This window comes from Vanellus vanellus, assembly GCF_965231255.1.
Source record: "Vanellus vanellus genome assembly, chromosome: 16".
Lineage (NCBI taxonomy): Eukaryota > Metazoa > Chordata > Aves > Charadriiformes > Charadriidae > Vanellus > Vanellus vanellus.
The window spans coordinates 15,751,115-15,871,514 of NC_138921.1; the positions used below are offsets into that span (position 1 = coordinate 15,751,115).

The 120,400-nt window shown below is 52.5% G+C and overlaps 6 protein-coding genes across 8 annotated transcripts; 3 read left to right on the plus strand and 3 right to left on the minus strand.

The window, feature by feature from the left end:
- Positions 1–22,247: 22,247 nt before the first annotated feature.
- Positions 22,248–35,908, plus strand: FAM222A (family with sequence similarity 222 member A; the record flags this gene model as incomplete). Its single annotated transcript, XM_082491494.1, has 2 exons — positions 22,248–22,329; positions 34,680–35,908. The coding sequence occupies 2 exons, from the start codon at positions 22,248–22,250 to the stop codon at positions 35,906–35,908; spliced, it is 1,311 nt and encodes a 436-aa protein (XP_082347620.1).
- Positions 35,909–42,584: 6,676 nt separating this feature from the next.
- TRPV4 (transient receptor potential cation channel subfamily V member 4) lies at positions 42,585–50,243 on the minus strand (the record flags this gene model as incomplete). Its single annotated transcript, XM_082491553.1, has 15 exons — positions 42,585–43,074; positions 44,201–44,322; positions 44,561–44,688; positions 44,808–45,124; positions 45,343–45,409; positions 45,637–45,802; positions 45,913–45,986; positions 46,184–46,276; positions 46,411–46,569; positions 46,643–46,822; positions 47,280–47,578; positions 47,690–47,830; positions 48,216–48,368; positions 48,608–48,780; positions 49,867–50,243. 15 exons carry the CDS (start codon positions 50,241–50,243, stop codon positions 42,932–42,934), a joined length of 2,592 nt encoding a protein of 863 aa, XP_082347679.1. The 3' UTR covers positions 42,585–42,931.
- A 3,839-nt stretch (positions 50,244–54,082) lies between these two features.
- GLTP (glycolipid transfer protein) lies at positions 54,083–57,060 on the minus strand (the record flags this gene model as incomplete). The annotated part of the gene is made up of 5 exons (XM_082491587.1): positions 54,083–54,899; positions 55,214–55,364; positions 55,559–55,692; positions 55,997–56,058; positions 56,958–57,060. The coding sequence occupies 5 exons, from the start codon at positions 57,058–57,060 to the stop codon at positions 54,717–54,719; spliced, it is 633 nt and encodes a 210-aa protein (XP_082347713.1). The 3' UTR covers positions 54,083–54,716.
- Positions 57,061–57,780: 720 nt separating this feature from the next.
- Positions 57,781–66,475, plus strand: TCHP (trichoplein keratin filament binding). Of its 2 annotated transcripts, none has more exons than XM_082491657.1 (12): positions 57,781–58,109; positions 58,821–59,025; positions 60,229–60,285; positions 60,828–60,896; positions 61,729–61,902; positions 62,395–62,507; positions 62,828–62,894; positions 63,184–63,356; positions 64,345–64,426; positions 64,656–64,841; positions 64,935–65,078; positions 65,787–66,475. In XM_082491657.1, exons 1-12 carry the CDS (start codon positions 57,898–57,900, stop codon positions 65,817–65,819), a joined length of 1,515 nt encoding a protein of 504 aa, XP_082347783.1. In that variant the 5' UTR covers positions 57,781–57,897; the 3' UTR covers positions 65,820–66,475. The 2 variants fall into 2 exon arrangements, with proteins under 2 accessions (XP_082347783.1, XP_082347784.1); XM_082491658.1 differs by having other exon boundaries at positions 63,187–63,356.
- A 2,648-nt stretch (positions 66,476–69,123) lies between these two features.
- GIT2 (GIT ArfGAP 2) lies at positions 69,124–102,134 on the minus strand. 2 transcript variants are annotated; one of them, XM_082491680.1, is made up of 20 exons: positions 101,999–102,134; positions 97,439–97,572; positions 96,813–96,925; positions 95,920–96,025; positions 95,470–95,556; positions 95,194–95,324; positions 93,978–94,072; positions 93,112–93,157; positions 91,499–91,550; positions 89,343–89,415; positions 88,891–88,988; positions 88,373–88,484; positions 87,225–87,367; positions 86,276–86,425; positions 82,807–83,055; positions 81,327–81,416; positions 76,381–76,463; positions 76,040–76,222; positions 70,853–70,916; positions 69,124–69,967 (listed from the first exon to the last, which is right to left on the minus strand). In XM_082491680.1, the coding sequence occupies exons 1-20, from the start codon at positions 102,048–102,050 to the stop codon at positions 69,755–69,757; spliced, it is 2,274 nt and encodes a 757-aa protein (XP_082347806.1). In that variant the 5' UTR covers positions 102,051–102,134; the 3' UTR covers positions 69,124–69,754. The 2 variants fall into 2 exon arrangements, with proteins under 2 accessions (XP_082347806.1, XP_082347807.1); XM_082491681.1 differs by lacking the exon at positions 81,327–81,416.
- Positions 102,135–103,358: 1,224 nt separating this feature from the next.
- Positions 103,359–117,887, plus strand: ANKRD13A (ankyrin repeat domain 13A). The gene is made up of 15 exons (XM_082491495.1): positions 103,359–103,578; positions 105,950–106,082; positions 106,217–106,341; positions 106,775–106,820; positions 107,524–107,667; positions 108,100–108,295; positions 109,358–109,424; positions 110,862–110,943; positions 111,679–111,737; positions 112,662–112,798; positions 113,166–113,323; positions 113,811–113,924; positions 114,661–114,812; positions 115,051–115,115; positions 115,922–117,887. Exons 1-15 carry the CDS (start codon positions 103,480–103,482, stop codon positions 116,118–116,120), a joined length of 1,776 nt encoding a protein of 591 aa, XP_082347621.1. The 5' UTR covers positions 103,359–103,479; the 3' UTR covers positions 116,121–117,887.
- Positions 117,888–120,400: the final 2,513 nt, after the last annotated feature.

The following is a 120,400-nucleotide window of genomic DNA, read 5'->3' on the forward strand; positions in this document are numbered from 1 at the left end:
CCGCAGCAGCAGCTCCGAGACACCCCTGCTCCTGCCTTCCTTCCTTCCTTCCTCCTCCTCCTCCTCCTCCTCCTTTACGCCCGGCTGCCCGTGGCCGTCTCACTCCCGCTCTCCATTTGCTTTCCCAACAGATGTTGGTGTCTCTCCTCTAACGAGCGTTTTAACGCCGGAATCCCCCTCACCCCCTTGACTGGGAAGCAAAAAGCTTGACATCTCCCATCAGCATCAAAGTCACTCGCCCAACCGCCCCACACCCCACCAGCGCCGCGGTCCTCCGTACCCACAGCCCGGTGCTGCCGGAGCCAACCCACCACGGTGCCGGGAGCACCGCGAAGGTGCTCAGCGCCCGCTGCCCACCATGTCCATGTCCCCCACGGCTGCTCCATCCCTGCCTATGGGGACCCACCTCTCCTGACCCCCCACCCCGGCGGTGCCTCTTGGGAAGCCGCATTTGGAAACCTCCCGGGGTTTGCCGTGGAATGGGCACCAGGGTCGTGAGCCGAAAACCAGCTGTGGGAAGCGCCCACCTGCACACCGACACCTTCGTTAGCACCAATAAACCCTCAGCCCGGCGGGTGAGCATCCCCTCCGCCCCTCGCTGCGCCCGGGTGATATTAATTACAGGCAGGAGCTGGTGGCGGGGGGGGGCGGTGTGTGAAGGCGCCGTCCCCCCACCGTGTCCTTCAGCATCTCTTTGTGTCCCCGTTGCCAACACGGGAGGGCTGCGAGCGGGGCAGGAGGCAGCGATCCCAAATATCGATGCCGGCCCCGATCAATGCTATCTCCTTTTTCCATGCCTATGAGCTCATTGATTTTTTTTTTTTTGTTGTTGTTACCTCTCTGTTTATGTAATGTCTGAACTTTGCACAACTGAACCGTTTAATGTGCAGAAAAGAGCCCTGTTGCCATGAAAACGGACCTGCAAATGACAGCACGAATGCGGAGATATCCCTGTTTTATTGGGCCATACTGAATGTATTTTAACCTTGATAAGTCAATAACTTTCCGTACAAAAGGAAGGAAAGCAGCTCCGGCTTTCAGAGCCTTGAATGCATTTAAAGCGGAGAGTAATGGCCCGGTTTTAATCCCCTGGAAATCTTTCTCATTCCGAGGGCCAGTCATTTCCAGAGCAGACTGACATTTTGGTCAAAGAATTACAGCGTGCATTTGTCAGGATGAGAGATGAAAACGCTCAGCGCTCCGGATTGCTAGCGCCGGTCAAAAAATAATGATATTAAATTAAAGGGACACCGTCGTCTTCAAGACGAGCGGTTACGATCCCGCCTGTCCCCGCTTTGCGAGCGCAACGGCGAGCAGCCGGCGTGGAAAAAACTTTGGGTGGGCTCTCCCGGTGCCGCAGAGGAAGGACTTCCCCGCCGCCACCCCGGGTCCGGCCGATGCATTATGTATTTGCGCGAGAGCAGAAGGACTTTTAAGAAAACCTCCCTCCTCCAGCCGCGAGGGCTCCCGCTTCCTTTTTGCAATTCAATCCCTCTGGACGTGGAAGCGGAGCCGGCCTCACTTTGCAGAGCTCATTCATTAGCAGATTAAGGCTCTCCTTGTGTCGCCAACATCGCTGGGTGAAATTTATGTTCCGGCAAAGTATTCACGGGTTCCCTGAATCACAAAAGTGTTTCTCCTCTCTAAAGTCTTAAAAAAAAAAAAAAAAAAAAAAAAAAATCCCCCAAGGATGTAAATGGGGAGGTCAGAACTGCTTAATAGTGTCTTCTTGAAGGCAGTGCCGAAACACCCCCCTTTTGAAGTTCGCCCTTTCAAGATGCGTCTCTTCCCCAGCAAAAAAAATCCATCCCCCTTTCAAGTCCTTGTGAGTGACTTCAGGTGGTTAAAACGTTTTCTGAGAAGAATGAGGGCTCCTGGGTTGGGTGGTTGGGTTTTTTTTTTTTTTTGGTGCTGAATAAAAAGCAATCTTTCTTCCCGACTTACTAATAGCTTTGATTAAATTATCTTTGAAAAATCTAAGTGCTGTTCGCAAATCTATAATGGTTTTATTCTTATCGCTGGCCTATATTGCAACGCAGAAAGCAGATAAATAAGCTGCAGAGAACGTACAAAGCTGCACCAGAACCTCCGCAGATATATGAGCTAAAAATGTTTGAACTGAAACAAATGAATAGTATGAATAGCCCCGCTCAAAGAGGGAATTTATTCAATATAATGTATTTTCACGGGGAGGATAATACGTATTATAATTACACAGAGGAATCGCTCTCCTGAAAGCATATCCAGCTATTATTTTAATTTCTCAACCTTCAGCGTTTGCTGGATCAGAAGTGGTGACTGGAACACCTCCCTGCGCTCGCAGATACCCAGTGTCCCCAAACGGCTCCTGCCTTTCAGCTCTCCTCCCGCACCCCCGAGGCCCGGATGCCTGAGGAGCCGCCGGGGGCTGCTCGGGATGCAGGAGCTGGAAAGGTGCCGAGAAGAAGCCAAACCGCCCCGAAACTCCTGAAAGCCGTGCGCTGCAAGGCAGGAGCCGGGGTGGAGGGAAGGCGGCGAGCGCCGGGGGCGCACACTGGGCTGTTTCGGGGGTGCTCAATGGTGGGGAGCCACATACATAGGGCTCCTCGACATCATTATGGGCAAGAGTGAACGGGCTGCTTCTCCAAGTCCTCTCTAACGGCGGGTGCTCACACTCTCACTGCCTATGGGTATGCTCGATTTGGGGAAGGAATAAAGGGCTGAGAGAGTTGGGGGAGTTCAGCCTGGAGAAGGCTCCGGGGAGACCTCAGAGCCCCTTCCAGTGCCTAAAGGGGCTCCTGGAGAGCTGGGGAGGGACTCTGGGTCAGGGAGGGGAGCGATGGGACGAGAGGGAGCGGTTTTAAACTGGAAGAGGGGAGATTGAGGCGAGATATTAGGAAGAAATTTTTCACTCTGAGGGTGGTGAGCCCCTGGCGCAGGGTGCCCCGAGGAGCTGTGGCTGCCCCATCCCTGGAGGTGCTCAAGGCCGGGTTGGACGGGGCTGGGAGCGACCTGGGCTGGGGGGGGTGTCCCTGCCCGGGGCAGGGGGGGGACACTGGAAGGTCTTCAGGGTCCCTTCCAACCCAAACCATTGGATGATTCGTGACTCCGGGACTTATGCTGATGAGGGCAGACTCAGCCATGACAGCGCTCGCTCCCACCACGCAGACCAGGGGGGCCCCAGCAGTGGCCACGGCCCTCGCCATGGCGGTCCCCAGCTCCCCGGGGAGGGCCGGGCTGGCCGCTGCTGAACCCCAGCCGAGGTTTCGTCGCTCCGTTTGCCGGAGCTGCGGCACCCCGGCGGGGGGGGGGGGGGGGAGTATCGGCCGTAGAGGACCCGTCCTTGTGCCCTGAAGAGCCCCGGGGGGGGGGGGGTGAAGAACCCCCCCCTCCGGCGTCAGGACTACAACTCCCATCAGGCCCCGCGGCGCCGAGCGAGGGGCGGCGGGGCGGTGTCGTGCGCGCGGGGCACGCCGGGAACCGCAGTCCCGCCTCGTGCGCCGGCGGGTGCCTCCTGCCGGCGGCCGGTTCGAATTTTCCCGCGAAAAGGTTGCTGGGGGAGGGCGGGGCGTGCACGCGGGGTGGCCCCGCCCACTTCCCCCTCCCACCCCCACCCCCCCCCTCCCCGCAGGACGCGCGGCGGCGTCCCCCTGGTAACGCGCCGGGGGCGGGGCCGAGCCGCGTGCGGCCGCCGGGCCCCGCGCGGGGCGCTCAGTGTCGCCGCAGCCGCGCACCGGGCGGGAGGCAGCGCCGAGGGGCCGCGCCCCGACACCGCCGCCGCCGCCACCCCCCCACCCCCCCCACCACCACCACCCCGCGACGCCGCCGCCGCCACCACCACCACCCCCCGCCGCGCCACGGGCCGGCGGGGCGGGCATCGATCGCCGCCGCACAAAGGAACCGGAGGACCCGCGGTGTGATGCCCCCGGGAGTCCCCGCGCCGCCTGAGCAGCCCATCCGCGCGGGGGTTATTTTATTTTAATTTTTTTTTTTCTTGTTTTTTTTTTTTTTTTAAACCTCGGATATTTTTCTTATCCGTCCGTCCCTCCGCCGCCCGCCCCGGGGGCAGAGCACCGGGAGCCGCCGCACGCTGGCCGCGCACGGGGCGGGGCGGGCCGCCGGCGGGGCGCGGGGCCGGGCGGGCGCCGCCGCTGCTGCTGCGCGGCCCGGGGGGGGCGGCCCGGTGCGCCCCGCACCGCAGCGGCCGGAGCCGGCCCGGATCCAGCTCTGACGGTAACGGGGGGCCGGCGGCGGCGGCGGGGACCGGGGCGCGGGGGTGGGGTGGGGGTGGGGGGTGAGGAGGTACGGTGAGGAGGAGGGAGGGGGGGGAACGCGGAGAACCGGGGGGCTCCGGCTCCCGGGGCGCATCAGGAGGCGGCGCCGCCGCAGCGCGGTGCCCGGCGGTGCCCGGTTCTCCCCGGCCGCGCAGCCGCGGGGAAGGCACGGCGGACGCGGAGCCACCGCCGCCGGCTGGGAACCGGCTCGCCCGTCGCTACCGGAGAGGAACAGGAGCAACTTTATTTTTTTCTTATTTTTTTTTTTATTTTTTTTCCTTATTTTTTAATATTTTTTATGGCTTTTTGGGTCGCCTGACTCGTAAGTGGAAATAAAATATCCACGGGTGCCTCCACGAGGAAAGCTGAGACACTTCCAGCCTGAGCCGTCCGTGAGCTGCTGCTTTTTCTACCGACCCCCGCTGCTCCTTTTCGCCTGGAAGAAAAAAAAAAAAACCCACAAAAAAAAAAGGGGGTGGTTTCTCCTCCGCCTGGGGAAGGGAGGCGGCGGGGACCCCCGCAGGGACACCGGAGCGGGTGGTGGCAGAGCCAGGACACCCTCCACGGACCCCGCGCTGGTGTGGATACCGCCGGTCACAAAGGAGAGGAGCGGAAAAGGAACCCACCCGGCGATGTTTTATTTAAAAGCCCATCTCGGCGGCTGCCTCCCGCCGGGTCGGGTCGCTCTGCCGGAGGAGAGCTGTCTGCGGGCCGAAAGCATCTCCGCTGCGGAGCCAGCATCCCTGGGGCTGCTTCTGGACCATCGGCGTCGGCGTTACGAATTCACCGGGGACGAGGTGTCGCGGTCCCCGAGAGCACGGCTGGGCATCCGCCGCGGCTGCCGCCACCTCCGGCTGTGTCGCCTCCCCGGCTCGGTCGCCACCAGAAAACGAGGTGTTCCCGGTGCCTTGCGGAGGTGGCTCCGCCTCAGCATCCAACCCCAGCGCTGGGGAGAGCCGGGAGATGGTGGGAATCGAAGGGCTGGGAGAGGCAGGGCCTGGAGGGACGCGGCGGAGCCGGTGGCAGCTCGGCACGCCTCGCCGCAGGGGCACCGTTGCAACCGGGGCGAAGCCGTGGCACCGCTCCGGCCCTGCGGGTGTATTGCCGAGGAGAGGCAGCGGCAAAGTTTTACAGCCGTGTTCGGTGTTTTCCGAGGGATGAATTAGCTTGGCAGCGGCGGATTGCCTGGCTCTGGGTGTCGGCGCACAGGTGGCTCTGGAAGGAGTTTTTTTGATGTGTGTGTCTGTATATATTTGTGTGTCCTCCTGCCAGGGATGCTCTTGTTCGGAGGCTGCGGGCAGCTTGCCTGGGTGGGCGACCTGCTTTGGTGGGCGACCTGCTTTGGTGGGCGACCTGCTTTGGTGGAGGGCAGAGCGCTAAGGGCTAGTGGCCGTGGGGCTCTGCAGGCCTGGGCACAGAGCCACGTGGCCCCTCTCTGGGTAAGCGGCGTCCTGGGTCTCGCTCAGGCTGATTTTTTTTTTTGTGGAATCTGTGGCAGTTTTATACCTTCCTTTGCCCTTGCTGTGGGCTTTCACCCTCTGACGGGCTGGGCAGGTGCCACGCTTGCCCGTCCAGGTGCCCACTCACGCCTGCGCCTCTCCGACAGGACCCCAAGTGGCAAAGCCTTCGCTCGTGGGCTCCGGTGCCACGGGGTGAGGCGGGAAACGTCCCTGGCGGAGGGCAGCCAGCATCCCAAGGCCCTCAGGAGGGACTTTTCTTATTAAGGATCCTTAAAACTTTCAGGAGTGGGTCTGCAGGTGTCGAGGGGCCGTGCCGGGGCGAGCGGCGGTGTGAGCCGTGTGCCGTTGGCTTGAGCCCCCGCGAAGCCGCGGGGGATGGCGAGGGAAGCCCTCGCCGCGCTGCCTTCCTCTGACCTTGTCTGTAGAGCTGGGAAGAAGCAGCCATTCCCCGGCAGCGGGAGCCTGGCTTGTTTTCCTGGCTTTAGGAGCGGTTTTCCTGCCGGCTGAGGGGGTCGGTACCGGTGGGGGCGCGTTCCCTGCGCCGGCTGCGCGGTGGGCCCCGCTCTCGGGCCGCCGTATCGTTAAAAATTTGAAATATCTGGGTGGGAATGTTCACCCCCGTGCTGGAGCAGAGAAGCCCGTGGAGGGAGGAGGAGATGTGGTGGCTGCTGCTGGGTCGCGCCCCGGGGGACAGAGCCCCCCTGGGGAAGCCACGTCACCGCATTTTTTTAAGCCCCTCTGGTTATCCGTTTTATTTGAGCCTGAATCCCGCGCCCGTCCCTCGGCAGCCTGCGGAGGGGCTGCTGCTCTCCCGGTGCTGTTTTTTAATTGCAGCCTTCTGCCCTGCCCGAGGAAGGGCTCCCGCTCCCGGGGCCGAGGGGGTCCCGGGTCCCAAGACCCCACGGCGGTGGTCTGCACCGAGCCCGGTGCTCCGCGCCCGCCGCCGTCCCCGGGCTGCCGCCGCGCTCCCCGCCGTGCGTGCGGGATTAGTGCCGGCCCGTTGCATCCCTGCTGCATCCCAGGCGGCGGAGTTAATTTTGGCCCGAAGCGGGTTTCCTGCATGGCCTCAACTTGTTTGGGGGGGAAAAAAAAAAAAAAAAAAAAAAAAAAAAAAACAAAACTGCGGGGAAACCGGGCCCGACCCCCGGTGCACCTGCGGCAGCGGGACCACAATCAATACCTGGTGGGATCCAGCCCCCCCTGCCACCCCCCTGCGCTGGGGGTACCGAGGGTGGGGATGCGGGTCCCTGAGCGTGGTGGGTGTCGGGGTGATGAGGTTGGTGGCTGTCCCTTTTTGGGACAGAGCCGCACATCCTTTGCTGGCAGAATAAGGTCCTTTGCTGGTGGTGCTGGTGCTGGTGGCCGGGGGGGGCAGTGCGTGCCCGGTGTCGTCGTCCCCCCCCCCCCCAGCGCTGGCTGGTGCCACCCGCAGGGGTGCTGCAGCTGGCGGGGGGGGGGGGGGGTCGGGGGCTGCAGCTGCCGGGACCCCCCGTTCCCATCCCCGCCGGCATCTGTGCCGCCGCACGGCCGGCTGCGGCGGGCGCATGCATGCAAAAATAAGACGTTTCTCCTTTCTCTTCTGCCTGCGCATTCCTCAAAAAGCTAATATTCATGAAAGGTAATTCAATCAAACCGCGATGCCTATCAGCTAATGCAGCAAAGCTGGCGCAGGGGTGAGAATGGGAGCCAGGAACACAAAAGCCCTGTTTTATTACCTCCTGCTTGCCTGAGAATTGCTTTTCTCCCTCGAGTGAGCCGGCTAAAGCTGGCTTTATTATGTTAACCTATTTGCGTGTCAAGAGCTATTGTGCCTCTCTTTATCTGTGTTTGTATTTGCTCGATGCAGGGAATAAAAGGACGAGGCGAAAATGGATGGCTGGTCAGTGCTTTGCACTCTGGGGGCACTGATTGGTTGCTAAGTGATTTGCATCCCCGGTAATCGCTTTTATCTCGGAAGGATGTCGTGTATAATTATAAGCCTACTGACATCTTTTGAAATCTGCCTAATGGGTGTTTTTAATTTACATGGGAAGCAGGGGCTATTTGTGTTGCTCTGATTACAGGTTGTGTGAGTATATGGTTTAAAATATAGATATTTCCATAGACGTGGGGGACCGTGAGTGATGAGGCTGTGATTTTTGGCGAGTCCCTGCTCTCCCGGGGGTGGGTGGGAGAGCGGAAGTCACCACACGGGAGTTTTGGGGTGTAATCTCTTAACCCACCGCCCAGCCCTGGGTGCTGCCGGACCATGTGCTCGGCCCATACATCAGCTGTTCCTACAGCCATTCCTATAGCTGTCCCGTGAAATAAAACACGAGGTGGGCTCCTGGCTGTGCTGCTTGCGGCCATTTACTCCCAGAGGCTTCCCCCCCCGCAGCCCCATGGTGAGGCATGGGGGGTGGGCATGCCACCAAGCCCCCGCTCCGGCCATCCGTGCCAGCTGATGGTGCTGAGCATCCCCACCATGCTGCGGCCGGGTGGCATGGGGAGCTGGCTGTGCTGGTGGAGGGGACCCCCTCCCCGGGCTCTGTGGCTCCCCCCATGCAGAGAGCACTGGGTGCTTCGTTGGGCCGGGGGTGGGGGTGTGTGTGTAAATATTTAACCGGTGCTCCGGCTGAGCCCTGCCAAGTCGCCGTTCTCAGGAGCCGTGTGACCCTACGTCTTTATTAGAGCTGCAGCTGGTGGGTTCGCACGGCCGCGGCGGAGCCGCCGTGTTCGCTTATGGCAAATAAAGCTCCTGATCACCTGCGGTCCCGCTGCCAGCGCCGAGCACCTGCGCCCGGTGGGCTCCGAACCAGGAGGCGCGTCGGGCTCAGGGGTGTGCTCCTGGTGTTGGGGGCATCGGCAGTGCGGTGGGGGCATCGTCTCTTGGGCGTGCGGTGGGACGTGGGTGCTCCCAGAGTGTCCTGGGTGTGCTCAGGTGTGGAAGAGCCCCGGTGTGCAAAGCGGCGCGGTACGGTGTCAGCGGTGTGCTCGGCTTTCCTGCTTTCTGCCTCTGCGCTGGTGAATCGCTGCGGTGCCTTAGGGGCTGCCGGGGAAGGGTGGAGGTCTGAGGTGGAGGTCATGGTGAGATGAGGGGTGTCGGGGGTCTCTCCTGGGGCTTTGCGTGCCGGGACTGGGACATCTCTCAAACACGCAGAGGTCCTGATGCGAGGTTGGCGCTTATGATGGACGCAAGGACCAGTCTCCCTCTGCCGCGGGTGCTGGGGGGGGGCGTGAGGATGCAGGGCAGGTCCTGGGGGCACGTTACCCGTGCGGGCAGCTCAGGCCAGCTGCTTTCCTCCTTCTCCTCTGGGAAATACCACACCTGGACCGCAAGCGCACCCAAGCGTCCCTCTGGCCGCACGCAAGGTGACCCCATACAGATTTGTAGGGCTGAGGGGGGTTTCGTGGCAAATGGCCCCGTGGGCAGCGCCGTGCCGTGCCGGCTGGGGGCCTGGGAAGAGTTGATAACGGTGGCAGGTGAGTGCCGGAGCCCGTGCCCCGGGGTGCTGTGCCCTCCTGCATGGGCAGCCCCCGTCCCCATCCCCATCCCACCCTGTCCCGGCTGGCGAGCGGCGGGCGCCGCTATTTATGGCTGACTGTAAACAAACTCCCAATGAAAGAAAGTTAATGACCTGAGACTGACGGGAGCCTGCTGGGAATTTTTATAGCCCCTGGGACTCCTTTTCGCTGAAGAGAGAATACATCAGCGTTTTAACCCAAAAACGGCGAGCCAGGTGGGGGGTTGCGCAGGCCAAGGGGACAGCCCCAATGTGGGGAGGTGTTTCGGAGGGGTTGGCCGTGGGTGAGGAGGGGGGGTTTCAGGTGGGGACCCACCTCCTGCCCCTCTCCCTGTCCCCCTGCGTGGGACTGGGGTGCGCAGCCCCCTCCTCGCCCCGGCAAGGGCAGGCACATCCCTGGGCTCTGGGGCTCTCCGAGGCTTTCGCCATCTGCCTCTTGTAGGTCATCTCTGCCGCGCTCCGGGCTGGAGCGAGGGCTGGCTTAGCGTCGCTGGTAACCGCACTAATAAAGCCTTAATACCCTGCAGCGGGAAGATTTCGCTGTGGGAGATAAATATTCATATTGCTTTCGAATTCAGCCTTGGTTGCAGGACAAGGGAGACGGAGGGGGGGGGGAAGACGGGAGTGCCGCGGTGTGGGGTGCCCCGCTGCCCGGCCATCGCGTTTAATATCGCATCCCGGCTAATTGCAGGGTGTGAATATCGCCGTCGGTGCTCTCAAGGATGGGGTGATGGGGAGCGGAGCGCAGGGCGCCCCGCCGGCTCCGCTCGCCGCCTGCTCCCTTCACCGCCACCTTGCACACGCAGCCTCCGTCCGCGCCCGACGCTTGATTTACCGAGGAGAGCTGGCAGTTAGACCTGACAAATTGAAGGCGGTTTTAAGTGGTTCAGGTTAATTAATAGTCAGGGAAGTATCAATTTTTTAAGGGATGTTCTTGGCTCACGGGGAGAAGTGAAGCCTGACTTTCCCTTTGAAAAGTAAAGCCATCTGTGCCTGTCCCCAAGACAGGGGGACGGAACCAGGCTCGGTGGCATTGCTCTTTGGTTTCTGACCCCCAGCTGTGTATTCCTGCTTAAATTTCTCACCCCACGTGGCTGGTGCCGAAGGAGGCGCCAGGATGGGGAGGGGGATAGGGCCGTCCTGCACGACCGACTGCAGCGCCAAAGCCCCACCGCTCCTCTCGGTGCCCTTTGAGGCTCCGGTTATGCTCTCTCTTCTCGCGATGACCTGCTGCTGCTGGGGTCTGTGCCACGGCAGCAGCGCCGCAGCGTACGGCCGTGCCGCTCCGCTAACCGGAGCGCTTTGGCTGTAGCCACCTGTAGCGGTGCAACTGGGTGGCCGCATCCTCCCTGTTCCCACAGAGGACCCGTAGGTGGGCACTGGGATTAATGGGACCATCAGGCGCCGTCCTGGGCTGGGACTGGGAGCTGATGCGGATGAGCCGGAGCAGCACCCGCTCCTCTTGCTTCGTGCACGTGTGACCCAGATGCTCACATCTGCTCGCGTCTGCCGAGCTTGGGCTGCGGGAGCGCCATCCGGGGTTCAGGGTTTAAAAAAATCATAGTGAAAGAAGCTCAAACTTCCCTGTAAGAAGGAAAGGTAGAAAAGCAGCAGGGCCCTGTCTCTGGGTGTGTGTGGCACGGGAAGCCTCGGAGCTGTGTATGATAAAGACTCGATATGATAAAGACTCGATGGTACAGGGACCAGTGTAGCATCTGCAGCGGTCTCGGCACACCAGTGCCACGCGGTGTGGCAGGGGTGGGCACGCCGGGTTCCCTCGCTGGGTCGTGTCCCGGGCTCGATCCCGGAGCGGCACAGAGCCTTCGCTGGGCCACGTGCACCATCTTTCTCAGCATAGACTGGGATGCGGGTGGAAGTGGTGTTTTTTTCAGCGGCCCTAATGCTTGGGGATATGAGAGATTAAGGTTAGTGACCATTTTTTAACTCAATAAAGGGGAAGACAAGCTGGAGTCTGCAGTCCAGAGATATAATTAGTTCGCAGCAGTGGTGCTTTCTTGATTTAGCTTCAGAGAGCAGAACAAGACAAGGATGTTATACCCAATTAGCAATAACATACAGTCTGAGCCTCGCTAGGTGAGATAACAAGCCATTTTTATAGCTCTCCTTTACGGACTTTTTTTTTTTTTTGAGGGGGGTGCAGGGAAGGGGGAGAGGGACCGAGTCTTTATTTCTTTTCATCTGGGAACAATTGCTCGTGAGCTCAGAAAGCCCAAAGCTGAGCAATGCGTTGGCCAGCGCAGATGATTAAAAAAAAATGAAAGGCTGAAACAGCCTGGAGCTGGGCTGAGGCCGTCTGTCTGTCCGTCCGTCCGTCCCAGCGGGCTACACGGTGCCCCCAGGGCAGCCGGGGGGGGAGGGAGGCTGGCTGCGTCCCCACAAGGACACGGGCAAGGGCCACCCACGCACCGTGGATGTGTCCTGCCTGCTGCTGTGAGGGTTTATGGCACGTGGACTGGCAGCGCTGCCCGGTGCACGTCGGGTGGCCGTTGGCGCTTTTGGCAGCCCGGCTGTGCCCAGAGCCGCGTCCCCCGGCCGGCACGCTGGTCCCTCAGCAATGTGACCCCCGGCCGCGTCCCCTGCACAGCGCCGGTCAGCTGCCTGCTGTCTGCCAGCGCCCCGTTCCCGCTTTGTATTGCGGATCGATGGCCATTGATTTTTTTTTTTTTTTTTTCCTCCCGTGTAAACCTGGACGGGTTGGGGCTGCGGAGGGTTTTCCTGCACGTCTGGCTCCGGCTCTCCCGCAGTCGGCGCATCCCGTGCTGGTCTCCACAGCCCGCCCACCCTCCCGCAAGCCTCTGTGCGGCGGCGAAACTCAAGGACATCCAAAAAACCAGCCTCGTAAAAAGTCTAGGAAACTCAGGTGTTTCTAGGAAACTAGGAAAATCAGCTTTCAATCACAGGCTCTGCTGTTCATGTGGGTCGTTGCCAGGCTGCTCTCCCCTCTCCGTGCTCCCCGGGGCAGCAGCGCCAGCCCCGCTCCCTCCTGCTGCGCCTGGTGAGGACGTGGCTGTGGGAACTGGTGGGGAGCCGGCGGCGTTTGGGGGCACCCATGGGAGCAGGGTGGGCTGGTGCTTCCCCCTGGGCACGGCCAGCGTGGGGCATCCCTGGGGACACCCCTGCCCCGGAGGGCTCTCCGGGTGGGGGACATTCTCCCTCCTGGTGTCCCCCCCTGAACCACCCCTCTTCTATGGGGCACAGCCAGGAGATGGGGCAGGAGCTGCTTGCACCCCCGGGGGGGGCAGGGGGCTGCTGTCCCCTCCCCTGTCCTTCCTGTCCCCATGGCGGAGAGTTGATGGGCAGTGTCCCCTGATGGGGAGGAGGGGGGTCCGGCCACATAGGACCCCTCGAGTCCATCCCGTGGCACCCCCAGCCCACCCTGGGGAGCATCTCCCCTTGCGCGGCGCTAAGGGGGACCGGGACGGGGGACCGCCCAGCTCTCATCCCCACCAAGCGGCGGGAGAAGCCGCTGAGCCGCTCTCCGGACTATTAACGCCCCACAATGATCATCAGCTCTCGTCGTAATCATTAAGACTATTAGAAAGAAATGTTGGCTTGCAGCTAATGTCAGACTTTCTGTTCTGCTTTGCAAACGCGCACAATTAATGCCAATCAGCCGGGGGAGGCAGCCAGCTCGCAATCACGGCTGCTCCGGCGCGGCTGTCAGCTCTTGCCATCCCGGCTTGTACATTTTCATACAATCGCTATAAACATCCGAGGGAAACTCCGCGTTCTTCTTCGGCGGGTGCGGGTATTGTTCTCTGTTCTTTTTAATTACTCGGCATTCAGCAGCTCATCCGGCCTCGGATTGGTGGGGGAACGTAGGGCTTTGTAAAACAAATGTATAAATCTCGAGACGTGCCTTATTTTCCCCATTCAGCGGCTGCGTTAGGTCTAAATAGGAAAAGCCTGTTTAATTTTTCTTTGGCTTTTTCTTCTTCTCCTCCCTCCCCCCCCCCCCCCCCCCCCCTTTGTATTGCTTTTCCCCACTGGGACACAGGCTGGTCCCTCTCCCCCAGGGAACCCCAAAAGCAGGGCCGCCTTGGGAGGAGGAGGAGGAGGGAGGGGGAAGAGCTGGAATTGCTTGACCGGATGGTGGTATAATCCTCGTTACAAAAGTACACATCAATTATAAGAATTCCTACAGTAATCTCAGAAATCTATCTTTTCTGCTGAACCAGCTCATTAAAGAGCACCATTCATTTCCATCTCTCGGGGTGAGAAGGGTTTAAATCTCCAGAGCTTTGTATTACAAAATAGACTTAGGGTGATGGACTCTTGTTAAATATTAAAAGAGAGAAGTTGGTTGGGTTTTACCCCCCACCCCCCCCCTTTTTTTTCCCCCCAGACTGGCGGCGCAGATGAAGCGTAACGTAAGGAGGCGAGGGGGGGGGGCTGGGGGGGGTTCCCTGCCATGAATAGCTTCCCCATCTGTCGGCGGGGCGATGCGGGGCCGCGCTCAATGGGCGCCTTTGAGGACCCCGCGCCTCCCCTCGCCCGGGGACCCCAGCCAGCACCGGGGGCGGAGGGAGGGAGGGAGGTTTCCCCGGGCCACCCTGGCAAGCCCCCGAGCCTGCGCCGGACCCGGCCACCGGCACAGGCAGGGCTTTTGTCTGCCGGCGGGGCAGCGGCCGGCCGTGGGGCGAGGGACGGGCACAGAGCCCCTTTGTGTGCAGCTGCACCCCGAGGAGAGCAGGGGCAGCGGCGACGGAGCGGGATGCGGGGATGGGGAGCAATGGTGGGGATGGGGAATGGGTACCCAGGGATGGAGAGGGGGTACCCAGGGATGGGGAGTGGGACCTGGCAATGGAGACGGGTACCCAGGGATGCAGAGTGGTTACCTGAGGATGGAGAGTGGGTACCGAGGGGTGAGGAGCGGGACTCGGGGATGGAGAGGGGTACCCAGGGATGCAGAGTGGGTACTGAGGGGTGGGGAGCGGGACCTGGGGATGGAGAGGGGTACCCAGGGATGGAGAGGGGTCACCTGAGGGTGGAGGGGGGTACCTGGGGATGGAGAGGGGGTACTCAGGGATGGGGAGTGGGACCTAGCAATGGAGAGAGGTGCCCAGGGATGGGGAGTAGGTACTGAGGGATGGGGAGCGGGACTCGGGGATGGAGAGGGGTACCCAGGGATGGGGAGTGGGACCTGGCGATGGAGAGCAGCGGCCGGCCGGGGTCGAGGGTGGCACGGGGCAATGTGTGCGCTGCCGCGGAGGCTCTGTGCAAACACGTTAATTTGTTTTCTTTCTTGCCTCGCCTTTCAGGGTAATTGGTTGCATTTGAAGCCTTTGTGAAAGCCTTTGATTATAGTAATTTCAGCAGCGCGATCTACCCTGGATTCCTTCGTCAGATTCTTTCACAGCTCAGGCGCTCGGGGCTGTAATTACCGAGCGGCGCGCGCCTGGCTGCCGTGCACGGAGCAGCCGGACCGGTGGCTGGCCTGCCTGGGCACCGCGGTGCTGCCGTAACAACTGCGGGGGCCCCGGGCCCCCGGTCGCCGTGGGGGGTGGGCAAGCCCCCAGATGGGGCAGGAGGAGCCGTGCCGGGTGCTGGGGAGCTTTGGTCTCTGCAGCGTCGAGTCTGTTGGGTCTCAGCTGGGGATGTGGGTGCTGCATGTCCCCGGGGGGTGGATGCCCATGCTGGGCTGGGGTCCCAGCTCGTGCGGGTCCGGGTTGCTTTTAATTACTGCTCTGGAGGCTTCCCTAGAGCCGCTTGGCTTTTCTGCTGGTTTGATCCCGCATCTCTGCTGGGGCTGGGACCAAAAGCCCGTGAGCATCCCGAGCATCCAGCTCTCGCTGCTGGGGACCGTGGGCAGCTGGGTGGGCTCATCCCCCCGGCCCCTCTCCCCCATCCGCCTGCAGGATGGAGGCACAGCGTGACGGTGTCGGATGAGCGAGGTTTCGCTTCAAGGGGCTGGGCAAACTCCCCCCCCCGCCCCCCCAGGCAGCATGTGTCCCACTCCCCGCCACCGGGCATGCTGCCGCCGGGTACCAAATTAGAGGGGATCCATACGTATAAGTAGATGGTGCCCACACGCTATGCGCTGGCCCTGCCGGGACCCCGCTGCGTGCAACCAGGGTCGGGCTCTGCCAAAAACACCGAAGGCACCCGACTGGGGCCCTGACCTTTGTTAACGGGGCTGCTACTCCCCCCCTCCATCCCCCACCTCGCTCCTGGCGTTTTGTTCCCAGTCCCACGTAATGACCTTCTCAGCAGCGGCGTGCCAGCGTCTGCCACTTCCAATTACCCACGCCTGCCCAGCGCCGCGGCCTCTCCTCGCCCGCCGGCGGCACCGGGGTTTCTTCTTCCCCAGCAGGATTGCAGCGGGTCGAGGGGGACGTTACACCGGGGTCCCCCATCCTCCCGGCTCGGGGACCCTCAGGGACCCGCCGGTGCTGCCCAGGGCTCCGGCTGCTCTGCCCCGGGGCGCTGGAGACTCCTGGGTTTCCAGAATCATTATTAACCTGTTCGAGAGCTGTTCCCGCTCGCAGCTAAAATAGATCTTTAATCTCTGCCCAAAATAGCTCATTTGATGAGAGGCCTCCTTAAAGCTGACACATAAATTTAACCAGGCTGCCCGAGCCCCGCGCGAGGATGTCTGCAAACGCTCAACATCACTCGAATTGTTTTTTTTTAATTCCGTCGTTACGGGCACATCTTTTCTTCTTTCCCATTATTTCTTCCATTGGGTCATTCGTACCAGTTGAGAGGCAATTTGCTTGTGTGCTCCGCTCTGGGCTGTGGCGGCCGTGCCACTGTCCCAGTCTCCCTGTCCTCACTCATGAGAAAAAGGATATTTGGGGTTGGTTTTATTTTTTATGTTGATGTTCTTAATGGTCCAAGGTTCCTCCTTGGAGCCATCCCGGGAGCAGAAACCTCAATGCTGGGTGGGATGGGATGGGATGGGATGGGATGGGATGGGATGGGATGGGATGGGATGGGATGGGATGGGATGGGATGGGATGGGATGGGAGAGACCTTTCCTTGTTGCTACCTTCAGATACCGGCAACGAGGGGATGCTCTGTCCGGCCGCCGGCACTGGTGCTGCTCCTTCCCTGGCGGTGTGCCATGGCTGGTGCGCTCCGCGTTGTTCTGGTGTGGTGGCAGCCCTGGAAAGGCACCGTCCTGCTGGCGGTGGGGCACCAAAACGTCTCCTCTGTAAGCAAAGGCTCTGGGGCAGCGGGAGATGGGGATGCTCGCTGTGTCGGAGCTGCAGCCGCCTCCCCCCCCCCCAGGCTTGGGGCTGAGATGGGGCACAGGCAGTGCCTGTCCCTGCCTGTCCCCACGTGTGTCCTGGTGTCTCTGCGCTGGAGGGGACCGTCCCCTCCCCGCGTAGGGTGTGCTCGGGAGAGGCTGGTGCACCTGCATCCCTGGTGGGGTGTGCACCCGCGTCCCCGAGAGGTGGGCAGCCTCTGCTCCGTGGGGTTCTCCTTGCGGGCTCCGTCTCCTGGGGTGGGGGACGATGGAGAAGTTGGGGGGTGAGGGACCCCCTGGGCACGCAGCTGAGCGGGGTTCAGCTGCCCGGGTCAGACCCTCAAGCTGAGGGCGCAGCTCTGCCCGGTGCCAGCCCGGTCCCGGGCTCACCCGGGGCACCTTCCCCACGTCTCCGCAGGGGGAAGATGCTCAGCCGGTGTGGGTCACTCCCTCATCCCCCCCTGAGCCCCCCACCGCCCCGGCAAGATCCTGAGCAGCAAAATAATCGCTTCCAGCATCATTATCCATTGCAAACCCCAGCTTCCAATTTTAATCAGAGGAGCTGGTGTTGCTTTAAGATCTGCGGGTTTTAAAGATCACAAGAGGGGTTAGAGAAAATTACCCTTGACTCTTACATGCTAATGTAATCTCTAACCAGATCTGCAGCACTGCAGCTAAAATTGCTTTTTAGATTAACATTTAATTATTAACAGGGCCCCCTGAAAGGCCTGGGGCTGGAGCATGCGGAGGGGAGCGGATTAGCCGGGCGGGATGGAGCGGCGGCCGGGCGAGGGGAAGGTTGCGGCACGGCCGGCGGCACCGCGCCGTGCTTTATTGCAGCCCTCGGCACGGCGGCGTCAAACTTTCTGCTTTATTTTATCTGCTGCTCCCCATGATTTACGGCGGGGTGACCTTTCCTGCACTCGCCCGTTGGAGGACGGAGCTGCGGCGTCGCTCGCCGAGCGCCGTGTGCCCTCCACCGCCTCGGCCGGGGGGGGGGACACCATAAATCTGCTGCTGGATGGGAGATGGGCACAAGCTGGCACGGCAGCTGCCTGCACCGCCGCGGTGCCAGGCGGCAGCGCCGGCTGAAATCCCGCTCGCCCCGCTCCGTGCATGGAGGGGAAGCCTTCCTCCCCTGGCACCTCCTCACCCTGGCAGGAGGGATGCCGTTTCGTGGGAAACCAGCATCCGTGGGGAGGGTGGCGGCTGCGCGGGGGCAGCAGCGCTGGCTGTGGGGCAGGAGAGCTCCCCGGCGGGGCGGTGGGATTCTCCTTCATCCCGGCACGGAGGGGTGGGGGTGTCCGCGGCGCTGGCAGGCAGCCCCGGCACCGTGGCAGGCGGGTTTGTTGTACTCGGCACACCAGGGGCCGGCGAAGGCTTTTGCTTCATTTATCGGTGCCGCCGGCTCGTGGGGGTACGCTGCCAGCCTTGGCCTCGCTCCCATGCTGTCCGTCCGTCTGTCTGGCTGGCTGGCGTTGTCAGAAGCCTCTTGGGTGACGCGGTCACCTCCTGTCCTTGTGCCGAACCCAAGCCCTGTCTTTTTAATAGCCGCGGGGGGAGACGCGGCGGCGTGACTCAAACAGCTTCGCAGCATCCCCGTTCCCGCCCCCCTTCCACTCCCAGCCCCAAAAACTCCCTTTTTCCGGGCTTGCACCCCAGGCCGCCCTGATAACACCCGGGGAAGGATGCGCACACGGTGCACCGGAGCCTGGATGGCGACCGAGACCTTGGCCCTGGCTTTATTCCCAGTGAAAGCGCTGCCCCTGCCCTCCCCTCGCCCTCCCGCTGCCGGGCCAGCGGCACAGACCCAGCTCAGGCTGAGACTTTCAAAGTTCCCCCCTTTTTTTTTCCTTTTTTTTTTCCTTTTTTTTTTCCTTTTTTTTTTCTTTTTTTTTCTTTTTTTTCTTTTTTCTTTTTTCTTTTTTCTTTTTTCTTTTTTTTTCTTTTTTCCCTTTTTTTTTTTTCTTTTTTTTCTTTTTTTTCCTTTTTTTTTCCTCCCCTCTCTCCCCTCCCGTCACATTTTCTTTTATCTAAATCCTCGCCTGCGAAAGCCTCTATCGACAGCTGCGCCGGCCTTATCTCGCCGGAGGGACCTTCGCGGGGCTCTGGGAGGAGATAAGCCCGACTTATCAGCCGCTGATGTCAGAGGAGGTGCCAAACCCTCCCGTCACGGGGGCTTTAGACATAGAAGGTGTTTTTTTGGGGGTTGGGTTTTTTTTTGTTTTTTTTTTATTAAAGTCACAAAGACCTTGGGCTTATAAATAGTGCGATGGTAGAGATAGGGCTTCGAAATGAGCTGGCCCGGAGTGGGGGGCGGGAAGGAGCGGTCGGAGAGGGGCTGGGGAAGGATGGAGGGGGATGATGGTGGGGCTGGGGCTCCTGGGGGACCCCGCTTCGGGTGTCCCCAAGGGACCCTGCTCCTGGCATCCCCCAAGGGACCCCGCTCCTGGCATCCCCAAGAGCGGGACGCTCTCCCCGTGTGCCGCGGTGCCGGCTGTGCCGTGCCCCGGGCCGGGTGGCGGCAGGGCCGTCGGCGCAGGCTGGGCAGAGGCCGCGCAGACTTTGGGGCGGTTCGGGCAAAACTGCTGAGTGTTGTCTTTCCTGCCACGAAAGAGCCAGAGCAGCTTGGACTAAATCGGATCCTGCTGATTGGAATTAGTTCAAATGCAGATGGAGCTAACTAAGCCGGCGCTAAGCGTTCGGCCAGCCCAGCGCCCAATTCCCATCAGCTGATTCAGGGGCTTTTCTGAGCGGCATTAACGAAATGCCACCGCGGCACAGATGCCCATTGTGCCGGGCGCCCACCCTCTCGCCCGCAGGCGCTTTAGGGGGCTGCGGGGTGCCCGGCGGGGTGCCAGGACAGAGGGACAGCGGCGTGATGTGTGCGCGGCACCGGGGCCCTCGTGGTTATGAATTGTGCCCGTGAAGGTGGGGTGAAGCGCGGCGTAGCGGTCGGAAAAATCATCTCCACTGTGTGATGCTGGGAGACGGAGGCAGAACCGGGGTCCGAATTAATCGGCAGTTTTATTTAGTTTGGCATGTGGCTCCTGCGCCTCTCCCGGCTGATGCTGACGATGCTCCGGCTGTGCGTGGCCGAGGTCGGGATGGCTCCAGGAGGCTGCTGGGCTGTTGCGGGGGAGCGTGGCAGGGCCCGGAGAGCAGCCGTGCCATCATGGGGGTGTCCCCAGGGGACCTGCATCGCCAAGGGCGCCCGCAGCTCCTGTGACCAGCTGCCAGCATCCCCCCTTAGCCGGGGGCTCAGCCCCGGAGCAGCGCTGCATCCTCACCCTCCCTCCTGTCGGTACCCGGATTTGGTGCCTCGCCGGGGCACTATCAGGATGGCACTGGGGCAGCGTTGGGGTGGCACCGGGGTGACATTAGGATAGTATCAGGATGGTATCGGGGTGACATCCTGCCCCACAGGGGTGGGTTGACCTCTCTGCTCGCCCCGTGCCGCCCCGTCCCCTGGGTGTCTTCTCCTTGCTCCCGGACCCCTTTTCCCCAGGGACCAGCAGGGACCTGACGCGCATCCGGTGGTGGCACGAGCTGCCCGCGAAACCCGTGCCCGGGGTGCGGGGACAGGGAGATGGGGCAGCGTCCTGGCAAGGAGCTGGCCCCGCTGCAGGGGAGGAGGTGACGTCTGCCCGCTAATCGGCCAGATGGTGACAGCCGGCGGCACGCCAGCCCCGGGGTCACTGCGTAGGTGAGGCTCAGGTACCCGGCGCGCAGCGCAGCCGTCCCCCGCGTGGCCGTGGGTGCCCCGACCTGCGTCTGCCCCGCGGGGATGGGGTCGGTGCGGCAGCTCCCCCCCGGCGCGGCTGCGGCCCCTGCCGAAACCGGCCAGTGGGCGCGCGCCGGCACGTGCCGGGGGAGCCGAGGCGCGCCGGGAGCGGGGCTGCGTAATGAACCCCGAGTCCCGGCGGGGAGAGGCGCGCTCCCTGGCAGTCAAGTGCGCTCAGCCTCTGAATAAGAAGCACTTCATTCTCTTTTCAAACTGTATAATTTCTGCCTGATTGTAATGGCATATTTTAAAATTACCAGAAATCGAAGCCAGAAAATGGATACGGCTGCTTTTACTGCGAGCTGCGTTAACAAAGGATATGTAATGCATGAAATAAAAACACCTCCCTGCCCCCCTCCTTTTTTTTTTTTTTTAAGACAGTAATAGGAGAAAATTGGTTTTGAAACTGAATAAAAGTCCCTTTCAGAGGAAATCATTTCTTTCAGGGTACCTTTGCTGAAAGTAAAATAGTGAATAATGAAAGGTGGTTACATGATTGTCTTTCATTTAGAGAGCGCGAGGACAGATGGAATCTGGGAGAAATGCACGATTGGAATAATTGCATGGTAACAAGGCGCTTGTTGTGAAATTAGTATCTTAAGAAAGTAGTGAAAAAGGCTTTTACTCATGAATACTTCATTATTAGGAGAAAACAGCACAATTTGGGTTCTCCAGACACCTGCTTGGTATTAGATGACTTCCTCCTCCCTTCCTGCTCCTCACACCTTTCACTAACGAGTCTCTCGCTTGTCCCCAGTTTGCAGCCTGGGGAGGGGGACTGGGCGAGACCCCCGCCCCGCCTCGGGCAGAGCCCGGCCATGACGCTGCCACCCCGTGCGTGTCCCACCGCCACCGCCGTCCGTCCGGCCCGGGGACGAGCCCAGAGCCTGGGACCCCCCTGTCCGGTGGAGGGGGGGGCACAGGGGGCGGGAGCGAGCGGCAAGCGCGCGGGTACCGTCCTCCGTGCACCGCGGTGGCTGCGACGGCGTGTTTCGAAGGGTGACATTTGAAGCGGCAGAGCAAGGAGAGCCCCGGGCACAGCCGGGGGATTGTCCGTCCGTGCTTTGCTGCCTGGTGGGTGATGGTCACCGGCTCTGCCGGCGCGTGCCCGTGGCCACCGCAGGGCTCCCCGGCGCGCCGGCCCCAGCACCGCTTGCCAGCGCCGGGGCGTGCAGGCAACATCCCATGTGCCGGATGGCGGCAGGAGGAGATGGTTCCCCCGCGACGAAGTGATGTGCCCAGCCGTGACCCCCAGCCCATCGGTATAATGTTCAGCCGGGAGAGCGGTGGCTCAGAAGTGGCGACGCCGGAGGATGGGCACCGCTGCCTGCTTTTCTGCTGCTCCTGCCCACGCCTCCCTGCCCTCTCCGAGCGGGAATATCGCCTCCCGCGCCAGCCGGAGCAGTGGGAGGGTGTCAGCAGCAACTGGTTATAATTCATGCCCTCCGCGGCGGCTCGTGAAGGATGTACAATTAGCGGAGCGGTGGCGGCGGTGACTTTGGCCTGACCCCTCCAGCTTTTGTCGAGCAGATTTCGATGCCAGCTGGGAGCTGGCGATGGATCCCGGGACCCCGTGCGGGATTTTTACACCGTCTTTCCCCAGCCTTGGCTGGAGCCGGCGGGGTCGCTCTGCACCGGGAGACGCCGGCTGGCACGCCGGCGGAGCGGTCTGGCACTGCCAGGAACACAGTGCCAGAGGGATGCCCCGACTCTGCCCCTTTCCGGGCGGAAAGCTTTGTACGAGGCACAACATCACCCGCTGACACCTTTGTATTTATTTGACATACGCTCGTATATATTTAAGGCTTTCGGAGTTAGTTATTTATCTCCAAAGGGAGCAAAGGGCTGTGAGCAGCGCGGTCGGCGCCGGCAGCTCCTGCCTCCAGCTCCTCCGCCCGGGGAGCGGCTGGGTGGGCACAGGGGTGGTGGGCGACGGGGGGCGTAGGTCTCCCAACCTAACCGGGGTGTCTCTTCTCTCTCGGCAGGGCGCGGGCCGGCGGCGGGGGCGGCACTGCCCTCCGGGAAGCGCGGACCATGCTGGCCTGTCTGCAGAGGACCCAGAACCCCCCAGCCCAGCACCTCGCCTGCCCCACCAAGGCGCTGGAGCCGCGCAAGTGTAAGTGCCCCGGCACTGGGTTGGGCTGGGCTGGGTTGGGTTGGGTTGGGTTGGGTTGGGTTGCGTTGCGTTGCGTTGGGTTGGGTTGGGTTGCGTTGGGTTGGGTTGGGTTGCGTTGGGTTGGGTTGGGTTGGGTTGGGTAGGGGGGGGCGCACACCTGCTTTGATGCTGCTTCCTTTATTGAAAAAGACATTTATTTAACCAGTAATTAAAAAGAGCAGGAGAAACAAGGTGGGGGGGAGGGGAACGGGGGAGGAAGGAGACAAGATAAGCAAATTAAATTGGGTTGCTCTGGTTGATAAGTCGGACTTCAGCAAACGTTGCGGAGCTGTCTGGGAGCGCGGCGGCAGAGGATGCTGCTGTCGCCGGCACCGCGGCCCCCCAAACCTTCCCGGCCCTTCCCCCGCTCCCATCCCTAATTACTTTCCCCGTTTTGCCGCGGCTCGCCTTCCCCAGGAGCTGGCCTTTCAGATAAGCTGTAAACTAGTTACATTAAAATGGGATCCAAAAGGTCACTCCAGTAAAGCACCTGTCTCTCCCAGCCTTTGTCTCTCAATCCAAACCATGATTAAATGTATATTTAATGAGCCTGCTTTAGGCGGGCGTGTTTGACCTCCCCGGCTGGGAAAGACGCATTAAGATTCTCAAGTGATGAATGTGTGTTTTAAAGAGGGGAGTGGATATTTTTCTGCTGGTCTCAGTTGGATTTTTAAACATTGCCGGCTGAAGACAAATCAGCTGCTAAAGCTCTGCTTGTTAGTCTATGACAGCCCCCGGGCATTTGTTTAATGATCTGTATTTTCCCAGAGACGGTTTTTTCCCCCTCTACCTGAGCACCCCGATGCAGCCGAGTGAGCCGGGCGCGGGGTCTGGGCGATGCTTGGCCGCCCTGGGGACCCCCGGCATCGCTCCGCCGGGGTTTGGGTCACACTGGCAGCCAGGAGGGTTATTTTGGGGGGCGAAACTCCCCAAGCTCCAGCGCAGCATCGCTGCAGGGAGCGCGGATCACCCGGGCCAGAGGCAGGGTGATGGGCACCCCCGTGTCCCAGCATCGCAGAGCGGGGAAGCACTTGTGTGTGCATCAGCATTCGCAGGGGTGGGCAGGATCGCAGCCCCCCCCCCCCAGGCTGTTTGCACCCGAGCGCCCACGGGGGTGTCAGCTCTCGGGGGTCTCGGCGAGTCCGCAAAGCGGGTGGGTGCGCGGACCCCCCCGCGCCTGCGCTGCGTCGGAGCTCGCGGTGCCGCTCCCGTCTCCTCCTTATTAGCGGCTGGAAGGAAAACGGATGTTGCTCTTGTAAAATTATTCCTAATCCGTCACGCCTGAGCAGCGCGCGGCGGCGCAGGGCTGGCGCGGGGGTCCGGCTCCTGGCGTGCCTCGTTGCCACGGGCTAATTAGCTCCGCCGTGCCCGCGTGGTCCGAGACCCGCGGGCGGGCTGAGCCTGGCAGGGTCCTCTGGAGACCTGGCTGTGGCTCAGAGCCGGGGACTGTCACCCCATGGGGATGCTGAGGAGCAGCAGCCTGGGGACGGGGCGCAGGAGCAGCCCCCCGCGGTGCGGGTTGGTGGTCCCCAGCGTTTCCCACCCCACCAGAGACCCTCCTGGAGAAGATACCGAAATTTGGGGGAGTGGGAGCCCATACGTGGTGTCCCATGAGTGGGGAGAGCCACCCGCATCCTGGGAGGGGTTCCCAGCCCCGGGGTGCCGGGAGGGTCCCTGAACCGTGCCGGTGGGAGGGCAGCGGGTTGCAGGGGTCCGACCCCAAGCCGGGACCCCGGCAGGCACGGGGGAGCGAGGGATTGGGGTTTTTGGCTTATCGCACCCCATCTCTTAAGGCAGGACCCGAGATCTCTGAGGCTTGTCCTCCGCCGGGGCGCATCCTCCGGGGCGGGCGGTGTGCGGCAGCGGCCGCGCTCCCCCCGGCTGGACCCCCGCGCCACCCCCGGCTGGACCCCCGCGCCGCGCTCGCCGCCAGCCGGGTCACCTTAATCAAAGTTTCGCTGCCCGTATGTTTCCGCTCATTACGGGCAAATCCAGCACGTCTCGCTCCTCTCTGCCTCCCGCTAGCGCAAATTAAATTGCAGGTGACATCCAGGGCCACGCATCTGGTTTGGAATACGATTTCCCTCTTCTTTATTTATGGCCCCTGCGGTAAGCGCGGCGCGGAGGGGCCGGTGAGGCGGCGCGCGGGGCCGAGCCTCCTGCCGCCTCCTAAACGCCCGCGCAGGTAATCGACACGGAGAGCGTTCTCTTAAAACGAGGCACAATTTAGAAGTGCCTCTGATTACTTAATTTGCTCCTGAGTATCTCAGTAATTATCTTTATGGGTCTTATTTCTGTCCTCTGGCATTGTTTCTGTCGATATTAAATGAGTCTGGCTCTCGGCACATTGGCCGTCTGGCCCGGCACCGCTGTGAAATCCTATTATCCTGCCCGCGCCGCTGATTAATTTTTGTATTAATTTCACGTAAAAGGTGAGCTGACTAATTTCCCTGCCCGTGCTGGGAGCTGACGGCCCCGGCGCCTTCGCCCCCCGCTTCTGCCCCATGGCTCTCCTGCTAATTACTGTCGTCCCCCCCGTCTCGGTGCCCCACGTGCCGGCACGGCCGCATCCCAGCAGGTTCGGTGCATCCCACAAAATCCGTCCCATTAAGTGCCGTAGGTGACTTTGCCGCGGTGCTCACCATTGCCAGCTCATGGCAGCGGCCAGTTCCCCTTGCCCTGCTAATCCCGGGGCTGCACCGCCGGCACCGGCCTGGCACGGCGGCGGTGCATCCTGGAGGAGGATGCAGGAGGCGGCAGGAGGATGCCCGGAACGCTGCCAGCCCTGCCTGCGTCTGCCCGCCTCCAGCCGAGGAGCGGGAGCCTGCGGAGAGGCAGCGTCCTCAGGAAAATATCACGTCCAATTAACTCCAGCAGCCCGGTCCCTTTTGATTTTATTCCGCGCGCATTACAGGAATCCTGAGCTTTATTTAAATTATAAATCAAATAATACCGCTCTCAGCTTGGCCAAACTCTTTGCTGCTCTTGCTCTCTGCAGCAAAGTAGCGGTGGCTTATATTTAATTAAACGTTACTTTCTACGTGCCCTCCTTGGTCCTGCGGGGGCTCTGCCGTCGGCCCGGGGCCGGGTGTGCGGCCGCGGGCTGCGCGCTGCCGTAGCGGGGTGGGATCCCTATGGAGCTGGGAGGCCCTGACGTCACGCTTCGCCGCGGCAGCGTCAGCCGCCACCTCGCACCGTGCCCGTCCTTCTGGCCGGGCTGGATCTTAGGGGGTCCGGGGTCCGGCCGGGTTATTAAAACGCTAATGAGAGGTGATGGCCAGGGCTCAGAGAGCAGCGAAGCGCCGGGGACCCGGCTCCGGGGTCACCCGCACCTCTCTGCGCTCACCCGTGGGGCCTCTCATCAGTGATAAAACTGTTTAATTGCGTATGGGATAAAGCCCCGTTTAATGGCTTCTCGTTACCCAATTCTACTTATTCCAAGGGCATTTTCATTAAAGTAGCTGCGGCGAGGCTCTGCTTTTGTACACACCCATAAAATATCATTTTAATTTCATGAGGGGTTACACATGAGTGAAATAAGATTAATTCTTTCATTTTCAGTTTCTGGAAGGGATCGGTTAACGATGGTTCTGTGTATTTATATACGTGCCATAAAAAGGAGTTCAATTAACTGCCGTGCCCAAAATGTGCTGTTGACTTGCACTTTCCCTGCCAGGAAACGCTGCAAAAACACTTTTCGATCGGTCACGTGCGCGGTGGGAGATGGATGGGCGAGGGGGGGGGGGGAAGGGGGGCACTCGGTGCCGGGGCAGCCTCTCCGCGTGGGACCGTCTCCCACCGGCTCAGAGCCGTGGTCTTTGGGTGGGCTTCGCTGGTAGTGTCCTGGCACAGGAAGGGCTTTGGTTTGTGTCCAAACTTTCCGGGATCGAGCCGGTCCATCAGCCCCGGAGCGGGTTCCCAGGCACCGGCGGGGGCCGTGCGGGGCTGCGGAGCCGGGGACGGGGTACCCGCTCGCCGCAGCCTGCGCTGGCGGTGCCCAGGGACGGGGCGGGGGGGGGGGGCTATGGGCACCGGCAGCCCTGCTCAGCATGCGGAGCTCGTGTCTTAAAATTAATCAAATATTAATTTACTGTCGATGAGCAAGCGGAGGGGCCGGGGAGCGGCTGGGCTGAGCTGCGGGGCTGCCAGCTGCAGTGGGGTGTCCCCCCCCGGTCCCGGGGTCCCCTCGGTGGCTGCGTGGTGGGATGGCATCAGGGGGGCGTCGGGGCGGTGTTGGGTGTCAGAGGGGTGGCACTGGGGCAGTACTGGGGTGGCATCAGCTCGGCGTTGAGGGGGTAGGTATCAGGATGGCATTGGGACAGCACTGGGGTGGCGCTGGGATGACATTGGGGCAGTATCAGGATGGCACTGGGGTGACATGAGGGTTGTGTGTGGGTGGCGTCACGGGGACCTTGGGGTGGCTTCAGGGCTGCGTTGGGTGGCAGTGTTGGGTGGCATAGGGGTGGCACTGGGGCAGTATTGGGGTGGCATCATGGTGGTGCTGGGTTGGCATCTGCGTGGCATCGGGGCAGTACTGGGGTGGCACTGGGGCAGCATCAGGATGGCACTGGGGTGGCACTGGGATGACGTTAGGACGGTATCAGGGTGGTATTTATTGGGGCGGCATCTGGGTTTGCATCGGGGTGGCATCGGGGCAGCAGTGGCTCCCTGCCTGCCTCCTGCCCGGCGCCGTTTGCCTTTGCCGCGCCGGTGGACGTGGTGGCACGGCGGTGCACGGCGGCGCGCGGCGCTAATACCTCGTGGAGGAGACAAATGGGAAGTGACACGTGTGTGTGTAGACGGGTATTTGTGGTGACGCTTTGACTGCAGATAATAAAGTGCTCGCCCTGAGGTGATCCAATTCAGCAGCCGCCTCGGCAGAGCCGTGCCGCGCGCCGTCGAGGGGGAGAAGAAAGGGGAGGAAAAAAAGGCCCGTCTGAAATGACATGTCAGCCTAAAAAGGGAACGTGTTAACGGATGAATATCTGGGGACGGCGAAGCCCGGCGCTTCCCTTTGTGCTTTGTCATGAATTTTGTTGTCTTTGCAGATTAGGGCTCCTGCGTGGCTGCCGCGCGGGGTTTGCCACCTACGTTTATTCCGATGGATTTCTCCCGCTATTATTTCTGCGGTTGGTTTTAATTTAAGCCCCCGACGCCGGGGCGCGTTTCTCTCGGCTCCTCACGCCGAGGATGCTCTGCCGGAGGATGCTTTTGTCCTGGCTCCACGCCGGGCTGCGGGGGGGGGGTCCTGCAATGGTGGGGGGGGGGGGGAAGGGTGTGCAGGGGGGGACGCGGCAATTCTGGGGGCAGTCGCGGTGATGCCGGTCATGGGTGACTGTGATCCCTGCCAGGGCTGCGCTCATGGGGGGCTGGGGACCGTGCCGGTGCGTGGGGCCCCCCCCAACCCGTCGCAGCACGGTGGCCTCTGCGCCACCCATCCTGGGGACACCGTCACCATAGAAACCACCGCACTTCACAGGGTGGGAAAGACGGTGCAATGTGACGGCAGCCCAACCTGCCTGGCGCAGAGCGAGCAGCGATGGCGGGGGGGGGGGGGGCGGACAGTGCCGGTGGCCCCCTCTGCCCCGCTGCACCCCCAAACCAGCTCAGGGGATGCGTGGGACCCGCGGCCGCTCTCCACGGGGCTGGGGGGGCTGCACACCCGCCATGCCCACCCGCGGGTCACCGGGGGTCTGGGCAGGGCAGACTCCCCCCTGTGCCACCGGGGACCCCCTGAGATTTGCCATGGCAGGGGGTCACCGGCTCCGGCGCCCCGCTCCGTGGCCCCGGCTGCGCCGCGCGGGCGGGCTCTGCCCTCCGGCCCCGCGGGGAGGGCACGGGGGTCCTGCCGGGAGCTGCTGCCTGCGGGTGGGGGGCAGCCGGTCCCTGCCCAGGCAGCTTTGCGGCCCCAAACTTCAAGGACTTTATTGATTTGTTAAATGCAGCAGGTTTTGTTTGTTTTTTTTCCAAGTGTTTTCCAAATATTGAGGTTTCTTCCAAGTGTTTTCCAAATATTGAGGTTTCTTCCAAGTGTTTAGCAAATATTTAGGGTTTAGCTCTTGGAAAATCTGCTCCCGGTGTTGCAGGCAGAGAAAAAGGGGATTTTTCTGATGCTTTTTGAAGCTGTGAAGACATTGGGATCTCCCTGTCGCGAGGGGAACAGGCAGCCCGGTGCCCAAGCCAGGGGACGAGCTCTCGCCTCTCGCGGAGTTTAACTCATTTGGAGGCTGCGGCACTATTATTTTTTAATAAGAGCCGTTGGCACGCCGATCACCGAGCGACGTCTCCGGTCCCCAGCGTCCCCTCCTGCCTCCACCCGGCGCTCTCAGCATCGCTCCCCTTCCCACCCCCTCCTGCCCCTGCGCAAATTAAAAATCCTGCCTAATTGCTGCCCTTTTGCCCCACCAGCTTGGGAAGGCAGAGCAGGAGCGAAACACGAGCTCAGCGCGGGAAACGCCGGCGCTTTCCTGTAAGAGGGGCGGGAGAGGACAGGGAGGATGGGGAGGAGGGGGAGGTCTGGCAGGATGCTCAGGACGGGGCAGGACGGCCCCTGGGAAATGCCCCTTCCCGGGGTGAATGGCGCAGGGACCCGGTGAAGCCAGGGTGGGCAGAGCCGCCGGGGCCTCGCGTTGTGGTTCAGGGCAGAAAGCCACCGCCAAGCTCTCGGGCATTCCTCCTGGTGGCATTGGGGCGCTATCAGGATGGCATTGGGGTGAGACGGGGGTTGTGTTGGGGCGACCTTGGGGGGCATTTTTTCCGGTGCTCGAGCTGGCGGCTGCAGCCCGCCCAGCATCCCTGGCAAACCCTCCTGGGCACGCCTGAGCCCATCCACAGTGCCGAGCCGCAGCCCTGCCCGGGTGCCGGACACCGCTGCCCGGACAGACCGGCACAGGGAGGAGGAGCTGGCGTCGGCTCAGGGAAGCAGCCTGCGCTCCGAAGGTCCCGGCACAGAGAGGCTGGATCCCCAGTGCCAGACCGGTCCCGACGGGTGGTTCTCGTCATCTCGCCCTCCCCGGGATGGGGTTACCCCCGAGAAAGGGGGTGTCCTACTGACCATCGCCCTCTTCGGCGGAGCGGCCGGGATGTGCCCGTGGTTTGCCCGGGGCTGTGCCGTGGCAGACGGAGTGCGGCAGCCCCAGCGGTTGGGGCAGCCCCGGCGTCGGCTCCACTCCCGTCTGAAAAAGGGGCAAAGAGTGTTTTCCTTTGGGGCCGTGGGGAAGCAAGACCTGAGCGAGGTGCCAGGTAGCTTCCTGCCGTGGCTTTGCCTTTATAAAGATTTATCTGCGAGATTACTTCTTCCGTTTGTTGCAAAATATTTTAGTGCTTTCGATGTGTAAAAATAAGGTTTGTCCCATCTTATCTCGCAGAGGAGCGAAGGAATGGAGGAGAGGGAGGGAGCTCATCTTGCCTGTCTGTGGCAGGCAGCGCGTCGGCTGTTAACCGGTTAGGTGCTACGTGCTGCCGCCGCGGCCCCGCTTTGCTTCTCCCTGCTGTCTCCTCGCACAGGGCTGCGGTTCTGCCGGTGCTGATCCCCGGGACATACGCCCCTGTGCACCCTGATGTCCCTCTTGCTGTCCCCTTCCGGAGCGGGACAACCACCCGGGGAGCGCAGCATCATGGAATGAAAATTAAAGCCATAAATTGCCGGTGCATGAACTAACCCTCCTCCAGGGAGGAGGGAGCTCAGCCAGGGATGCTGCTGCCGGCACTGGGGACACCCGGCTGGGGGACACCCGGGCCAGCTGGGATTGTGGGAGTAGTGTGGAGTACTCTTCCTGGTCCTGAGCATCCTTCCTGATTGTGAGCATCCTTCCTGTCCTTCCTGGTCCTGAGCATACTTCCCAGTGCTGAGCATCCTTCCTGGTACCGAGCATCCTTCCCAATGTCGAGCATCCTTCCTGGTACCGAGCATCCTTCCTGGTCCTGAACATCCTTCCTGGTACCAAGCATCCTTCCCAATATCGAGCATCCTTCCTGGTACCGAGCATCCTTCCTGGTACCGAGCATCCTTCCTGACAATGAGCGTCCTTCCTAGTGCTGAGCATCCTTCCTGGTGCTGAGCATCTTTCCCAGCACCATTTTGATCCCACAACTGCTCTAACCAAGCAGACACTGATTGCCGGAGCCCCGATGCCGCTGCTTCTGTGAGCTCCTCGGGTGCCGAATTGTTCGCCTGACTGACAGCTGAGCAGCCCAGACAGGTCTATTATTTCTATGGGGCCCGGGCCCCGCGGGCCTGCAATTTAGGTCTGCGCTATTAACCCTGCCTTGTTCTCCACTTTATAACCGCTTTAGTGCCTTTAAAAGTGTACAGTTAAAATCAGGGTTAATTAGGGGCCCGGCAGCTGGGCTTCGCCGGCGCCCATTGTGTCCCAGCGGAGCTGGGGCCAGGGGTAATTGGGGACTGTTGTGGGTTTGTGCCGGCCGACTCCCGCGCGGCACAAGCCCTGGATCATAGGCCTCTGGTTAGCCTTGGTCTCTCCTGCTGTACGGATGTCTTCGGTGAGCTTCCTTCCCCTCCTTTCTTCCCCATCTTTCCTTCTTCCCCGGCCCTCGCAGTGCGGGGGGACCCCGGGGATGGTGGGGATGCTACGGATGCAGGAGAGGCTGGGGATGCCACAGATGCAGGGGATGCAGGAGATGCTGGGGGTGCCAGGGATGTAGGAGATGCTGGGTATACCAGGGATGCAGGAGATGCAGGAGATGCTGGGGGTGCCATGGATGTAGGAGATGCTGGGGATGCCATGGATTTAGGAGATGCTGGGGATGCCAGGGATGCAGGAGATGCTGGGGATGCCACAGGTGCCACAGATGCGGGGGATGCGGGAGATGCTGGGGATGCTGGGGATGCCACAGATGCAGGAGATGCTAGGGATGCTGGGGATGCCAGGGATGCAGGGGATGCAGGAGGTGCTGGGGATGCCACGGATGCAGGGGATGCAGGAGGTGCTGGGGATCCCCGTCGGACATTTTGCACAGACCTGGCTGCTCCGGGCATGGCGGGGCTGGAGCTCCCCGCCTCATAAACCGAGATTTATTCTGGATCACAGCACCGGTGGGGTCTGGGATTTACATCTGTGTCTCGAACTGGGTTTGGTGGCCAATTTGCTAAAGTAAAAAGTTGTTTAGCTGGAGGCGTAATCTTATAAGCCTGTGCTGCCATTATAATGGCTTCTCGTTTCTGCCTGGCTTTCCAATAATGCTTTGAGCAGAAGCTCGGAGTAATATAAAAAGCCATCGGATTATTACTGCAGGCGATGCATTTTCCATTTACAGTAATAAAATACTGAAGAAACAAAACAATTTAAAATTCCAATAAAATTCAAAACAAATCTTTGGCTGCTGAGCAGATTCAATTATTTAGCTGTTATTGAGTGCAGGCTGGAAAAATAGAGCAGGTCAGGGAGGGAGGGGGGAGCCCGGAGCTGGGGGTGTGCCGGCCGCATCCCGTGGGAATGCCGATGAGGGAGGGAGGGAGGGAGGCGCTGAAGCGTCTTTTGGGAGAAGCATCTGTTGATGGGTGCCTGTCCCTGGGCCGGCGCGCTGCCGGCGGCTGGGCTTGGCGTAGAGGTGGCGAGAACCAGGGCTGCTCGCGGTGATGAACCCGGCTGAGCCTGCCTGTGCGTCGGCGGCCGGCGGAGGAAAACCATGCCAGCCGGGAGCCCGTGGCGCATCCCACCCGGCCCCGGTGTGACGGCTCCGGTGGTTCAAGTTGAAGAGGAGGGGGGCAAACCCGGCGGTGAGCGGCTGGTGTCAGGGCTGCCTGCGCCTGACGGGTGACGGCGGTGGTTGGGAGAGTTTGCATCTCGCAGTAATTACAGCCCGTTAGAAAGCAGTAATTACTGCGGAGAGGGGGAGCGGCGGAGCCGCGCAGCCGCCAGCGTGCCGGGAACCGCCGGGAAAGCGGTCGCTCTGTAATTTTCCCGGTGGGGGTTCGGTGCGTCACCCTGATATGTGACAACACACCGAATTGGTGGCTTGTCACATCCAACCCAGCTGGCGTGAAGAGGCGACAAAGGCAGCTCCCGGCTCCCCACCGGCCAGCTCGCCGTCGGCCGTGGCGCTCCACGGGCACGTGCCGGCACCGGGGCTCGCCGGAGGGCTGCCCTTGGCCAGGCGGGGCTCACCGGGGCGGGCGGCTCTGCCCGTCCCCCAGCAGCGGGCAGCTCTGGGGGGCTGCATGGGGCCGCCCCAAAAGCATCTCCCGTGGAGTGGACTTGGTGCTCGGGGACAGGGTTTTGGTGACTGGTGCCGGGGAGCCGCCGTGCCTGCGGACGATGCCGCCTCCCTCCCTCCAGCAGTGGCCCCTTTTTTTTTTCAATTATTTTTGCTTGGAAAGGAGCGTTTCTGTGGAATGGGCTCATTAGGGATTCTGCAAGTGTCACCAGCTAATTAGTGTCATGTTAATTGAGTATTCACGATGCTGCCACCTCCAAGGACAGCAGTGCCGGCATGAAGGGGAATGCAGATGTGCGTGGCTGGTGGTGCCGGGTGGTGCGCCGTGCCGTGCCGTGCCGTGCCACCGGGCAGGTGGGGTCCCGCTCGCAGCCCCCTGTGCCCGCTGGCTTAGGGGGTGCCCGTGCCCAGTGGTGCCCAGTGTGCGTGCTCGCCTGCACCCATGCAGCTCGCTGGCTGCTCGGCAGGTGCCACCGGGGCTCGGGAGCTTTATGGGGGTTCCCCGGTTGATGCCCAGGACGTGCCCAGCGGGGCTGACGGCGCAGTCCGGGACGCTGCGTGCCTGCACGTGTCCTGCCGTAGGGAGCTGCTGGTACCATGCCTCCTGTCTCCCGACAGCCACATTAAATCCTACTCAAAAGCCCCGGTTTTAATTGGCTTAATATACTCGTTAATAACAATGTCTATTTAAGGCACCTGTAAAAAGCCCATAACATTAGCTTAATGGGAGGAATGGCTGGCGAACGCTCTGCCGTTCTGCCTGTTAAATTACAGCTGCACCGCTCTGATGGAGAGCGGCCACGGCCTCGTGCCTGCATCTCCCGGAACATCACTCTGCTGCCGGGGGGGTAACGTGGAGTCCTGCAGCTGCCACTGCCCCCACCTCCCCCTGAGTCCTGGGTCGAACCTCCCCCTGAGCCCCGGGTTTAGCGTGGCGCCTGGTTCCTCCAGGCGTGCCCACGCCTGCCGGCAGCCCCGGGCACCGCGCCGGAGCATCGCTCGGAGCAGGACTGAGACAGGCATTGCAGACCAATTTAACGACCGCTTTCGGTGTGCTGAACGCGCCTGATGGCGCAGCTCTTCTGCAGGAACTTCGTCAGCCAGCACGTGGCGGCGTCAGGAACCGCTGATCCCGGTGGCACGCGGAGCGAAGCACTCCCAGCATCCCCGCAGGGATGCCTGCGGTCCCCTTCCCCCGGGGTACCGTGGGGCTGCGCTGCCTGGGAGCCTCCAAAATTGCCTGGCGGCAGGGGAAGGGTCCCTGGGAGGGCTGGGCGCTCCTCGGTGGGGGGTACCAGCCCCAATCCCCTCCCCCCCCGATTTGACCATCTCTCCCTTGCAAAACCCAGCTCTGGGTCTGGCGTCCCCGGGGTGCTGCGGACATCGCCTGGCCGGTGCGGGGATTTTGGGACCGGCATAGGAACAAGCATGGTCCCCCGTGTGCCGGCATGTATGTGCATGTGCTCGCGCGCGCGCGCGTGTGTGTGTGTGGAGATTTTAAACACCTAATTTATTCCATCTATTAGATAGATTTTGTAGATTTAATCATTTTCACAGTTGGTGGCTCATTGGATACTCAAGATAAACTCCAAATGAAAGTATAATGGGTACGACAAATGAGTTTTCACACCAGAATGGCAGAAACTTGCTCGGGAAAGAGTTTGAAAGGCACAAAAATATATACATATATAATTTTTTTTTTCTGCAGTGGCTTTTGCTGACTCCAGTAGGTTACCACAGTTAATTTCACCAGTTTTGTTCATCTGTAAAATTGCATAAAAGTGACATTTTTGTGCTCATTATAGGAACTGCTGATTTATGGCTGGTAAATGCAATGCTTTTCCATTTTTGGTGAGGTTCTCGTAGCAGCGCAAAGCACCCATGAAATTGCTTGTATAATGTAGTTTAAATCCAATCTCGGAGAAAGATTCCCCCGTTGGGTAAAGTGACATTTCCATTCTCCACACCGAGTTTATTTTAGGCCACTTAGAAGTGACTCCGTCAGCGGGAGGGGGCAAGTTGGTGCCCTGACCTGGTTTCCGCTGGGAGCGGGTGGGAGCCGGGGAGGGGCGCCGGGCGCCGGGTCCTTCTCCTCCCGCCGGCGCCGGATTCACCCTACGCTTTGCTCCTTGCAGGCGAGACGGCGGCACCCATGCATTCCCCGCGCTACCCCAGCCCCGCCGAGCTGGACGCCTACGCACAGAAGGTGGCCAACAGCCCGCTGACCATCAAGATCTTCCCCACCAACATCAGGGTCCCCCAGCACAAGCACCTTAACCGGACGGTCAATGGCTACGACACCACGGGGCAGCGCTACAGCCCCTACCCCCTGCACGCCGGCGGCTACCAGGGTCTCCTGGCCATCGTGAAAGCCTCCGGCAAAAGCGTGGTGAAGAACTCGGAGGGGAAGCGGACTAAGCTCTCGCCCGCCCAGGTCGGCGTCGCTCCCTACCCCGCGTCAAGCACTTTAGCTCAAGGTCCCTCCTGCGCCGGGCAGCTGAGCTACCACGGCGGCCAGAAGCAGCTGGAGGGTCCCGTGCCACCCAACGTGACGGTGGCGGCGGCGGCGGCCTCCGTGCTGCCGCTGGCGGGCAGGAGCCTGGCCCTGCCGCCGTCCAACCTGCCCTCCATCCAGAGCATCATCTACCAGATCAATCAGCAGTGCCAGGCGCAGGGCGCCCAGCCGGGCTGCCCGGCCGTCGTGGCCGCCAACCCCAGCCCGGCCAAGCACGGCGCCTTCCCCGGCGCTGCCGCCTACGCCGGCGCCGTCCTGCCGGAGTGCCGCAAGGGCGCCGAGCTGGCCCTGGGCTCCAACCCGGCCGCGGCCCTGGGGCCCAAGGCGGGCATCTACCCCGAGGGCATGGACTACCTGGTCTGGCAGCAGAAGCAGCAGCAGCAGCACCTGCGAATGTACAGCGGGGGCAGCGGCGGCGGGGGGGCCCTCAGCAAGTCCCCCGAGACGTGCGCGGGCGCCTCGCGCCCCTACGCCCTGGGCGGCGCGGCCGAGAAGGTGAGCTCGTCCCCCTTGAACTGCATGCACGGCAACTTCTCGGTGGGGCAGTACTTCGCCCCGCCTTGGAACAGCATCTTGGTGACCCCCAACAGCGACTGTTACAACCCGCCGCCCGAGCTGGGGGCCGGACCCCGCGAGCTGGGGGCGCCCCCCGCCGAGGGGCTGCCCAGCAAGACGCTCTGCAATACCTCCATCCTCAGCAGCAGCCTCCAGTCCCTGGAGTATCTCATCAACGACATCCACCCGCCCTGCATCAAGGAGCAGATGCTGGGCAAGGGCTACGAGACCGTGTCTGTGCCAAGGCTCTTGGACCACCAGCACGCCCACATCCGCCTGCCCGTCTACAGATAAGGAACCGATGCTGCTTTTCCCAAACCCAGGGCGAGGACTTCGGCACGAGCCATGCTCCCTTCCGGCACCGCGCGGGTACCGGACCGTGGCGGCAAGGGCGGGGGAGGGACGACGGGGAGGGGGACACGGGGTCGGCTGCCGGAAGGGCTCCTGGGACGCTGGCATTTCACCGGGGTCCCCAGACTGGATACACCCGCAACCCGCTGGAAGCCGAGGACGAAGGACCGCTTGTCTATATAGCTCAGAAATCATTTTATCTCCACGAATGTGAACAGGGAATCGCTACGAGTTGCTGCTATCCAGGGAGAGGAGGCTCCGCACCGCGCGCCTGCGGGCGCTCGGCCGGATCGGTGTGGGGCAGAGCCCCGGGCCGTGGCCGGCCGGGAGGCTCACCGGTAGCCGGCCGGCGCGGCGGCCGCAGGGAGCCTGCACCTGACCTGTAGCTGAAGTCCGTAACTTGCACTGCTTTGATTAAAGCTAATAATTGGGGACAGTCTGGAGGCTATTTAAGAAAAACACTTGAAAACTTGAACAGATTTTTTTTTATTTTAATTTTTTTTTTTTTTTTTTAGTTGACTAGGCTGTACATCTCCGTGTTGGCTGCTACAGAGTCTCCTCCCGCCCCTCCTCCTCCTCCTCCTCCTCCTCCTCTCCTCTTCCTCCTCTCGCCTGGCCCCACGTTGGCCACCGTTGGCCACCGGCTCCTATTCCCACTCGACCGGGAGGTTTGGTGCCCCCGCACCGGGCGCCCAGCGGGACCCCCCACAGCACCCCCGGGAACCTGCCCGGGTCTCACACTTTCAGGCTGGGATTTTTTTTTCCACCTCCCCCTTACTGTCAGTTCTACCTTGGTTCCGGGTTGGATGTGACCACGGTATCAGGGGCGATAACATACCTCCTTTTTTCTCCTTTTTTTTTTTTTTTTTTAAAAACAAAACAAAACAAAACAAAACACACAACTATTCCAAAATGCTCATTATGGTCCGTCATTCACTACGTGTAATTATGTGTTTAATAGATTTATTCATTTGAAAAAGGCTCGGCACCACAAAATACAAAGTGTTTTGATGTTTAAAGGAAGAAAAAGAGAAATACCCCGATGAAACCCAAGGTGATTGTGCTCGGTAAAGAGGTACTGTATCCCTGAAAGGCCTGTTCAAGCACTAAGTGCATTTACAAATCTCTGAGAATGTTTTTTTTTTATACTAAAATTGACCATTATATTCTACTGTGAGAAGTGCTGGCTGCACTATATTGTTTTAAAAATGAGAGAAAACAAATGGAAAAAAAAAAAAACTAAAAAAAAAAAAAAAAACCAAACCACAAAACCCGCAAGCTGTGTGTCCGGATGGTGTTTTTCCCAAAGTAAAACCAGGATATCGCTGGACGTGTGCTCTCAAGTCTCTTTGCTTTGCTGTGTCCCCCCTCTAGAGCCGGGACCCTCCTGACTCCCCCCACCCCGTTCCCCGCAGATTTTTAGGGCACAGAGGAGCACCTATAAATAACCCGCTAACGACACTGAGCCATTAATCTGTCCGGGGCGCCAGCCTCCGCCTCGCACCCGAAGGGCGGCCGGGCGAGGCGGGCGCACGTGGGCCAAATCCCCGAGGATTAGGGCTGCGGCCCCACGTGCTCCCGTGGGATGCTCACCCCTCGCAGCCCCGAGGGATGCTCACCCCTTGCGTTCCCATGGGATGCTCACCCCTCGCAGCCCCGAGGGATGCTCACCCCTCGCGTTCCCGTGGGATGCTCACCCCTGGCAGCCCCGAGGGCCGGGTGATGGGCACCGAGTGGATGGGGATCGGGTACCACATCCCCATCCCGGCACTGGTGGCTACCACCGGTGCAGCGGTGGCATCTCCCCTGCCATCCATCATCTGCGGCATGTTTGCCAGCGAGCTGCCCCCACTGGTGGGAGGGTTCCCGGTGCCGGGGCAGGATGGGGGCTCTCCGGCAGCCCCGCTCTGGCTGGGGGGGGCAGCTCTCCCCTAACCCCGACCACCCCCCTGCTCTGCCCCGGTGGCAGCTTCCCGGCCCGAACAATGAGCCGGGTGCATTAGGATAATAGTCTTAAATCCCAAATAGCTCTGGGTGGAGGGCACGTCTCCCCGGCCCCCGCGTCCCTCGGCGGTGACATATGGCGTGCCCTTATCCCGGCCGGGGAGGGGGCTGAGGGCGGCGGGGGGCTCGGCTGCATGCTCGCACCCCTGCCCGCGGCTGCCTGCGACCCCGGCACGGCTGCCGGGACACGGGTGGGGGGGTGGCTTTATTTTCCACTTACCCACCTGCGGAATTGGAATCATTTTTAAACCTGTTTCTGCCCCGACTTGCCCATGGCCATCGCTGGCTGCGGGACTGGTCCCGGCAGAAACCCACGGCACGGTTGCAGGAGTGCTGCCTGCTCCGGGACTCCGGCAGCGTGGAGCAGCCACGACCCACACCGCAGCCACCAGCCGCAGATGTGCATGGGGGGACACCCCCAAAATACAGCACGGCCATGGCCGTGCCCGGGAACCCACAACAGGAGGCAGAGGGCAGGTCTGCTGGGGCCGAGGGGGGGGGGGGCAAAGCTTTATTATTCTTCTTTTTGGCCCCTGTGCTGCTCCCCCCAGCCCTGCCAGGGATGGGGACGGGGATGGGGACAGGGATGGGGACGGGGACGCAGCCACGCGCTGCAGCCAGGGAGCGCGGCTCCATTTGTCTCGTTTGCTCTCTTGCCATAACGGCGGCACGCGTGGTTCTGCCGATATTTATGGCGTGCCGGGAGGGGACCGCTCCGTCACCGGCAGCGAGCGGCGTGACAGCCGATCCGGGGAACAAAGAGAAATTGGGACAAAAGGAAATTTTCACGGAGGTTAATGTCACTGGGGGGGGGGTGTACGCACACCATTGCCTGCTTGCGCGTTAAAATTAGACCGGCTGGAGGGAAATATTTGCTTAGATCTTTGTCATTTAAAAGATACCACATCAAAAGAAATGTGAGGCTGAAGCATGGCGGTGCTTAAAGTGGCGATGGGGGTGAGTGGGGGGGTCCTGCTGTGCTGGGCACAGGGTGGCAGCACCGGTGACAGCCCCACTGCTGCACGGCATGGCCGGGGCTGCCCCCCACTGTCCCCTGCCCCGGGGCACAGGCTTCCCCCAGGCGTTGGGGGCTACCAAAAGGGGGGGACCCTACTGAGGTCAGGGCAAGGAGCCTTGCTGGGGTCTCGGGTGGCCCCAGGAGAAACTTTGCTCCGTTAGCGGTGCCCCTCGGGGGGCGGGGGGGGGGGATTCATTAGCACTGCCTCCATCGTATTTCCCCACCTCGCCATAAATCAGGGCGAGCGGCTGGGAGCGATGGCGCGATCCATCTTTGCCGGTCTCGGAGTCATTACATTTCATTAGGAGGTGCGCGGGGTTTTTATTATTTAGCAGGTTAATTCTCCCCTCAGCTAGCTCCTTCTTGGCAGGAGGATTTCACCCCGTGCACGGGAAGACTTCAAACGTGTGATGCAAAATAAAGGGGTCCTTCCTCGGCGGGCGCCTGCCTCCACCCAGGAGGGCTGCAGCGCTGGCTGCGGGGGGCGCAGGTGGGTCAGTGGGGACCCGGAATGCGTGTGGACACCGGCTGGAGATGGGGCAAGGACATACACCCCCCTCCCCCGCCCCGAGATGCGTTTTGGCACCCAGGGTGAAACCATCACCACCCATAGTCCCACCTCGCCCCAGCGGCGCACAGCACCTCACCAGCGCTGCGGGAATACACCGGGGGAAACGATGCCGTTCCTGGCCCGCAAATATCTTCCTATTAAAATAATAATAATAATAATAATAATTTCTAAGGCAGGCGTGCATGAGGCTGATATTAAACTTAGCGGCTGCCTTTGCTGTTTGAGAGTGAGGAGAAGAGACAGGCAGTATAAATTGCATGGCTGCAAAAGGACTTAAAAAAACCCATCTCTCATTTTGATTGATATTAGCTTCACAAATTAAGCTTTAGATTTATCTAAAAATAAATTTGCTTCCGCGCTCCGCATTCTGGATGACAAGCGCTTTTCTCTTCCCTTTGTTGGGTTTGTCATCGCTGGCAGGGCGGCGCGGGAGGGGGCCGTGCCCAAGCCGCCCCCCACCCCCACCCCCCCATCCCGCTGCCCCCCGGGGTGTCCCCTGCCTCTGCGGCCGTGCCTGAAGGCAGAGAGTGCAATAGCTCCGCGCTTTGCAGGTCGGGGCGTAAAAGGGCCGAAGGCAAACCCTGCAGCCCCGAAGGTGGCCGAGGCATCCTGTGCCGGGATGTCACCGTGGTGGGTGCAGTGTCCCCACCCCCACCGAGCCATCGCAGGGTCTGGTGTGACGGCACAGGGTGCTGGGACACGGCGACATCCACCCTTCCTACACCCTAACCAGTTTAAACCCCACTCACGCACAGTCTCTCGGCTTTGGGACATGAGAATTTGCACAGGGGGAGTGGGAGGATATCGGTTTATTTCCAGTTTTGCTGGAAAATCCCCTCTCCAGCACCATAGCCAGGGCCGGCTGCGGTGCAGAGCCCGTCTCCGGCACGCCAGGCAGCCGAGCCCCTTGCCGGGGGTCCCCCAGCCTGTGTCCCCGTGTCTGGTGGGGACCGGCCGCCCCGCCGGCCGAAAGCAAAGTTTATCATTTTCCAATAGCGGGCGGCGTGAAAGCAGGAGCCGGCTCAGCTCCTCGTGCCATTATGCGGCGAGCCAAGAGCTGAAACCTCAGCCTCTCCTAAGTAGTGATAATGAAACTTATTCATTCCCTCACCCCGGGGAAATACTTAAACCACAATATGAGAGATATATGTAAATCACATTTAAACGGAGACAGTGCAGTTAAAGCTAACGGCGAGTAATCAAGTTTGAAGATGAAGTGTCCCCTTTCCTGCTATATCATTTGCTCAGCGAGCTAGGCTGCCTCCAGGGGCCTGGCCAGGGTCTCTGCCACCATGTCACTGTGCCACCTTACCATCATGCCGCTGGTGCCCACCCAAACCGGTCCTTCAGACCTACACAATGTCCAGCTGCAAAAGGAAACTGCGCTGCTGCAGGCGGCTGTGAAGGGAGATGAGCAGAAAAGGAGCACCAGTTTAAAGAGTTGGGGTAGGATGGGATGGGATGGGATGGGATGGGATGGGATGGGATGGGATGGGATGGGGTGGGGTGGGGTGGGGTGGGGTGGGGTGGGGTGGGGTGGGGTGGGGGGTGAGCATCCCGCCAAGGCCCGTCCTGTTGCCCATCCCGCCGGGAGCTCATCCTACCCCCGCCGGGCAGCCCCCAGGCCCCAAACTTCAGCCCCATTCCCTGCCCGACAGCAGAGCAGCGGGGCAGGAGCGGGTCAACGGCCTCATCCTGTGGACCCGCATCCCGCCGGCCGGTCCTCACCGGAGGACGGGGCGAGGGGTGCGGAGGGACACTGGGGCGGGCGCCCCGCTCGGCTGCAGCCCCTCGGTTTGCCCCCCAGCAGCTCCCCCCAGCCCCCAGCCCGCCCGGTCCGGGCTCCCCCCCGCCGGCGGGGCCGGTCGGCATTGCGCGGAGTGCGGTGCCCTCCAGTGGAGCAGCAGCCGCGGCGGGATGCAGCCGCGCATCCCCGGCCCTGCGCCGCAGCCCTGTGCTGCACCCCTGCACCGCAACCATGCACTGCACCCGTCCACTGCAACCATGCACCGCAGCCCTGTGCTGCACCTGTACACCGCAGCCATGCACTGCAACCATGTATTGCACCCGTCCACTGCAACCATGTACTGCAACCATGCACTGCAGCCCTGTGCTGCACCTGTACACCACAACCATGCACCACAGCCCCATGCTGCACCTGTGGTGCACCGCAGCCATGCACTGCACCCATCCACTGCAACCATGCACTGCAGCCCTGTACTGCACCTGTGCACCGCAGCCATGCACCGCAGCCGTGTATTGCACCTGTACACTGCAGCCGTGCACTCCAGCCATGTATTGCACCCGTCCACCGCAACCATGCACCGTACCAGGCACCGCACCTGTACACTGCAGCCGTGCACCACAGCCATGCATTGCACCCGTGCACTGCAGCCATGTACTGCACCTGTACGCTGCAACCATGCACCGTACCATGCACCACAGCCATGCACCATAGCCAGGTACTGCACGTGTACACCGCAGCCATGCACTGCAGTTATGTACTGCACGTGTACACTGCAGCCATGCACCGCAGCCGTGCAGCATAGCCGTGCACCATACCCATGTATTGCAGCCATGCAACAGCAGCCAAGCACCACCGCGTGAGCGCAGGGGTGCCGGGGCCAGGATCTCCCGGGCAGAGCAGCCAAGGCTGTGAGGGCAACGCCGGGGGCTGCAGCCAGCCATGACCCCCCCTGCTGCTCAGTGCAGCGCTGCTCCGTGTCCCGTGGGCTGCTGCCTGCTGCATACTGCCACGGTGCCCTGCCAGGCTGGCAGCACGCTCCAGGCAGCACAGGGTACCACGGGAGGGTCCATCTGCAGAGGAGCAGCAGCTCCGGGCGTTGGGTGCCCTCCCGTTGCCAGCACGGCATGGCACGGCACGGCACGGCGCAGGGGGCAGCGCGCTCCTGCCTCCCTCCCAGAGACCTGCCTGCAGCGGTGCTCTGCCAGCCGCAATCAGCCAACGCCAGGAGGATGCGGCGGTGGCAGGTCAGTCTTTATTACTAAATAAATAGTCGTATAAATCTTGTGCAAAAACGTGTGGCAAAAACCATTGGCCTCGGTGGGCGGAGAGGGCTGCGCTCCCCGCACCCTGCCCGCGGCAGAGGTTCCCGGCACGGCACGGCCGACGGCCCTGGCGCGGCAAAGCGAAGCGGCGGCACTGGAGCTCGTCTGTACAAGCTGGAGACCCCCAGCACCGACGGAGCAGGGCCAGGACCCCCTGTCCGGGCTGCACCCCCGCTGGGATGGAAGCTGCACAAATCCCTGAGGAGCAGACGAGCACCATCCAGCCTGGTCCACCGTTCTGCCGGCTGTGCTGGGTCCATGCTGGGGGCCCCGTCACAGTCCGTCGGCTCCCAGCGCTGCCGTGCTAGAGCGGGGAGTTCGAGGCCTGGCCGTGCCGCCGCTCCCGTGCCTCCGTCGTCCCCACGGTCCCCAATGGCACCACTACCTCCTCTGGCTGGCAGCTCTTGTTCAGCTCCACCACGCGCGGCACCACCGTCGACCAGCGATCTGCGGGGACAGCGGGAGTCTGCCGGAGCCGGGAGCTTGTGGCTGCTCCCCCCTTACCGGTCAGCCCCACGCCACCCGGTCCCCAAAGCAAATCTGCTCCTGGGGCTCATCAGGGGCTGCAAGCAGCATCCCGAGGGATGCTCCCAGCCCACAGCACCACACTCGCCTCCCCGCAGCCCCAAGGGATGCTCCCAGCCCCGGGTACCATGCTCACCTCCCCGCAGCCCCAAGGGATGCTCCCAGCCCCGGGTACCATGCTCACCTCCCCGCAGCCCCAAGGGATGCTCCCAGCCCCGGGTACCACGCTCACCTCCCCGCAGCCCCAAGGGATGCTCCCAGCCCCGGGTACCATGCTCACCTCCCCGCAGCCCCAAGGGATGCTCCCAGCCCACAGCACCACGCTCACCTCCCCGCAGCCCCAAGGGATGCTCCCAGCCCCGGGTACCATGCTCACCTCCCCGCAGCCCCAAGGGATGCTCCCAGCCCCGGGTACCACGCTCACCTCCCCGCAGCCCCAAGGGATGCTCCCAGCCCCGGGTACCATGCTCACCTCCCCGCAGCCCCAAGGGATGCTCCCAGCCCACAGCACCACGCTCACCTCCCCGCAGCCCCAAGGGATGCTCCCAGCCCCGGGTACCATGCTCACCTCCCCGCAGCCCCAAGGGATGCTCCCAGCCCCGGGTACCACGCTCACCTCCCCGCAGCCCCAAGGGATGCTCCCAGCCCCGGGTACCACGCTCACCTCCCCGCAGCCCCAAGGGATGCTCCCAGCCCCGGGTACCATGCTCACCTCCCCGCAGCCCCAAGGGATGCTCCCAGCCCACAGCACCACGCTCACCTCCCCGCAGCCCCAAGGGATGCTCCCAGCCCCGGGTACCATGCTCACCTCCCCGCAGCCCCAAGGGATGCTCCCAGCCCCGGGTACCACGCTCACCTCCCCGCAGCCCCAAGGGATGCTCCCAGCCCACAGCACCACACTCGCCTCCCCGCAGCCCCAAGGGATGCTCCCAGCCCCGGGTACCACGCTCACCTCCCCGCAGCCCCAAGGGATGCTCCCAGCCCCGGGTACCACGCTCACCTCCCCGCAGCCCCAGGGGATGCTCCCAGCCCCCGGTACTGTGCTCACCTCTCCGCAGCCGACCCACGGTGTGGGAGAAGCCGTAGTACTGGTACGTATCACTCTTGCCTGGGTCCTCGCTGATGATGCCCAGATTCTGGTTCCAGTGGGACCAGTTGACCTCATCCACCCTGCGGGGAAGGTCAGACCCTGAGGGGCTGCACAGAGCGGCTGGGAGCCAGGGCGGCAGCTCCTGCACCCCCGTGCCATCCCGCCACTGGCAATGCCACCTGGCTCCAGGTTACTACAAACTACCCAGCAAAGGAACACGCAGTGCCGGCACCCCGAAATGCCGCTTGCTGTGGTGGGAGAGGCTCAGCTGCTCCCGGTTCCCGGCTCCCCGGGGCCCCCAAGGGCACCTGCCTTTACCTGAAGCACCAGCGGCGGTCAGGCGTCCCATCGGTGCCCTTCCCCACGGTGACCATCTCCCCCGAGCGGAAAGCTCTCCGCAGGAACACAGGGAAGGAGCGCTCGATGTCCAGGATGGTGGTGGCCCACTGCCGGGGACACCAGGGACCCCTCAGCCACTTGGGGACAGTGGCACGGGGGTCCCTCGCGCAGGTGGTGCTGCTTTGATGGAGCTTGGGGTGCTGCAGTGCAGCTCCCGGGGTGGTACCTGCAGCTTCCAGATGTGCTTGCTCTCCTTGGAGACTTGACCCACGGTCTCACCCATGAGAGCGATGAGCATGTTGAGGAGGAGCACGAAGGTGAGGATGATGTAGGTGACGAGGAGGATGATGAAGACGCCAGGGTACTTGGCACTTTCGAGCATCTCCAGGTCACCCATGCCGATGGTGAGCTTGAAGAGGTCGAGCAGGAAGGTGCTGAAGGTCTGGCTGTCCCGGCAGGAGGGGTAGGTGGGCACCGTGCAGTTGGACTGGTCCTCACCACAGGACTCACTGCTGGGACACGGGTTGAGGAGGGACACCAAAGCTGCGGGAGAAGGGACAGGGACGGTGAGTCCACAGGGGCACTGGCAAAGACGGGGCCCATAACAGGCCCCCCACGTGGCTCCAAGTTGGCCAAGCTCCTCTCCACCACGGGTGGAGGCAGATGGGACGGAGCGGGGGCTCTGCAGCCCCCTGCGTGGCTGTGCCGTGCCGCAGGGCTCGTCCTGCCCCCAAGCCCCAGCTCGCCGGCCAGGCGCCTACCTGATGCGTAGCCAATCATGAAGAGCAAGTAGACCAGGAGGAAGCGGAAAAGGTCTTTGAAGAGGATCTGCAAGTGATGGACAGGGGGGTGAGATGTGCTGGACCGCAGCGCCCAGCCGTGTGCTGGCGCACCGTTGCCGAGCCATGCTGCGGGGACGGCAGGGCTGAGAGCAGGGCATCGGTGAGCCACAAGAAACCCTAAAGCAAGCATGGAGCACCCTCCTTTTGGGCCACACGCCCGTAGGAGGACCAGCCCGGCTGGGGAAGGAGAAGAATCCCTCGACCCCACCAGACCTTCTGGATCATGATGCTGTAGGTCCCCGTCAGCTTGAGCCCCCGGGTGAAGTATAGCGCGTTCATCCAGCCCAGGACCAGTGCAAAGACCATGACAGCCAGGTACGCCTCAATGCCACCCAGGTACAGCCCCGCCGTGACGATCACCAGCACCGAGTAGATGAAGCTGGAGGAGAGCCGGTGTCAGACCCTGCACCGACAGCCACCACCAGCTACTGCCCCTTGCCAGCCCGGGGGTGCTGCGGCTCAGGGAGGCCCCGGGGGGTCCCCACGTACTAGAGCAGCTGGAAGGAGCCATCTATGAAGAAGGAGTTCACGCCTGGGCACTTCTTCATGAACAGATCTTTGATCTGGGGGAGAGAAGGAGAGGTTGGAGGGGCGGTCAGGGGAGCAAGCCCCTGCACGGCAGGGTCCCGGTGTCCAGAGGGGGCACGGCGGCAGGGGCTGATGCCTCGGGACACGGGGGTCACCCTCGAGTCACTCCTTGTACGGAGACCACGAGGGTTGGGCTATCCCACGGGAGGACCCCCCGCCTCACTGCACTGACGTTTGTGAAGAAGAAGAGGATGCCGGTGAGAAGGGTGATGATCTCCCCAGCCAGACGCAGGTAGTCGACGGTGGTGGTGTACGGGTAGGGGGGCTGCGGGGAAAGGACAGAGCTGAGCTGCTCCACCACCCCCGGGCAGGCAGGGCTGCTTGGGGCAGAGACCCAGCAAACCCCCCTGCCAGGAGGCGCTGGCCCACGGGGCTGTGCCACGGTGCCGCAGGACTCACCGGGCCTTCCATGGGGCGGTAGTAGGCGACGAGGGTGAAGATGACCATGGCGCAGAGGTAGGAGACCACGCTGATGTAGAAGGACACGGCCCCGAACTTGCGCCACTTGTCCCGCAGCAGCTCGTTGATGGGCTCCACAGCCAACATCTCATGGCGGTTCTGGTGGGACACAGGCGTCGTCAGCGGGGACCCGGCCCCGTGGACCCCCCAGACCTCCCTGGCCCCCGCGCACCTCAATCTTGCTGTTGTAGACGAGGATCTCCAGCACGGACACCTCCTCCCCGCAGGTGTCCAGCGAGGAGAGGTCGTAGAGGGAGGAGTAGACGGGGCCGTACGCCCAGTCCTTGAACTTCCGTGAGAGGTGCCGGGCGTCCTCGTCCGTGATCTCCCGCCGGATGATGTGCTGGAAGATCTGCCGGAGGGAGGACCGCTCGCCCACGGGCCGACCCGCTGCCGGCCCCCGCCTGCTCGGGGCACCCCGCTCTCCTCCCACCCCACCGCCGGCACGTCCCCTCCTGCGCCCCGGCGGGGGTCAGGGTGCTCGCAGGGCGCAGGGACGCGGTCACAGCGGGCAGCCCCCCGGCATGCTGCAGCTTCTGCGTTTTTAACGACCCCCCTGCCCACACCGCTGCAGCATGAGGGCAAGTGAGGGGAAAGGACGGGATGAGCCGAGGGCCTGCGGTTAATTAGGGAAAGGCTAATTAGCCGGGTTAATAGGCTGCATGTGCATATTTCCAGCATCATCTGCAGAGGGAAGCCACGCTGCTCGCTGCCGGCAGGGACGTGCGCTGAGTGCGACGGGGCTCAGCCCTTGCGGATGGGGACAGCAGGGTGGGCAGACGGATCCCAGCTCGGGGGGGTCACCGTACCCCGATCTTGCCGGTCTTGGCAGCCATCATGAGCGGGGAGAGGCCGTCGTTGTTGAGCAGCGCCTCCAGGTTGGTGTCGGGGAAGAGCTTGGCACACTTGACGAGGAGCAGGTCGTACATCTTGGTGACGAACTTGGTGTTCTCGCGGGTGTTGTCGGCGATGGCGACCAGGGCGTGCAGCACCGTGTTGCCCCGCGAGTCCTGGCGCCGCAGGTCCGCCTGCTTGTGCCCGTTCTCCGTCAGGTAGTGCACGATGTGGGGCTGGTTGGTGCAGGCGGCCAGCGAGAGGGGCAGCTCGCCTGCGGGGACAGCACGTCGCCGGGGTGCCCAACGCCCTTGCCCCACCGCAGGGGCATCCCCGGGGCTCACCGGGTCCCCCCGGGTGACCCCCCGGCTCCCTCCCCGCTCACCGAAGTAGAAGTAGCCACCCTCGTCCTTGGGCTGGAAGAAGCGCCCCCGGGCCTGAGCGTGCACGTCCGCTCCCTTCTCCACCAGCAGCTCCACGTAGTGTTTGCAGCGGCGCTCGATGGCGATGTGCAGCGCTGTCTGACCTGCGCCCCGGGCGCCCGTCAGCCCCCTCCTCACCCCATGACTTCCCCCGTGTCCCCAGCCTTCCCGGGGTACCTACTGCTCCCGTCCCCAAGAGCCTCCCAGCCTCCCCAGGGTCCTCGCTGCTGCGGTCCCCAAGCCCTCCAGCATCCTCCATCCTCCCCAGGGTCCTCGCTGCTGCGGTCCCCAAGCCCTCCAGCATCCTCCAGTCCTCGCTGCTCCGGTCCCCAAGCCCTCCAGCATCCTCCAGTCCTCGCCACTCTGGTCCCCAAGCCCTCCAGCATCCTCCATCCTCCCCAGGGTCACTGCTGCTCCGGTCCCCGAACATCCCGGGAGTCCCCGGTGTCCGGGCAGGGCTGGGGGTGGTCCCACGCCCCCCCCACCTACCTCGGTAGTAGACATCCCTGAAGGGCGAGTTGATGAACTCCCGCATGTTGCCCGTCTTCTCGGCGATGTCAAGGAGAAGGGGGATGGTGTCATTCCTGCCCCCGCTCAGGTTGAGCAGCGCCTTGGGCAGGCAGGTCTTCCCCGTGGAGGGCTCTGGGAGCGGAGGGTGTTGAGGGGGGGCCGGGGTGAACCCCCCAGGCTATGGGGGTGCCTGGCCCCGCACCCCTGCACACCCTGGCCAAATCTCCCGCTCCTCCCGGGCACCGCACGCCGCAGCACCTCGTGCCAGGGCTGTGCATCACCATCCCCACGGGGACACGGGGACCACCGGTGGCCCAGCGCAGCCCCGATGCCACGGGGATCCCAGGGCGAGGCCAGCCCCGGGTGCTCACCTCGAAATTCCTCATCTGTGAGGCGCTTCTTGTGGGTGAGGAGGAAGGAGAGGAGCCCATCCAGGCCAGCCGGGGACCCTCGGGAGACGATGTCGAAGAGGATGGGTCTGTTGAAGATCTTCAGGACGGGGGGCGGGTTGGGAGCCGGCCCCTTCGCGGCCGGCGCCTGCTTCCTGCGGGAAAACCACCAGCGCTGGAGACCGGAGCCGCTGCCTCAGTTTCCCACTGCCACAACGAGCTCAGGGCGGCTCAGCCACCGGCGAAAGGCATGGGGCATCCCCCCCGCCCAAAGTGGGGTCACCCATGGGGCCGGGGCAGCCTCCCCGCCCACAGCGCCCCAGTACTCCCAGCATCCCACCTCCCAGCATCACCCGTGGGGGCCGGTGGGTGCTTTGCCAGCTCCCGCCTGGGTGCTGCAGCATTTTGGGCCCCCAGCCGTGCCCCCCAGCAGGGACAGCCTGTGGGTTCTGCCACGCTCCAGCGCCACGGGTGAAGTCAGACCGGTCGGAGCAGTCGTCGTCGGCAAGACGGGCTGGGGACAACCGGCCGGCTCCGGGCACGGGGAACGGCGGGAGGAGGGCCAGTGGCTGCCCCAGTCAGGGTTCTCCGGGGCTGGGGGCACATGGAGCATCCCAGTCCCCTCCACCCGCCTGCATCCCTGCCCATCCAGGGGACGGAGCTCCCACTGGGACATAGGGACAGCCCACTGCCCCAAACCAGGCTGCACCCCCGGGGTGGGGACAGTGGCTGGGGGCCACGGCAGCCGCCCCAGGTGCCCGGCACAGAGGGGCATTGTGTGCCCGGCTGTGGGCAGTCCCCCCCCCGGCTCTGGTTTCCTGGCGCGGGGAGGGTGGAGGCCCTCCTGAAAAGCCCTTTCATGCCGGGGAGCCAGACGGCCGCACCGGCCAGGGGAGCGGCTGCGCGCACAGAGCCTCTTTCACGGCCACAGCAAGGGGGAAGGGGAGCCACGCTCCCGGCCCCACGGCACCGGGGGGCTGCCGACCCACACCACGGCACCGCACGGCACGGCACAGCCCACCGCTGCCACTGGGACTGGCTGGGACCTGCCCCGTGTGCATGGCACCCCCTTGGCCAAAGCGCCCCAAAGTGCCACTCCGACAGCCACGGGGGGGGTCGTCACTGTCCCCAGCTGCCTGGCACCCCCCATACCCGCGGTGCTGTCCCCCGCGTGCCCCGAGGTGTCCCCCACCCCATCACTCCCCGCCGGCACCGGGGTGCACGGGCATCCCCGTACTCACTCCACGACCCTCCTGCGCCAGCGCTTGTTCTCGCTGGGGTGGTGGCGGTAGGTGCCATAGTCAAAGAGGGAGTCCATGGGGGCTTTCTTGGGCGCGGGGACCACAGCCGACTCGTAGATGGTGGCCTCCAGCAGCTCCATGGGTTTTGGGGCGCCTTTCCGGAAAGCCCCATGGAATTTCATGCGGAGGTTTTGCTTTCCATCCCCAGCGCCGGGGGGGCCGCGGGCCGCCTCGGCGGGGGACGGGGTGTCCTCATTCTCGAACAAGTTGGCCAGCGAGGAGAGCGGGAAGGAGTCGTTCTGGAGGGACCCGTCATCCCCCAGGCCCTCCCCGGCATCGCCGCCAACGGCGCGTGGGGGGTCTTCAGCGTCTGCCATGCTCCCCGGCCGGAGGGATGGGTGCGAGCCGCCTGCCTGGGCGGCTGCAACCCCCAGCTCCTTCCACGAGAGCAGGAGACCTGGAAGAGGAAAACCCGGCGTCATTCCCAAATAACCCATCCCTCCCCATCCTCCCCCACGGGGCACCGGGACCCTCTCTGACCCCAGCAGCATTTGGGGCCAGTGGGACCCCCCACATCTCAGGGTCTCCTGGTCTGCCCCGGCTCTCCTCGCCGCCCACCTACCCGGCCGCGGGGACCCCTCACGTCTGCAGAGGCCCCCACCGGCTGCAGCGCTGCCGGCTTCAAAGCGCAGCCGGAATGGGCGAGGGCGAGCCCAGCCCCACCGCCTCTCCCTGCTGCGGTCGGCTTGGGTGCAGCCCAGGACAGGGCACAGAGCAGACCCTGTGCGCTCCGATGTGCCGCCCAAGGAAAGAAAACATTCCTGAGATACACCCTGCGCCTAGGGAAGCGCCCGGAGGCAGCGGGATGCTGCCACCGCAGCAGGGCTGCGAGCGGGACCGGGGCTGGTCCCCGATGCCCCACCGCTCTCGTGGCCTCGGGGGGCTCGGTGGGACCTGCCCCTGGGTGCCCGCAGCGCCGGCATGGCCACGCTGGGCAGCGGGAGGGGGAGAGACATGGCACAGGGGGGGCACAGCCCGCGGGAGGGCAGGAGCAGCGGTTAGGACAAGAAATTACGGGTTTAGGTTGCTCAGAGGGAGACGGGTTGCCGGGGAGCCACGCAAAGCACCGCACCGTGCCACGGGCACTGCCGTGCTGTGCCGTGCCCACCGGGTCCCTCCGGGCAGGCAGCGGTGGCGGGGGCACGGACAGGCAAGGCAGACAGGTGAGTGACCCCGCGTTGTCCCCCAGCCCCGTTTTCCACGAAAACACACTCGTGACATACATCAGCGCTAAGGCTGGGGCCAGGTCCTGCCTCTGGGGAGCTCAGCCCTCCCTGCGGGTCCCGGGACAGAAAAAGCAGCCGGGAAACGTATCATTTTCTGCTGGGCTGCAGCTTTGTACAACAAGCCATAATGGCAGGCTGGGCCCTCCCGGGGCGGGCAGGCAGCTCGGCCGGATAACGCGCTTCTAATTAGGCAGCGTGTGCCACAGCCGCCCCATGGCAGCCCCGCGGAGAGAGGGGCCGAGGGCTGCGAACGGCCCCAAATCCCTGCGGCAGCGGGGGAGCCTCGGGCAGCGGTGTCCTGCTCCCCGCCGCCCTGGGGGACACGCAGCGGGGACGGTGCAGCCCTGGGAGCCGCGGGGCGAGCCGCAGAGCCGGCAGAGTTTCTCCACCTCGCTGACTTTCCTGCCATCGCCCTCCCGGCAAGAAATTCCACAAGCACCTGCCAAAGCCCGCAGGTCCCACACCCCGACCCCGGGCAAACGCGGGCCCTCGCATGGCCGATTTGTCCTTGGACAAGGGAGAAGAGGGGATTGCCACACACGCCAACCCCTGGGGCTGTGCACGGGGACGGAACGCCTACCTCCTCAGCGGCGCTGGGAATCCCAGCCCTGGGACAAGCATAGCTTTAGGGAAAAGCCCAAACATGGCATGGGCTGTCACATGCGGCTGGAGCCCAGGGCAGAGCCAGGGAGCCACCGCGGCAGGGCACTGTTCCCCCTTGGAAGTGGTTGGGGACTCGGCCGGGCGGCAGGCAGCCCCGGGGATGCTGGCGAGCCGGAGCCCGGGGAGATGTGGGGCAGAAGCGAAGGGACAAGTGGAAAGGGCAGGTGGGGCCGGGAGCCGGCGCTGCCACCAGCGACCGGGGCAGGAAGCTCGCGTCGGAAACGGCGGGTTCGCTGGCCGGTGCCGTCAGCCCGGGCGCTCCCATGAGCACAGCCGCTGCCAGGAAAGGTGTTGTCAATGGGGTTTTATTTGGCTTGTTACTTATTTGGGTTTTTATTTTTCAGACTTTCTCGCCCCACGGAATAAATGAGTCAAGGCGCAGCTCACCGCGTGCTCAGGCTCGCCGGCACGGCCCCGGCTCCTGCATCCAACACAAACTCTTCCGACCGCTCCCCTACATGTGCTCCCACCTCTGCGCAGCTTTCCACCAAGTTACCTCCCAGCCAGACCAGTACCCCCAGTTAGTCCCCCACTCCAGCCCACCACAGGGGCACAGGTACCGGCACCGGGACGTGCAGGGACATGCCCTGGGCAGGCGACGGGGAGAACGCTGCCTTAGTGGGTGGTGCAGATTTTGCCACATTAAATTGTTCCTCAAACTAAAGCACGACGGACTCCGGGTAGGAGTGAATCACTGAAACCACATCGTGTTCACGTTCAGCCCTGGTGGAAACGCTCATCCGGAGCAAACCAGACACCTTCCAAAGCAAACCGCGCCGCCGGGGCCGCGCTCACGTGGGCAGGAGCCACGAACTTGGCGTGGTCCAACGGACGAACTGCAAAGCCGTTGGTGACCCCTTCCCCAAAGCTCCCCGTGGGAACGCACCCAGCCCCTCACCCTCCGAGCCGTGAGCCCCCAAATTGGCCAGACAAGTTGGGACCCCCCTGTGGTGCCACGGGGAGCCCACAGGGCTGCACCCTGCCTTGCCTAGCGCACCCCGCAGCCCTGTCCTCATCCCGGGGGCTCCATCCTGCCCCGGTCCCCGTGTCCTGACCCTGTCTCCATGTCCTGCCCCAGGGGCTCCATCCTGCCCAGGGGCTCCGTGTCCTGCCCTGGTCCCCATGTTCTGCTCGGGGGGGTCCATCCTGCCCCTGTCCCCGTGTCCTTCCCGAGGGCTCCATCCTGTCCTGGTCCCCGTGTCCTGCCCGGGGGGTCCATTCTGTCCCGGACCCCGTGTCCCGCCCCGTTACCTGCATCCCGCCCCGCTCCCCCCCCCGGGTCGTGCCGCCCCCCGTTTTTGCGGGTCCCCGCTCCTCCCCCTCCCCCCCCCCCGGCCCGTACCGCGGCACGTCCCGCGAAGGGTCCCGCGAAGGGTCCCGCAGGCTCCGCCGCCGCCGCCGCGTCGCCGCGGGGCCCGTCCCGGAGAGCGGTCTCTCCCCGCCCCGGCTCCGGGGGCGGGCGGCACCGGGACCCGCCCCCGCCCGCCCCCTCCGGCCCCCCGGCACCGGTCCGGCCCGGAGCAGCCCCGAAACACCCTCCAAAAACAAGCCCTAAAATACCCCCCCTGAAACAGCTACCCCCCCCCGCCCCCCCCCCCCCAGGAACAACCTCAAAGCAGTCCCCCCACCAGGAAGAACAGCCCCCCAAAACACCCTCCCCAAATCAGCCCCTCCCCAGGAACAGCCCCACAACAGCATCTCCAGGAACAGTCCCCCCCGAAACAGCCCCTCCCCAGGAACAGTCCCCCAAACACCCTCCCCAGATCGCCCCCCCCCCAGGAACAGCCCCCTCAAAACAACCTCCCCAAAACAGCCCCCCCCCCCCCAGGAACAGCCTTGCTACACCCTCCCCAGGATCAGTCCCCCAAAACACCCTCCCAAAACCACCCTCCCCAAAAAAGAGTCCCCCCAGAACAACCTCCCTTGAAACAGCCCCCCCAAGGAACAGTTCCAAAAAACTCTCCCCAGAACATATCCCCCCCCCCCCCCCCCGCCAGGAAAAGGCTCCCAAATCTCCCTCCCCAAAACAGCTCCCCTGTCAAAAAACAAGCCACAAAACACCTTCCCCGAAACAGCCCCGCAAAGGCACAACCCCTCAAAACACCCTCCCTGAAACAGCCTGTCCAGGGAACAATCCCAAAACACCCTCCCCAAAACAGCCTCCCCCGCCCGCCCCCCCCCCCCCGGGACATTCCCAAAACAAGCCCCAAAACACCCTCCCCAGAACAAGCCCCAAAACAGCCGCCCAGGCCGAGGTTACCGTGAGTTTTTATTAAGTTTTGCTTCCCTGCCCCGCCGGCGCGGGGCTCGGCGGCACCGTAAGGCGGTGGGTTAATAAGGCAACTCGTGCTCCCACAAAAACGGCGTCGGGACAGTCCCCCGGCATCAGCCGTCCCGGCGGAGGGGTCTCGCTCCCACGCAGGCGCTGGAGGAGTTGGGGGTCACCCGGGAAAGTCATCGGCTCCTCTGCCGTGGGCACTGCCGGCATCATTCGGGAAGTTTCCCACCCGGCGCAGCCGAGGGTGCAGCGGTGCAGTCCGAGCGTCAGGGCAGAGCCAAGGCAGCGCTGGCAGGACGCTGCCGCCGGCCACGCTTCATTCCCCGTACCGCGGCAGCCATAGACCTGGTGGTTAGGACTAGAAACACTTGTTTTTCCTCTTTAGGACAAAAGCTTGGGAAATCCTGTGATGACACGGAGTACAATTGTTTTATTGCCGTATTCTCAATAGAAAATTAATTTTTGTTTGTTTGTTTTTTTAGAAAAAAAAGGTTATTCACTGCAGATCCAGACGAGAATCAAAGTCGCTTGACAGCCGGGAGCAGCCCCAGCTGCCTCAGTGATTAAGACACAGGTAGCACCCGTCACACCTTATTTAAGCCCCGTTAGTCCCCGCGTGAGCCTCAGGCTTTGTAGCTCAGCTCGGCGTTCATCTTTGTGTACATCTCATAAATCGCATCCAGGATGGGGGTGACCCTCGAGAGAAACTGATGTATCTTCTCGATGCTTTCCTCCTCTTTGACTTCTTTCCCTTTCTCTAACGCCTTCAGCAAATCCGATTTGTACGGAAGAGCGTAGACCGAACCCTATAAAACAGGGGAAGAAGCTGTAAGGCTCCCACAAACCCAAAGTCCTCCCCATCCCACATGCGGAACCCCGTTTTGGGTTGTTCCCGTGTGTCTCCGAGTGCCTCCAGGCACTCGGAGGCGCACGGGAACAACCAGCTGGACCCTGGAGAAACAGGGATGCGCAGAGAGAATCCACTGGAAATACTGCTCGAAATAGATCGGCAGCTTCCCATATTTCCAAGCCCTTATTCCACATCAATTCTCGGGGCAACTGACAGAGCAACTGGACTTAAAGAAAGGCCGCGTTCCTCCGCGGAGGTGCGAACGCTTACCATGAAGAGCTTCTGCAGCATCCAGCCGTGGTATTTCTTCAGGGCGATCTCGTAAGCCTTCATGGCGTTCACTCGGATGAGGTTGGGATGCTCTTCATCCCGTTCGCCGTCGGAGATGCTCTGCAGCAACACCAGCATGAACTTCAGGCCCCTGGGAGAAGACGCGGAGATGGTGGGGCAGAGAAGGGGACGCTGCTTCTCAGCCTCCAGCAAGGCACCCCCTGAGCCTGGCACATCCAGGACCCCCCAAAACCCACAGCCCCCTCGCAGCGCTGATGCCTGTGTTCGACAGGCGCCCCACGTGCCAGGACACAGCCCGGAGCAGCCCCCGATGCCGCGAGTCACCTTTTCAACCACATCAGCGCCAGCGTCGCACCCGTCTTGGGCCAGGCCGAGCCGTGCATCTCCTTCTCCGCCTCCAGGATGTTCTGCAGCGTTTTGAACTTGGCGGGGTTGGAGTCGTAAACCGCCCGGATTTTCTAAGAGAGCAGAGAAGGGGCTTTGGCTCCCGGGAGCTGCCAGGCGGAGCGGCAGCAGGCTGGTGCTCCCGGCTGCGGCGTGGGGAAACGCGGTGGCTGCCACGAGCACCGCGGCTGCGAAACGCCGCTTTCACCAGGGAGCCCCGTTAATAAACACGTGCGACCGAGACGACCCGCCGCTGCACCTGAAAGCCCCCATGGGAAGAAAAGCCCTTTTAAACGCCTCCGGGTTTTGCCTCTCCAATTCCACAGCATCGCTGCCCGGGGGTTCACCCCCCCAGAGCCCTCCTGCGCCCTTTCCTACCTTAATATTTCCAGTCAGGTCTGCTTTGACTGGCGAGTAGACGATGGGAGTCCCCAGGCAATCTGTGGAAACGCGGAGGGAGGACGATTAGTCATTAGGGGATGGCAGGAGACACCGCGAAGTCCCGAGTTGTAACCAAGAGGTTTCACCTTCACCGCAGGCAGGGCACCGAGCCACCGGCCAGCAAAGGGCTCTGCGGGCTTCGCACACGGCCGTGGGCAGCGGCTGCCGGCGCTGGGGGACAGCCCTGCCTCCCGTCCCGGCTCCACCAGTGACCCTCTGACCGGCCCCGATGCCACGGTCCGGAGCAGCACGATGGGCACCGGACGCTCTCTGCCCCGTGCCCAGGCAGGCAGCGCCGTGTCCTGCCCGGCCGAGCCCCGCCACCGCGCCGGCACACAATAGGCGACATTGTGGAGGGCAGCGGACGGCGAAGGCCGTCGTGGCACGAGGGCGGCCGTACCGACACGCACCCACGGCCCCCGCAGTCCCGGCCCCGGCTCGGGGGGGGGGGGATCCACGGGCCGGCCCCGAGCAATGCCCCCGGCCGGGGCGTAGCGGGGGAAGGCGGCCGGGCCCCGCTGAGGCGTCGGCGGCTCCCCGGGGACGGCGGGCGGGACGTTTCCCAACGGGGCTGCTCGGCAGGTTTGACGGGACCATGATGCAACCCCGGCCCCGCCAAGCTGCTTCCCCGGGAGGTGGGGGGGGGCATCAGGCACCGGGGACGAGGAGCAGCCGGGCCCGGGGCCGAGCACCGACCCAGAACCGGGGGAGCCCCAGGAGAGAGCATACAGGACGGGGGGGGAGGGGGGCACCCGGGACTGGGGAGGGGCTACCCGTACCGGCGGGGCCCGAGGGCTCTCCGCCCGCAGACGGCCGCGGCTGGGCGCAGTGGCGAGGCCGGTACCGGGCCGGGCCCTGCCGCAGCTCCCGCCCCCGCAGACAACCGGCCCGGGCTCACCGAAGAAAGGCGGCAGGTGCGCCACGGCCTCCAGGAAGGGCAACGTCTCGACCTGCTTGTCGGCCGGCAGCGGCTTGAACTCGTGCTCCAGCAGCAGCGCCATGGCCCGGCCCGGCCCGCTCCGCTCCGGCACCGACACCGGCCCCGACCCGGCAGCGCGCTGCCACCGCGCCCCGCCCCCGCCGCTCCCACCAATAGCCGCGCACCGCCCACCTCCCGTCCGCCAATCGGGGCGCGGGGGCGGAGCGGAGGGGGCGGGGCTGGACTCCCCTCAGAGCCCCCTCAGTCCCGGGGCCGGTGGTCCCTCCGGGCCGGTAGTGTCGGCTGTGGCCGATCTGTCCCCCCGACACCGCTCAGCCCCTCCCCCGGTTCACTCCCCCCGGCTGTGCCCGGGGGCAGCGCGGCTCAGCCCCGGCCTGGTGAAGGCCGCACGGGCTGTGCCCCGGCAGCGGGGGGCGGGAGGTGGAAATCGGAGCATCCCCCCGCCGCGGCTGTTTGCGGTGTCTCGGCCCCGCGGCGGCCGTTCCCCCCCCCCCCCCCCCCCCCCCCCCCCCGGGCAGGTGCAGGGTTCCAGGCCGGTCGTTGTTAAATTATTTAATGGAGATAAATTTTTCATAGAGCGCAGCAGGTGGTTGGGTTAGCGCGGCCCTCGCTGGGGGAACGAACCCGCCGGAGGCGCGGGGGGGGTGTGGGGTGTGTGTAATTATAAACGCCTCTGCGAAGGGTCGGGGGTGGGAGTGCCGGGGGTGACCCCCGGGCTGAGCCGGAGGGAGATCGGGGAGAGGGGGCGGCAGCGCGCTGTTTTTACCGGCCCTTCTGGAAAAACGGGTGGCGGGGGCGACGCCGGACCAGGCGGTCCCCCCGCCTTCCTCCGTCCCTCCCCGCGAAGCCGGGCCCGGCGTGTCCCTCGGCGGCGCCCGTAGCGGCCGGGCGCGTTGCCATGGCGGCGGGCGGCGGCCGTTGGCGGCGGGCGATGGCGCTGCAGTGGGCGGCGCGGGGCCGAGCCCCGGAGCGTTGGGCCGCCGAGCGGCGGCGGGAGCTGGAAGCGGCCAACCGGCAGCGGTGGGAGAGGGCCAGCCGCTCCTTCGCCCAGGCCGCCATTTGCTGCTCCAGGCAGGCGCGGTGGAGCGCACCGCGTACCGTCCCGCCCAGGTACGGGCCGGGCCCCGGGCGGGGAGGCCGGGCCGGGGACAGGGGGCCGGCGGGTGATCCCCGCGAGGCGCCGGGTGGCCTTGTCCATGAGGCAGAGATGTGCCCTGATGGCTATAGAGGGCCAGTGGTCTTCTGGGAGGCCAGCAAGGTGGAGGGAGGTCATCCTCCCCCTCTGCTCTGCCCCGGGGAGGCCACGTCTGGAGCACCGTGTCCAGTTCGGGGCTCCCCGAGTCAAGAGGGACAGGGAACTGCTGGAGAGGGTCCAGCAAAGGGCTCCGGAGATGATGAGGGCACTGGAGCATCTTTCTGATGAGGAAAGGCTGAGGGACTTGGGGCTTTTTAGTCTGGAGAAGAGAAGATTGAAGGGGGAATTTTATCAATACTCAAAGGGAGGGTCCCAGGGGGATGGGAACAGGTCTTTTTTGGTGGTGCCCAGTGACAGGACAAGAGTTAACGGGCACAAACTTGAGCATAGGAAGTTCCATCTCAACCTGAGGAGGGACTTCTCTCCCGTGCGGGCGGCAGAGCACTGGCACAGCTGCCCAGAGAGGGGGGGAGTCTCCCCCTCTGGAGCCATTCCAAACCTGCCTGGACGTGTCCTGTGCCACTGCTGTGGGCACCCCTGCCCTGGCGGGGGGTTGGACTAGATCATCTCCAGAAGTCCCTTCCAACCCCATAAATTCTGTGATTCTCCATGATTCTGTGTGGCAGCCCGGCAGCGGTGCAGCAGGAGGCAGAGGAAGTGGCGGCACGGCTGGAGCAGCGTCGGGAGCGGCTGCGGCAGTTGCTCAGTGAGGAGCAGGAGGCACTGGTGGTGGAGCTGCAGAAGCTGCGTCGGGGCAGCGGGTCGGAGCTCACCGGGATGCGGCAGCGGAGCGAGGAGCTGCGAGCCGTCCGGGAGGAGCGGAGGAGGAAGGTGAGCGCAGCATCAGGGTCCCCCGCGGTCTGAGCCAGGAGAGGCCTCGCAGCCCAGGGTTCATTCCTCATCTCTGGTGATGAAGGAGTGATCCTACAGCCCTCCCGGCGACAGGACAGGCAAGGCTGCTCTCTTGCTTTAGATGTGCGAATCGCACTTGCTGGGGGATGGATATTTGATATCTTCGTTGACACAGACAGTGGGATCGAGTGCACCCTCAGCAAGTTTGTGGGTGACACCAAGCTGAGTGATGTGGTTGACACGCTGGAGGGACCTGGACAGGCTTGAGAAATGGGCCCATGTGAACCTCATGAGGTTCAACAAGGCCATGTGCAGGGTCCTGCACCCGGGTCAGGGCAGCCCCTGTATAGGCTGGGGGATGAAGGGATTCAGAGCGGCCCTGCCGAGAAGGACTTGGGGGTACTGGTGGATGAAAAGCTGGCCATGAGCCGGCAATGTGCGCTGGCAGCCCACAAAGCCAGCCGCATCCTGGGCTGCATCCCCAGCAGTGTGGCCAGCAGGGCGAGGGAGGGGATTCTGCCCCTCTGCTCTGCTCTGGGGAGGCCCCACCTGGAGTACTGCGTCCAGCTCTGGGGCCACCAACATAAGAAGGACATGGACCTGTTGGAGTGGGGCCAGAGGAGGCCACCGAGATGCTGCGAAGGCTGGAGCCCCTCTGCTGGGAGGATGGGCTGGGAGAGCTGGGGGGGGTTCAGCCTGGAGAAGAGAAGGCTCCGTGGAGACCCTGTAGCAGCCTTTCAGTACTTAAAAGGGGCTACAGGAAAGATGGGGACAAATTTTAGTGGGGCCTGTTGCCATAGGACAAGCAGTAATGGTTTTAAACTAAAAGAGGGTAGATTTAGACTAGATATAAAAAGGAAAATTTTTACCATGAGTGTGGTGAAATGCTGGACCTGATTGCCCAGGGAGGTGGTGGCTGCCCCATCCCTGGAAACATTCCAGGCCAGGTTGGATGGGGCTCTGAGCAACCTGATCTAGTTGAAGATGTCCCTGCTCATGGCAGGGGGGTTGGACTAAATGGCCTTTAAAGGTCCCTCCCAACCCAAACTATGATTCTATGGACAGAAGTGCCCCATGCTGCGTTTTTCAGCACTTGGTTTGCTTAACTAACGGCTGCCTTGGGAGGGTTTGATATCTCAAATTCTTCTGTACGCTGACATAATCCAACTCTCGTGTTTCCAGGTTGCTGAGCAGCTGCTGTATGAGCACTGGAAAAAAAACAACGCTGAGCTCCGGGAGGTGATGTTACTTTCTTTTCAGTCACCGCTGCCTTGCATTTATTAAACTTGAAAGTCATCATATATCTACTGTTGTCATTCATCTTGAATTGCAGCAATTGTCCTGAGTTCTGATAAGCAAAAGGCAAAGAAGAAAATCACCTAACAGTGTAAGAAGTCCCCTCGAAGCTGGTATTTTTCAAGAACAGTCAGAAATCTGTTCTGACTCAGCAGATTTTCAGTGCCTGTGATGTAAATATCTCAGGTGCTTTTTGAAGCTGTACCTGTTGTGTCCTTGGCGCTTCCTTATTTTTTATTCTGCTGACCTGCTGCTCCAGCTGCCACAGCTCTGGTTTCAGTGTCACTGTAGTGTTTCCCAGAACTGGCGTGTGACCCTCAGCTTGGGACCTGGTGGGCACAGGACACCCAAACAAGCCCAACTTGGCAGAGGCGGGTCCTGCTTGGAGTTCAGGGCTACAGCTGGGCCAGATGGTGCTCCAGAGCATCCAGTAGATCCTGGGGGACAGGAGAGCCTCTGGCACTAACAGCATCTGTTGTCTACAGGTGGAGTCAGAGCTGCACAGGAAGCATGTGATGGAGGCCTGGGGTGATCAGCTAATGCAAAAAACCAAGGTACGCTGCGGTAGCCCTGGTGTCACTGCTCACTAGGACAGATTCCTGAAACGCCTGAGCAGGTGGAGGTGTGACACTATGTGCCTTTTGACCCGGCTGGCAGACAGCTTGCCTTCCTGTACGTGCACAGCTCAGATGCGGAAGGAATGGGAGTTGGCCGTCTGTTTGTTTTTCTCACAATCAAACCAAATAATGGCAGGTTGCCTTGCTCAGTCCTGTAGCGACAGGGAGTTCTGGTGTCCACAGAACGACAGAAGCTGCTAACAGGAAGGATGCTTTTAACGAAGAGCCATCATTCCTGTCTAACAAGTACACACTGTCCATCTCCTAGAAAATCCAGTGCTGTCTGCTGAAGGGATGTGTTGCAGGATTCACTGTGGCACTGGGGGCTCGTCTAACAGCAAACCGCAGTACAGAGTCAGTGCAAAGCTGCAAAAGCTTAGTATTTGAATATGCCCATGCTAGATATGGGAATACAGTGATTTTGATGTGAAAGAATAATAAAGTTTTTCAAATACAGATTTCAGAGTCAATTAAAACAATAATTGAGGTTGTAATAGCAAAATCTGAGTGTGTTTGTGGGATCACCTGTGCTTAGCGTCAGATTTGTGCAGGGTCCTGCAAAGGACACGTACAGACTGATAATTATTTTCAGGCGGTAATCAGCAGATAGTTTGGCTTTGTCCTTGTGTTCCTTCCTAGTGTTTTTTGTTCCATCTTTTCCCAATACATGTCAGCTTGCAGGAGTTTGATTTGTGAGTTTCCTGAGCCAGGGGCAGTTTCTTTGTGTTAGCCTAACCTTAAATGTCATGTTTTCTTTTGGCTCGGAAAGCAAGAAGCAACTGAACTCAAAGAGAAAAACCGTTATGAAAATGAATATGAAATCGCGCGAAGGGAAGCGCTGGAAAGAATGAGACAAGAGGAAGAGAAGCGTCGGCTGGAAGAGAAGAAGCAAGCGGAGGCGTTGCTTCAACAAATAGAAGAACTGAAATTACAAGAGACAGAGGTAATCTTTAGTTTCTCCTCATTTGAGAAGGAAATTCATTGTTTCACTTGGAAATACAGCAACACTGGCCTGACCCCTTCCCTCCAGGTTTCCACTAGATTAAATCTGGAAGAAAGTTAGCTGTGATGTAATTTCTGTTAGTAATGTAGGCCTCTCCCCTGAACACCGGCATATTAACTGCATTCTGGTGGCTTTGTTTGCCATGCTTGAAATGCGAGCACCCTTTGGTGCTGCACCAGATGAGAAAAAAGATTTGCAGAAACTTCTAAATGTGCCAGGTTGAGGTCACAGGCTCTGTCAGCTGCGGCTCCTCAGTGTTTCTTGTGCTGTGAGCCACTGAGACACAGATGAAATTAATGTGGAATATTTACTGCAATGAGGATTTTGACTGCTTGCAGAGGCACAGAATGGGATACACACTCTGCTACAAACGCTCTCTCTGGGATGTGCAGCTCTGACCTACTCTTTCTTGGTGTTTTTTTTTCCTTTTAGGCAACAAAGCTGAAAAAAGAACGACAGAATTTATTAAAGCAGCAGTGGGAGCTGGAGAACTTGGAAGAAGAAAGGAAACAAATGGAAGAGCACCGGAAGAAGAAAGAGCTTGGGTATGAGATCGAGTGTAGCTTGTTTCAGCAGGGCTTGGGTAGAATCTGTTCCTTTGTCCACAATAGTACCTGCGGCATGAGGAGATGTTTCAGATAGCAGCAGTGGGTTGTAAATACTTGGTTTTTGATGGAACTGCCCAGAAGAGCCAACAAGCAAGTGCATTGGTGCCGTTACTTCTTTTTGTTCATGTTAGCACTAGCAGGTACCTCTGTTGCCTGTAAGTCATGTTGTCACAGAGGTACCTTCTTGAGCGCTGGCGTATAATAGCAGGGCTCTAGAGTCAGTTTGAATGTTTCCTTTTTTTTTTTTTCTCCTTCAGTCGCTTTTTGAGGCATCAGTGTAATGCCCAGTTAAAGAGACGAGCCCAGCAGATACAAGAGGAGCTGGTAAGCGAAAACACCCCTTGATTTATATGTTACAGTTGCTGTGTGCTGAAGAAACTTGTTCTTCGTGTTTTGTTTGTGTGCCTGCCTCTGATGCCTACAGATAATTAGTTAGGAAATCCCTTCCAGCTAGTGAGCAGGGCTGGAGCAAAAAGATCGTGGGGAAGTCAGCAGACCGAGCGTCTTCCTGAGCACGCCTTTGACGCTATGTCACCAATAATTTGTGGAGAGAAGCCCTGCAGACAGGCTGGAAGCCTGTTGGATAGTTGTTAATCTTGTGGTTTTCCTCAAGGAGATAGACAGGCAAATCTTATTAGCCCTCCTCGAGAAAGAAGATGAGGATCAGCGCCGCCAGTCTGCGCAACGAGAAAAAGCTGTTGCAGATGTTGCCTGGATGAAACGTGTCATTGAGGAACAGCTCCAGTTAGAGAAGGAGAGGGAGGCAGAGCTGCAGACTATGTTTAGGTGAGTCTGCCCACCTCTGAGCAACGCCTAAAGAGAGTGTACCTGCTGAACACTCCTGCCTGGTTGGCAGAGCTCTGTTCATGTTTGTTAAATGGGCTTTGAAAGTGGATGTTAGGAAGAGGTGCCTGGTTGGCCTTTGCAGTTCCAGGAGCTCTGCAGTAGAAGTGAGTGCTGCCCTTTCGTTCCACGTGCCCGGTGCTGTGCTGGGCAGTCAGCATGCCAGTACAGACGGACCCAAAGCTTTTCTGTCAGGGCAGAACCAAAGCCTGCAGTTGTTTTTCCAATTACCTCAACCCAAGACCTAGTCCCTAATTTCTGTTACATTAACTTTAATGCAACAGCTTTAATAACAAAAAGAAGTAGTAACCCAGAGAGGGCAAGAATCACCTTTTAGTTGTAAGTACTTTGTAACCAACTTTCAATGATTCTGCATTACTGATGTGGAGGGGTTTAAGTCTAAGTGACCCAAACCCCACATATTGTTTTCTTTTGTATCTCTGAGCTTGCAGATAAAAGCTGCCTCGAGTTCCTCCTTTGGGTTCACCTTATGCTCTTCCCAGTGCAGAGAGCATTGTCACTGGTAACAGGACGGCGTGCACTACCACCAAGTTTTAGTTAAAGGTTTTGTTGCAGAGGGAAGAGTTGCAAAATCTTCAACTTTTCCAGCAATGCCCTTAATTAGCCACCCCCCTGTGTGAAGTAGTTAAGAGGCAAGCTTCCTCCTGCGCCTGGAGCAGACTGGCGCATCCAAGAAGTCTTGTTACAAGCCAATGTTTCCTTTGGTGTGTTACCTCCTGCTGTTCAGTAACAGGGGGACCAGAGCGGTTCTCTGCAATAGGCACAGGTGGGGCGGACACACCAACTGCCTGGGAACAAATGGGAACAGAAACCTGGGTGCTCCTCTACAGCTCATCTATGCCCATGGAGTATATAGGGTTTTTTAACTGGAAGTAGTAACCTTAGAGATGATTCTTCCTCTCTCCTTTAGTGAAGAAGCTAAAAAAGTCTGGGAGAAGAGGGAAGAAGAATGGGAAAGGGAGAAGAAGGCCAGAGATCGCCTGATGAGTGAGGTGATGACCTTTTTTGATGAGGTGTCTCTCTTGGTTCGATGAAGCCATCACTCCAGCTGTAACCCCCACCCTCCAGAGGGTTACAGCCTTCAGTACCCAGCACAGAGTCTTTCTGCTTGTCCAATACATTTCCTGGGAACGGTTTAACCATTGCACTGAGATTTCCCCAGTTGTAAGTCTGGCCCCTTTCCTAACTTACCTTCTCCCTTAATCCTCTCTCTTCACAAAGGTCCTTGCAGGCAGGCAGCGTCAGATCCAAGAGAAGATGGAGTTAAATAGACGAGCCCAAGAAGAGTCTATAAAGTATCGAGAGCAGCTGATTAAAGAACTTGAAGATGCAAAAGAACTGACTAGGCGAGAGAAGGAGCAGGAGGAGGAACTGAAGACAGCCCGCAGGCAGGAGCTGGAGGCGCAGGTACGGCATGCTTTCCACACACGCACCCAGCTGTTGAAGGTGCCCAGTCTGCGTCCAGTCTTGCCATAACAGCCCCATCTTCTCTGTGCCCAGCTGACAGAGCGCCGCTTACAAGAATGGGAGGAGCAGCAGCGCCAGAGGGAGGAGGAAGAAGAGGAGAGATCAGCCCGGCAACGCTGTGAGAAGTTAGTGCAGGAGGAGGCCAAGCGCATGGCTGAGCAGGGGCATCGCAGCAGGGTAGGTGGCAGCGTTAAGGGGAAGCCTGTCCATACTGGTCACCCTGACACGCCAGCACATCGGGGAGGGCGATGGCATCGTGCAAGCAGAACTGTCGCTGCTTCTAATCTGCACCTTAGTTGCCACACGGCACCAGGGCAGAACACTGGGCCTGTTCCTGCCCTGGTGCTATTTCTGACAGAGGTCTATAGTTCTCTCTTATAAATTGCTTTTCTTTTGCTGATATTGATGCTTTAGGTCCCAATTTTCAAATATTTTTTGAGGCAGACTTGTTGCTACAGTGTCAAATGTTATTCTAATGGCTTTCAGCATTATCAGCTGCATTAATGCAGTTGGTACAGTGCATCTCATCTGCTTCATGTCTTTCTGTCTTCTGTCCTGCTTTGCCGAGCTCTAAAAACAAAGATGAATTTAAGTCACCCTACTTAAACCACATGCCCAGCAGGTGCTACTTTTCATACTAAACTATGAGCTACTCCAGAGTAACTCATCTCTGCCATTTGTGAGACAGTAGCTACAGAAGTCAGGGACAGCCGGAAGGAGGTGTTACTGCCTTGAAGTATCAACTCTTAAACATTACTGCTGCCTCTTCTTGGAGGATGTTCTGTACTCTCCAACGTATCTCCTTTGCATGCTGCATAGCGCGTGCATGGAAGATTAATTCTGGAGCCCATAAAGTAGTTATGATCTTTGTTTTGACCCTGTTAGCTCTACAGTTACCCAAAAGCAGCATGGACCTGAGGGGTCGTGTTCTCTGCACCTGAGGAACCAGCACTAAATGGAGTTGCAGACTACAGAAAGAAAACTTCAAAGAATCAAGGAACCCCTGAAGTAACAGTGGCTTTGGAATAGCCTACAATGACACCGAGACTTGACTCAGTAGATTTCTGAAAACATCTAGCTGTGGCCCAGCTGAACACAAGAGCAAATTTCTACTGGCTTCAAGAACTCAGAGGTACGAGAATCCTTGCAGCACTGAACTGCTTCAGGTGCTCTGTGTTGGGGAGTTGTGATGCTGTATTTTAGTACGTGCTACACTGGGGCAACACAGCAAATAAATGGGCCATTTAGATCTAAACCACGGAAGAATGCACGCCTCCCATGGAACAGGAGCTGTAAACCACTGCGTGCTGTGTTTGCTATTCAAGTGTCAGACTCTCACCTCCGAGAAGCGGGACGTGCCAGGAGACCCAGCTGGCTTTTAGGAGGTATAAAATCATAGAATCGTTTAGGTTGGAAGAGACCTTTAGACATAATTCCTAATGCACTGCAAATCAGTAAGACAGATGATGTGTGCTGCGGCAGTAATTCCTAACACGTACCGTTCCTCTCCAGAAGGTGCTGAAGACTTCATTAATTTTTTTTTCACTTGTTTCATAAACAATAAATACTTGCAACCTGAACAACTGTGTTTCTTTACATGAGCAAACTGCTCCAACAACAGGAGGGGAGGGGAGTTTTAGCTGATTATTGTGCTTGATTCACAGAATCACAGAATGGTCAGGGTTGGAAGGGACCTCTGGAGATCATCTAGTCCAACCCCCTGCCAGAGCAGGGGCACCCACAGCAGTGGCACAGGACACATCCAGGCGGGTTTGGAATAGCTCCAGAGGGGGAGACTCCCCCCCTCTCTGGGCAGCTGTGCCAGTGCTCTGCCGCCCCCACAGGAAAGAAGTCCCTCCTCAGGTTGGGATGGAACTTCCTGTGTTCAAGTTTGTGCCCATTACCTCATCCTGTCACTGGGCACCACTGAAAAAAGACTGTTCCCATCCCCCTGGCACCTTCCCTTTAAGTATTTGTAAGCATTAATAAGATACCCCCTCAATCTTCTTTTCTCTAGACTAAAACGACCCAAGTCCCTCAGTCTTTCGATGATTCCTTGCTATCATTGTCAGCAACTGCTGCTTAAAATCCATCCACTGGTGAGGCACGTTCAGATCCTGCCACAGAGCCAGGTGCTCTTTGAGCACTGCAGGCTTCACTCAACCACAGGAACTTTTTCAAGATCTTTTCTTTACAAAACTAGCAGTCAAATAACCCCAAATAATTTTGCACACTGAAAGGGTTTTAGCATTTTATAGTAATACAGTAAAGAAAAGATTAAGTCAAAATATTGTACAGACAGAATGACACTGATAAATATAAGTTTTGGAAAAAGGCAAAAAAAATTTCATTTTCCTGTGCAGCGTTTCGTAAAGAGCGAGCGAGTGAGTTTGTTTATAGGGGAAAAAAGAGAAAAACAACCCCACTGTTGTTATTTCAGGTACTACAGTGCTGCATGATTTGAGGGCCAATCTACTCACTACTCTTTAGTTCCACCATCAGTTCTGACCCGCTCTGCCTGTTGGTGCAAAGAGACGATGCAGCACATCAGCATGTGGTCAGAGCACTTCTGTTTTACTGAGAACATCAAAACTGCCTGTCCTGCATGACCATCACCGTGGTTCTGGAGCTATGACACAGTGTGACTATAACCAACCTAGAACAAGGGTTTGTTGGAGATGGGGAACTGACCAGAAACACTGCTGAAGTGACAAAAGGACAAATCAGTTACAGGTTGGCCATGGTTTTACAGCCAAGCCTTCCAACGAGCAAAATGGTTGATTGTAGAAAATCTGGGGCTAGTGTAGCTGGAACAAGGGCGTGCAGTTATCCAAGTGGCCATTTGTTTTGGTACAGAGGCAAGTTTAAACAACTGGTAACTTACAACGTAACCCAGCGTTACCCTGCTGTGGAAACCAGGTAAGATATGTTAAAGAAAAGCAGGGTCCTGAGAGATTTAAAAATACCATCCACTGCCTTTCAACGATGTCAATTTAAGGAAGAGTTCCTAGAAGATTTCCAATGTATTTAATTGCCAGTAGCATAACTTTGAAGTGTGTTTTACAAACATCTTTTGCAGTTCTAATCCCAGCCTGTCTGCGTTCCTGTGAGTTTAGGGTCAGTTCTGGAATTCAGAAGTGCAGAAAGGAAATAAAACACCCTACAACGAAGAACATTACTGGGTTGTCATCTAACTCTCTCCCTTCCTTCCCTCCCTCAAACTTGCACTACTTTAAAAACAGAGCTAATTACAACATACAAGAATCCAACAGTGTTATGGCACTTTGTGTTTATACGTACATAAAACACAGTATGATTTGAAAAGGAACCAACCACTGAACTTCAGTTCATTTGTTCACCTAAATATGGCAGTTTTGCACCAGAAAGCCCTGAAGAGTTCATGGCTTTGGCAGACCGCGTCCTGCAGACCTGTTTGTGGAACAGCAGATAGCTGTTTCTGACTGAAATGTTTCTGTAAAAACTGTCTTAAATGTTCATATCAATTGCTGCCACATGGCAGCCAGTGCAGTACCACAACTTCGCTCTTAACTAGAAGACAACTTTAAGTAGCTGCAGCTGAACTGCCAGGGCCAGCGCCTTGAAAATAACAGCACACTTCTGAATGGGACACAGGCAGAGGCAAAAATTAGTGATTTTCCCCCCACTTCCCCGTGGAATTTAGATTCCTAAAGAGCTCACATTTTTAACACGGGGACTGACACGTTTTTGTGAACTGTTAAGAATGAAAAACCCCGAAACACACATTGACATTTGTCACCCATCTGCCCTTCTAACAGGCAGCTGAGCTTGGGGTACTCCATATGTAGCTTGTAAAATTTTTGAAAGATTTGTATAAAACTTACTAGATAACAGAAATCTTTTCACATTTGGATATGTTGAGGTACAGAGGTTATATGCTATGGCAGACAGAGCTGCATTTGCACTGGCACTCTTCTGTTTTCCTGTTCTGTGATAATTAAAAAAAAAGAAAAAAAAATGTTTAGTAAATTGCATCTTGAGTTACTGAGCAATGCTGCTGCAAACAAGACGGTGCCTTGAAGACGACAGTAAAAATCTGTAGGAAACTTAAGAATGAATTACTAAATCAGAAACAAAGCATAATATTTTAACCACTAATGCCCTAAAGTAACATCAAACATATATATTAATGGCATAGTGACAACTAAAAGAAATAACTATGAAGTTTCAAATTCCTTCCAAAACAGATAAAGTGACAAAGACCTTGTATAGTTACATGTAATAAGCTCGGATGCCCACAACTACTATTGTTTTAGCAGACTAAAAACATATTATTGCACAACAGTTGATATGGGAACAGATAATATTCGGCTCGTACTCCGTTACCGGGACTACAGCCGCCTTCCTGCTGGGGAGCAGTTACGGCCCTGGCGCCGTCAGAGCCTGTTTCGCTGCAGGTTGCTCAGCCAGCGGCATCACAGCACGTGAGGCTCCAGGCCGGACAGAGCAGAGGTGAGATTCTGCCCTCTGATACGCGCAGCTGACTTCCGCTGGAGTTTTGCAAGCAATATCTGAAAGCAGAACGTGGCCCCAAGGAAACATCTAGCAAGAGCTCGATACGACGCTGGTACGTGATAATGACTCGGCAGCTATTCGCGACATGCTATTATCTGTAACTAAACTGGCAACACAGGCACAAAATAAGGCAGTGGGTTAAATTAATCATAAAATTGTTAGAAAACATGCAAAAATAATACTGAGTTTTTAAAAAAAGTTTCTTGCCCCTTTAGTTTTTCTCATAAAAATTCGAATAGTTCCACACCTATATTTGAAATTCAACCTTTAAAAAACAAGACTAAAAAGCCAAGTGTGACTCAGTTGTTGTTCTCTTTGGTTGTGATGGTAACCAGCTGTTTCGCAGCCTTGGCGATGTCGTAGGCGCACTGGATAACTTGCTGCGTGACCAGCTGGATGTCCGTGGTAGGGCACGTCTCCACGGGAAGGGTTTTTTTGCACTCTGATTGGAGTCTGTAGGCACTAGATGTCAGCAGACGCAAAGAAGTCCTTACCAGTTCAGATTTGGGTTTCTGGGAAAGGAAAGCAGAAGCTGAACTTGACAGAACAACAAAACCGTTTCAGGATCACTTTTCATTAGCCGGTACTGTTTCACAAGCGTTCCTTAATACGAAACTCCTGCTGCTATGGCCCTGCTTTCTGCACGGACTTCTCTGTGCTGCAGGCAACGGTATAAGACATCGCTGCAGAGACGTGTGGTAGGGGTGGATGAAACAAGTTCCTGGAATTTCTCCTCTCTCATCTCAGGGACATTTCAAACTGCTGTCAGGCAGCATGCAGGGAATACTGCTTCGTGCTCTCATTTAGGAAGTTACTCATAAAAATTTTCTTGTGCCTGTTCACCCAGCCCATGTCCTGGCTGACATCAGGGCACAGCGTGTACAAGACAATCCGTTCAGGTAGGCACAACAGCATTAGATTTTCCATGCAGTTTTATAGAGGTACATAAGACTTGAAAAAAACTTAGTCATGGAGGTTTCACCCCCTCAATTGGCTGTGAAGAAACAGATCACTCTGGTAGATGGATAACAGACCTAAACACACCTGCAAGTAACAAATCCAAGCAATGGCACTCAAATGGAAACTGGGGGGTGACGAGCCCAGCAAAATTCCCATATAATCACGTGACTCCTCAAGCTAAATGCAAGTAGCCTCACGCTTTGGAGGAACTATGTGCAATTCTTAGAGTTTTAAGTTCAAGAATAAAATTAAAGGCTGGGATTCACACGTTAGCCCTTCCCAATTGGCACACTAATAAATACAAAGATGCAAGATGGGACAAAAAACGTCTAGTCATTTTTCCCTACCTTTGGCTTTTGGTTTTCAGGTACTGAATGAAGGGAAATCTACTAATGAGGAAAGAGGCCAAAAACATTGTAATGCTGGAAGGTACTTACTTTTGGGAACAAGGCTGCCATTTCTGTTACTGCCACATGTATTCTCTCGGAGCAGGGTATATAGCTGCAAAAAGATGCATTGTATTATTCATTATGTGAAGACTCTGTCCTCTTCAATTTCTCTAGTCAGTGGCCATTATTCTAAAAACAACCAAGTAACAAAACCCTCATATATATTCTAAAAATATCTTTGTAGGCTGCACTGAAGGCAACTGGAGTAGTTCGTGCAACACACAGCATGGAGACTCTTAGTGCCTCCGCAGCATTCCCCAGCACGCTGCAGCACAAGTTTGCATGTAACTATGCCACTTCAGAAAAAGCAGGAACTTAACCAATAGCACTAAATTATTTCTTTATTTCATTATTATTTCTTCATTAGTTTTCATTATTGTTTGATCAAAGTCTGTTTGAAGGAATAGCTCTCCACAACTATTATACCAAACATTGTCAGAAAAAGCCTCAATTTGTATGCAGTTATGGAAATGTGTCTCTGAATATTAGCTGCACATTAATTGGTACGGTTGCATTTCCTAACCTTCCCCCCACCCCACTATTTAAATGCTAGAATTTGTCTCCAAATCATATAGAAAATTGCTGAGCTTGTTGTGTTTGGCGTCTGCACAACTGCCACATTATTGTTACGTATGGGAGAGTGTGCCAGGCAAACTGGTTCATGTAAGTCAGGCACAAAGTAAAGTAAGATTCTGCAGTTTGAAAATATTTAAACAAAATCTGGTGACACAGAGGTGCTTTGGGAAAAAAACCAACTATTTTTCCTCAGTGCAGTGTTAACGATCAAAAGTGGATTAAAAACCCCACTTTGTATCTGCGTAAGTTTAGCTTGCTGCCATTTCAGGGAAATCTCTATCCATCTCTTTCTGCATAAACCAAGAGACTGTAAAACCAGTCTACTAAAAGAAAAATTTTAAAACTGTTAACAATCTAAGCAGCTAAAAATATCCAGTAATCTCTGAAGTTAAAAAAAAAAAAAAGGTGTTTCAATGGATTTTATGTTTCAGAGTTGAATTTCGGCCATCCAAACTCTTAAAAATAATTTAAGAGCCAAGTGTTGATATTTATAGGACTGTCTTGTCCACACCTCTGAAGCAATGTAATTTTCCTGCACTTCTTTTCCATGTGTAAGTTACAAAGTAGAAGCCTTTAAAAAAACACACTTTGTACCTAAGTTACCAAAATACAGTAAACCCCAAAACCTGTATTCAAAACACTTGGCAGCACAAGGTGAAGTCTGAGCTCCATAAGCTTTTAACCCATCGGTTCTCAGCTAACCTCTGCGCGATCTCTGTAACAAACGTGCCTCTCCGGGTCAGCAGCCCAGCTAGAAGCTTTCGCATGTTGCAGATCTGCATGTTGAGGACACACCTTGATTCCAAGGAGATTTATTTCCATCCTTGTTATCAGTTTAGTATCTGTTGAAGCCAGGAATGCAGCACTAGGTGCATTATTTCACCTCTCTCATTTCACAAACTGAAAGGCTGGATACCTACCGAGAACGGCTATGCCAAACTTCCAGCACAGAATTCATACCTTGCTCTTTTGGCAAAGTTTAACTCAAGATAAAACATCACATGAAGGTAACTTAAGAACACCAAGATGCCTTCTTGGATTAATTTATACACAGTAAACAGACAACGCACAATTCTCATACAGCAGCTGACAGGTACATGCATCTCCAAACTACCAACTGCTTTCAGCGTGTAAGTTATAGGCTAAATATTCAGTAATTCTGGTGAGTTAGCTAATTAAACAAATGCAGATTCCATTAGTCCTCATAGATTTCACTTCTGACACATATGAAATGAAAACTGGTCTGTTCAAAAGGGATTTTAAAACTATTTACCATAAGCTGCTGCGAAGCGGTGTGTTAGTGTGGTCTGTCAAAAGTCTAATTTCAAAATACTTGGTTTTAATCTTCAAAAACTCAATTTCAGTGTAAGTTAGTTAATGTGATTCAATCTTAAGCAAGAGAATCTCAAAATCACAAAGCAACAGCATTCAAGAAAAATATTCAGCATCTGTAGATTATGGTAGATCATTGCCCTTTGAAGCCAAAAAAAAGACAACATTGCCCCCCCCCCGTCATTATTTATGCAGTCATCTTGCAATACCAAAGGTGCAAAAATAGGTCACTTGCAAACGCACTGAGAAAGCAGCAACACACTGGGGTCATTTTGGCAATGCAGGAAAATTGCTTTACAAAGTAGCATTTCCGTATGTCTCAAATCACATGAGTTCTGCCAAATAAACTAAAAGCTGAGAGAAGTCTTTCAAGCTCACTGTAATTCCCATCCTGCTATTGAGTTAACCATTAATTTGCTCCCCGCGAGCCACACTGAAGAGCACTGTACCTCATTAAAAAGCCAGTTTGTTGATTAAACCCTTCACTAACAAGGCAGAGAAAACCCTAAGAACTACTTGAATGAAAGACCAAGATTAAGGATGTATATTTCATGGTACGTTCCCTAGGTTCGCTGCAAAGTTCACAGTGTGTCTTGGAGGAATGGCTTTATTTTATAGTCTAAACAGTCACTGTAAGCTCATGAACTAAGCAGACACATTTGTTGAGTTTACACACATTCCAGTGAGACATGAGGAAGATATTCAAGTAGTGACAGCTTGGAAAAAAGAATCCATCAATAGCAGTAACTTGCGGTAACCTCTTCCTCCAATCCTGATACTTGTAACTGACAGTAATACCTGGGGTTTTATAAAACTTGGGAAGTTCTGTTTTAAAGAACATCTAACTTAAAATTCATTTTTATTTTAGGCATTAATAAACAATATTTTAGTCAGGTTGGAAGATACTACATAAGCACACAGATTTTTTTTCATTGATTCAAGATACAAATGATCTCATTTGACATGCCAGCTGTATAAACAGTCGAGGGCCCAAGCTGTCAGGTGTGAATGTTATATGTTGGGAACCATGAAACTTCTGCTACTTTTGCAACACTGCACAGAAGCAGCAACCACGTGTTGTGCTGTTGGATGTGATAATGGGCAATAAGCAGAACAGAGACAGGAGAATCTCTTGAACTAGTGACAGTTCCAGTTCCAGGCTGTGATTCTGTTCCCCATTAAATCCGTAATGAGAGCTTTGACTGAACAGGTAATATCACAGGTTCATAACTCTCTGTACGAGCTACCTGCAGTTTCTCTATCATCTGAAGCATTTCATGCATAGCCTTTAACGACCCCCGTGCAGATGGTGCGTGAGGGAAAGAGGCAGCAGAGAGAAACAGAAAGGACACTGTGCCTGGGAGGCAGGGACAGAGGCCAGAGTACCAGGAGGCAGGACCGGGCTGCTGGACGGTCAGAGGCTGCAGGGGAGCTCTCTCAGCCCAGGGAACCAGCGTGCTGAAGCAGCCGAGGCTATGTCTGAGCTTGAGCATGCCCGAACGCTCTAACGTTCTACTCGGCCAGTTGAGTACAGGAAAAGAAATGGAAGAAAGCGAGGAAAAAAAAAATAAAGTGTTTCATTAATAGATGATATTCTTGCATCATTTTATTACTCTCTGATTATCTATGCAGCATGTGATTTTTATCTACAACCTTCCCAGCACTAGCCTGGGAGATGTATTATTACATTTTGTAATAATGTATCTCATTTTGTTAAGGAAGTGTTCCCCCTAACTGCAAGAAGAGAATGGTGGAACAAGCATACTCCATCTCCTGCATGCCCCAGGCTGGGCAGTTCTCAGCCCCCTGACACAAAGCCAGGGAATAAGAAAACAACAGCAGCTTCACAGTTCAGTGTTTTGCAAGATTATACTCATTTAAGTACTGGCAAACACCCCACTCGAGGCATGGTACAGAGGAGAGAACAAAAAAGAACATAACAGGTTGTTTCAAAATCTATTCAATTTAACAGCAAAAGCTAGGCAATGCTGCATTGTTTCTTTCACTGCTTTTTTTTTAAAAAAATATAGTTCAAATACTGTAAGCTGTGGTATACATAAAAACCAAACTCATTTAAAGCTTCTCTTACTGTTGCTTCTCATTATGATCTGTGAGAAACGAGCAACAAGGGATTGCAGTGGAAAAGGTTACAGAACAAGGGCAACGAGCTCAGCACAAACACGTTAGAACTCGCCATTCAGCGTGAGAAGGAGAGGCCGCGCGCTGTCCCTTCTAAAAATAGAAAAGTACAAGAAGGAAAAAACATAGAACAAAACTGGCCCCATTGTTGTACACTTCTCTCAGCGAGGCAGGAAGCGAGGGCTTAACACAAATCGCCAGCCACTTCTCACAGGTAAAGCCGGGCACAGAGTTTGGGATGGGAAACGGAATGTAAGATCTGCCAGTCTGCAAGTTCAGATTTTCTGGAGACCAAAGCTGTTCCAGACCTAAAGCATGTTTGTACCTGGGAAGACATAACTCCTATTTACAGTCTTCTACAAAAGCTGTGCAGGAGCACCACCTGATGGATCAGGCAGGGGGGCGCGATCGTTTTTCACTCGCTCACAGCTATTCTGAAAATTAATTTTTCAGTCGGGCCAGAGGTTCCCCACGGGAGCTGAAGCTGCATGCTGCCCAACGTGCTGCTGAACAGCCTCCCGATTACCCAGCTACGTCTGTGTTTAAACCAAACAGTTCAAAGTTGCTTTTGCTGGGATGTTATCTGTACTAATATTTCATTAGGAAAGCCAAATTCTCCCTGCCTTCACAATTTTCTCCTGAAAGCAGACTTGATGTTACTATTGCACTTCTGTGGAGTGTCCTTACCCAAGGACATGTAGGCCTGGAGAGCTGAGAGAAATGTATGCCAAGTTCTCTCTGCAATACTCATTTGATTCGTATCTAAAACACCACCCACTTTGCAGCAGGACTTCACGAGTGCTTTGCTCCCAGTGCTCCCCGTCCCTGTGCCAGCTGTGGGCAAGCAGTGGGCAGCGCTGCAGCCAGAACCCACTTGCAGGGGACTGCACTGCCTTTTTGGATGGGAGTGTGTGTTCCCACCGCCTGTGCTGGTCACTTGTCCCCACTCACCTCGTGGCACTCGGTCCAGTACACCAGGAAACACCACCGACCTATGCGTTTTGTAGGTATGAAATGAGCACCTCCAGCATTAATGCGTGGGGGTGTTGGTTGTACTGCTGCAAACACCTGAAGAATTTTCTTCATTTTCTCACAGACTCCGGAGCTTTTCTGTCACTCACGCCTTACCTGTCATGCTTGTTCTCTTGCGCTGCTCGCAGCAGCTCCTGAATATTCTTAGTGATCTGCTCAGTTTTCCGAATCACATCTTCTGTACTGGGCAAACTGGAGCTGGGAGCTGTGTCGGCATCTTCAGGGATGGATCCCTCCCCCTGCCAAATGACGCTCCTCTGCCGGCCCTTCCTGCCTGACCTGCAAAGGAGCAAAGCAGAGGTCAACCCTGTGGGACAGAACTGTCCACTCACACAACTCCCCATCCTCCGACAGCGGGGAGCTGTGCCGTCGGCTCTGCGTCACTGCAGCATCAGCTCTGCATCACTGCGGCGTCAGCTCTGCATCGCGGCACCTACCCTGTCTCCTCCAGCTCCAAAGGGGCGGTGGGGTTATCATAGTCGCTCTCAGACACGCTGCTCTGCTTCTCCAGCTTTGAGGCCTGCAAGGAAGACAGATTTATTTCAGCGCTGTGCAGGAAAGAAGAGCCCCAAGCTGTGCCAGCACCACGTCCTGCATAGGCGGGCTTGCTCTTTAGCACAACAGACCCTGCACCAGCCGCTACCCTGGAGCCCGGCGTGCCTCCCTGTCCTGTGCCGGGCTCCTGCTGCCAGCTCGAACCCGAGGCCCTGGGCACTGCCGGCATGGCACAGCCCCACCACAACCGCAGCAAGGGCTCTGCCCCGGCACTCTGCAGGGCTGCGGGGAGGGACAGGCAGCCACAGCACAGCGTCCTTCCCCTGCCATTGAAACTGCCAGGTGGGCAGGCAGGGGAAGGCCCACCAGGAGAGGGCAGGACCACCAGGGAGGAACAGGCCAGACCAAGAGCAGGAGGCCCACAGCAGACTGGAGATCAGACACAGCACGGCAGGCTGAACGCAGAGAGGAAACCAAACCAAACATGGGAGGCTGAAACGGGAGTTGAGGCCCAGCACAAGGTGGGAGATGAAACCAAGTGTGGAAGGCTCATGGCAGAGTAGGAGGCTGGACCAAGTGTGGGAGGCCCGTGACAGAGTAGAGGCCAAATCAAACATGGGGGTCTGACCACACAGCAGAGGCTGACGTGGGCATGGGAAGCCCACTGCAGAATGGGAGACCAAAATGAGGGTTGAGAACTGTTAGAATGGGAAAGCCAAAATAAAGACTGAAGACTGAAATAATGGTGGGAGGCTCATTGCGGAGTGGAGGCCAAACTGCAGGTGGAAGACCAAAGGGCACATAGGAAGCCGAACCAATGAAACTTGGTGATCATTGAAGACGGGAGGTTGAAATGGGGGCAGGAGGCCAACTGCAGAATGGAGGCCAAAATGGAAAGAGAGTTGAGGCACATTGCACATTGGCAACCAAAACAAGGTTGGGAGGCTAAATAAGTGAGAATTGTGGCCCACAACACAGCATAGGATGAAACAAAGACAGGACGCCTAAGCATCAAGAGTAGAGGGCCACTAAAGAATGGGTATCAAAAGAATGGAGGCATGCCGATTCCAAAGTAGAGGCTGAAATGAGGGCAGGAGGCACAAAAGGAAATGAAGGCCAGAGCAAGCATTGTAGGCACAGATAGAAGCGGAGGCCAGACTGAGCATTGTAGGGACACACAAAGAAGAGGCCAGACCAAGTACGGGAGGCCCACTGCAGAGCGGAAGGCTGATCCAACCAGGAGTCTGAACCCAGAGTAAAGGATAAATGAAGACTGGGATACCAAAATGAGCTTGGAGGCCAAATACACAGCAGGGGCCAAACCAAGAGTGAAGGCTCACAGCTGAGTGGGAGTCCAAACCGGGAGTGAGAGGCACACAGTAGAGTGGATGGTGAACTGGACCTGTGACTCTGACCTCAGAATGGAGGCCCACCACAGAGTAGGAGGGCAAACCTAGATTGGGCAGCACACAAGGAAGGTGAGGTAAAACCTAGAGTGGGAGGACCATGGCAGAGGGAAGGACAAAGACAGAGCTGAAGGCTGAACCAAGAGTGGGAGGCCTGCTGCAGCACAAAGGCTGGATCAAGTGTGAGAAGGCCCAGCTGCAGAGTGCTGCTCCAGAGGGTGGAAGCCATAAACAGGGTCAGAGGCACAGTATTTTCCTACTCTCCCCTTCACATAGCATTTCCTGGGGAGATGCAGTGACTGTGTCTACACCGAACCAGAGTGCCACCCATTCCCTGCCTCTGAGCACATGTGCTTTCTCCCAGGTGCAATGGTAGAACACTCACCACTTCCTTCTCCCATACAGACCAGTCCTGCACCTCCCAGTAAAACATCCAATCTGTGGGCAAGGATGATGCTCAGGGTTTTTTTCCCTAAACTCCTTTTCAATTTCTTTTTTTTTTTTTTTTTACCCTCTCAGAGGGCTGCTAACAAATAAGCATAATTGCACCATGACAGCTCAGAAGTGCTCTCCCTGCAGATCCAAACATACAGCCCCCTCTGACAGCAAGAGATTCAAAGCAGACTTTCAGATGGAGAGCTAGGCTCCCTTCTCTAGCCTGGTTTAGCCTTCTTTGATAGTTTATGCTCAGGCAGTACATCATCCTGGAGGTTTATGCTATGAATACCTACTGTCAGGCTGATCTCTGCAGTTTGAAGCCCGAGGCATGCCCACCCTCAGCAAGGTCCCAGTATCACCACACATCCACCTACTCTAGTCTTAAAAATTGCCAAGCTCATCAGAAGTGCCTACTACAGCTCATCCTTTTGCAAGTACACCACGTCAGTGTCACTCTACATATAGATCAGCCTCTGCATCAGCTCCTGCCTTAGTCACAGACACTGCTCATTTGATAAGGTCCTTCACAATTTCTGTTGAAGAACCAGCCTTGGAGCTTTACAGAAACTCTGAAGTCAAGATGAGGGAATCTCACGTGTTAGACTGTAAGGGACACCTTCAATTTGCATCCCTCATCCATAGATAGGAAATAATACTTCTACCTCGAGGACAGACTGAAAATGTGACTAAGAATTGGTTTTCATTGGTTAAGATCCAGTACGTTTGTTAAGCACTCATCTAATGTCAAAACCAACAATTCTTCACTCTGAAGCACCTACAGTGGGAACCCTTTCTGTCCATTTTAAAGTTACGTTGCACAGAAGGAAAAAACAAGCATTTTTTGAATGCTAACCTCTTAAGATAGCTAGTAAGATCAACTGTAAAAACGACACATATTTTGAAGATATGAAACTATTATAAGTAGGGTCTGACCTTTCCCCTCTCCCAGATGGACAGAGGAGAACAATACAATAAGTGTCAAAGCTCTACACTATGGTCAGAAATACAAATGACAGCAATGAATCATAAGAATAGGATATTATGGAATCAGTAATATAGTACAGAATCAGTGTATAATAAAAATCAAAACCTCTGCAAGTTCCTAGTACCACTCAGTACTGACATCGGCTGCAGCCAAACTTAGATTTGCATTTGACCAAGCAGGACATTCCCTCGTAAGTTTTATCATCTAGCCCTACTTGCAAATCTATTTTCTCAACTGATATAGCCAAACACTATACAGTCAAAATAAAGTGGGGACACAAGAATTTAAAAAGAAGGTTCTTTACCCTGGCAGGAAGAGGCCAGAGTATGACCATTCAACATCTAAACACACAAACTTGCTTTCTGAAAAATTTAGTATTATATAGTAAAATTTGATTAGAGACTCTGCAATGCTTGCCTGAGAAAGAGAATGAGACGGTACTGATTTCATTCTATTAACACACAGAAAAAGCAGAGCAAAAAGACAGCACTTTTCTTGAAAGATCTTTTCACAATCAGTTAAGTATTACAAAGAAACAAGTATTTCTGTCTCCAGTTTACTCTTGTAAAGTCTTGTTTTAACACAGAAATAACCAAAGCCTAAATCTTGAACATGTGATACAACAAAATGGGTATAAGCTACTCATTATCTCCTAAGAAATGAGACATAAACATCTAAAAACGGCCCAAAGGACCTTGTATCAATATTTGCTTCAAAGTTAAAGAGGTTTAGTCAGAGCAAGACCTCGAAAGGTAGTAACTCATTCTGATGATGGGGGGTACTTTCTGCAAGCAGTGCAAGCTGGTAGCTCAGGCTGGTCAAAGAGCAGCGTAAAAGCTATGAGTTGTTCATCTTCAGCTTTCATTAGTCTGTGACACATTAAGATATACCTGCTCAGGGTTCTTTACTTCAGTCACAACCCCTTCACAGCCAAAACAGATGTTATTCTACAGCTCCAAATGCAATGTGCTTTTCCATTCCTTTGAATATGTAACTTGCAATTAGTTCAAGGATCCCAAATAAAACATAGGCTAAAAAGGAGCTGTCAAGGACAGACTATTCTGTCAAACAGTTTGCCTTGCTAAATGTGTCCTTTTGCAAGGTGGCATTTTATGCTCACTTCTAGCAAATGAATTTGAGTAAGACCAGATTTAAGTGTCCCCCTATACAAAAAGAGAACAGTGTTTAAGAAAAAAAGTTTAAGAAGCCGGACAAGGCTTCTTCAAATAGCTAACACCTCACATACAAGGCCACAGCAAAAGACAGTGTCTTTGGAATAACATAAGCTTACAGAATGCATTTTATGCTTCTTGGGAACACTGCGATTTTTTGCCTAGTCAGTACCATAGCTAACAAAAACCCTAAGAACAAAGTTTTGTAGATCCTGATGGAACACCATTATAAGCTTCCTTTACACACTCTCAGTGTCTCTAATCTTGTCCTGAAAGGAGTCTTGCTAAAAACAATTCCCATGCTTATTCAGTCTTTCGTCTACCGAGGTCAGCAGAAAGCAGGCTAGCTGATACTAAATGAGCAATATGAATGGCTATCTGTTTGAATGCTTAAAGAACTTACTTCAAACAAACTAATGAACATCTGTAAGATAAACGGTCAATAGTTCCAATTTGGATTGGTGCAAACCGGCAGCCCTCAAAGAAAGCAGGCTTTAAAGCTAGAGTGCGCTTCATATGCCTCATGCAGTGCATTTTAGTCAGTAGGAAGAGTTATATATTGGCTTATGAAATATCAGTGAATGCCTGTGAAATAACTTCCCAAACAGCAACCAACTTGTCTTCTGGCTGTTTTCAGTGTTATGCAGTTGAACAAGTGATCTGAAGTAACCGTGCGTGGTGTTAAATGCTAAAGATTTTAGCCATTGTGAAGTTAGAGAGGCAAGTATCCACAGCATGTGGCAGAAGAAACAGAAAGTGATGAAATACCACTTCATGCAAGCATGAAGGCTAGTCAGCATAGAAGGGGAGAAGGCAGAGGCATATAATGGCTTCTAGGGAGTTTGCCACCTCCTCCAGGTAAAAGACCAATTGGGAAGGTACTTAACCCTTCGTGTGCTTTCATCCCTTGACCAGGAAAGCGTGGAGGGGAAGGAAGGTAGAGATGAAGAGGAGGTCACAAACGCACTCCTCCCGATCTAAAAATGGGAAAGAGAAAAACACTCGGGAAAACCAAAAACAAAACACAAATAAATTCTTAACTGAAATAAAGGAACATTCATAAAACCATGGAGATGACATAAAGCAAGAATGATTTTGAGAATTTAGCTAAGTCTGAGTGGACTTAACTCCTTCAAAATACAATTGGCTTCATGTTAATTCTAATATTGATATTCCAGAGGTGCTAAATTCCACAGAGAATAAAATCCGTTCACCATAATACCAAATTAAGTAACTCCACATAACAAATCTATGCTTCAGAACCACTACTTCTATCCAAATTTCAATCCAAATGACCAAAGGACCTACACAAAGCACGGTCATGTTTTGCAAACATTGCCACATACAAAAGAACTCTGACATTTCCGGCTGCCAGAACTGCCTTTATATCAACATGCCAATATAATTTAAATGATCCAGATTTCAGAGTTGAAAGTTCTTATTAATTTAATTGAAGGCAGGGAAAACCCCAGCATACAAATTTCTGCGCTGATTAACTGGTGCACTCAACTGTCTTCTCTGGAATGCGCATGGAACATTTGCCCTCCCTCATGCCAGGCAAAAAACCCATTAACTTCCAAATATGTTTTAAAGGGCTTAATTGTTTATCTGGAAGGAAATACAAGATAGTGCTAACAATAGGGAAACGTATTTAAACAAATCCATAAATATTAAATACGTTCCTAAAAAATATGATCCCATATTGCTGCCCACAGGGAAATCTAAAAAGATGCAAAAAAAATTGAGTTTAATAAGCACTAGTGTGTGTTGGGTCACTTATCTAAAGTGTGAACACGTCAGTGCAGAAATGTTGTGGCTGATACAGAACTCCCTCTCCACTATTAGCACATCGTACAGGAAAGTACAAAACCAGAATTTGTTCAATAGATCTAAACCATCTTCAGCCTCCATTTCCAAACTCAGAGTAAGAAATTGGTGGCCTAATGAAAAAGTTAGCTTCAATTTTATTTTTGAAAGGTGGTTCTGAAGTTCCACAAATTGGCACATGCCTGTATGTCTCAAGAAAGAAATCTATGAACTTTACCTACCATCTTGGAATACTATTTTTCCCCCCTCCTGGTTTTCAAACAGCCACACATTGCTATTTGGCATATATATTGTGCTTAAAAGAAACAGCTGAGCAGAAGCCAAAAGCTCCAGTTTACATATTCCAGAATTGTTATAGCTTTTACTTTTCAAAACATTAAGCTCCTGCAGACATGTTAATACAGCAAACATTAACAATTCTTACAGTTCAAATTCACTCCGAAGCAGACAGTTGAGCAGCTCTGGTAAATGAGCACAGTTGGAATAGACAGAAAAGCTGAACGTAAGAAGAAATGCAGAAGCATCAGCAGTTTTACTTACATGTGGAGGGAAAGGCTGCAGTCTTGTTATGCTTTCTTCTGGGTATGTGACCTCTCCCATGGGGAGGTAGGGTTTCTGACCTGATCCAGTCTCATACATGGACATGGGTCTGCTACCCCGTGCAGATGGTCGCCGCTTTAAAGAAGAATTGTTGGTAGGGTCTGTGTATTCAGAACCAGTTTGGACCTGATATATATTGGTTGTGGCCTGTCTTCTGAGGTTGGTATTTTCACTCTGTAGCGTTTGAAGCTGAAAGAAACGTTTAGCAGTAGGACTTTGTTTTTCTAATAGCAAGCGTCAAAAGCAAACTGACTATACAATACACGCTTGTCAGCTTGTCTAGTAAATCCAGTTACTAGTAGCTGGAGTTTGAATTCTTTTTCAAAATCTACTTGACTTGCTTAGTATAAGCATAGAAACATCTATGTTCCAGATCTGGAAGTACTTATGTGCTGATTTTCAGCAGTCTTTGCTGGGATGCAAGCTAAATTAGATCTTAAAATTGGCTGTTGTAGTTAAAAACACACAATCCATTTCTTCCAGCCTGGCTCTACCAGCACATGAACCGTATAAGATAACAATGTTGTGGGGGTAAGGACTGTCAACAAAAGGTTTTCAAGCAAAGTGATCCATTTCAGTGGTCATTACAAGAGCTTAAAAGAGGACTTTAACATAAGGCCTATGAAATCTGAAAATGCCAAAACTACAGCACAGACACCAGAGGCAGCGCAAAGAAAACTAGAGCTTGCTCGGCAAAGCAAGAAGAGAGTTCAGCTTATGAAAATTAAGTATCAGCTACTGCTTTCTAAGAAGCCAACAAGAAATAATTTTAAAGCTTTTTATTATGTATTTGATGGATAGTAAAAATGAAACAATTCTGATTTTTTTTGTGGAGTTACCCAGAGTAAGTTTGCTATATTAACACATCATTAAGAAAAGATGTAAACAAAGTCAGTATCAGCAAATCTCTAACAGTGACTGAATATAATATTTCAAACAGCTGATGGCCTTTTAAACAGGAAATTGTATATTTACTACTTGCATTTACTTCGCATCATATGAACCTTCAAGAACATTATCTCTGTCAAAAATGTCCTATTTTGCCTAGAGCATTTCCCAGAACTCTAAATCGAATGCGCAGACTTCTATCAAGATAATTTATGCTTTTTCTCTCCACTTGCTGTGTGCTCTGTAGTAAGATGCATCAAGTCTTAAGATTTGAGGATCTGCCAGGAGCCAAACTACCTACACCTTTAGAGTTTGACATTAAAGGCAATTAAATAGGTCAACTTTATAGTCTCCTTCTTCCAAACTTCTTCCACATTTTATAAACATGCTTTTGGTGCAGTTTTAGCCAACAGCTAATGTAAACTCAGACCAAACTTTTAACCACCTATAAGCACCTAAAAAAATCCACAGGCATTAAAAAAAAAATGCCTTTTTTCCCACTAAAATACCCATTAAATTAATGGAACTATTTTCAATTTTATTTAGGAAGAATCTACTCTAAAGTGACATTCATCAAGTGTAGCTTTGCCTCTTCTTTAATTAGCATCTTTTGCTTAGTAATTGCCATGAAAGAGATTAGATACAGAGTTGGCTAACAAGGTGATACATAAAGTGGATAATTTTTTTTAGTTTGTGACCTTCTAAGCCCTTGCTTAGAAAATAACAAAAAAGATAGATTAAAAAAGAGACTCTTGAATGACATCTACTGCATTAGAATTGCTGAAGTAGAATAAATATAGTGGTGTCTTGCCACAAATAACTCAGTAGAGAACTCCCATACCATACTGAAGTTCCCAGTAGCTTTGTGCTAAAGCCAGCTGTTACCCCTTCCTCCCATCCCGCATCCTGCAATGACGCATGACTATATCCATTCTTCACCAATCCAGACCCACTAACCATGAAGTTAAAGAAGCCCCATAGCTACGTACATCATCAGGACATAAAATTAATGCAACTCATCTTCAAGGTGAGTGAGCCCTGGCTATGCCATCTTCCAGAACAGGTTCAACTGCAGCACAGCAACGATCTCTCTTCTGCTACACCACATAAATATACTAAAATCTCATTCATACACCCTAAAGATTATTTTTTTAACCCTAAATAGACTGTATTTCTTTAAAGAAACTGAATATAAGTGAAAAGTTAATTGGAACTGATGCGGAGAAATGCTTAACCAGTACAAGCTGTTGAAAGACCAAGGAAACACCCTGAGATCTCTTAAGTTCCTCTCAGTATTCACCATTCCAATACATCTGAAAGGCTGAACACAATTGTAACAGAAGGATGGCACTAAACAGACAAAGATATTTGAATCTGCTGAATCAGCTTGGCCCTAGACACTAAGAGCTCAACAGTTCTCACCGCTCTCCAAGGCATCAGCCTCTTTGCCCCAGAACAATGGAGAAACGAGCTCTCGGCACAGGTTCACCTCTGCAGAAGCACAGCTTGAGCAACTTTCTCTACAAGGAGACAGCTTTCTGCAGCACGTACTGTAAGTCTTGCAGTATTGTAATTATTTGGAAAGCAGGATTTTTAACAGTAGGTGAAGTAATTAATTTGAGCCGTGCTAGGCTAGCGTGACAGACAGGATAGTGAACTCAATACAGATATAAATTTTCCTTTACCCCACAAAAATCTCTATTTTCCAGAACAATGGCAAAGCATTCAACAAATTGTAGATTTGTTTATATAAGGATTAAAAAGTCTGGCTTTCAAACTGGGTTTTTGGAGCTTTAAATTCAGGATTTTAGCAAAAAATGTTCAGTTTCCTGTTTGTATAAGACTATCTATACATAGTAACTCATACTGTAAATGAGATACCTCTACCTTACCCTTATCTAGACAAAACTCACACTGAAGGTTTAAAGCAGTAATTGTGTTTACCACTATATCCTTTATGTGCTATTTCCCACAGATTCAAACGCAAGTAGACAAATAAATCTTGGCCTCCTGGTATACAAAAACTTTATACTGTATTGACACTTTTCAAATTATTTTCTACTGTCAAACTGTATTAGAATTTTAATTTGCCTTCATTCCACCTAGGCTTATTAATGGAAAAAAACACAACGTATTTACTTGAAAAGTTGGAAGTACATTATATATATATGTGCACACAGGTATAATGTGCGTTAGCGCTTACTTCCTCAGTGTTGAAAACTGCTTATCTTGAAGCAAGACATTAAAAATATACAAGACTTGCACAACTGTCTTGTCACTTGGAAAACTTGCATCAAAATGAACTAAGCAGATCATCATCACCTCCACCAAAAAATAACACATTCAAAGCATGTGCTGCACATGTACATTTATAGTCTCCTATCTGATTCCAAAGTAGCTCCATTTTAAAATAATTTTTTTCACTATCCTAATATTGGGTTATTGCATCTTCAGTTTCGGCAGTTTTATTCTAGTCAAAATACATCAAGAGATGAAAGGGTTACACTATTGTGCCTGTTACCTTTTTCTGCATGATTCTCAGCTCATCACTCAAGTTGATGTTCACTTTCATTAACTGCTGAATCTTTACCTCAGAAGCCACCAATGCATTTTTAACTTGCATATATTCTTGGGCTGTCACTGGTCCGTCTGACAAGTCTGAATCCAGGCTCTATAAACAGTAAGAGAACAACACTTACACCATTGAGAAACAGATTGCCAAAAGAAAACAAGACAATGAGATTTTGACAGCTTTTCATGTACTTACTTTAAAGGAATCATGGCTCAAATTAAGTTCAAATTAATAAGATCCACTCATTAAAATAATTTTAGTCCAATATGAAAGCAATTTGATGTCAATCAACTCTTAGCTCCTCTATGCACAAAAACATTTGTCTCAGAATTTGTGACACAATACTCTTTCATAGGGATTTTCTTTAAATATGCAATAAAGAACTGGAAAGTCATAAAAGACAGATTACTAATTATGCAGTGTGCATGTTACCAGGGCAGATTAAACTACAACTGCTGGGTTTACTGCCGCTATTTTTACCATTCTGCGTTATTTTCAGGAATGGTTTAAAACACTCAGTCACTACTGGTCTGCTGTAAATATTTCTTCAGTAGGAAGCGGTAAATGTTTGTGAAATACCATGGATTCACTGATTAAGAGTGTTTTAGTAGATCCAATTATTTCATCTGTGCAAACTAGATCTATATCTCCAGACATGCAGTGGAACACGTTACTTTTCTACAGGAGCATTTTATTTACAATAAAAATTCCTTAAGTCACAATGCTTAATTTTGTTAAAGTTCATAACTGAGGCGTGATTCTCAAATGAATGTGAAAATGAATTAAAATAGTATTTTTCTGTTCATTTATGCATGTTAAATCCCCTCACAAGGGGAAAGTCACTGCAGATTACATTTATGAATAAAATTTGGTGTGTGTATAAGTATTTCAAACTTACTTTCTGTCTGTTTGATTTAGCTGCATTTGTTTCAAGATCTGTATCTTCATCTGAAGCAACGCTGTCATAATCAGGCTGGTCATTATCTTGACTTTCACTACTATGCTGATTGCTGATTGATTTGAGTATCAGTTCCACATTTTCTGTAGATCAACATACACAATTTAGAAACATACTAGTAAGTTTGGAGAAGAAATGCAAGTGTGCACTTTAAAGTAATTTAAAAAAAATAAAATCAGAAAGGATTTTCAGAGACAATAGAAGGCATGCCATAATAAAGTATTATTTCAGTAGCCCAATTAAAAAAATACTAATTTAGATCCACCTAATAGGTATGGATTATTATTTTCCAAAATGTCAAGCTGTTTTATGGTTTTGTCTTTTCATTTCTTGTGAGTATTTAGCCAAGTTAAATAAGTGGGGAGAATCATGCTTTAGCAGCTTAATAAAATTCACATAAGGAAAAAAACCAAAACAAACCAGACTACACTGGACAAATGGATGTCAACATTCAAATGAAAAATATAGTCAAAAATTGAAAGTTAGAAAAGATCTTTTGTATTTTCCCTCAAAAGGGAGAAGTAGTGTTCAGATGTTGTTTCACACCATCATGGCTAGAACTATGGCTCTGTCTGGTTGTTGGCACAGATATTTGTAGTTGTTGATATTTATCATGCTCAAGAAATACAGAAAGTAAACATTTTTAAGGCAAATCAGCAATAAGCTGAAGAGCATCTAGATTACAGCAAAGTCATGCATGTATAGAGCAGCCAAGAAAGCCAACACCTAAAACAGTTAACCTAGCTGCCAATTAAAAGAAGTATCAATCTAAAACTGCACAGCAGTATTCTGGAAAATTTTACTAAGTTATCATAAAAAGATGTTCCTGAGTTGCACATATCCCGCTTGATTTAACTATATTACAAATACCAACCGTAATAGAAAAATCTCCTGTACTTGGGCATTATTTTGGTGGCCTAATGCATATTGTCAATAGCCTGCTATCCACATGATTTAGTTCTTAGCATTTATAAAAACAGTATAAAATTCTTTCTTCATTCATACCATACTTCTGAATGAGGCTATGGTATTGATTAATCTACTGAAGAATTGCACATAGAAGAGCCGACAACCAAAAGAATACTCACCTTTTGAACCAGTGAGAGGATTCCCCTGTTGTCTTCGTTTGGCATCGCTTAAAATATCTATAACTAGTGTAGCAAATTCATGGGCATTAAATCGAGCCAGTTTCTGCCTTCCCTAAATTACAGAATTATGCAGAAAAAGAAAGAAGTACATTGTGTATTACATGAACAGCAGAGTTCCCAGGTAAAACTAAGACTACAGCACCTACAGTGAATTGATTGTTCAATTGCATTTATTGCAAAAAGAGTGATTTAAATTATCCAGCTGCACACTCCGGGACAGTAGAAATGTGAAACTATTTTAACTTCTTTACAAGTAGATGTAATTCTTCTACAGTATTGAAGTACAGTAAAGCAACATTACTTAGAACTCCAGGGGAGGGGAAATGGGAAACTATTTTAATATCTTTACAAGTAGATGCAACTCTTCTACAGTAAATTAAGTACAGTAAAGCGACATTAGTTAGAAATCCAGGGCCATTAAATAAAAATAGTTTTACAGTATCAAGAAGACTGCATACCTGATTCCTGGTTGAGGAATATTCAGGATTTACGGGAAGAAAAGGGACCACTGTGGTCTCTGTCACAAGCGTACTATGATTCTGAGTAGCAAGCCAAACTGCTCAGGGAAGAGAAAAAAACAAAACAAAACAAAACAAAAAAACCAGAGGGAATAACCTTCCTGTACTATTTGACAATATTTCTTGTCAAAGAATAAAAGACCACAATTTCAAACACAAACACAATAAATTCAAAGGAAGGCTTTTTTCCCCAGAGGGTTCTCTACTTTGTAAAAACACAAGATTTTTTCAATTAACGTCACCTTCAGACAATGCAAGACAAAGAAACTACCATTATCAGTAATTACTGAATAGAAAAGTACTTTAAACAGAACATATACTTGCAGTAGCATCTTGTATGTAATCTAACAATTCAGATCTATTTTATTCACGTTCCAGAAAGCCTCATTCACCTGCATCTGTTTCCCTTCTGTCAACTTCATCATATACATCCATGGCAAGTTCTTCAAATAAGTGGTTGCTCAGCTAAGGGTAGAAGAGAATAATTACGGCTTGAAAAATCAATGAAACCTAGGAAGACCTCTATAACACAGAAAATATAAGAGCACAATTCTGCCCTCGCTTGGCTGTTTTTCAGCCTATATAATTGCTGTTTTCTCAGCCTGCATAGTAAAGTAATCCATTAAGCAGACACATACCACCACCCGATCGCTAGATACAGAGACAACAATACTGTTCTACACTTTTCCTTTACTGGTTAATGGATTATTTTTTTTTCTCTCCTACCTGATCATGAAAGGACCTTGTGTATTTGGGCTGAAGTAGACCTATTGTGGGAATTAGGTATCCAAATGCCACTGTAGATGTGGGCTTAACTGAACAGTGAAGGCTCACAAAATGCTTGCATGTTTCAAACTGTGTTCCTACAGTAGATGGTTCAAAAGAGATACTCGTGTTAGGAAGAAGAGAGCTGTTGGAAGATCAGACATGAAGTTAAGATGTCACAGGGCTTTGTGGATGTTTCACTCATTGATGTACAGTGCCTTAACATTAGTAATGGGTACCAGACTTAATAACTAACTGACAGTATAAGCAAGCCCAAATAGATGGTTGATCTTCCATCTGTGGGAGAAGCTGTACTAAAAATGGTGAAAAACCGAACGCTTTTCCTATGGTTTAGCTTTGTTTACAGGAAAAACAGACCCGCTTTTTCCAGAGCTTGAGTCCTAAATGCTTTACCAAAAAGCAGCTGCCATCATTCTTGAACCCAGATAAAGCCAGTATATTTACTTGTGTACCGGGTCTGGCTGGGATGGAACTAACTTTCTTAACAAGAGCCTGCATGATGCTTGCCATGCTTTGGATTTGTGGCTAAAACAACGTTGGTAACACTAGCTTGTTTTGGCTACTGCCAAACAGCGCTTGCACAACATCAAGGCATTCTCTTTTTTCCCCTAACTCTGAACATCCCACCACCCAACAGCAAGTAGGCTCAGGGTGGGCATGAAGCTGGGACAAGACACAGCCAGCACAGCTGATGAGAACCTGCCAAAGGGATATTCCATACCATACCATGGCATGTTCAGCAATAAAAGCTGGGGTGGAGCAAGAAGCAGTTTCGTTTTGGGCTGCCAAGGTGGCTGTTCAGAGTAGCTGGGCAGCAGTCTGCCTGTGGGAGATGTTCAGCTATTTCGTTTGCTTCTCTTGGTTTTCTTCTCTTCCTTCGCGTACTAAACTGCCTTTATCTCAACCTATGAGTTTTCTTGCTTTTGCTCTTCCTGTGCTCTCCCCAGTCCTGCTGTGTTGGTGCTGGTCAGGGTCAACCCACCACAACTTGCAAAAATACAATGCAGGAATCCCTCTATTTCTAGCTAGCGATGCATTTAAAGTAGCCACTAACAGCATGTTAACAGCAGAAAGCCAGTTCTAAAGTGGGATTCGTATTTGGTTTCTATCAATTACTATTTGAATACCAGTTCTATGCAGGCTGGCTTGCTTAGCTGGATTTTTATGACCACAAGCATTACCTTTAGAGAAAAATGGACACTGTTGAATAGAATAATATCACCAGGATTGTTCTTTCCCCAGCTGCAAAATTTTTACCCTTTGATACCATTTGCTTCAGCTAAAAGCTTTAAGTAGAGGGAAAACATATCCCCACTCTAATTTTTACAAGGATTTGGTCACTATCACTTTAGTGAAACTAGTGAACTGGCATTACTATCAACTAGTTAGCTGACAGTAATACACTGTTCTGGCTTTCCAGAAAGTTAAAGGTAAGTAGTAACATTTAACGTACAGATTTATATAAAATAGATGACAGCAAGACAAACGACAAAGTTTAAGGTTCCGTACTGGGGAGACAGAGCTAGAGATACTACCCCAAACAAGACCAACACATATTTGTTCTGTCACGGATTTGTCATCATCTCTGCTCCTCCATTTCTGCCTATTTTCATGTTTTTTTTCCAGACTTCTAACTTGCTACAGAATTGACATTTATTTATGCAGGAATTAATAGCAGCTGAAACCAGCTTGAAAGATGAAGCACAGAGTTTGCCAGGTCCAGACAAAGATGTGTCACACATCACACTGAAGTTTTACTTACAGACTGAAGCTTCTTCTTAGCTGCTTTTGCAAGTTCTGATAAATCTAGACTGCTATGAAAACAGAAAGTGATCATTACATCTACAGCATTTAATGGCTTGTTTAAACACAAATTCTACATTTCAATAATTCAATGATTAAAATGTCACTTTCCTTCATCTTTCAGTATTTTTTAAAATTTTTTAACACATTCATCTTACCAATATTGCTAATATACCAATTAGTACATTCTTAAGGTTTAAATTTAAGATCACTCATTAGAAAACCTTAAGAATCCCCCAAATCCTTTGCAATATAAATACCCACATTTGCATAGCTCAAGAAGTAGTCAAGTCACAGTGCAACAAAACGCCTTCTGTAAGGAATCTGAACAATATGATCATTCTGACCAAAACTTGTGTCCACATAAAACACACAGGACTTATTCCACTGGACTCTGCAGGAAGCAGGTGACCACCAGGCTGGCAAATGGCTACAGCCATAGGGCCGTGCTTAAAATTATTCTGTGCTGATCAGTAAATAATCTCTTCTACTAGTTTCCAGCCTTGAATATGAGGCACAAGATAAAAATTGTGCTGTTCAACAGAATTTATCATAAAAGCCACAGATCAGGAAGCTGACAAAATTTTGAGTCCATGTTTATATCACCCAAGGCAAGACTCCCCTGACCTACAAGGCTGGAAAGGCTCAAATAAAAGCTCTGTATGATTAATTGACATCACACACAGTTAGTGTGGGCAATCACTTAGACAAGGCGGGGGGGGAAGACCAGCGGAGGACATCAGGCAGAGGTGAGACAGTCAGGCTGAACCGCAGGCTCTGCACCCTGAGCAGCATCTTTGAGTAATTTTATCTGCGTGTCAACTTCCTTCTCTTTGTAATGAGGCAAATGATACTTACTCTGCTCTGCAAAATACTTTGCACTGAAAACACACAGTACTTTATCAATAGCTACACATAGAATCTCTAGAAAAATTACAGATGTTAACACTAAGCATTTTACCAGCTATTACATAGTTTCTCTCTATAATTTTTATTTTATTACAAGTCTTTCATAGAAATTTTGCAAGCAATAAGTTGAACAACAGTTTACTTACAGCCGTCTTATTTCCAATTGCACAGCAATAAAAGAAAAATAGGTACTTACAATTAATACTTGGTATGTTTTATACATATATGCTTTCATTGATCATAACCAAAAGTTAAAAGCACTCAAATGGATCAAAAGGATAAATATTTTCAGGAAAAAAAAATGCAGCCATCTTGCAAGCATTAGTTTCAAAATGCTGTATCAGGGAACTACCCCAATCGGTCCTTACATTATTTACAAAATCTGTTTCCGAGGAATCCCCGTGTGTGTTCCCTTAATATAATTGTCTCACCTTCCCCCTGCATTTTAAGAAATACAGTACATGTCTATAATTTTATGATTTTGCTTAAATGCCAATATTTTTTCTAGGAAAAAAAAAAAAGCTTCCAAGATTGATAGAGGCAGACATTAAAAGGTTACAATGACAACAAGCTTAAAAGTTGTTTCAGAAAAGAAAGGAAACTTTATTATTATGGTGTTTTTATTTTGATGTTTTCAGACATGCCATGGAATCAGCATCTTACCTGTCTGCCATCTGAGGTATAACAAAGTGCTGTCCATTTTTATGCTCTAGAGTTGAAAACAAATTGCACTTTAATAGGCTATTACCAGACTATAGTTTTTAACGTTGTCAGGCTATACAGCTGGTATTGTTTTACTAAAAGACACAGTAATGAGAAACCCAAGATGATATGCAACAGGCAAACACAGAATAATTTATCTTGCATGTAATTACTCAATTTCCAATTATAGGAAACTAGCAAGTCTTAAAAAAAGGTTCCTACCACAATTTCCCAGTGTTATCAAAGATTCTAATTAAGGCTTATCAAGTGTATTAAAATTCCATTAAAAAAAAAGTTCTTACATAAGTGCCTTTATGGCACCTAATGGCTAAAAATTTTTGAGTGTGCTTGTGTTCAAAAGGTACCCACCTAATTGAATACTCTCCTGCTTTTGCATTTCAATGAGAAGAAACTACTTAGAAGAGTTTCTACAGTATCTCCTGCACACTATTCAACATTCACAAAATTTGTATTTTCCCTGCAATTCACTCGAAGTTAAACAGTACTCTTCTGATCTTGTATGTCAGTTTCTCCACTTTCAGGTGTATTCCACTCATAGAACACATATTTGTGGAAAAACAGAAAGGAACTTAATTTTTAATTTAGGTATACTTAAAATCCTGCAGTTTTATATGAATTTTAAATGCATTATCACTAATCTTCCATCTTACACTTTCTTTAGTTCTTCCTGTGTAATTTATATAAAGTTAGAATATTTGAAATGCATATAAAGTGCAGTAACACTGACACACACATTATATACCATAGTTTGAAATGTTCTATAATTAATACTGAAAGATCGCAGAGTGTAGTTTTTTTCTGCTTACCTGGTTTCCTGCCACAGAGATAGAAAGCTAACCTGTCTGTGAGTTCATACTGAATTTCCACCAGACGCTCTGCCAGTTCATGATGCCCACCTTGTCTGGTTTACACACACACAAAGATTACATTAGTTAGTCATTTTGAGACATACAAAAAATTAAAAAATGGTCAAGAGAAATAAATTTAGTACAAGCCACTGTTCAACGCTGTGCACGTTTGAGTTTATCAACACAGCACAGAGTCACAGCAGGATTTTCAACAATACGTTCCAGTGGGCAAAAAACCTATAGATAAACTTTTATGAACTTCCTAAAATGAGACAGTGAAAACTCTGAAAACCTTTGCCTACTGATTTGCTGTAGAAAAAAAGACAGATTATGTAGGCTATTTTGAATACATTACTTAGTTTTCTAGACAGTTGCAGCAAGCTCACCCGACTTCACATTTGATTAATAGCATCGAGAAATAGAAATATTCTGGCATATTGTGTTCTGCAACCAAGTGAACTTATTCAGTCTTCAGATTCCACATATGGCCTCAATTGAAAAGCAACCAGAGCAATGAGGATGTTTTATTTACACAAATGTGTAGCTTCTGGTTGATCAGTAATGTCCAATTTTGCATATAAACACAAAAAATCTTCAATGGTGTGCTGCAAGTCTTGCAACGCCTCATTACTGCCCAACGGATCAGCAGGGAGATTCATGTTTAATTTAATCTTTCTTGACATGAATGTTGTCTGCCCTCGGGAAGCCTAGAGCCTTTCTAAAGGTAGGCTTTCCTGAGGGTGCAATTCTGCGACTGGATGCACCTAACAGTTCACTGCCACTAAAAAGCCTGGTTCCACCCCCTGCTCCCTGACCCATCTGTGCAGTCCAGCCCTCTCCTACAGCAATTCCCTAGTTAATCCACTGAACTTGCAGAAACTCTTGTCCTTAGATCACTTTTCTGTGAGCTGCTAGATTGGCACAGCCTGTTTCATTGGGATCACACCTGCTGTCTCAAGCATCCAGGATAATACAGGCTACGAAATGATGAAAATGCTTATTTATATTCTTTATGCATTTGTTCTTTCTGGAAAAAGTATTTATTAGAATTTAATAATCAAACTATTTTCAGGACAGAAACATATCTAAGCAGGTTCATCATGTGATTTATGAACATCAGCTAATATATAAGAGCATCACATATACGAGCATCACACATGTCAGAGCCTTCTACCTTGCATAGTCAACTGGAGTTTTTCCATTGGAATCTTGCGTGCCAGGATCAGCACCATAAACCGCTAATAATTCTGCTTGTAAAATCTGTCCTGCCTTAGCAGCAACGTGGAGCGGGGTGTTTCCTTTCTCCTACAAGTTATTAAGAAAAATATCTACTTAATCGAGAGGTCCGAGTGGAAGATCAAAATATAATATGTACCAGCTGAAATAGGTATAAATATTACAAACTGTAAGAATGGATTGTATATCAAAATAACAAAAAAAGTGTTCATACAGGATGGAAGAAGTTGGCTTGAGCTCCTAAGGAGAGTAATCGCAAACACGTCTCCAGATTCCCTGTCCTTACACTGGAATGGAGTTGCTGAAAAAGAAGCAGAATTGTACTTAATACAGCGGGAATAACTGATTCAGCATTTGTTTTTTCAGCCATGCTTTTAGAAATGGGTATGCAAGAATTCTTGCTACAACTGTTTCGCCTAAACATTTTGCTCCAAGTTAACCTAAACTGATGCCTCTCAACCTTCCACATCTCCATTATCGACATACATGACAAAAAAAAAAAGTGGCTTTGAGTTGAAGTCAAGCTGTGTTTGTTTACGTAGTAGCGCTGAAGAACAGCAATAGTTATCTCAAGTTAAAAGCAACTAATTAATTCAGTCAGATTTCACTATTACATTAGACAGAAGTTGTAGCTTCTGCAGACTGCCAGAAAAAACATACTAACCTTACTAAGATCTTTGGCAGTAACACTGTCATCTTCACGGCACGGCAAGCGGTGAACAAATGCTAACATTTGATATTTAGCTCTAATGAATTCTGCTTTATTGGGACTGTAAAGAGAAACCCAAGCAACAGAAGGGAAAAAAAATAAATATTAGTGCTTTCACAATAATACAGATGCTCTAGAAAAAGGAAAATTCACAAGTGAAGATTGCATTAGATCTTTGCTTGCTACTAGTAGCAAAGTTAGACACAGAAAAGTATTTTCATTCAACTTTTCATCAAACAACCCAGTGCAGATTGTCTAGCTATACAGAGCATACTTTTGTTACAAACTTCAAAATGTTTGCAGACTGTAGGATGTATTGTATATTTCTTTGAAGTAAACGTTGAACTTATAATTATGCCAACTTAAGATCTATACTTACTATACGCAGTTATTTACATTTCAAAATTAAACACCATATTCAGTAACAGAAATCCTCTCTCAAATTTTTTAATTGATCAACCAAACTCAATCTCATTAGCAGCACCGAGTTAACTGAAGCACATGGCATGAGAATTAGAAGCTTTTTGATTCAAGTACTAGTAAGGGTCCTCACTATTCAAAAGCCAGAGGTCAGGAATCAATAGTTCAGAGAATTCAAGCAATGTATTTCCATTTTTGCAAGAAACTGTAGAAATTTAATCATTGTGAATTAAAAAAAAAAAACAACAAACAAAACAAAACAAAAAAAAACCCAAACCAAAAAACCCGAACAAATAACTAGTTTACTCCTGTTCTCTTCCAGCAACAGAATATACACAGGTTCCCATGGATACCTTGCTGCCTCTGTCACTGCTGAATAAAATAATCACACCTCTACAAAAATAAAAATTCTGTGATTTTCCACTTACTGCACTTTATCCTGTGGGCTAGCTTTGCGCCTTCCACTCATAACAGAGGCAGGGTCCAGCAACGAATGTTCCCATATGGAGTTAGCACCATTATTATACAGTGTTTCAACCATCTGAAATCCAAAATGTATACAAACAGGTAGTAAAGAAATTTTGCAGCTAGCTGCACAGACTGACTAATCAAATAGCTATAATTATTTTCAAGCGGAGAGCAAGTCAACAGAGATTCATACTCTGTGTGGCAGCACCCAGAACCTACTGGGATATCAGAACCAGGCACATGTCTAGGAGGCTATTATATGAAATGTAATAGGAACCCCCTTAAAATTCCCTACTCTTCCCAAGAGCAGCTCTACTGAAAACAGAGGCTTGAAAATTTAGGTTGAAGCAGATGCATTGCAGAAGTCTGAAAGAAAAGTTGAAGGTGACCTTCCAAAACAAAGGTATCAAATTAAAAAGGCATAGACCATGGCAAAACGAGAGAAATAAAAGACTACCTTAGAAAAAGAAAGCTTAAAAGGTCCAACCCCTCTCAAACAAAAGTTTAGCGCTTTAAATTCCATTAAAAAAGGTTAAAAAAAAATATATATAGTTTTAACGAAGTAAGACACAGTTTTACTTTTTACCTGCAGCAGTGTTGGAGGCCATGGTGTATGCTTGAGATGTCTCACTTGAGAGATATGACGCCCCAAACTTCGATGAACACTACAGCACTCGTCACAGATCAGAATCCCCCTGTTTATAGATGCCCAACAAGGATCTGAAAAAGAATACATTAATTACAACACAGAAAGCAATGTGACCTTACATTTAAAGCAAAGAGTCTAAAATGAAGAGCCCTGCCTTCTAACCTTAGCTTTACAGCTAAGCCATTATATGAGCTTGTAAATGTTAGAATCCTGCCGGGTCTCTAGATGCTAGGGAAATAACAGCCCTTGCACTTACTGTGGATGTAGGAGTCCTAGGACAGCAAGGAGAAAAAAGCCCCACTGTTTGCAGTTCTGTCTATGAAAATAGAATACTTTCCTTTGTAAGTGTAACAGGACACTAAATTTATTACCTTCTTTCAGGGCTTACACATCATTTAGTGGAGTCCTACAGAAATATTTCTAACACTAGTACCTACCCAGTCTTTTGAAAAACTCAGAAGTCTATAAATAAAAAGTGGTAACAGTAGTCATGCTTTTTCACATACTGCTTGGTCTTCAATTCTATATTATTACAATGTTTTTTAATTTCCACATTAAATAATAAAGACACTCAAGTGTGTCACAGTAAAAAAAAAAAAAAAACAGAGCAAGATACATACGTGTCAAGTTATGGGCTCAGTAAAATCAAATACTGTCAAGCAAATTAACTTCACCTCTGAACAGATCCAAATTGAAACCATCTAATAAGCAAACCAGAAAGTCAACTGATGGAAGGTAGACATAGTAAATAACATACTAGCTATTATGTAGCTTCAAACATCAAAAAATATAAAACCGAGTAGGAATGTTACATCAGATTGAAACTGAATATATGCACAACGGGACGTTAAACTGAAATCCCTCTGCAGCTCTTAGCTCAGTCTTCAGAAGAAACTCCAGTTTTCTGTTAGTGACAAGACACTCAACATGCCAAGAACTCTGCGTTAACTGAGTAGCAAGACAGATCTTCATATCTAGTGCATCCCAGGAGAAAGAAAAAGGAATTCAAGACCTCTTCTGTTTTGGAAAATTCTTCTTAATTTCAAATTCAGAGGTGAGTTTGAGGCTAAATGAGAGAGTACAACACAAACCCAGTATCTGATGAGAGATCTTCTGCATCCTGTCAGAATACATCTAAGCCATTGTGCATCATAAAAAAGTCTTCTCTGACCCATGCAATAGATTTACTGAATCCCTGAAACATGAGATCTGATCATAGTTGTGGTTTTTAAGCAGAGTCGATGTTGTGTGTGTGCTGAAGGCAATGTAGGCAAACCTGTTCAAACCACGGACCATGAGGGATGGGAAGATCTATTCACAGATGATAACTATCAGAGCCCAGAGCCAAATTAAAGCATATGTTTTAGAAAAAAAAACCCAACCCAACCCTAACCTAATTTAAAAAACAAATTAATAACAAGCACGCAACCTCCTTATTAAATCATTCCATTATTTTAACAACTTTCACTTCTAAGAAGGAAGAAAAATAACAACGAAATGAGATGCATTAGCACTAACCTAGCAACCCAAGACTGGAGGCAGCCTTCCAGGTTAATGAGTCTAGTCCCTTTTCATTACAGACAACCTTATCACACATTCATTCATAAACTAATAGGATTCTTCTGAAAGCCATTACCTTTCTCGTTTCAATCACTAGCTACAGCTGTTTGTGAACCTCAGTGTTCTGACAGTCATCATGGTTTGTTTTGCTTTTTTCTTTACACCCATCTCAATACCTAACTTAACTGGCCCCAAACAGCAGCCCTTTAGCCATGATAAAGTCAGTTGCTGTTTATTTGGTCATTTCATATGAGAAATGTGGCTTGAAAATTCTTCTGAAGAAAAAAAATCTGTATATTCTACCTAAAAGAAATCACATTGATGAAAGAGTCTGTGTTTATGTAGAATCTGTCAAAAACTGGCACCATTGGAAATGTGGATGCTGTGTTGCAAAAAAAAAAAAAAAAAAAAGATTACAATAAAGTAAAAAAAAAAAAAAAGACAACAGACAGATTTGGCAAGGGAACTGACAAGTTCAGCATAGTGGGCCAAGAGAACGCTCTTTGCTCCTACCAAGCGTTGGGGAGGCCAGAGAGATGACCAACAGCAGCTCAGGCCCCAGTTCAGAAACGCAAATGACAGGGAACAGAGCAGATTCAACAGTGTGTATGGTGGATAGTGGACTGATCAAAAAGTGGTGAGAAGTTAAGCACTGCAACCTGTTTTCTGAGTCACACGGGTTTAACTAAAGAAGTTTTTTTTAATAGTACTATTTATTTGTTCTCGAGTAACAGGTGGGGATGGGAAAGGGAGAAGGAATACAGTGTTAGACAGTTTGAAGATACTGTGAGGTTATGGGAAAATTGGTATTTCAGGTTTAAATTTAATTAAGTGCCTGTGCTGGAATTTATTTGAATCGTTTTTAAAAGAGATCCAGTTATGGACATAACCAAAATATGCTTAAGCTGACAGCAAAATACAACAAGGGAGAAGCTTGAAAACAGATTTAACCTATCTCTCCGAGTGATTCAAAACAGGAAGTGTGTGATGAAGACAAGCCTGAACTGTGTGAACAGTGAACTCCTGCCTGAGAATAGGAAGTGTACCAGAAAAGTATGTGTAAAATCACCTCATGTAAAAGGAAACTATTCATACTTTGCCATAGAAACAAAACCTATATTCATGAAGTTCAAGGGGCACGTACTAATTACCCCAGCAGACAGGAATCCTGCACTTTGCTACACCAGATCTGGGTGAAAAGGCTGCAGCCCCCCTAGGTCTCCCAACAGAACTGCACACATCGCAGCTCCCAACACCCTGCTGACAAATTCTCTCTGGTTTAAGTAAAAGAGGAGTTTGATTTTTTTATTTAAGAAAGGATTAAGTTAAGATTTCTTTATATATATGGATAAGCCAGCAAATTTCTTCACCAAGATCAAGTAAATATCTGACAATGCTATAATGTCACAACACAACCAAATAAAAGGCTGGCTTACAAGATTACCCGAATAGCAATTCTGACACATTGCACGCTCCTGACAAGCTTAACGAATACAAACACAGTAAAACAACTTTATCTCAGAGTCATAACACCATTGATGTTTAAAAGCATAGATATGCTACCTTGTATGAGATACAGACAACTGCCTACAATGAGATATGCAAGCTCTACGTATTGTGAAAACAAAATTCTGTGAAGACAGAAGTAACAAAAGTAACTCCCTGGGAGTTAACTTGGATTTTTTATTATTTTACTTTTTTTAACAGAAGTCCAATTTTACACATCACACCTTCTGGCCATTCAAATGTTATCAGTATTAGAGTGTTTTAATTCATTTCAGTATGTACACAAGTAATTATATTGGAAGAATCAGCACAGAACACAAACAACAAAAACTACTTAACTCTGAGAAGGAAAGACAACAAATATACACCAGTTGCTAAAAAAAAAAAATAACCCACAACCGAAACTGGACAGTTTTAAATATAAGAACAGCAAAACTACAGATGGTCAGGAAAGGAGATGCAACTGACCTCTGAAAACAACATTTGTTTCAATAAGCTCCCGAATTTATCTGCAGGATAAGACGGGCAATGTGCATGTCAACACAGAACACAGGTTGCTCACTGAGCATTTCCAATCGGAGCCTATTGGACACTTCGGAACATCCTTTCTTTGGAAGTCTGGGACACCTACACTCAGCCCAGGCTGTGCTGCAAGTCACGCACTTAACAAGTCTAAATTCTACTTTTCCCCTGACCTTCAGAACAAGGGTTGTCTCCAAAACTATCTTCATCTTCACAAGTCCCCCAACACAGCCACTGTCCCTTTCGGTGACACAACCTACGCCCTCGTCCCACCTTCTACCTCCGTGACTGGAACACTTCTTTACACAATGCCTTCCTTCTCTCGAAGCCGAGAGGGTCCGGATTTGGGCACAACCACAGCGTTGTCCACGGGCCCGTTCCCCGACGGGCTGGACCTGGACCCGGCCCCAGAGCTGAGAGGGGCCGAGACGGGGCCAACAGCCGGACGACCGCCTTTCAACCTACCGTGACAGCAAACTGAAGGGAGGGCTGAGCGTACCGACAACGGCTCCTTCAGGAAAAAGGCCCGATACGGACAAAAACGTGTCCAAACCCGGCCAAAGCGGCTCCCCGCCGCCGAGGGGCCGCTACGAGGTGGTGACACCCCCGGAACAGAGCGCCGGGAGCGCCGCCTTCCCCCGGGACGCGGCCCCGCGCTCCCCCCGCCCCGGGTACCGGGCAGACGGGGTGGTCCCGTTGACAGGAGCTGCTCCACCCTACCCCGGGCCCAGCGGAGCCCCCGCGCTTCCCGCCCCTCAGGGCCACCACCTGCTCGCGCCCCCTCAGCGCCTGAGGGGAAAGGGGGGTGGGGGGGGGGGTGGGGGGAAGCGCCGCTGCCCGGTCTGAGGAGCGGGGGATGGGCTCGCCCGGGCGCTGAGGTGCCTTCGCCGCGCCGCCGGCGATGCCTACCCTGAGCGCTGCAGTCGGCGCAGACCTCGCTGCTCCTCAGGCGCTTCGACATGGTGCGCGGCGGCGGCGGGAGCGGGCGCTTCCTGCCGCGCTAACGGGTCCCCGCCGCCAGCCCCCGCCAGGCGGCCCGGCCGAGGCGCCAGCGCGCATGCGCACGGCAGCGCCGCCCGCTCCGCCGCCGGCGCTATTCACCAAGCTGCCTGCACCGGCGCCGGCCTGCGCTCCGCAATGGGGAACCCAGCCGTAGGCCGCCATGTTTGCTCCTGGCAAAAGGGCGGTAGTCAGCCTGGTTGGCCACGTTTGTCCCTGGCAGGCGCCTGCCTCAGGCTACGCCGGTTTACTTGCTGTCCCCTCCCGACTAGGGCGGGGGGGGGTGCTGGGAGAAACAAGGTTTCGGAAGCCGGGCCCCGCAGGCTGGCGGAAGATGTTGCTCTCCATCAAGCCTTGCCCTCACCCACCATGGCGGCGGCAGGACGGGCGAAACCAACGCTCCATGAAGGCGGGGGGAGCATCCAGCGCTCAGCGCCGCGTCCGGCCTGATGCCGCGCTGCCGCTCCCCCTCGCGCGGAGGGCGATGGGGCAGCTCGCGGGCGGGACGCTCCATCTGCCCGCCCGCGGGGGGGGTAGGGTGAGCGGGGAGCAGCAACTTCCTCTTTCCGTGGGCTCGCCGGTGGCAGCAGGCTGAGGGGAACCGAGGGGTAGGCACACCCCCGCACCCGCCGCGCTGTGGTCCGTCCCCGCCGCTGCCCTGGAGAGATCAGAAGGAGAGACGCGGGGACGGGGCTGAGGCGAGGGGCGGCGGGGGGTTTGGGGCTGAGGGAGCCCAGGGGCAGGGGAGGCTCCTCGGGAGCGGGGGGGGGGACACCCAGGAGCAGGAGGGCTGTGGGGGGCACCGGGAAGAGGGGCGGCCCTCAGGAGTGTGGGGCTGTGGGGGGCCCCAGGAGGAGAGGAGGCTCTCAGGAGTGTGGGGCTGTGGGGGGCCCCAGGAGGAGAGGAGGCCTTCAGGAGTGTGGGGCTGTGGGGAGGAAGGGGTTGTGCCCACGAGCAGGGGACCCTCAGGCTCTGGGGAGCAGCGGGAACAGGGGAGGCCCTCAGGAGTCGGGGGGGGGGTGTGTAACCAAGAGCAGCGGAGATCCCCGAGAGTGTGGGGCTGTGGGGGGTGCCCGGGAGCAGGGGGCCCTCAGGTGTGGGAGGCACCAGGAACAGGGGAAACCCCCAAGAGTGGGGGCGGGGGGGGTGTTGCCCAGGAGCAGGGGACCCCCAGGAGTGTGACTTTGCATGGGGCAGCCCTTGGAGCAGGGTGAAGGGTTTGTAGGGGGTTGTGGCCCGGTGTTCTCCCCTCTCACCGGGGGCAGGCGGGTGCCAGGAGAGAGGAGAAGCTCAGGGGGTCGGTGCTTGGGTAGTCTGGGGTCTCCAAAACAAAGAAGGGGGGAACAGTGAGGGTAGGCACCCTGCTTCCCCCGCTCCTGCAGGTGTGTGGCATGATGAGTTCCCCTGGCAGGGCCAGCAGCGCGTTTCCCCTGCACGTCCTGGTCTGGAATAATGACTACAGGCGGCTGGACGAGGAGCTGCAGGACAAGGTAACCGGGGTACCCAGGGGGTAGAGGGGCTGCTGTGGGGCTGGTGACCCCAGAAGGGCTAGTGCCACGGTACAGGGCTTGGTGCCCCTCGCTTACTGCCTTTCTAGGGAGACGTAACCTCTATGTACTGCCAGGTGTGTTTGCCGGGCTTGTGGGATTGCTGCGCTTCTTTCTCTTTACTGATTTATTTGTGGTTGTGGGAGTGATGTAAGAAGGCGTAGGAATATACTTTTTGTTAGGTAAGATATTAAACGTTGACTTCTTATCTGTAAAGCTGCGCTCAGAGCATTTGCGTGCAAATTGCAGAATAGCTCTATAGATTTCTGTAAAGTATTACGAGTCATTGAAACAGATCAGGAAGAGCAGACAGGATGGACTTTTTTTTTTTTCTGGGCCAGAAAAGCAATAAATACTGCTTACCTTAATGGGAAGTCAACATGCAGCAAAGGTGGCTGCTGCTGCCAAAGATAAAACCAGCCTCTAGCTTGCTGAGGACCAGCAGTTCTTACAGCTTCGTTGCTGTCCAAGACTGTTGGGGCAGCGTTTTTATACTGGCTGGAATGTTTTCAGCATCTCTAGTAGAAAAAAATGGATCATTGTTTCATGCCGTAGGGTAGAAAAATACAAAGCTGTTCCCTCTCTGGGACAGCGAAGTGAGAAATGGTAATGACGTAAGGAAATGGCCTGAAAAGCTGCAGCAGAGCTCGAGCAGCAAATATCCTTCTTGCTGAGGTGCTATGTAAAAGCTCTGACATTCAGTAGTGTGGAGTACAGTTTGCAAAAGCAGAGCATATTAATTACATTATACCTGACACCACAAGTATATGAGCCAAAGATCAGCTGTGCCACCTCCTGACTAGTGACTATCATCTGCAATTCTAACAGTACACCACAATTTACTAATGCTTGCATAGAGCATGCTCCTGTCCTGGTTTTGGGAGAATCTTTGGAATGCAGTTACTTTTTATCTAATTCATGTGATCTTATTCCTTAATAAAATCTTTAACCTTACTGGCACGTTGCTTCTGTGTATTTTTTTTCCTGTTTCAATAATGTACTCACCTGTGAAAGTTTGCCATTAAATAAGGATTGTTCTGCTGCTTATTACATCTGAGACTGCAGTTCACACCTGTGAAGTGCTGTTTCCAACCTCAAACATTTTATACTGTAAGGAAATGAGCAACGTGTTAAGATGGAATATGTCTGTCTCTTACTTCCTTTTTCTGCTTTTAAATAACTTCTTTTTTTAAAGTATTCCAAAGATATGTTTCCTCCTGCTTCCTTGGGATAAGCTTCTTGCTGTCGGAGGGGTGTGTGAGGGAATCAAAAGACACTTGCCAGCTGCCCTTGGTATGGCAAATGCCGGGTAGAATGTGTGGTTACCGGTTAACAGCAGCAAAGACAATTGGGAGGGATGCCTTAGAGGTCTTTACCTGTCAACGCAGCGGGCATTAGAGCCATAGGAAGTGGGGGAGCAAATTAATTAGTATTCCACCACAGAATTGGAAAGAGAATGCTTTAAAATGAAGCTTTCCCTACTCTGTGTGTGATCTTTCTAACTTAATGCTGTCAGATAACCGTGTTAACTTGCGTAATAACTTTCCTTTCTTATTCTGCTATTGACTTTCCCCTTTTCCTTTAGTTATAGATGCTCTTCTGTTTCAAATCTCTAAGCTAATAGTGAAAAATATGTAAGGTATGAGTATGTTGTGCTTGCATGTTTTGGATATTTATGCCTGTGTAGTGGTTTTTTTTTTTTTTTTTAGTGACTTGTACAAAGTGCACTCACTCTTCATTGTGTTGTGTGTGTCAGTCAAATGAATGCTTTGTAAAATACCATTTGCTTCTATACTTTCAAAAAAGTGCCATACAAAATTGGTGTTGTATTCCCTGTTACTTTTTTTTTTTCCCCTGCCCCATTATGTTGTATAATGTTAAACCGTCTACTGGTCTCTCAGGCTGTTGACTGTCCATGGTGCAATGCACGCAGACTAGAACTCCTGTCTTCTGAAAGAGAGACAGAAGGGGAAATAATTACAGAAAAAGAAATGAGAAGCATCAACAAGAACTCAGCGATGTCTTACAGTGATACCAGTTCTTACTGTGTCGGTTTTCTAGGCCCTGTTCTGCTTCTCTTTTTATTTCTGTGGGGAAGTAGGATTGCACTGCACGGGGTGCAGAAGGGCAGTACAAGAGTGCTTGAAAACCGAGCTGGCTGTACACCCCAGACTCGTACGTGGGAATAGCTAGGGAATATTGACTCCTGGATTACTACTGACAAGCTTTGTTTATAGAAACTTCTCAGTATGCACAGATTAGTTGTGTTTGATAGGACAGCTTCAGCGTTATTTCTCTCTCGGATATTCAACAGGATGTTGATCAACGTGATCCACGAGGCCGGACCTTGTTGCACCTTGCTGTTTCCTTGGGTTATATAGAATCTGCCAAAGTCCTTCTTCAACACAAGGCAGACGTGACTAAAGAGAATGCCCAGGGATGGACAGGTAAAGATAACTTGGAAACCAGAAGTTGTGTGTTAATACTTTTCAGCTGCAGATGTTGCGTTTTGACTGCTTTTATGTTGTGTATTTTGCTTGTGAGGCAAACAGAAACTAGCTTGTGTCTGGATTTCTTCCAGTTTTACATGAGGCTGTCAGCACAGGAGATCCAGAGATGGTACAAATGATTCTGCAGCATCGGGACTACCAGCAGACTTCTATGACACTTGGGGGAGTTCCTGAATTACTCCAAAAGATTAATGAGGTAATTATTTAGCTCAAACCTCTTACTCCAGACTGTAATTGTCATTCAGGTAATTCAGTTAGGTAAACTGAAACCAAATGGGCAATTGTGTTCTTCGTTTCAACTTGCGTATTCCATAGCGCTGTGGGAGATGGCGACTTTTTCCTTGACTTTGGAATCCTTAGTCATGAACTCCAATATTGGTGGCTGAATCCTGAAGTTGTTACTGCTGCTATAGTAAATTAAGGAAGAATAGCTCATCAGCAAGCAGCAGTGGTAGGCCAATGTTTTTATGTTTGTTAGTTTCAATTTCATTTTTTTAATGTTCATTTATCGTGTCTCGAGTTCTGATCTTTTTGTTTTCCTTTTTCTAAAATGTTAATGAGAAATGCTGTAATGAATGTTAGATTAAAACTATTTCTTGAAATATTCACAAAGTATTTTCCTTTTCCAGACTCCTGACTTTTATGTGGAAATGAAATGGGAGTTCACTAGCTGGGGTAAGAAACCTGGTCGTTGTTACCTCTCCTAAACTGTAGACAACGGGACTTGCTTATGTACAGATGTCTCAAAGATATGCAGAGAAATATCTGTTCCCCAGAATACTTATCTTTTCACATCTTAAAATGACCTCTTGTATTTTTGTTGCAAAATTATTCTTTGTTTCCTGTTTATTTGGTTGGTTTGTTCTTTGTTGTTTTTTGGGGGTTTTGTTTGTTTGTTTTTAAATGGAGACTTTTGCCATTGCTAGCATTGCTGAAGACTTTTCTCAGGGTTTTGTTTACCTCTCTCTGGCTATTAATGATTAAGACAGTGATATGTATCTCGTATATAGATGCACAGACTACTTGGGAAGTACCTGCTTTTCTTTTGAGGAAACGAGCGCTAGGCCTTCCAGTTGACTTAATTTTCCAAACAGCTAACTATTAAGACTGCTAGGAGATGGGCTTTATGCCATTTCATGTCTTTTAGTCTGAATTAATGTCTTTTCCTTCTCGTGTTTATCTTTAAAGTTGGTGGTTTTGTCCCTAAGTTGATTGTACTTAAAGCGAAAGAGGGTCAGTATCTCACCTCCTCTGGAATAATGACCGTAGTACTGAGCAATCCTGTATCAGCAAGATAGCTTCTGCTTGACTTCAGAATTGCTGTGTGCTCAGTCTCCTGAATATTTTCTATTTACATTTTTCTCCTTTTCTTTTACAGTCCCACTGGTTTCTCGAGTTTGTCCAAGTGATGTCTGCCGCATCTGGAAAAGTGGTGCCAAGCTGCGTGTTGATATCACTTTACTGGGCTTTGAAAATATGAGCTGGGAGAGAGGAAGGCGTAGTTTAATTTTCAAGGGAGAAGGTAAGTATTTTAGCATGTCTGCACCATTGATCACCAAATACTATGTCAGCCACAATGAGAAACCCCAGTTTTGCTCAAAAAGACCTGTTGAGGCTGAGTACTGAATTTTAAAAAAGTTTTCTACATATATTTTGTGAGTGTCTCAGAGATACTGTTTTGTGGTTTAACATAATGGCTTAATTTCTTCCCTTTGAGTAAAGCTGAGGTTAAAATTTGGTAACAGGACTAAAATTTGACTTCAGTCTTTTAGTTACTTTTTCCTAGCCCCCAAATAAAAAAACAGTTTTAGATACTGCTCCAGATTTGATCTCAGCTGAGTGCAAAACACAGTGAATTAGCATCCTCCCTGATTTGATATTATACAGAATGTAGTTTTTCATTCTGGTATACTGTTGCTAAGTTTTTTAGATTGAGATGTACCGTTTCCAACAGATACTGGAGGCTGGGCAGAACTAATTGAGATAAATCACGATGATAAGTTTGTTACAACGGAGCGTTTTGAGATTTCCCAACACATGAAGCGTTTGACGCTGGGCTCTATGACACCAAAAAGAAAAGATGTGGAAAGACGCCTTACATCTCCAATTATTAATACGTGCCTTGATACAAAAAATATTGCTTTTGAAAGGTAAGATACAAAGTTTCTCGTAACAAATAAACCCTTAAAGATTATGCACGGTCATCCTTGCAATAAAGCTTTAAAGACAAACTCTCAAAAGCCCTGGTAATTAGAACTTCTAAAGCTAAATCTTAGATGACTTTAAACTTCACATACCATTAGATAAAGAAATTTGGCTTGGTCAGCTTGTCACTCTTGCTTGGCAAGTAGTTTCCAGTTGAAAGAACTGATCTGCAGAAAGCTTCCAGTTTATCATATTAGTGAGATCGATGTTAATATCTCATTACAAGCTTGTATTTCGCCCAAATCTGTATGTATAATGCTGAAACTAATGGGCAAGAAATTTCACATTAATACTTTAAATAAAAATATGTGTATAGTGTGTCTTTCCACAGACGCATATTTATCTTCCTTGTTTACTACACGCATTTATCCAGGTATGTCAGCTCAGTCAATCCTTTTTACGAAACTCCTTTTGGAGTGCTCTGTGGTGCAGTAAACCACCACCATGATCGTACAAAACAAGTGTTTTCAAAGTGACACATACAATTCCAGCATCTTTCTCCTGAATATTTGGTACCCTTTCAAAGCTACCCAGAATCAGTGTCCCTGTGATGTTCACTGAGCCTTAGTAACTGCAGCATCTACGCATCCAGAAACTCGGATTTCCTAGACAGGAGTACTCCTACCATCCAGTTCCCCCAATTGCGGTGACAGATGACTTTTGAAATTAAACTGTGTGCTAAAAGCTGTTGTGCCCAGGCTGTCAAACAAAACAAATTGGTAAGTTTTTAGGCTGTTGTCCTTCTCTGTGGCTCAGGTATCCATATCTCAATCTAAAATCTCTGGCTGAGCCCCTGGGCTTTGGCCACAGACTGCGTCAGAACAGAAACAGCATAACTTCCTCTGCCCTCTTGTGATACGTGTGTGTGAGGACGGATTGACCTGTGCTTTTTTCGAGTTAAAAATCAAGTAACGTATCAAAAGTTTCAGAAGAATTTTAGAAAAATGGGCTGGGGATTGTGTAGAAATGCAACTGTATAGACGCTTGTGGTGTTCACTTTTTGTCAGAACCACATCTGGATTCTGGGTATGGAGGACAGAAAAAGCGGAAGGTGTAAATGGTTATGAAGCAAAGGTAAAGCCTGTTCTATTTAATTAAGAGGTGTTATAGCTAACTGAAGCGTGGTTGTGTTTTGCCTTTATTTCCTGAATATTTCAGGTTCTAAGCTTCCCATCAAGAGCTTTATTGTGTTGCCAGCAGAGCTGGGCTGGAGTAAAGGAACTTCAAGCAGTGTAGCAACGTCAGCAGGAGCTTTAGGGGAGAGGGACGATCAAAGCATTTCAGGAGAAGAGGGGCAAAAGAGTCAGCGTAACTGCTAGAACTCCATTCTATCCAAAAACTGGAATTTAATTAATTCTTGAATGTTGTCATTCTTTCAATGCTGAAAAGATGAGGAGCCCGCTGGTGAAGTGCCTTGAGCACTCTCATAACAGTGTTGCAAGGGAATAACAGCCTCCCGCTGCCATGAGTTGCATCATGAATTCAAGTAATAAGAGACTACTGGTAAATTAAAGACCCTGACCGTGCTCATGAGTCATATGGTTGCTTAGATTTGTTCCATGTGACACTGATTTTGTGTGTTTTGTATTTCACTTCAGTGAAATATTTCTGAAGATGGCTTTACAGCCTTACTGTTTTAGGAATTTACGTTAAGAATCACAAGAATTAACTTCCCTGATTCATAAGTCTGTGTTTATTCTGGGTTTTGGAATTTGTGCGGTAAACCGTGTTTTATAATTTCATTTAACAGAAGAATAAATGCTGAATAGCTTTCTACATTTACATGAAGGTTTTTCTCGTAAGACTGCAGGATGATTCATTTGGACATTGGGGTTCATTGGCGTTCCTGCAGAATTAAACTATCACTAAATTTCATTTGGAAGGTCCTACGAGTGACCTCTCTTTAGAAACAGTGTTATCTGACTTTTCTTCCCTGTTCTCTCTTAAAATCTCTGCCCAGGTGGGGATTCTTTCCAGCGAGCTTGGAAATGCCTGTCTAGTTTTGAGGTTGGTTTAGTTAGTTACAAAAGCTAGTTAAAAGCGTGTAAAATGTGCTTTCCAGGAACTTGGTTGAGAGGCTGACTTCTGTCATCCTGACTTTGGTCATCCAAGTCGATGACCAAACTCCTTTGCTATTCTTTTGGCACAGGATGCTTGCAAGATTAATGCTGTGTGGAGGTACTGTGGGGTATGATTTGCAGGGTTTCTTATTTTATCAACTTGCCCAGCAGGTGGCACCTAGTTTCAGCCTTGCCGTAGGTCTGTCAAGAATATATTATGTAGGATTTCTGTTATACCAAAGCGAACAGAAAAATCAAAGTGCAACATTTCCTGTTGATCACCAGTGTGTTAAAGATTAAGATCTCTGTCAATGAGAGGCAGATCCATGCTGCTTTATTCTGTCTTTAGATTTGTGTACATGGTGTTTTACTAGAGAGAACTCTTTTTTTTTTTTTTTTTTAACCTGTGATGCTTTTTGGTTTTTGTCCTTATACTTTTATTTTTTTAAAGGTATACATTGCAAACAATGTGAATGTGGTCACAAAAATCCGAACCGAACATTTAACAGAAGAGGAGAAGAAAAGATATAAAGGTAGTTTTCCTATAGGATAACTGGAAATAAGTAGAATCTTTTGGCGCTTTTGGCTCTCTGATACCTTCTCTGTGTGACTGCAGAAGAACTAGACAGATAGACAATACATTTTGTGCTGACTTTGCCCTGTTTGCTTTCACATGATGTGTGTCAGGTAGCTCGTTACTTGGCTCCTGGCCTACAAATGAAGCCGTGTTTATCCTAGCTGTATTTGGAGGAAAGAAGAGCCCTTCGAAACTGCTGAAAGTTTATTGCAAGTTTTAAAAAGCTGCGCTTTTCCATGCTTTTTCCTGCTCTGGAATATATTCATGCCTTTTCTGTGCTTTGGCTGTGATTACAAGATTCACGTAGGCTTTGTTTGTTTGGAGTTTTTGTTTTGGTTTGGTCCACTAATTTCTTCTAGTATTTAAACTAAAGGAAAGAGTGCCCAGCCAGTAACTTCGTATGGAAACGCTGGCCTTCATTGGCCTACCTTGGGGCCCAGGAGGGGAGGCGCAGTGAATAATACAGCTACCTGCATATGAGGGAAACCACTAAAAATCTTTGCCTCTGTTCTCTGTATTGTACCCATTTTATACGGTCACCTTTAGGCCCTGGGTTTGTCTGGTAAAGCTTACCAGAACGGCTTGCTTGGCTTTGGGTTAGAAGCCTCGCATGTTAGCCTGGTGTGTACGGAAATTTTACTGCTAATTAATAGTAATAGATTTTTTGTTTTTTCCCTCCTGTTACCTGAAGCTGACAGGAACCCCCTGGAATCGTTTCTGGGTACGGTGGAGCATGAGTATGGTGCTCAGGTGAGTGTCTTTGATGTCAAAACGGGTCACTGCAGCGCAGAGACCTGTGCCGATAGGAATTCTAGGTGTGTGCAATCGCCTCGTTTCCTTAGTTGGGCAGCAATTTTGATTATGAGGTTTAAATTTTCCCTGAGCATGTTCTTGTTTGTTTTAAGCCCTCAAATGCTCTGTGTGAATAGCAGGAACCTCCTTCTGAACACTCTTATGAAAAAGACATCGAATCCATTAGTACAGCAAGAGCTGGGGGGTGAGCAGTGGCAATAAATCGGAGCGAGCACAGATCTTAGCGGCCACCCACCAGTAATCTGGGAAGACATGTCCACAGTCCTGCAGGAGCCTCAGGTGGGAGACGGTGCTATCATGGTGATCATCAGACAAAGATATGATGAGAGGATAAAGTGACGTGTTAGCACACTGCTCTTCAGCAACTCGGGGGAAAGCCATATATCCTCTGCTGTTCTGAAATGTGTTGGTAATGATTGCAATATGGCTTTAGAAGCTGCCTTGCATCTGTGCGTACTGAAGTAAAGCAGATAATAGATTCACCAACTGCTGGCTCCGTAACAGGATGGCGTTGCAGATCTTGCATGCATCCTGAGATTTTTCTTTAAAATACCCCATCAAAGTTTTGTCTTTAATAAATGATTTGGAGCCTTGAAATGCTGTAGCTTATGTTTGCGTTACTGATCGGTTTCTGGCTCTAAAGTACTTGAGTAGATTTTCCTGCCTCTAAAATGCTCAGGGATTTTAAACCTCAATAGAAATCAGTCTAAACGTGTGCCCTTGTGTCTATGGCTGTCTGTCACTGGTGTCTCAAATAGAGAATGAATGACTTCACAGGAGGTAACTTCAAAGTTTCTTATAGTCACCCCTGTCTATTTATTCCATACTTTTGTGGTGTTTTTTTCCTCTCTTTCCCTATAGAGTACAACCAAGACAACAGAATATGCCACAAGTAACAATCCTACTGCTATTACCCTGGAGGAATACTTTGACCCAGAATTTGATTTGAAAGGTAGAGACATAGGAAGACCAAAAGAAGTCACCATTCGAACGCAGAAGTGAGAAATAAAATTTTAACTATTTCTAGTTTGTCTTTTCCCAGTCATGTAATCTCTGCAAACCATTTTTACAACCATCCAGTGTGGTTTTCCCCCAGCTTTCAGAATTATTCAAAAGAGAAATCTTGAAGTATTCAGCTATGGTCTAATTCTTCTTCCATTAAGTCAAAAAAAAAATTGCTCTAGTGCTGTAACTCATTAGTAATCTCCTGTGCTTTGCCTTTAGTCTGTCGGGGAATGTGGTTGGGTTTCTTAGAGCAGTAACTGTTCTGACTCTGAAATGTATGAAGCAGGTGGCAGTGTTATGTGTTTTGCTTTGCATCTGCTCCTAAACTGTAAATTTAGGATGTTTTTATGCAACTTTCAGATTTAAAGCAACCTTGTGGATGAGTGAGGAGTTTCCCCTGTCTCTTATGGAACAAGTCACTCCAATCATCGATCTGATGGCCAGAACTAGTGCTCATTTTGCCAGACTTAGGGATTTCATCACTCTGGAATTTCCACCAGGATTTCCTGTCAAAATTGGTAATATTTAGTGATTTTTGTTGTAGCATCTTCTTGATTTCCATTCTTTCTATTGCTTTTGCAGCATATATTTACAAAAAAATGTTAGTTTCTTACTAGTCACCTCACTGATATCTAGAACTGAGAACCCAGATGTACATTGTCTTGTACATCTGGGGTGATGGAATCCAGGTTCTGAATGACCAGTACAGAAGTATCATTTTAAAGATGGTATCGTTTCAGTAAGAATGAGCTGTTGCCAGCCCTTTCATCTTCACTTTAATGCCTTAGATTTGGCAAATCTCAGTATAAAATAAGAGATTCAGAGAGAAAGTGAGAATGACTAAGGGCAACTTCTCGGTGAAGTGAGTTACTATATACTTTGTCATTATGGGATGCTGCTTGTGGAATATATTCAATAAACATGTAAGGGTTTGATGTGGCTGTAGGTGTGGAAGTGAATGAAAGAGTTCTCTTTTTGATAGAAATCTTGTACTCTTTCGTATAGAAATTCCCTTATTTCATGTGCTGAATGCCCGAATTACATTTGAAAATGTCAATGGCTGCAGGACAGCTGACAAAACAGCGTCGCAAATGGTTGGAGGCGCACAGTGTGATTCAGGTAAGGAGTGGAAGATGCAGTGATCACATTTTTTTTACATTTCTGTCAGCGGAATGCACAGAAGAGTGAGATGGGTTAACTGCAGAGAATGAAACATTCACAGGTGAGGGGAAGCTGCAGTGGATGTGGAGTGTGTGGTACTGGTTGTACTGACCCATTCTGCCCCCTCCATGCCTGCCAGACTGACTAAACTGAGCTCTAGCAAGCTTTCCCCAGTATTTTGAGGTCTAAAGTCTGGTGCAAGGTATCGCTATGGGAAGTGGAATGCGAAATATCTGTAAGTCACAGCTGAGTCTGCAATGCTCTTTCAGAAAAGAGTGGGTTAGGTTTGAGTAGGATGCTCATGACTGCGTACATCCAGTGATACTCTGTCCTGTGAGCTATTACAGACCCATTCATGAGGAATAACCTCAGAAGAGCCACCGTGGTGTTTATCTCTTGCAACCTTCTTTTTTTCCCAGGTGGTTTTATTAGAGTTCAGCCACCTTAGCGCTCTGCTGCACGCTGGTTTTATTTGTGTAAGCTGCCAGCATCCTAAAGAAAGACTGCATTCTGTCTTACTGCTGTGCTTGTTTGCCACAGAAGTCTTTCAAAGCCTGTTGGTATAATTAGCCAGGTGGTTTATCTGAATTTTTTGAGTTGAGTTAATCATGCCAAAGCATTCATCAGAATTTTTTAAGTCACAACTTGTAAAAATATACTATGCCCTGTTTGTAATTATTTTTGGCTTCCGTAGGTGCTAATTTCGAGGTTGACCAGTCAGTGTTTGAGATCCCCAAATCTTACCACATCCAAGATGACGGTAGGAACATATACGTGCAGGATGAAGATAACGAGATCATGCAGTTTGCCATTCAGCAGAGTTTGTTGGAATCCGGTGGAAATAAAGTAAGTGTGCTGTAATCTGTGCAGTGCAGATCTGACGGTTTTGACAAGGACTGTGCAGCAATAGCTGCATCTCTGAATTAAACCACTGTAGGACCTAGTTTTCTAAGAACCTCAGAAGAGGAAAATACAGTAATGTGTTTCAAAGAAGAACTAAGAGTGATTTAAGAGTTACCTTTCTGTGAGTTGCACTGCGGATCTGTTAACTGCTGCGGAATTGTCTGTCTTTCCCCATTTCTAGGAAGTGGGGGTGCATTCCAATGGAGCAGTTGCGTATTCACAAGACTTCAATATACAGTATCAGAGGTAACTATTTTTTTTCATGCCAAGCCATGCAGTGATACAGCAAAAATACTTCCAAAAGTAGCATGAAGCAATGTAGCAATTTTTTGTGTCTGTAGGTAGCAGATGCACAGAACTCGAGGTCTCTCTTTTCTTCTAACTTTGATTTTTCTGAGAAGCAAGGACTCTAAACTGGGCCTCCCTGGCTTATCTAGTATAGCTCTTTAGCTCAGCTGTGGGACTGGTCTGCGCGCATAACGGATTCTTTACCCAACAAACACACACAGCCCTTCTAGTTCTGCTCCTAAAACTAGGAATTTGGTCCCTCTGGATTGAATGGTTGTTTATGAGATGCTGCACACTCTGGGGTACCTCTTCTTTGTTTTCAAAATCATTATGTAATCCTTAAAAACTTAGCAACGTGTATTTAATGGACCCTTGAGAATATGCTCTGGTATCTGTGGTGTCTTCCTGCAATTAAGTGCAAAGAAATCTTTGTGCACACAAAGAACTGCATCATCCTGGCTCTCTTGTACGTGGAAATGATGTTACCTTTAAACTAGGCGAGACTGCTTTTAGAAACCCATTGAAAATGTAGCTGTTTGTTAGCATGTATGAAAGGTTCTGCGGAACCTTCAAAGAACACGTTTTACGCTGGGAATTTTATAGATGTTAGAACAACTACTCTCTTATCCTGAAAACTGCTTTCTGCCCTCTGGGGAGAGATTTTCAGGTTTGCAGTTAGAGCCTACTTCACATTTCTTGCGATCATCCTTCCTAGCAACTGTTTTCTGTCTCTCTTGCTTCTTGAAGTTCTCTTTCTCCTTCAGGGCCCTGCAGGAGAGCTATCTAACGAGCTCGGGTAACTCACACTGCAGCAGCCCCAGTGAACCTTCCAGTTTTGAAAAGGACTTGCAGCTTGCCATGGAGTTGTCTGTCCGAGAGCAGGAGGAACGGGAGAAGCAGCGCCGTGAAGAGGAAGATGCAGAGCTTCAGCAAGTTTTACAGCTTTCTCTTGTGGAAAAATAACTCTGTAGCGATCTCCTGAAATAAGGATGACCAAATCTGCATAAGACTGAAGGCTTTCAGAGCTGTCAGTCTGAAGACCACTCCTGGATTGCTTAAGTAAACATTTCACCTGCCTCCTTAGTTGGCATCATCAGCTACAAAAAAAGCTGATTTATTTTTGTTTGAGGGAGTTTCAGGTCGCGGGACTCTGCATTTGGCTCTGTGACTGTGCAGTCTTAGCTTTGAAGGAAAAGTTTTTTATCTAAACGTATTTATTGAAGAGCAGATGGAAATTTTGCTTAGCATCGGGATATAGGATTGCAGTAAAGCTTGAAAACCTGATTTATGGGGAGTTCAGGAGGGAAACTTCATTAACTTACCAAAGAAATACTCATCTGCTTAGTCATTTCTGAATAATTCAAAGCCATTGTCTGTTCCTTCCAGTTGTTACAGGGAAGAGTATCTATATGCATATACACACATAGGGTAGTTCTTCATGCTGACAGTGTACCATGCTGACAGAAGTTTTCTGTTAGTTTTGTTTATATGTGATTATCTCTTCTCTAGTTACTGAGATTTTATCATGTGCTCCTGCTTAAGAGGGATAATTTTATACTTGAACAGCTAACCCCAGCTCAAGATTAAACTAGTGCTTTCTGAAAAAGGACAAAACAAGTAGCCAGTAGCCATTTTAGATCCTAAAATGGGACCATCTGTCCAGTAAAGTAGCAGTTTCTGCAGTGATTCAAAACCAGCTAGTTCCCGGAGTCAGAGGGCAGCGAGAAAATAAGCGATAGATACAGGTGCTTCTTTGCGATCACTTGGGGTGTGTGCGTGCGTGCGTGCCTGTGTGCAGGTGCTAAATTCAGATAGAAGAGAATTCAGGTGAAATTTTAACGTGTACTTATCGGAAGATAAGTTTTAATTCTGTCATCTGAAAGGGAAAACGTGTGTTGCTTTTTAAAATTCAAATGCTCATCCTTCATGTGAATGCATATATTTTTTTATCTGAATATTTTTATTGATTTTAAAACAAGCCAATACGACTACACTCATAAAAATGGTATTGTAACAATTCACACGTATGTTTTAACCAGCTTTCCTCAGGTCTTTCGTCATACGATATATTTGTAGCTATTTTATCTGCACTTCTGTCGGTGTTTACAGTACTTACACTGTGACTCTCAAGTGCACTCCACAAGTACACAATGTACAGCCACAGGAAAGCCTTATAGTAGTTAAATGTGAGCAATATTCCTTGGTTCTGGCTGGCAGAAGTGTGAAGAACCTATGGTACATACAGTCTGACCTTGCTACCTAATCCTGCACTGGTTCCTTGGGCAAAACAGGGCAGTTCTGCGTGACCAACTATTAACCACAATAAAATCACTATAAAATGGACTTGATCATAACCAGTCAGGTGGTTGGTCACTTGGAACCCTATTTTAAACCAATAATCCATTGTTTTACATAGCAAACTCTTAAAATTCCGGCAGTGTACACTAGAACTGGTAGATCTGCACCATATTTGTTTAATGACACAGCTTGCATCCCTAACTAGCTTATTCGGCGTTTGCAGGAACGGTGACTTCCTTGCACGGTGGCAGTGGTCTGTGTTGGAATCGCGTCTGTCTTTGAAAAGGGGATTACTGTGACTTTCACAGTTGAAAAAAAAAAAAAAAAAAAAGGGACTAAGCCTTGCATTGAGCTCTTGACAAAGTTGTGAGCTAGGAGATGAAACTCTGTTCTGTTTTCCTCCAGCGGAAATAAAGAGTGCTGTTGCCTTTATAAAACCATCTGTCTGACGCTGCTTTTTCTTCTGTGAAGCATTTCAGAAGTTGCGAGGGGAGGGGGAATATCTTACTTTTCAAGCTGGCTTTGTTCTCTCTCTTTTTTTATATTGTAAACTAAAGAATATTGAACAGTTTCAGTTCAAGTTTTGTTAGTCTGGGACTGGGGGGAGGGGGGGAAAGGGTGTTTTTTCTTTGTGCTTTTTTTTTTTTTTCCTTTCTGTGACATTTGCATCATTCCATCTAAACTAGAAAGCCCTGCTTCCCTGAAACAGGTGCTGCTTTTCTTAAACCCTAGCTTACATCTTACGCTATATGGGTTAAAAGTGTCCTCTGATCCCCTGCGAGTGCCGGAGGGAAAACCAAAGATACTGCACAATGCTACGCTACACCCTTCGGTATTTTTTCCTAACACGGAGTCTTTTTCAATAATTATCCTTATCGCCCTTTTTGTACATTAAAGGTGACATTATCATCTATGAAACTATCAAAGAGAGTTCTGGTTTAGTCTGAAACAGACACATAATCCCTGGAAATGTTTTTTCTGACATTTTCGGCCACCCTTTGAGTCTCCCTGGTTAGAAAACGGGGATGAGGATGATAGGGATGGTTCTGAGACGATGAAAGGCAGGGCGGGGGCTGGACGGCAGTGCGCGGGATTAGTTTCTGTACCTACCTTTGTGAGCAACCACGATAGGGGAAGACGAGCCGAGGGCTGCACGGGGTGTTCAGTATTAATGCCGGCACTGCTGTATGAAAGCTGAGCCCAACTTCTCTTCCCAAGGGAGCCTCGAGGCTTACAGAGGAAAGCAGAAGTCAGAAATCCCTGTAGTTTGTTCTAAAACTATAACTAGCTTTTAAAGTTCTTCAAATTGATGCTATTTCCACAGTGTCGGTGCTGTTTGTCTCTCTTCCTGAGAGGAAGTATGTACTTTGTGCTTTTTGGGCTGTTGTTTGAATGCACAACAGTAATTCATTACGCGCTTAATTTGGAAATCCTCCTTACGCCGGCTGACTTTTGATTCAAAATAGCTCATCTTCGTAACTGAGTTAACTGAACTTTACCCACTAACATCTCCTGGTAACTGCACCGTGCCTGCGGGATAAGCTTTTGTTTTCAGTTTAGCGTTACCAGTTCCTTGCTAACAAACATCCATGAAAACGGGGGCTTCACCCGGCATCGCGCTGCTGTCCTGCCCTGTCCCCCCGCCGCTGAAAAGGGGGTACGAACTGCAGGGTTGCGAGCGGTGGGAAAGGGGACGGCCTCATCCCTTCCTACAGCTGCAGCTGGGTTAGGTTAATAACAAACAGAACGTCCGGGAATAAATAAGAGAGCCCTGGATTGTTTACATAGCTTTTTATTTGTACAAAGAGACATAGCAGGGAGCGAAGAATGAATGCAAACAAGAATGCTGCTCGTGGGACGGCGGAGCTGCGGCTGCAAGCTGCACCATCCACCCCCCGGGAACGGCGCCCAGCTGCAGGCCGGGCTTCACACCAGGCAAAGGACCGAGAAAAATCAGCGATACGGGATGCGGCGATCAAAAAAAGAACAGGGTTGGCAAGCAGGAGAACAGGGTTACCTTGCTTCCCCCCTCATGCTTCCCTTCGCCTAGCTCTGCCCCAGCCCAGCCTCCTACTGTCGTTTCACAAAGCAAATCCCCCGTCGCAATGAGAGCGGTGGGCGTCCTTTAAAACAAACTGAACAGAAAACACGTCCGATGCAGCACAAAGTTTCAGAGAACAGGTCAACGCAATTGTTGTAGGAGTTAAGTTTTACAATACTAAATAAATTACTAGCCCAAACACCCCCTATGTTAAATACCAAAGTAATACTTAATAAGCAAAATCCAGTTACTACTCAGAGCAGTGCAAAACAAAATAGCAGCATTCATATGCAGCTGTGATTTCAGTGTAAACACTTGAATTTATTACTGAGAATGCACACAACAGGCCTGTCCGGAGCTTAACTGCAGCGTTCGCCCGGAGAGTCCCAGCGCTGACGCTTCTCCCTGGCTTGCAGCGTGGTGGAGGGTGCGCTTCCAGGCGGAGAGGGACCTGCTCGGGAGCACACGTCCACCCGCCAGGAGATGAGAGCTCAGCACAAGCTGGAAGCCCTCGTCTGCACCCCGGTTCATCACGGGTTCGGTGTGGCCGTTGTGGTGCAAGGCTGCTTTTGGCTTTTTAGCCAATAGTTAAAGCAATGACCGTCAGGAATGACAAGCCTGTCCCTGCGCAGCGACGCCGGCCGCCGCTCACGCTTCCGTATTTCTGCTCAGAGCCAAGTGTGTACCAAACCCCTCAGCTGAGTTTTTCCCTTCAGACTATTTTTGAAGGCTGTGCTACAAACCCTCAAGTCTCGGCGTTCAAGCAAGGAACCGAATTCATTAGAAAGCAAAACTAGACATGGCGTAATTGAGCGCACAGGCCTGCTCGACAGACAGCGATGATGTTACTCCGGCCGTGTTCTCCTGCCGACCCAGCACGGCTCCCCGGCACTGATGGGAACGG

What these genes read in the sequence shown, in the direction of transcription:
- TCHP (XM_082491657.1), top strand. Translation starts at nt 57,898, where the DNA reads ATGGCGGCGGGCGGCGGCCGTTGGCGGCGGGCGATGGCGCTGCAGTGG. An exon ending in CGGAAGAAGAAAGAGCTTGG is followed by an intron (nt 62,508 to 62,827) that starts GTATGAGATCGA and finishes TTTCTCCTTCAG; the next exon opens with TCGCTTTTTGAGGCATCAGT. An exon ending in AGCAGGGGCATCGCAGCAGG is followed by an intron (nt 65,079 to 65,786) that starts GTAGGTGGCAGC and finishes TGACCCTGTTAG; the next exon opens with CTCTACAGTTACCCAAAAGC.
- GIT2 (XM_082491680.1), bottom strand. Translation starts at nt 102,050, where the DNA reads ATGTCGAAGCGCCTGAGGAGCAGCGAGGTCTGCGCCGACTGCAGCGCT. An exon ending in CAGAAGGGAAACAGATGCAG is followed by an intron (nt 88,989 to 89,342) that starts GTGAATGAGGCT and finishes TTCCCTGAGCAG; the next exon opens with TTTGGCTTGCTACTCAGAAT. An exon ending in ATTCCTCAACCAGGAATCAG is followed by an intron (nt 88,485 to 88,890) that starts GTATGCAGTCTT and finishes TCTGTAATTTAG; the next exon opens with GGAAGGCAGAAACTGGCTCG.
- ANKRD13A (XM_082491495.1), top strand. Translation starts at nt 103,480, where the DNA reads ATGATGAGTTCCCCTGGCAGGGCCAGCAGCGCGTTTCCCCTGCACGTC. An exon ending in AAAAATATTGCTTTTGAAAG is followed by an intron (nt 108,296 to 109,357) that starts GTAAGATACAAA and finishes ACTTTTTGTCAG; the next exon opens with AACCACATCTGGATTCTGGG. An exon ending in TTCAATATACAGTATCAGAG is followed by an intron (nt 115,116 to 115,921) that starts GTAACTATTTTT and finishes TTTCTCCTTCAG; the next exon opens with GGCCCTGCAGGAGAGCTATC.